Genomic DNA, 144,179 nt, shown 5'->3' with positions numbered 1-144,179 from the left:
CATACCTTGTCTTTTTTATTCCTTTGCCCCATTTCCAATATAGAGAAGATATTTATGCACATCCTTGTTTTCGGGCCTTTCCAAAATAGTTCACTGATGATTACCTCTCAAACCACCTGTATGGACAGGAGGCAAGGAAGGTATTCATACAACACCCATGGTTCAATATCGAAGTGTTCCTGAAGAGGACGAAGGATGGACGGTCAATAATCCACAGGCACTGGCCTAAAGTTGCAAAGACCTTCAACATCAATGAAGGCTCAATATACACCTTCCGCTTCAGCAGTTTTCCTGATGAGATGCACCTATCTATATACCGTCTATTATGCTAATTTTGAAAGGTTCTAGATGTTGCATGTGAAACTTGGTGTTGGTGCAGTTGTGTAATGTGGTACCTGAGTGCGGAAGCTATATCATGTTGTACTTTGATGTATTTCAATTATGAAATCCTGCTTCCTTAATATGGGAATGAAATATATTATGTGTTTAATATGAATGTCAATTAGATTAATAAATGAATTATTAATAATAGGGCAATTAGCCTGCTAATGGTGAATTAGCCTAATAATTTGTTTTTGCTATTGCAAATGGTTATTGAGAAAATACCGTGGGCGATGACCTAAGGTAACACACAGAGTTTCTAGGAATAAACCGTGTTGGATCGATAAACAATCACACACAACATTCTCTTCAAAACTGTTTGCGTTAGGCCACCTTGCGCAAACATTTACCGCATAAAAGCTATGTGTCATGGATAGCCTTTGCCACACAGTTTCTTCTACGCACCGTGTGTGTGATGCATTCAATAGCGCAAACGATAAAGTTTTTAATATTCATTGTGATGGGAACGCCATCACAAACGATTTAATGGGGAAAATTGTGTGTGATGTACCTACGAACGGAAGCATTTTCCTTGCAGCGACTGTGTGGGATGTATATACGAACGGAAACGTTTCGCGGGGACTGACTGTGTGGGATGTACTTACGACCAGAAATGATTTCGCCCGTGTGCCTTGCATACTGTTTCCCAAACAGTTCATTACGACACACTGTTTGGTTTCACTTCATCATTAGAAACGTCTAATCACCGATCCTACACGTGCGAAAGAATTTAGTGTGTGCTGCATCGCACATGATTACATTTCGCAAGGCCTCTGGATCATGGCTCCATATCCCCGACGGTTTCTGGGTCATGTGGGAAGGACCCCCTATCGCCCGCACTCACTTGGCAATGGTTCCAAATGTCGTCGCAGAAAGGGGTTTAAAACCGTTTGTATAGCACTGACGCGTACCAGTGTAAGCACAACTTTCCATTTCCAACTTTTGTTTTCTGTTTTTCTAAGTTAAATAAAATAAAATACCATGCCTTGCCTATTTTCTGAATTTCCCGTGCAATAAAAAAATGACCCAAAAATAAAAGTTCTTAGATTGCCCTAAAATTTAATACGATTTTTTCTGATTATTTAAGATTTTTTTGTGCAAATAACATCATAGGGGGGTGCTCCAGGTGGGCACAACCCACCTGGGTGCGCCAGCACCCCCAGGCGTGCCCTGGTCCACGTGGCCCCCTCACTTTCTTTAGCCCATATCATCACCTACCTCCAGAAAAAATTCACCATTGCTCTCTCTCTCACTCGTGTTATGATGTCTGCTAGAACTATGTCGGTATTTCCCCAAAGAGGAAGGGATGATGCAGTATAGCGACGGCAGGTATTTCCCTCAGTGATGAGACCAAGATTATCGAACCAGTAGGATAACCTCCTCACACCACGTAAACAGCACCTGCACACAAATAACAAATACTCGCAACCCGACATGTTAAAGGGGTTGTCAATCCCTTTCGGGTACGGAGCCTCAAGTTAGGCAAATAACATGAGGTAAAAGTGGTAGATAGGATAAATAGATCGCGGAACACATAAATTGCAGCAAGGTATTTTTTGTATTTTTGATTTAATAAATCTGAAAATAAATGCAAAGGAAAATAGATCGCAAAGGCAAATATGATGAAAAGAGACCCGGTGGCCGTAGGTTACACTAGTGGCTTCTCTCGAGAAAAATAGCGTGGGAAAACAATTACTATTGGGTAATTGATAGAACTTCAAATAATCATGACGATATCCATGCAATGATCATTATATAGCCACCACGTCCAAGATTAGTAGACCGACTCCTACCTGCATCTACTACTATTACTCCACACATCGACCGCTATCCAGCATGCATCTAGTGTATTAAGTTCATGGGAAAACAGAGTAATGCAATAAGAACGATGAAATGATGTAGACGAGATCCGTTTATCTATTGCGGAGATATATATCTCATTTTGTTATCCTTAGTAGCAACGATACATACGTGTCGGTTCCCCTTCTATCACTGGGATCAAGCACCGTAAGATCGAACCCACTACAAAGCACCTCTTCCCATTGCAAGATAAATAGATCAAGTTGGCCCCAAAAAACCAAAATCGGAGAAGAAATATGAGGCTATAAGCAATCATGCATATAAGAGATCAAAGAAGACTCAAATAACTTTCATGGATAAAAACATAGATCTGATCATAAACTCAAAGTTCATCAGATCCCAACAAACACACCGCAAAAAGACTTACATCATATGGATCTCCAAGAGACCATTGTATTGATAATCAAGGGAGAGAGAGAGGAATCCATCTAGCTACTAACTACGGACCCGTAGGTCTAAAAAGAACTACTCACGCATCATAGGAGAGGCACCAATGGAAGTGGTGAACCCCTCCATGATGGTGTCTAGATTGGATCTGGTGGTTCTGGACTCTACGGCGGCTGGAATTGATTTTCGTCGACTCCCCTAGGGTTTCTAGAATATTGGGCATTTATAGAGCAAAGAGGCGGTTCAGGGGGCACCCGAGGTGGGCACAACCCACCTGGGCGCGCCTGGGCCTCCTGGTGCGCCCTGGTGGGTGCTGCTCGCCTTGAGCCACCCCCAGGTGCTTCCTTGGCCCACTAGATGTCTTGTGGCCCAAAAAAATCCTCCAGGAGTTTCGTTGCATTTGGACTCCATTTGATATTGATTTCCTGCGATGTAAAAAAACATGCAAAAAACAGCAACTGGCATTGGGCACTATGTCAATATGTTAGTACCAAAAAATGATATAAAATGACTATAAAGTGATTGTAAAACATCCAAGAATGATAATATAACAACATGGAACAATCAAAAATATATATACGTTGGAGATGTATCAGCATCCCCAAGCTTAATTCCTGCTCGTCCTCAAGTAGGTAAATGATAAAAACAGAATTTTTGATCTGGAATGCTGCCTAACATGTTCATCACATTTCTTTTCTTTATAGCATGGACATATGGACTTTTATATGATGCAAAGCAAAAGTCTAGTTTTGACATGAAGACTTTAATACTCAAGCATACCAACAAGCAACCATGTCTTTCAAAATATCAACACTAAAGCAAGTTATCCCTAGCCCATCATGCTCAATCATTGATCCATTCATGAAACACACTCGAATATTAGATACACCCAATGCTCAAATACGATCATAGTGCCCCTTAGTTGGTGCTTTGTAAGAGAAGATGGAGACTCAAATTCAAAAATAAAAATTGCATAAGTAAAAGAAAGGCCCTTCGCGGAGGGAAGTAGTGATTTGTAGAGGTGCCAGAGCTCAAAGCTTAAATTAAGAGATAAAAATATATTTTTGAGAGGCATACTTTTCCCACCAAGAAAAACGACTTGGAGCATCCCAACACTTTCCATGCTAGATATATCATAGGCGGTTCCGAAACAGAAAATAAAGTTTATTCCTTTTTCCACCATCACTTCCACTTTCCAGGGCTAACCGTATCCACGGGTTCCCTCCATACCAACACTTTCCAAGGAATTTATTGTTTGACAACATAAAGTAAATTCATTATTCATTTTGGGATTGGGCATCCCTAATACCTTTGTCGTACTCTCATGCAATGACAAGTGAATAAACACTCATCGTGAGAATAACACATCTAGCATGGAAAATATTGGCTACCCTTTACCGCTTCGGGAGTAGTAGAGCACACAGAAGAGAAATTTATTCTGAACATTAGAGATGGCACATGAAAATTTGCTAGAACGACAAGGAAATACCGCATATAGGTAGGTATAGTGGACTCATATGGCAAAACTGGTTTAAAGGGTTTTGGATGCACAAGTAGTGATCATACTTAGTGCAAAATGAAGGCTAGCAAAAAGATTGAGAAGCGACCAACCAAAAAGTGAAAAATCTCATACCCAAGCATTAAGCATAAGTAACACCGAATAATGCACCATAAGTAGGATATAAATTTCATTGCATAACTATTGACTTTCGTGCTTGCATAGGGAATCACGAACCTTAACATCAATATTCTTACTAAAGCACAATTACTCATCAACATGACTCACATATCATACCATCATATCTCAAAACCATTACTAAGAATAATGTTTATTTTGTCCAATGATCTTCATGACAGTTTTTATCATATCCTCCTTGGATATCTATCACTTTGGGACTATTTTCTATGTTGCTTTTGATAAGCTCAAACAAATATAAGTGAAGATCATGAGCATAATTTTTTTATTTCTCTCAAAATAATCTAAATAAAGCAAGAGAGAATTTCTTAGAAAATTTACTAACTCCCAAATAAATCTAAGTGAAGTATGAGAGCATTTATTCAAAAATAACAAAGCACACCATGCTCAAAAAGATATAAGTGAAGTACTAGAGCAAATCCATGGCTCTAAAAATTTAAGTGAAGCATAGGAGCAAGCATAGCATAATTTATGGCTCTCTCAAAAAGTTGTGTCCAGCAAGGATTCAACACTTAAAACACAAACCGAAACAAGTAAAGACTCATATCATACAAGATGCTCCAAGCAAAACACATATTATGTGACGAATAAAAATATAGTTTCAAGTAAATTACCGATGGTTGTTAGAATAAAGCGGGGATGCCACTCAGGGGCATCCCCAAGCTTAGTTGCTTGATACTTCTTTGAATATTATCTTCGGGTGCCTCAGGCATCCCCAAGCTTAGCCTTTTGCTTATCCTTATTCCTTTATCCATCATCAGATAACCCAAAACTTGAAAACTTCAATCACACAAAACTCAAACAAAACCTTCGTGAGATCCGTTAGTATAAGAAACCAAACCACTAATATAAGTACTATAGCAAAGCTATTATTATTTTGTTTTTGCATTATATATACTGTATTCCAACTTTTCTATGGCAAAAACTCATCAAATAAAATCATAGAATCATCAAAACAAGCACCCAACACAACGAAAACAGAATATATCAAAAACAGAACAGTCTGTAGCAATCTGAATATTTTGAATACTTCTGTAACTCTAGAAATTCTTAATAATTTGGTGGATGTGAGAAATTTGTCTATTAATCCTCTTCAAAAATAATCAACTCAAAAGCACTCTTCTGTAAAAAATGAAAACTAATCTCGTGAGCGCAAAAGTTTTTGTTTTTCAGCAAGATCAAATAAACTTTCACCCAAGTCTTCCCAAAGGCCTTGCTTGCTACAAACACTAATTAAAACACAAAAAACACAATCATAATAGTAGCATAATTGTGCTACCACGCAAGAACAGGAAACAAAAACAAAAAAATAAATTTTATTCATTGGGTTGCCTTCCAACAAGCGCTGTCGTTTTACGCCCCTAGCTAGGCATAATGCGTAGGATCTAAGTTTTGTCATCCTTGTCCAATTCTTTATCGAACACTTAGGATTTTTTCAAGGATTTTGCATAAAAATTCTCAGCGACAATACTTCTAGGCATGATATTGAAAAACTTATTTTTGCAAAAAGGGTCTCTTATGACTTCAATAAAGTTGGGATGGGTACTAATCATCTTAGGATCTCCTTTATCATTGCTAGAAGTTGCACCTTTGTTTTTAGTGACTTGAGTAGTCTTACTAATCTTCACGAGGGTTTTAGCGGAAGCAAAAGCCATACCTAGATTAGAAAAAATGTCTTCCAGTTTATTAATCCTAGACGGGCTCTCTTCGATTCTTTCATGAATTATAGTTCCCTTTTCTTTTAGAAACTTAAAAATGTCTCCCGCTTTTGACCCAACTTTAGTAGCACAACTTTGCATTTTTCTATCCAAGTTTTCAATATGTTCTACGGTAAGCATTTTCCTTTCAATAACATCTAGTATTTCCATACTCATGCTCGAGAGTCAATATTGTTTCATTGATCACGAGTGGGGGTGAACCCACTAAATTTCCCAAAGCATTAAAAGCATCCAGAGAAGAAGACATAAAGAAATTCCCACCGGTAATCGTATCAAGGCACTACAAAAAAAAGACACATCCGTGACATTTTGGGCCGAACGAAAAAAAATTCTGTCATACATATGACACTTCTATGACGATAATTGTGACAAAACCCGGTATCATCATAGATGTGGTGGGCTCCTACTTCTATGACAAAAAATCATGACAGAAAATGGGCTTTTCGTCCTGGGCGGGCCAGAGACGCAGCTGCATGACATTCTTTGGGCCGTCCATGACGGAAAAAACCATGGTAGAAGCAAGGGGAAGGAAAATTTTAGGGAGTTGCCGGTTACGGTGGGAGGTCGGGGGCCGAGCGATGCGCGTTTCTCTCGTACACGTACGCGCATGTGTGCGAGGCGTTGGCTCTAACTGAACCCGAGCGAGGCATTGGGCTCTAACTGAACCCGAGCGATTGCACTGCAGGCTACGTGTTACTGAACCCGAGCGATCGATCGATGGCTATTAACTGAACCCGATGGAGCGATTCCTTCGCTACTGCTGCTAACTGAAGCCGATCGATTGGATGAACAGTGAGCGTTGCAGGGGGGGTTGGATGAACAGTGAGCGGTGGCGTTGTCTCTGGATGAACAGGACCCTGTGGTGTGGAGGGCTGGATGAACAGTAGATGGTGGAGGGGTGGTTGAATAGGACCCCATGGTGTGGAGGGCTGGATGAACAGTAGACGGTGGAGGGCTGGATGAACAGTAGACTGTGGAGTAGCGCGCGGTGGAGGCTGGATGAACAGGAGCCCGTGGAGGCTGGAGGAGGTCGACGGTAGCCCGTGGAGGCTGGAGGAGGTCGACGGTGGAGATGAACAATAGCCCGTGGAGTCCCGTTTTGCGGTACGCCACAACCCTCCCGATGAACAGGACCCCCGTTTCGACCGTAGGAGGTCCGTTTCGTCCGTTTTGCGGTACGCCACACCCCTCCCGATCAACAGGACCCCTGTTTCGACCATAGGAGGTCTGTTTCCTCCGTTTTGCGGTACGCCACACCCCTCCCGATCAACAGGACCCCGTTTTGACCGTAGGAGGTCCGTTTCCTCCGTTTTGTGGTATGCTACACCCCTCTCGATCAACAGGACCCCATTCCGAATGTGGCCGGTCGAACACAAGGCCGTTTCCTCCGTTCTGTGGTACGCCAGGCCTCGTTTCCATCGCCTGTTCCGTCCAAGCCGGTTGGCTCCCACGCGTTCCGTTGCCTCCCGGTGAACACGACGCGTTGCCTCCCCATGAACACGACGCATTCCGTTGCCTCCCCATGAACACGACACATTCCGTTGCCTTTCCATGAACATGATGCATTCCGTTGCCTCCCCATGAACACGAGCCCTCGCCGTACGTATGCGTGACTAGGCGTTCGAGACCCCTCCCGTATGTACACATACGTGGCCGTATTTTCTTTCTTGCACCCTGGCCGCTGTACGTACTTGTACATGCTATGTGTGCGCCTCTACTACGACACGTGCGCGCCTCTACATCGACCAGTATGTACGTACACATTCGCGACCAGGATGACAATGCTACGTACGCTTCAACCAGGTGGGTCCCGACTGTGAGGCACTTCCTTGCCTGCGAAGATGTAGTTGGTGGGTCCCAGTAGTCAGGGGGGCAAATCGTTTTTTTTGCCCGGACGCACTTCCTTGCGTGCGAAGGTGTAGCTGCTGGGTCCCAGCAGTCAGGGGGGCAAATCGTTTTTTTTGCCCGGACGCACTTCCTTGCGTGCGAAGGTGTAGTTGCTGGGTCCCAGCAGTCAGGGGGGTGAATCATTTTTTTTACCCGGACGCACTTCCTTGCGTGCGAAGGTGTAGCTGGTGGGTCCCAGCAGTCGGGGGGCGAATCGTTTTTTTTTCGGACGCACTTCCTTGCGTGCGAACATGTAGCTGGTGGGTCCCAGCAGCCAGGGGGGCGAATCATTTTTTTTCGGACGCACTTCCTTGCGTGCGAAGATGTAGCTCGTGGGTCCCAGTAGTCAGGGGGCGAATCATTTTTTGTGAAATACGGTGGCCAGTCCGGTGGGTCCCCGCTGTCAGGTGGAGGAATAATTATTTTGCGCGTAATAAGGAGGCACTTCCTTGCGGCTGCCGTGGACCCAGCTGTCAGCCTGTCCACGTATAGTCCACGTCCGATGGAAGTCATTCGTTGACCACGTTGACCACGCCGCGCCGAGAGCACCACGGCGGTGGACGACGGCGAGGCCTAGGAAGGGGACGACGTGGAGCCGGGGAAGACGCGACAGTGGATGCACACATGGAGAGGAGTACGAGGGTTCACTGGTTCGACTGCACTGTTGTCGCCGCAGAATAATAGGGGGTGTGGGTGAGTGGAGGGATGGCCTGGCCAGCGGCAGGAGTAGTAGGGGCGGTGAGGCCTCCGCGGCAGCACAGCCGGCCACGGGAGGCAGGAGCAGGCGGCACGACCGGCGCTTCTTTGGGCGGCTGGAGCAAGAAGACCAGAGGTTGAAGAAGCACGATGGTCGTTGGATGGACATCGTACAGTCACTGCAACTAGAATCGTTTATATTGACTAAGTTGACAAAGCCCTTGGTATGTCAACTTAGTAGGCCCACAGGTCAGCTTCCGAAACGGTGCGCCCCAGATGTCAGGGGGAGGAATCATTTTTTGGGCGGGTGAAGCTAGAATATCCGAGATTGAAGAAGAAGCATGGCATCCGTTGGATGGACATCCAACGGCCACTGCTGCTAGAACCGTGTGTTGACTATAAGTTGACAAAGCCTTGCATACGCGTCAACTCTGTTTTTTTAGGGGACGCGTCAACTTAGTAAGGCCAGAAGTGTGTGGCAGAGAACTTATAGCCCATTTGAGATTTGTAAGAATGTGTAGCCCATTTTTGAATTCTAATGGAATTTACTACAGCCCATTTACAGTTTGTTAAAAGTACAGTCCATTTCAACCAACCGTTCAAAACAGAATTCAATAAAATTTCCCACATTTTGATGGTATCCGAATATTTTTATCCCGAAATTTCTAGTCAGATTAAATACAATTTCAATATAAATTTATATTATGTATAAATCCAATGAAACATTGCGCTCGCAACAATTAATGAAATTAAAATTTTCAATATTCCAAAAATAATATTTTATAAAGTAATCACTGTTTGGTGCATTTTTTAAAGTAATTACATCCCATTTATTATTTTTTAAAGCCCATTTTCTTTTTAAGCCTAATGCATCCCTCCTAGGAAAGATTTGCAGCCTAGCGGGGCGGAGAATAACAACTTGACCTTGCCTGGGTATTCCTCAAAAAAAGTATAGCTGGGCTAGCCATTTTCAGCTTGAAAAAAATTAATGTCTGGGCTGGATATCTGGCCTAGGCTAGACGGGCCACAGCCCGCCCAGTTAATACCTGCAGCGATGTTTTCTTTGTTTTTCAGAGGAGAAAAATTAATATCTGGGTTAAATATCGAAAAACTCTGCAGTGCTCACACCTCAAAAACACAAATACTGCTCGAGCTGCTTGGTCCCAGCTGTCGGCCGCTTCTTGTGCAATTCTCTCATTTATTGACTACTCCCTTCTTTCTGGTTTATAATGCTCAATACAAAAATCTCACCAATAAAGGTAGATGGCGAGTGGTCGAATACTTTTTGTAGTTTTGCAAAAGAACCTAATTAATGCTCTTGTTATCCTCAAAATATTATGTTTATCAATGCATTAATTGCAATGCATGCATGCATAAAGTACATGCATTGGTCAATTTTCTCTTAATACTTGCATGCAATGATTTAATGCACCTTGGAATCTGAACATGTGATGGAAAACAACCAAATTGAGCCTTATAAAATGGAAAAACTAAAATTTTGAGAAAAGCCCTATAAACCGGAAAGGAGGGAGTACATAGGTTGAAAATGGTGTGGGACCGTGATGTCAGGAAACTAGGAGTAAGCAAAATAAATTATAGTTATATATATATATATAATAAGGAGGCACTTGCGTACGTGAGGCTATGGATCTGGTGGGTCCCCATTGTCATCCTATCCAAGTAAAGTCATCTCCTCGCCCGCGCTCGCTTTCCGCCTGAAACAGTGGGCGCCGGGCGCCCCGCTTCCCGGTGCAGGCGATTGCTCCGCCTTCAAACGACACAAGTGTCGTCCATCCATCCATCTGCCGCACACATTAATGATACGCGGTTGCCGAGGCAGCTACTCCGGCGCCACACGTTCGTCCCTCCGCCCGCCCACCATTGCTATATAAACTGCTACGCCGGCCATAGCCGCAGTCATCCCCATCCGTTCCCTTTCTCCTGTCCACACCACTACTGCCCACCATGGCTTCCTCGCGCTCCAGCGCTCTTCGGGACGGGCAGACGATGGACCACAAGGAGATGGCAGCCATTGCTACCGACCGGCTGGCCGGCAGGCAGCCGGAGGACGACGACGTCCCAATGGAGAACATGGTAGTCGACGATCCGGCGCCAACCCCCTCCTCCACGCCATCCTCGCTGGTCCATTACACCATGACCACTGACGAGGCCCGTGCCCAATATATGGACAGGGTGAGGCAGATGCGTGAGGAGCAGTTCCGGGAGGCGCAGGCCGACGCCGCCTACAACCACCATCTACTCTAGGAGCACCTGCAGGCGGAAGAGCAGATCGCCGTGGAGCGGGCGGAGTAGGAGGCGCTGCTTGACTCGTACCGCTCCACCCGCAAGGGCCACCTCGAGCGCTGGCGGTACCGCATGCGGGTGGCGGTGGCTGCGGCCGCCTACTAAGAGGCTAGCAAAGAGGGCGATGAAGCGGGCAAGGCGCTTTTTGGCGAGACCGAGGACGAGGCAGAGGACAATGCCGGCTCCGACGAGTCCCCGCTCCGCTGGCGTCGATGACTCCCTGCTCCGCCGAGGCCCCACGGTGCCAACTACGAGGCAGAGGACACCGCCAGTTCCGCCGAGGCCCCGCCCCGCCAACAATGAGGCAGAGGACATCACCGGCCCAGCCGAGGCCCCACCCTACCGGCAACGTGGGGGAGGATTTCCACCGCTCCGCTGAGGCGCCGCCCGCCGGCAACGAGATAGAGGACATCGCCGGCTCCGTCGAGGCCCCGCCCCGCTGCCAACAAGGCTGCGCGACACAGAAAACGAGGAAGAGTAGAACACGGTAGGTCGTCACCGCTTGGGTCCAAGTAAGGCCACCGCTGCTACCCTCCGGTTGAAGCCAAGCTAGGCGGGTTGACCATTGACGGCCGGTTGGCTTCTTGGCGGCGATGTGGAGTCGGAGAGCTGCACTGGAGAAGAACGCTGCTTCTACTTAACTGCTGGTGCAGTTGGCTGACTGACACGTGGGCCCAATAGGCCACATGCCAGTTACGCAACTGCACCTGCAATTAAGTCACTGAAGCTTCTGTTCGGCTCAACGGGACACATGTGGGTAGCTTCGGTTAATTAATTATACCTCCAGCGCACCCCTTTTTAGTTTTTTTTAGAAAAGGAGGATGACCCCCGGCCTCTGCATCTGGGAGATGCATGTGGCCACAAACACCCCTTTTTAGTTGAAGAATGTATGAAATGTAATGAAATCTGGCATGTTTATATGAAATCCGACCGTGTATGAATGAATTTATTTCGATTAGTTCGAATTCCTGTATCACTGGCATTGGATGAACATGCAAAACAATACGTACTAGCATTATTCCCAGGGTGATCACCGCGTTTGCAACAGTTTCACATGTACTCCCTCCGGTCCTTTCTAGTCTGCATACAAGTTTTGTCTGCAGTCAAAGTATCTCTACTTTGACCAATCTTATACAAAAAAGTATGCACTTTCACAATGTGCAAAGTAAAAAGGAACAGAAGGAGTACAAAGAGTTTGAGCAGCTTTTTAGCGTTTCTGTACATTGCAATCAAACACACAGGCCTGGCAATTCATAGAGAACATTCAAAACAATCAATGATTATGCATCTCAGCGACTCACATGTCAGAGGCAATATTTACTTCACAACTAAAGAATAAAGAAAAAATTGATCGCCGCTGCTCACAGCAAAGGGTGTCCCATTCGAAAATATCAAACGCATATCTTGATAAAATCAATGAGCAAAATTTGACTAGGTTGTCCCATTCCAAAATATCAAATGCCTACGATTGTGGAATCGGAAGGGTTTGCCATCAGTTCGGACATTGACATGGCACCTCGTGCTAAATAAACCAGTTGTTCTTTTTGTGCAGTTCCACCAAAATCAACCAAATTCGCGCGTAGCTTGTATGATTTCGCCCTTATATGTTGCAATGCCTTGAACTTATGGGCACCTCCTTTCTTGTGGTGGAAATGAATGATTCGATGTATTCATGAACATTTTGTGCAGTTCCCGTTGAAATCAAGCTGAGCACCCCTATTTGCACAAATAAAAAAAAGTGATTAGTATAAAGCAAACTGTACTATGAATTAGGAGTTTCAACAAGCACATACATGGTCCATGTAGAGCACACTTTTAGAAAAATGGAACTCACCAGAAAGAATCCTAGAACAACATTGTACTCGCGCATCACAACAAAAAAATGGATATTTTTCAGTCCTTCTGAGCTGAAGTTAGTTTGGTCTTGTGGGGAGTAATGTAACCATCCTTCAACTGCTCCTTCTGATGAGAAGATAGACAGGGCTTCTTCATCCTGGCATAATCGTTACAAGTCACTTCACATACTCCATATTCTTCTTTAGAGGAAGATGATCCCTGTTTGCTCGAAAAAAAGGAAAGGAAATATTTAAAACAACACAGATGAAGCACTTCTCAAGGACAATACCACTTTTTCATGACAGTATCTAAACAGTAGCACAACACCAATAGAGATGACAAACCTCAATCATATGGATGAAATCAGTGGGTGAGTACCAACATTTGTCAGGAGGCTGATTGTGTAGAGCATACAGATGAAGCACTTCTCGGGAACCATCTGTTGCTATCTATGGGGGTGGCCATGCTTACTATATACTCCTCGATTAGTTTAATGTTTCCAACATCTTCTTGTGCAGTTCCACTAAAATATATGGTATCTTCAAAGAAGATCCCTGTTTGCAAAAGTAGAGATAATTACGTATGGCATCAAATCAGTGGAAAAACAATTGCTCGTTCCAGCCATAGCAATAAATTAAGATGCAAAACTATATCATTACTTGTGTCATCACAATTCCAGTGCTTCATTACAGCACTGGGAGTTGATTTTTGTTTTTCTTCCGCCTGTTCTTCCCCTTCATTACTTGGTTCAATAACATACAAGCTTTGCCTTCAATGTAAGATTTGGCATGTCAATTAGGGAGCACAAGTATAGTACTAAACTTAATTTTCTGATGAAAGAAGGCTAGTACTGACCTCTCATGATGCGGAATTCAAACAACTCACAAGAAGAAGATCTGAACCAAATTCGCCTTAATGGATAGGAAGTAAGATCTCCTCTTATGCAGTTCCACTAAGATCAAGCAATCAAGCAACAATGTCGGTGTGACATTTTGGTTGAACTGCACAAGACACTCTTAAAACAAAAGTGTTTTGTGCAGTGCAACAAAAGGTCACAATGCCAACGAGGTGAAGTAGGTAACCCTGTTTACACAGAGGTGCAAAGGAAACAATTAGTGGTCAATAACGGTGGATGACACAGAAGCCAACAAAAAGAAGCATCTACCTTATCTAAATGGGAAAGAAAGCAAGACAGTAGCATTTCTCGAACGGTGGCATTGATTAATATTAACATAGAGATTATATTAACGATAAAATTCATTAAACATGTAATTTGCTTTTAACTGTGGCATTGCATCAATTTTCAGCGGCATTATTAGAGGGTGTTTTTTTACAGGGACATTTTGGTGTAGGGACTAAAAAAACTCCATGTTAGTCACATCTAAACCAAACCGGAGGGACTTTTCGGGACTAAAGTTGGGCATTTGGGACTAAAGAAAGAAGACCCCGAGGGAGTCTTTTTGGGACTTTTTCCAACAGTTGCCCCTGCCACGCATCGCACCTTGTTTCTATTAGTTCATTACTAGGGGTAACATGGTCTTTTATCATGTCATTTAATAACCTCTAGTCCATGTTTAGTCCCTCGAACCAAGTAGGTAGGGACTAGGGAGTTTTTAACCAAACAGGGCCTTAGATTAACAACAGCTAATGAGTTGCACGGGACAATGGACGCACTAGCACCATGTGCATCTAGCGATGTACTGTGGTCATGCACAGTCTGTTGCAACAAAGAACAAACAACCAAGGAGCATATTTGTGTTGGTCCCGGTTTTGTTATCTTGAGACACCTATCCCTATGTGAGCGCAGCAAATCTAGTCCTACTCAAACTCTACAGCCTTGTCCCTTCCTTTCCTTTTTGAACTAGTACTTTCGCCCCTTCCTTTCCTCTTTGAACCATGTCCTAGATTCATGCTATACAACTTTCCCCCTTCATTTCCTCTTTGAACCACGTCCTAGATTCATCCTTTATACAACTTTTCCCACTACTTTCCCCCACTCCTTTCCTCTTTGAACCACGTCCTAGATTCATGGTATACATGCAGCTAGAGAAATGCATGTGGAGTAAGTAAAATATAGCTTAAGGTTCTTGGGGCATGGTTCGGTGGGCGACGGGACGACGGCGAAGAAGAAGGGGTCGGAGGCCCTCCCGTGCCGCCGCTGGGTGGAAAGTGAACAGCAGCGCCGGTAGTGGATTCCGTCCCTCGCCGAGGGCGACAGCGTTAAGCCTCCTTCCCTTCCCAGTGGACGGATCCTACCGGCTCTTTGAGCAGTAGTGAGGGGAGAGAGAGGCCAACGAAGTCTTGTTTAGCTCTGGAGAGGGCGAGAGAGTGTGAAGAGAGCAACTACAAGCACTGAGGCTCCAGCGTGTATATATATACTGGAGAGAGAGTGTGAAGCGTGCAAACCCTAGAAAACATTTTGACCAGTCAAAGAATCCTCCTGGCAAAAATTATGCTCAAGTGTAGTTATCGAACCCGAGACCTCAAGTTTGATGAGCGAACAGGCTAACCAGCTACACAACCCTCCCGTTATGTTCAACGAGAGGAAAATAACCTTTTATACATTCCTGCATTCATGTGACAGGCATGCCGTGTTTTTTTTGTGTGCGTGGGAGTCATTAGGATTTCCTTCATAATCGTGTCATGTGGCTTTGGTGGTAAGACTATCCACAGTGGTGCAGAAATAATGCAGCCTTAGTCACCTTACCTCCCTCCACGTAGTACGTTGGGTCCCACCAGTCATAGGGTGAAACAAATAAATTAATAAGAAAAATTAAAAGCACCAGCGGTGTATCTTACTACCTCACACATCTCGCTACTTCTCGGGAACACTGTCCAATTGATCCCTCTGTTCGCTCACGTACTATTTTAAGTGAATCCTTATTATAAAATGCACACAAATTTTGGGCACTTGTATTCGACTTAAGTCAGTGTGCCACCGTATCTCGTATACTTACTACTCCCTCTGTCTAGGTGTAATAAGTCACGTTAGAAGGTGCAACGAGACCAAGGTGCGTGCGTGTGCGTGTGTGTGTTTAACAACATGTGTGTGTTAGAGAGTGCGACAGATAGACCTACTCCTATAGAGATATGGTGTGTAGTGTATGATTTTAGCCACGAGAGTCGGTGCATCCTCTCTTTTCTGGGCCTGTCCGGTAGGGACATGCGGACAGCTGCCACACCCGCTCCTGACCATCCTGGCCCACCCAAAGCCCCTCCATCGCCCGTGCATGCTTCCCGCCCAAAATGGTCAGCGCCGCTCCAAAGAATAGGTGCCGCATTCATGCCCGGGCAGAGCGGACGCGATCTCTCACTGGCGCAAGAGTGATGGTTGCTTCGTCCGTCCAACTTACTGCTGGGTCTATGTGATTTGACGGCTCATTGGTCATTATTACTGAGGTGGTAGGACTGCTGGATGTCCCACGCTTTCGGCGAAAGGAGGTAGTAGATTACAATTTTCTCCATTCTTACAGCGGAGGAGTGCAAGAGCAGTGAAAACACGCAGGCTCAGTGATTACATGGCCCATCTCACACTATCACCGTGGGACACCTAACTCTTTACATAGTACTCCCTCCGTTCCTAAATATTACTAGATGAGTCCTCGCACGTTGCCGCGGAACAACGGTATATCTCTCTACGCAAAATTATCGATTTCATAGAACTAAACAAAATCTATAACTGCATGACAAATGTGGTAGCCAAACTAAATAAACTCCCATCATCATTTAGATCATCCCACATAAGGAAAAAAGATCAGCCAACTCCTACTGCATAATGGGATTATATTTTTCTTTTTGACATGTTAATGGGACTTAAAAGCTCACTTACATGCATGCTACCGGTGCATGCTTGCATGCAGACATGTTGATGTGATTTAAAACCCACTCACATGCATGTGTCACGGTATTTCTGCATGCTTGCATGTGGCATAGTGCGGACTCAACGTCTAGATCAGACGGCTATTATGACTGATTTACTTCATCTAACGGCTACGTCTATTTTGATGATGTGGCTCAAGGAGAGGATAGAGAATTCCTATTAGTGGGGGCTAGCTATTACTAGTAGATAAGTCTTTGTAGAGATTCCACTAGGTGAACTACATATGGAACAAAATGAATGGATCTACACTTAAAATGCATCTATATACATCCGCATGTGGTTAATGGTGAAATCTCTACAAAGACTTATATTTAGGAACGGAGGAAGTACTAGTATAGTACTAGTACATACTGTAATTTATCAGCGAGATAAATTTGTACAATGCTATGAAGCTTCCAGCTCCTGTTACATGTATCTTGCGTCCAAGGTTGCCCGTTGCAACATTTCATCAAATACAAAGGAGACTAACATGCATGCTATTGCATCTCAATGATTGACAGATCATAGAAAATATGTACTCCCTCTGTTCCAAAATTAGTGTCTCAACTTTGTGCGAACTTTAGTACAAAGTTGTACTACTACTAAAGTTGACACTTATTTTGGAACAGAGGCAACTAAAGAAAAAAACGATCCATGCAGTCCCTAGCCCTTGAACCGTGAACCCTGACCAGGCTTCAATTTGCTGGCAACGTTCGAGCTTCCTAATAAATGAAGTTTGCAACCTTTTGACCATCGGATCATTTTGTGCAGTTTCACCAAAATCAAGATGAGCATCCCTATGGCAAAGAAATTGAAGAAGTGTGATTAGAATAATATTACTAGGACTAGTTGATGAGACATAAACTCATCAAAAATACAGTACGTAGAAGCCAGTAGAGGTATCAGGTATGTGCGGGGCAAAGAAGTAGAGAAATATCCACAGGGAGTGATGTGGGCAGCTGGAGCAGTGGTGCAAGCCCGCTGTAAAGGGAGTTGTACCTGAGGGATGTAGCTCAACCTTGAGGAGGGCGGCGGGAGGCGTTAACTACCCACATCGCGGCAGTGAGCAAGGCACGAAGGCAACCTCACCGGCTTTGTGAGAGAGAACGGCGGGGACCCCTGATCGGGGCGTGCCAACAGTGGGTTTTCACCGTCGGCGACGGCCACCGCATCTACACTAAGCATCCACCCCTTCCCCAAGCGGACGTGATCCACCGGGATGTTAGAGATGTGGCCACATTCATTTTGTGCGAGAGAGTGTGAAGAGAGCAACCCCAGCAAGCAATCGTGTAGGCTAGCCCGTCCTGACTATGTATATAGTGGAGCGGTTTCCTTTTCTCTCCATATGAAGCTATCATATTGTGTACGTGCCACTGAAGACAAAAAATTATTTATAAATGACGCGGCACCTACTACTCGTTCTCCTATAACCTTGCGCTTGGCATCTCCAAAATATTAACCTTGCGATTGGCTCTTCGCCTCTTCGGGAAGTCGAGCAATAATGGTAGTGCAGTATATATCGTTCTAGCTATATGAGACCGAATGAATTGATGCACGTCCACCATGTGAGCGAGGGTCGAGGGGCGAGGGAGAGTGCTACTACATACGGAGCAAAATGAGTGAATGTACACTCTAAAATACGTCTATATACATCAGTGTTTCGAGTATGTACTAGTAGTTCATAATGAAATCTACTAAAGGACATATATATTCCAAACAATATGATATAATCTCTATAACCAAGGTAGTAGGGACGAGGAGTAAACGGAGGGAGTAGTAAATTTTTCTCCTCGTCCTGCGAGCCACCGCGCGCATGGGTGAGGGAGGAGCAAGCTTCACCTCATCCTGCGAGCCACCGCACCCGTGGGCGGGGGAGACGGCGTACTAAGGAAGCTTCTCCTCGTTCTGCGAGTTGACGGGACACATCAAAAGTACTCCAGTGTATAGAGCCTTGCCTCTAAGGTAGGCCCCACATGGTTTGCCTCTTTTTTTAATTTAACATAACGCGTCAAGTCGCAATTTCTTTGTTCACCCGTGGTAGACGATCCTCCCTCCACCAAGTGGATAACCAGTACACGTGCCAAATTACCACGTGGGCTGCCTTTTTCGTACAGAGATGAGCTCCACCGTGTACCTGCGCGGGTGTGGTTGGGAAAGAGACGGGAGTACGCGCGTCGTGCATGCACCTCTTCTCTTCGTGCACATCCCCCACCTACGTGGGTGTGTGTGAGATATACAAACCACATTCGTGAGTGTTTTTTGTTTTGTGGTGGGGGTGGTGGTGGGGTCGGGGGTTGATTTCATGAATTATTTGTGGGAATATGTGTCAATGACATCTAAACAAAATTTTGCATGCAATGTGTGTGAAATGGAGGCCTATCCATATCATACATAGAGGGTCGGGCAATCCACGAGAAGAGATGGAGGGGTCATAGCTATCGATAGAGTCGAAGAGAGGATCAAGTGGGTGGGTGCAAGGTCGATGAAGAGAGCCATCGAAATTGTGTGTGTGTGTGTGCAAGTCAAAGATATAGGGCGACTGGCCTACCGGAACGTTAGAGGGCACATGTCAAGTTTGTGCGTGGCAGGGAGACATGACTAGAGATCTTGATGTATCGGTGTGTGGGGGGGTAGGGGGTGGGGGAGGGGTAGGCAGAGGCCTAACTATAGAGGTAGAACGACTCGTATATGTGTTGAGAAGGAGAGACCCAGCTATGTCTTGAGGGTGATCGGTCGACATCCATACATAACTGAAGGACGGGAAATATGATGGGACAGAGAGAGAGGAGAGAGAGAGGGAGGGAGAGGGAGGGAGAGGGGTAGAGTGCTGGATGGGTGATGGAGTTGCTTCTCGAAGATGTTGGGAGAGGCCTACTAGACAAACTGAGGGTGGAACTGCAATGCTATCAATAAGAGTGGGGATGTGTTTCTGTGTGTGCCTGTTCGTGATAGATCTGTCTGGACGCATCCATGGATGATGAAGGGGAACCATGTGTTTGGTAAGCAAACCTAACTAGATCGGTAGATCAATTGTTTTTCGTCGGAGGAAGGGAGAGACACAACTAATGAGGTAGATCGATCGATGTGTGGGTAAAAACGAGTTATAAGGACCTAGCTGGCTATATGTATAGCGAGAGATTGGTCGGTGTACGTCCATTCGTTAGAGGCAAATAAGGCCCAGCAAGATAGATAGACAGAGAGAATGGAGCTAGGAGGTGGTGCGAGAGGCCCAACTACTAGCTAGATAGGGGGAGGAGTGTGCGGTTGTCAGATCGATGAAAAGAGGGGCGAGATTTTACACGTGTGTCTGACCATATGAGAGACACGAGGCAAGGACACATAAAGGAGGAGATTGAAGCTGTGTGTGTATGCTGTAGGTAGGCATCGCTAGAGAGGTTTATCGATCGGTGTGTGTCGGAAAGGAGTTCTGTAGACTCTGGGAGAATGACCTAAACAAAAAAAATGAATGTGCCCGGTGGATAGAATGCCGAGGGAGGGGGGTGAGGAGGGTGTGTGCATGCACGAGAGAAAGTTAGTGGTAGCTACAAAGGTTAGAGGATTGTGTGGGTGTAAGAGACTAACAAAGATCATAATTTGATATGAAAGCGGATTCATATATTTGAATAGGAGATCATAGTGTTTTAAACATTGCATGCATGAATATAGCGGTGATACACGTGTTGTGCACATGTTATGCCATAATGTGATAATGCATGGCGTTTGCAACTCACAGCTAAATGCCGAACAATCTAAACCATACTATACATCAAACAATCTCACATTTTATTTGAATTTGTGATAATGTGCGGCGTTTGCAGCTTACAACTAAATATCGAGCAATCTAAACAATACTATATATCGAACATTCTCACATTTTATTTGAATTTGTGGTAATGTGTGGTGTTTGCAACTCACATATAAATACTTGTAGGCATAGGGGGCGGGGCACCATACATAATGTGATAAACACATTATACATATAAGACATGGTTTAGATTATGAAGATCTAGTTAGAGCTAGAAATGTAATGTGATTTGAAATCAAAATAAAGTGGATTCAAAAAATCTAGTTCGAGTTCATATAGTACACATAGTTCATATGTAACTCGAGACTAATCATGTGGTGTGTTGTGAAAATAATACACAAACGATGGTTTAACTTGACAATAATGATGATTGTAGATCTTATTAAAACAGAGAAACGAATTCAAATGCTTTGACTTCACAACAATCATTACTGTAGATCTTATTCAAATTTAGTTCATATTGAAGCAGTAGTATATACGTTTGGCATGCACTAAAACATTCATTTGAGTAGTAGGTTGCATGCATTATACACGTAGTGAAATATTTTAATTGAACATAACATGAATTCAAAGTTTTGAATGACATTTGTAGTGCGTATTGATTTGGTATAGTACACGTTAGGCTTGTCCGGAAATTTCAACCCGTGCCTTGTTAGCCCGAAATATTTAAGATATATCTTTGTCTCGTTGTGCTCCGATAACTCCCTCCATCTCAACCCGCGCCTTGCTATTCCGAAATTACAGCACGCGCGAAAACTCCCACCTCCTGTGAAATCCCAACACGCGAAATGCCCGTGGTACCCCTGAACCGAAAGAACCGCCTCAAATCGGTGGGGGGTACTTTCGTAACTTACCCCACATTTCGTACAAGCGCGTCTCTAAGCCATGGTTCCCCACTGCCATCCCATCCTCCCACCCATTCGTACACCGAGGCCATGAAAACCCGCGACGAAACCCCACACCCTGCTCCGTCCGCTACCCAGCCGGAGCCTCTTCCCCGACGACGTAGTCCACAACAACACCTCGATGTCCCTCATCCATTGTACCAGATGAGGATCCGTCATCGATCTCATCGTCCCGCCGGTTCAGCCACCCCATCCTCCACCTCCAAGGAGCTGCCCCGACGTTCCCCTCGTCTTTCATGCCACCTCCATTCCCACACCGCCATCTTCACTTGCACCACCGAAAGAGCATCATCATCACTGTTTCCTTGGATGAAGTTGCGGCCTAATCGGCGCCACCAAAGAGGTTGTACACTAATCGCCGCATTTTCTTCTTGATTCGATCTCAGGGTGCTGCCGGCGCTCGGTCCCGAGCCGACACCGCGCGGCTCCATCCATGGCGGCATCGCCGGCCACTTCCTCCATGGCGTCGCTCCCTCGGCGACGACGTCCACATCAGTAGGAGCTGCTGCTGCTTTAGCTCTCGCTCACGCTACTGTTCTACTCTTGCTCTCGGTACCCTACCTGGTCTGCTCTTGGTCGCACTACTACTCTCGCTCTTGCTCTTGCTGGCGATGCTGCTCCGATTTGGCTACACTTCAGTCGACTGAATCGACTTTTGGGTCAGTCGATTTTCAAGGGGTGGGCTCACCGGGGTGAAGGAAGAAACAGTCGCAGCAGGGAGGGGGGCTCGCCGGAGAAGTACCCCACTATCTATCTTAGGGTTCAAGATGGGGACGGTGGTCGCTGGCGGTGGCGGGGCGTTGGCGGGCCGGTGGCGTGGGGATCGCCGGAGAAAACGCTCGGCACGGGGTGGCCAAGAGGGATGGCCGGGGCGGCGGCGGACCGGCGGTGGGCAGTGTTTTTGGGGCGGGCAGGGCGGTGGGGGGCTGTTGTTTGGCCTGTGGTGGCTGGCGGCTCAGGGCGGGTGGAGGTTGAAGATGAACCGGAAGCCCTATATTTCGTATCCAACGGCTGCAAAATCGACTGAACAGAGATGAAAAAGTCAGTCGACCGACGTGTAGCCTCACCTTGCTAGTGCATTCAGTTTCGACAGCAAAATTCAGTTTCGACAGCAAAATTCAGTTTCGATAGTTAGGTTCAGTTTCGACAGTTAAGTTCAGTTTCGACAGTTAAGTTCAGTTTTGACAGTTAAGTTCAGAGATGAGCGGTTGATGTATTTTACATCTAGCACTTTGTGGTTATGTATTTTATGTCATGTATTGGAGATGCTATTAGAATTCCACTCAGGTTAACGTTGTTCGTTGTCTCTCTTATCTTGCTTCAGCCTCGGCATCGTACAACTCACCGGAGCTACTCCAACAACGAAACCCTCCATCACAGCGGAGCAGTACCTCGGGCTCCATCTCCAGACGCCTAAGATCTTCTTCCCCTCCTCCGACAGCAAAGTCAGGCGGAGCATCCTCACCAGCCAACCCAATCACGCTGAGATCGACATGGCTTTGCCAAAGAGGTTGTACACTTGTTGCATCTCTTTTTTACTCTACATGTTATATATATTGTCCACTGAGCACACGGATTTGTTCCTTTAGTGTCTCCTTGAAAGAAAAAACGTAGGAATTTTAATTTTCACTTGTCCTCCTTTTCAAATTCCTATTCATGAAGCACAAGACTAAGAGATAGTATCATAATAGCATTATAACCGTACATTTTCTTGTGGTTTGACTTAATCTCACCATGCTTCTTTGCATCCTGTGATCTTCCAATTGTTGTGAATCAAACAGCCAGATTGGCAGAAATCCTGTGTTTTTAAATTCTCCATTTTGCACGTGCATTCCTATCCTATTCCTGTCTATTTCCTATCCCTGCATTGTTGGAATCCTCCAATTCAAACGAGCCCTTACAGAATTACATCTCTTACAGATAGTTGTCAAAGAAAACCTTGTGCGGTTTGTCCCGCTCCTGCTGCGCCGTCGTCCACCCCAGCTCAGCTGCTCCAACGACAGAAGGGTCCAACACAGCAGGGATCCGGCCTCCAGACCTGCTTTCGCCGCCTCAGATCTTCTTCCCCGCCGCTGGCAGCCATGAAAACTGCATTACCTTCATCAACCGAGCAGATGACCTCGAGGACTACACGGGTCCGCAAGAGAGGTCGCACTCTTTCGTGTATGCTTACGTTATGCATCGCTTAATATTACATGCTACTTTATCGTCCTGTTCACCGATTAGACTTTGAGTCAGCTCCAAACTAATGGTCAAACTTGAGTTTTTAAATGGTTGTGGGGTACATATCGGGACCGCTATCAATAGTATCTATCTACTATCTGGTTAATCTTCGGTGTCTACTATGAGTTTCATGTTGGGTGGGAAACAAACAGTAAAGAAGCCATTGTCGGTGTCAAAACCGGTGGATCTCGGGTAGGGGGTCCCAATCTGTGCTTCTTAGGCTGATGGTAACAGGAAGCAAGGGACACAATGTTTACCCAGGTTCGGGCCCTCTTGATGGAGGTAAAACCCTACTTCCTGCTTGATTAATATTGAAGATATGTGGAATACAAGAGTAGATCTACCACGAGATCATAGAGGCTAAACCCTAAGAGCTAGCCTATGATGGTATGGTTGTAAATGTGATCGGCCTTCTAAGGACCATCATCTCTGGTTTATATAGACACCGGAGAGCTAGGGTTTACATGGAGTCAGTTACAAGGAAGGAAACATAATATCCGGATCGCCAAGCCTGTCCTCCATGCAAAGGAGAGTCCTATCTAGACACGAGCCGAAGTCTTGAGTCTTGTATCTTGACGCTTTTATAGTCCGGACGATATATATAGTCCGGCTGTCCGGATACCCCCTTATCCAGGACTCCCTCAGTAGCCCCAGAACCAGGCTTCAATGACGATGATCCGGCGCGCAGTCTTGTCTTCGGCATTGCAAGCTGGGTTCCTCCTCCAAATACTCCAAGGTTATTATCAAACACGTAGGCCGTGTCCGGATCTGCAAAATGATCCTCACATACCACCGTAGAGAGAATGATACTTCAGCTGACAATTTTTAGACGACGTGACATGCCACTAGAGCTAGGTCATTATTCGAACCATTTTTCACAACCAGCCACAACGCGTATTGCGAGGCGGTTTCCTCGACACGTCTTGTCAAAGCAGAGATCATGTCCCCTTATCACGGGAACCTCATCAATACGGGTATGGGTAATCCCCCCGTGCCATCAATCGTGGCGCTTGGGAAGTAAGAGATTCTCAACAGGCTAGTGGGGAGGCGCACTGCTTTCGTTGCCTCTATAAAGGGATAAGAGTTCCCCATTCTCACTCACGCCTTCTTCCTCCCTCGCATACTCTTGCCCCCTCGAGCTCCAGCGGCCAAGACCAGGTTTTCTCCGCACAATTAGTCATGTCCGGAGCAGGAGGCAAGTGGGTGGCTTCCACTGTGACGGACAAGAAGATCATGAATCTCCGGGCGGCCGGATACTTGGCCGCAGATGTAGCGCACCGGCTACCACACAAGGGGCAGGTCATTCCAACTCCAGGACCCCACGAGAGGGCCGTGTTCCTGGACCACTTCGTCCGTGGACTGGGGTTTCCACTCCACCCCTTTGTTCACGGGCTCATGTTCTACTACAGGCTAGACTTTCATGATCTAGCTCCGAAATTCGTCCTCAACATTTCGGCGTTCATCATCGTATGCGAGGCTTTCCTCCGCATCAAGCCTCATTTCGGCTTGTGGCTGCAAATCTTCTGCGTGAAGCCGAAGATCGTGAGCGGCCAACAAGCGGAGTGCGGAGGATCCATGGTGGGCAAAATGCCTAATGTCACCTGGCCTGAAGGCTCCTTTGCGGAAACCGTGAACGGGTGGCAATCGGGGTGGTTCTACATCACCGAGCCGTGTGACGCCAACTGGGCAGCGGCCCCCGAGTTCCAATCTGGAACACCTATGTGGCTCACCTCCTAGGAACAGAAGGGCCTGCTATGGGGTGAATCTACAGAGCTGACCGGACTCATCAACTGCATCAAGGGCATGAAGGACAAGAACATCAAGCTTGTCAATGTGATCCAAGTTATGCATTCGCCGGATTCTGTCGTGCGAAAGGCGGGCATTTAATCTGTGGGAGTTCGTCCCGGCCGAACACCAGACGCTTCAGAGGCTCTACGGCATGAAGCACAATGATGCGTGGAAGGCGCTATTCAAGGACACCGAAGTACCTCCTCTTATAACCGAGGACCGCGGGCTCCACGCCGCACGGCACCCTACCCAGGTGAGTTCTCAGGCCACCGCCGGGTCCGGTTCTTCCCCATGTATTTATGGAAAATTCCTAAGTGATTGTGTATATTTGTTTTAGGAGTATGTGGAGACAGTGGAGCGGATCGACAGTCAGGCTCCATTGCCAGAAAGCCCAGCCAATGATCTTCTGACGAAGATGCTGGTCCCGACACCCTATAAGGGGCCGGAGAAGAAGGCCGATAAGAAGGCCCTGGGGACCCGAAAGGGTCTCCGAAGTAAGGTTGTGCAAGCCTCGTCCGAAGACAACGAGGCGCATTCCTCCCCCGAAGGGGAAGAAGAAGAAGAAGAAGAAGAAGAAGAAGAAGAAGAAGAAGAAGAAGAAGAAGAGGAGGCCGCCCCGTCCGGAATGGATGGGGGGCTAGAGACGGTGAACCAGGGGGGCCGGAGAGGCTCCCGGCGTAAGGCCGTCATACCCTTGTCGTCCGACGACGATGAGGCAGATTCCTCCCGCGGAGGCGAGGAGGAACAAGGAGAGACACCACCTCCCTGTGTCAGGGGAGGGAAGAAGAGGAAGGCCGCCCCGGTGGGGGAGATTGGGACGTCCAAGAAGGGAAAGGCATCCCTTCCGGACTACTCCCCCACCGCCACCGATAGCAAGGAAGGGTGGATGCCCAGGAAGAAGCCCCTGGTGCGATCATAATTGTCTGCACTCAGTCGTAATTTCTGCTTCATAATTTTGTTTATAATGTCGAACTTGTATGCAGTCCGGCCAGGGTCCATCCTGAAGGGTCGTCTTCGGACGGGTCCTTGAGTGAGTCAGCAATGAACTCACTCCCGACGGCCACGTCTCCTCGACCTGCGGACGACAAGGAGGTGTTGTCCCGAAGGATCACGACGATGGCGGAGGTGGCCCTGGAGGCGCCTTGAGGCGGCGTCCCAGACGTCGGACTCGCGGGGTTCATGGTCCCCACGGATCGTGTTGGTGAGAGCCAGGGTAAGCCGGGCTCTCAACCGTACACTGTTCCAGAGCCTTCAGTGGTTCCGGACTTAGGCGGGTAGCCCCTCGTTATGGAGGGAGGGCCGTCTGTATCAAGGACTTCTGTTGCGCCCAGGCGCCGGATTGTCTGCTGGAAGCGCTTCGCAGCACTTCCCTAGATGGAGAGCACCGTACTCTCATGAGTGCGGTGATTCAGAAGGTTTCGTCCGCCAAGAGCGGACTAACCGAAGCCTGCACCAGCCTCCTAACAGGCTTTGAGGTAAGCAGTAAAAATGTGTGAAGTTACCACCCGATAGGTAGTAGCCCCTGATACTCTGTTTGGTGTTTGGAAATAAAAACTAAACAGAGGGTCAATTATAATCCGCAGGAGTCTAACAATAATTTTGAATGTAAATAAACAGGCTGTGCTGCCGGCCGTTGCTGCTCGCATGGCCGAAATCGCCGGCCTAACGCAGGATTTAGAGCAAGCACAGGGAGAGCTCGGCCTCGCGAGGAGGCAGCTCGAGGAGAGCAAAGGTAAATGATTCCCCTCTCTCCTATAATGAATAATAAATAAAATTTGATTATGCTAACGACAAGACATCGTGATATGGTAACAGAGGCCACCACCGAAGTGGCATCGCTCAAGAAGGCGTTGTGCGAGGCTGTACACAAAGCGGCCTTGGAACTCAAAGAGCGCGAAAATCAAGAGGCCCGAGTGGGCGAGGTACAAGAAGAGCTCCGGGAGCTCGGCAAGAAGCTTGAGTCTACGGAGCGGGAGCTTAAAGCAAAAGAGGCCGAACTGGCGAAGGCCCTTAAAAATACAAAAGACGCCAAGGCCGAAGCCGAGAGGGCTCAGCAAGAGATCCAGGAGGCAAAGAAAATAGCGGCGGGTAAGAAATTTTTTATGCAAAGCAAACATGTGGAGGAGGCATTTCTTTTACTTACTCGAATCCGGAGTTCTCCAGGGGCATTCGCAGACCTGCCACGCATCGTTTCAGATGCCGCAGAGTTCTACCGTGCCTAGGAGGGGAGCTCAACGGAGAAGTTGTTCTGGTCCCAGTATGTTGGGGCCGAACATGCAAAGCCTCTGAGTGACCAACTGAAGCAGTTGGTCGAACTCCACAGGGCGGCCGAAGTGGCTATGAAAGATCTCATAGTCCGGATATGGCCTGGCGAGCTTCTGCCCACCAGCTACTTCGGCCTGATCAAGCGGATGGTGGATTCCTGTCCGCGACTGGAAGTCATCAAGCGATCCGTTTGTATTGAGGGTGCCCGCCGGGCCCTTACCCTTGCCAAGGTGCATTGGGGCAAGATGGATGCGGAGAAGCTGGTGAAGGACGGGCCGCCGGAGGGCAAGCCACATCGCGTCCCCGAGAAGTATTATGATGGCGTTATGAAGGGTGCTTGCCTCGTGGCCAAAGAATGTAGCAAAGACATAATTTTCGAATGAATTCACTTCTATCATGTTTGTAAATTAAAGACGAAGTTACTTGCGCTATGCAGCGCTTTTGTGATTTAAAATACTACCTTCTATGCGGCTGTTTATCAAAATCTGAAAGTAGGCCAGTCGTCGGCTTCCGCCCACGTGTAACTAGTACTGGGGTGTTCGTGGAAAACCCGTACACTCTTTGTCCAAATATTTGGTCCCTTAAGGAGGTGTCCAGCGCAGCGAACCACGCAATCGGACTATACGGCTTTATAACCTTCACTTAGCCATAGAAGTCTATGATTTTAAATTTCGGCGAAGCCCCTAGTATCTGGAAGGCCGAATTGTGGCACTATACACGCCTATATCGGACAAAGCCGAATTATCACCTAAGGCGGAAAAAATCTTTAAGGATTTTAAAACCTCTCGAATAGCGACCAGCTCTCGCCACATCATGCCGGACAGTTTTTTGCTTTCTCTACTGAGGTGCTCGTCCGGAAAAACCAGGGCACAATCACAGTAGTTCTCCCTGCACTACCTTAGCCGATTTAATGGAACGTAAGGTACCAAAACAAGGGAGCCGGGCTATCCCAACTGTAACCCAAGACATGATTCGGAGCTGATGCATATAATGCTATAAGTTCGGGGTGCCACACTGTTGAAAGTGTTCGGACTTGTCTTGCCGTATTATGGGGCGCCATAAGAAGCCCTTGGCAAACTCAACGTACCAAAATGTATGGATGCAAAATCAAATAAACATTTATAAAAAATGCGGAAAAAAAATAAGCTGACGTTGTATATTGTCTCCCATTGATAAATAATACGTTTAAGCGTATGTTTACAATGAATGCATTACATGGAGATAAATAGGATTATTTGACATATCCTATCCAGGAGCAGGCTACGTACAGATAGATAAAGCAGGAACAACAATCGGGAATAGATTCCACCTGGGTGTTTCCTGGTGTGCCTGAAGCCTGTTACCTACTGGGTTTCCTCTCCTTTGTAAGTCTGACAATCCGTCTCTCCTGGAGAAGCTGCACTAAAGTGATATCCTTAAGGGTAAAAGGAAAGGTTACGAAGCAATACTGTACTGTTAACTGAGCCACTACTACGCCTCCGCCTGTGCCCATGGTATTTTGAGTGCGTAATTGTGTATATGTGGCGCAAATGCTGCTTGGGTCGGACTTGGGCGGAGGCCGGACTGCTAGTCATGCTCTTGACGTGTCTGCTGGTCCTGTTGCGGGGTGTTCCGCCCTCGCTTGACGGAGCTTGAGGTTGTCATCGCCGGATTGGTGGTTTGCCGGAGGAGGCCGCATTGTACTTCGGCCGCAAGGGCTGCAGTGTGTTCCTCTGTACAGAGAGAGTGGTCCATATTCCCGTTGACTGTTATGACCCCGCGCGGGCCTGGCATCTTGAGCTTGAGGTATGCATAATGTGGTATAGCGTTGAATCTAGCAAATGCGGTTCGCCCGAGCAGTGTGTGGTAACCACTGCGGGAAGGGACGATATCGAAGATTAGCTCTTCGCTTCGGAAGTTATCCAGAGATCCGAAGACCACTTCCATTGTTATAGAGACCGTACAGCGGGCCTCTACTCCAGGAATGACACCCTTAAAGGTGGTTTTGGTGGGCTTAATCCTTGAAGGATCGATGCCCATTTTGCACACTGTGTCCTAATAAAGCAGGTTCAGGCTACTGCCTCCGTCCATAAGGACTCTTGTGAGGTGAAATTCGTCTATAATTGGGTCTAAAACCAATGCGGCTGAGCCGACGTGGCGGATGCTAATAGGATGATCCCTACGATCAAAGGTGGTCGGACAAGGTGACCATGGGTTGAATTTGGGGACGACTGGCTCCATCGCATATACGTCCCATAGTGCGCGCTTCCGTTTCCACTTGGGGATGTGGGTGGCGTAGATCATGTTGACCGTTTTCACCTTGGGGGGGATTTCTTTTGCCCCCCCCCCCCGTGTTCGGACGCCGGGGCTCATCGTCATCGTCGTTGTGCAGCCCCTTGTCCTTGTTTTTGGCGTTTATTTTGCTGGCCTGTTTGAATACCCAGCAGTCTCTGTTGGTGTGGTTGGCTGGCTTGTCCGGGGTGCCATGAATTTGGCATGAGGGCTCCAGTATATGGTCCAGACTGGACGGTCCTTGATTGTTGCACTTGAATGGCTTCTTCCGCTGACCAGATTTGGATCCGCTGAATCCGGCATTGACCGTCGTATCCTCGGTGTTGTCTCTGTTGTTCCGTCGCTTGTGTCTGTTGCACCGTGGCTTGCCATTATTGTCCCGGACATCTGAAGTTCTAGAGTGTGGCGTAGTGCTATTGCGAGCCAACCAGCTGTCCTCGCCCGCGCAAAAGCGGGTCATTAGTGTCGTTAGAGTTGTCATGGACTTGGGTTTCTCCTGGCCGAGGTGTATGGCGAGCCACTCGTCACGGATATTATGCTTGAAAGCCGCCAGGGCTTCAGCGTCCGGACAGTCGACTATTTGGTTCTTTTTAGTTAGGAACCGCGTCCAGAACTTCCTGGCTGATTCTCTGGGCTGTTGAGTAATGTGGCTCAAGTCATCGGCATCCGGAGGTTGCACATATGTGCCCTGGAAGTTGTCAAGAAATGCGTCTTCCAGATTTTCCCAACTGCCAATGGAATTTGCGGGCAGGCTGTTTAGCCAGTGCCGGGCAGGTCCTTTGAGCTTAAGGGGAAGATACTTGTGTTGGAAATATGCCCTAGAGGCAATAATAAATTAGTTATTATTATTATATTTCCTTGTTCATGATAATCATTTATTATCCATGCTATAATTGTATTGATAGGAAACTCAGATACATGTGTGGGTACATACACAACACCATGTCCCTAGTAAGCCTCTAATTGACTAGCTCGTTGATCAATAGATGGTTACGGTTTCCAGACCATGGACATTGGATGTCGTTGATAACGGGATCACATCATTAGGAGAATGATGTGATGGACAAGACCCAATCCTAAGCCTAGCACAAAGATCGTGTAGTTCGTATGCTAAAGCTTTTCTAATGTCAAGTATCATTTCCTTAGACCATGAGATTGTGCAACTCCCGGATACCGTAGGAATGCTTTGGGTGTACCAAATGTCACAACGTAACTGGGTGGCTATAAAGGTGCACTACGGGTATCTCTGAAAGTGTCTATTGGGTTGGCACGAATCGAGACTGGGATTTGTCACTCCGCGTGACGGAGAGGTATCTCTGGGCCCACTCGGTAGGACATCATCATAATGTGCACAATGTGACCAAGGGGTTGATCACGGGATGATGTGTTACAGAACGAGTAAAGAGACTTGCCGGTAACGAGATTGAACAAGGTATCGGCATACCGACAATCGAATCTCGGGAAAGTACAATACCGCTAGATAAAGGGAATTGAATACGGGATTGATTGAATCCTCAACATCGTGGTTCATCCGATGAGATCATCGTGGAACATGTGGGAGCCAACATGGGTATCCAGATCCCACTGTTGGTTATTGATCGGAGAACGTCTCGGTCATGTCTGCATGGTTCCCGAACCCGTAGGGTCTACACACTTAAGGTTCGATGACGCTAGGGTTATAGGGAATAGATATACATGGTTACCGAATGTTGTTCGGAGTCCTGGATGAAATCCCGGATGTCACGAGGAGTTCCGGAATGGTCCAGAGGTAAAGATTTATATATGGGAAGTCCTGTTTTGGTCACCGTAAAAGTTTCGGGTGTTATCGGTAATGTACCCGGACCACCGAGAGGGTCCCGGGGGTCCACCAAGTGGGGCCACTGGCCCCAGAGGGCAGCATGGGCCAAGTGTGGGAGGGGACCAGCCCCAGGTGGGCTGGTGCGCCCCCCACAAGGGCCCAAGGCGCCTAGGGTTTGGGGAGGGGGCGCACCCACCTTTCTTGGGGGCAAGTTTCCCCTCTCCCCCCCTTGGTCGCCACCCTAGATGGGTTTTTGGGGCAGCCGCACCCCTAGGGGTGGGAACCCTAGAGGGGGCGCAGCCCCCTCCCTCTCCCCTATATATACTTGAGGTTTGGGGGCTTCCAAACATAAGAGTTTCCACCTCTCCCTGGCGCAGCCCTACCTCTCTTTCTCCTCATCTCTCGCGGTGCTTGGCGAAGCCCTGCAGGATTGCCACGCTCCTCCATCACCACCACGCCGTTGTGCTGCTGCTGGATGGAGTCTTCCTCAACCCCTCCCTCTCTTCTTGCTGGATCAAGGCATGGGAGACGTCATCGGGCTGCGGATGTGTTGAACGCGGAGGTGCCGTCCGTTCGGCACTAGGATTTCCAGTGATTTGGATCACGACGAGTACGACTCCTTCAACCCCGTTCTCTTGAACGCTTCCGCTTAGCGATCTACAAGGGTATGTAGATGCACTCTCCTTCCCCTCGTTTCTAGTTTCTCCATAGATAGATCTTGGTGACTCGTAAGAAAATTTTGAATTTCTGCTACGTTACCCAACAGTGGCATCATGAGCTAGGTCTATTGCGTAGATTCTATGCACGAGTAGAGCACAAAGTAGTTGTGGGCGTTGATTTTGTTCAATATGCTTACCGTTACTAGTCCAATCTTGTTTCGACGGTATTGTGGGATGAAGCGGCCCGGACCGACCTTACACGTACTCTTACGTGAGACAGGTTCCACCGACTGACATGCACTTGTTGCATAAGGTGGCTAGCGGGTGCCAGTCTCTCCCACTTTAGTCGGATCAGGTTCGATGAAAAGGGTCCTTATGAAGGGTAAATAGCAATTGATATATCACGTTGTGGTTTTGCGTAGGTAAGAAACGTTCTTGCTAGAAACCCATAGCAGCCACGTAAAACATGCAAACAACAATTAGAGGACGTCTAACTTGTTTTTGCAGGGTATGCTATGTGATGTGATATGGCCAAAAAGAATGTGATGAATGATATGTGATGTATGAGATTGATCATGTTCTTGTAATAGGAATCACGACTTGCATGTCGATGAGTATGACAACCGGCAGGAGCCACAGGAGTTGTCTTTATTTATTGTATGACCTGTGTGTCACTAAACAACACCATGTAATTACTTTACTTTATTGTTAAACCATTAGCCATAGTAGTAGAAGTAATAGTTGGCGGGACAACTTCATGGAGACACGATGATGGAGATCATGATGATGGAGATCATGGTGTCATGCCGGTGATGATGATGATCATGGAGCCCCGAAGATGGAGATCAAAAGGAGCAAAATGATATTGGCCATATCATGTCACTATTTGATTGCTTGTGATGTTTATCATGTTTATGCATCTTATTTGCTTAGAACAATGGTAGTAAATAAGATGGTCTCTCATTAAAATTTCAAGAAAGTGTTCCCCCTAACTGTGCACCGTTGCGAAAGTTCGTTGTTTCGAAGCACCACGTGATGATCGGGTGTGATAGATTCTAACGTTCACATACAACGGGTGTAAGCCAGATTTACACACGCGAAACACTTAGGTTGACTTGACGAGCCTAGCATGTACAGACATGGCCTCAGAACACAAGAGACCGAAAGGTCGAGCATGAGTCGTATGGTAGATATGATCAACATGAAGATGTTCACCGATGATGACTAGTCCGTCTCACGTGATGATCGGACACGGCCTAGTTGACTTGGATCATGTTATCACTTAGATGACTAGAGGGATGCCTATCTGAGTGGGAGTTCATAAGATGTACTTAATTATCCTGAACATAGTCAAAATATTCTTGCAAATTATGTCGTAGCACGCGCTTTTGTTCTACTGTTTTAGATATGTTCCTAGAGAAAATTTAGTTGAAAGTTGATAGTAGCAATTATGCGGACAGTAGAAAGCTTATGTCCTTAATGCACCGCTCAGTGTGCTGAACCCCGAACGTTGTCTGTGGATGTTGTGAACATCTGACATACACGTTTTGATAACTACGTGATAGTTCAGTTAAATGGTTTAGAGTTGAGGCCGCGAAGACGATTTTGAAATGTCACGGAACATAGGGGATGTTCCAAGAGCTAAAATTGGGATTTCCGGCTCGTGCCCATGTCAGAGGTATAAGACCTCCGACGAGCTTCTTGGCCTACAAACTAAGGGAGAAAAGCTCAATCATTGAGCTTGTACTCAAATTGTCTGGGTACAACAATCACTTGAATCGAGTGGGAGTTAATCTTCGAGATGAGATAGTGATGTTTCTCCAAAGTCATTGCCACCAAGCTACTAGAGCTTTGTGATGAACTATAACATATCAGGGATTGATATGATGATCCTTGAAGTATTCGCGATGTTTGACACCGCAAAAGTAGAAGTCAAGTAGGAGCATCAATTGTTGATGGTTAGTAGAACCACTAGTTTCAAGAAGGGCAAGGGCAAGATGGGATACTTCATGAAACGGCAAAACAGTTGCTGCTCTAGTGAAAACCCAAGGTTGAACCCAAACCCGAGACTAAGTGCTTCTGTAATGAGAAGAACGGACACTAAAGCAGAACCACCCTAGATACTTGGTAGATAAGAAGGCAGGCAAGGTCGACGGAAGTATATTGGATATACATTATGTTAATGTGTACTTTACTAGTACTCCTAGTAACACCAGGGTATTAAATACCGGTTCGGTTGCTAAGTGTTAGTAACTCGAAATAAAAGCTACGGAATAAAAGGAGACTAGCTAAAGGTGAGCTGACGATATGTGTTGGAAGTGTTTCCAAGGTTGATGTGATCAAGCATCGCACACTCCCTCTACCATCGAGATTAGTGTTAAACCTAAATAATTGTTATTTGGCGTTTGTGTTGAGCATAGACATGATTGGATTATGTCTATCGCAATACGGTTATTCATTTAAGGAGAATAATGGTTATTCTGTTTATTTGAATAATACCTTCAATGGTCTTGCACCTAAAATGAATGGTTTATTGAATCTCGATCGTAGTGATACACATATTCATGCCAAAAGATATAAGATAGTAATGATAGTACCACATACATGTGGCACCGAGTCATATTGGTATAAAACGCATGAAGAAGCTCCATGTTGATGGATCTTTGGACTCACTCGTTTTTGAAAATTTTGAGACATGGGAACCATGTCTATTGGTGTACACGCACGAAGAAACTCCATGCAAATGGACCGTTTGGACTCACTTGATTTTGAATCATTTGAGATATGCAAATCATACCACATGGGCAAGATGACTGAAAGCCTCGTTTTCAGTAAAATGGAACAAGAAAGCAACTTGTTGGAAGTAATACATTTTGATGTGTGTAGTCCAATGAGTGCTGAGGCACGCAGTGGATATCGTTATGTTCTTACTTCATGGATGATTTAAGTAGATACTGAGTATATTTACTTGATGAAACACAAGTCTGAATTATTGAATGGTTCAAGTAATTTTAGAATGAAGTTGGAGATCATCGTGACAAGAGGATAAAATGTCTATGATATGATCATAGAGATGAGTATCTGAGTTACGATCTTTGGCACGCAATTAAGACATTGTGGAAATTGTTTCACAATTAATACCGCCTGGAACACCATAGTGTGATGGTGTGTCCGAACATCATAGTTGCACCCTATTGGATATGGTGCGTACCATGATGTCTCTTATCAAATTACCACTATCGTTCATGGGTTAGGCATTAGAGACAACTGCACTCACTTTAATTGGGCACCACGAAATTCCGTTGAAACGACACTGTTTGAACTATGGTTTGGAGAAACCTAAGTTGTCGTTTCTTAAAAGTTTGGGGCTGCGACGCTTATGTGAAAAAAGTTTCAGGTTGATAAGCTCAAACCCAAAGCGGATAAAATACATCTTCATAGGACACCCAAAAACAGTTGGGTATACCTCCTATTTCAGATCCGGAAGCAAAAGGATTGTTTCTAGAAACGGGTCCTTTCTCGAGGAAAAGTTTCTCTTGAAAGAATTGAGTGGGAGGATGGTGGAGACTTGATGAGGTTGTTGAACCATCACTTCAACTAGTGTGTAGCAGGGCACATGAAGTTGTTCCTGTGGCACCTACACCAATTGAAGTGGAAGCTGATGATAGTGATCATGAAACTTCAGATCAAGTCACTATCGAACCTCGTAGGGTGACAAGGATGCATACTACTTCAGAGTGGTACAGTAATCATGTCTTGAAGGTCATGTTGCTAGACAACAATGAACCTACGAGCTATGGAGAAGCAATGGTGGGCCCGGATTCCGACAAATGGCTCGAGGCCATAAAATCCGAGAGAGGATCATGTATGAGAGCAAAGTGTGGACTTTGGAAGAACTACTTGATGGTCGTAAGGCTGTTGGGTACAGATGGATTTTAGAAGGAAGACGGACAATGATGGTAAGTGTCACCATTAAGAACGCTCGACTTGTCGTTAAGATGTTTTCCGACAAGTTCAAGGAGTTGACTGTGATGAGACTTTCTCATTCGTAGTGATGCTAAGAGTCTGTTGGAATTATATTAGCAATTACTGCATGATTTAGGAAATCTTGCAGATAGGATGTCAAAACATTGTTTCCTCGACGTTATTCTTGAGGAAAGGTTGTATGTGATACAACCAGAAGGTTTTGTCAATCCTGAAAGATGCTAACAAGTATGCAAAGCTCCAGCAATCCTTGTAAGGACTGGAGTAAGCATCTCGGAGTTGGAATGTACGCTTTGATGAGATGATAAAAGATTTTGGGTTTATATAGAGTTTATGAGAAACTTGTATTTCCAAAGAAGTGAGTGGGAGCACTATAGCATTTCTGGTGAGTATATGTTGTTGAAATATTGTTGATCAGAAATGATGTAAATTTTTTGGAAAGCATATAGGGTTATTTGAAAAGTGTTTTTCAATGGAAAACCTGGATTAAGCTACTTGAACATTGAGCATCAAGATCTATGAGGATAGATCAAAAACCGCTAAATGGTACTTTCAAATGAGCACATACCTTGACATGATCTTGAAGGTGTTCAAGATGGATCAGTCAAGAAGGAGTTCTTGCCTGAGTTGTAAGGTATGAAGTTAAGAGTTAAAGCTCGACCATGGCAGAAGAGAGACAAAGGACAAAGGCCGTCCCCTATGCTTCAGACGTAGGCTCTATAGTATGCTATGTTGTGTACCGCACCGGAAGTGTGCCTTGCCATGAGTCAGTCAAGGGGTACAAGAATGATCCAGGAATGGGGATCATTGGACAACGGTCAAAATTGTCATTGGAGTAAATAAGGACATGTTTCTCGATTATGGAGGTGATAAAGAGTTCGGCGTAAAGGGTTACATCGATGCAAGCTTTAACACCTATCCAAATGACTCTGAGTGGCAAACCGGATACGTATAGTGGAGCAACCATTTGGAATAGCTCCAAGTGGAGCGTGGAAGCAGCATTTACAATATGACCTAGAGATTTGCAAAATACATACGGATCTGAATGTTGCAGACCCGTTGACTAAAACCTCTCTCACAAGCAAAACATGATCAAACCCCAGAACTCATTGAGTCTTAATCACATGGTGATGTGAACTAGTTTAGTAACACTAGTAAACTCTTTGGATGTTGGTCACATGGCGATGTGACCTATCAGTGTTAATCACATGGCGATGTGAACTAGATTATTGACTCTAGTGCAAGTGGGAGACTGTTGGAAATATGCCCTAGAGGCAATAATAAATTAGTTGTTATTATTATATTTCCTTGTTCATGATAATCGTTTATTGTCCATGCTATAATTGTATTGATAGGAAACTCGGATACATGTGTGGGTACATAGACAACACCATGTCCCTAGTAAGCCTCTAATTGACTAGCTCGTTGATCAATAGATTGTTACAGTTTCCTGACCATGGACATTGGATGTCGTTGATAACGGGGTCACATCATTAGGAGAATGATGTGACGGACAAGACCCAATCCTAAGCCTAGCACAAAGATCGTGTAGTTCGTATGCTAAAGTTTTTCTAATGTCAAGTATCATTTCCTTAGACCATGAGATTGTGCAACTTCCGGATACCGTAGGAATGCTTTGGGTGTACCAAACGTCACAACGTAACTGGGTGGCTATAAAGGTGCACTACGGGTATCTCCGAAAGTGACTGTTGGGTTGGCACGAATCGAGACTGGGATTTGTCACTCTACGTGACGGAGAGCTATCTCTGGGCCCACTCGGTAGGACATCATCATAATGTGCACAATGTGACCAAGGGGTTGATTACGGGATGATGTGTTATGGAACGAGTAAAGAGACTTGCCGGTAACGAGATTGAACAAGGTATCGGCATACCGACGATCGAATCTCGGGAAAGTACAATACCGCTAGATAAAGGGAATTGAATACGGGATTGATTGAATCCTCGACATCGTGGTTCATCCGATGAGATCAGCGTGGAACATGTGGGAGCCAACATGGGTATCCAGATCCCACTGTTGGTTATTAATCGAAGAACGTCTCTGTCATGTCTGCATGGTTCCCGAACCCGTAGGGTCTACACACTTAAGGTTCGATGATGCTAGGGTTATAGGGAATAGATATACGTGGTTACCGAATGTTGTTCGGAGTCCCGGATGAGATCCCGGATGTCACGAGGAGTTACAGAATGGTCCGTAGGTAAAGATTTATATATGGGAAGTCATGTTTTGGTCACCGGAAAAGTTTCGGGTGTTATCGGTAATGTACCGGGACCACCGGGAGGGTCCCGGGGGTCCACCAAGTGGGGCCACTGGCCCCAGAGGGCAGCATGGGCCAAGTGTGGGAGGGGACCAGCCCTAGGTGGGATGGTGATCCCCCCACAAGGGCCCAAGGCGCCTAGGGTTTGGGGAGGGGGCGCACCCACCTTTCTTGGGGGGCAAGTTTCCCCTCTCCCCCTCCCCCTTGGCCGCCACCCTAGATGGGTTTTTGGGGCAGCCGCACCCCTAGGGGTGGGAACCCTAGAGGGGGCGCAGCCCCCTCCCTCTCCCCTATATATACTTGAGGTTTTGGGGCTGCCAAACATAAGAGCTTCCACCTCTCCCTGGCGCAGCCCTACCTCTCTTTCTCCTCATCTCTCGCGGTGCTTGGCGAAGCCCTGCAGGATTGCCACGCTCCTCCATCTCCACCATGTCGTTGTGCTGCTGCTGGATGGAGTCTTCCTAAACCTCTCCCTCTCTCCTTGCTGGAGCAAGGCATGGGAGACATCACCGGGTTGCACGTGTGTTGAACGCGGAGGTGTCGTCCGTTCGGCACTAGGATCTCCGGTGATTTGGATCACGACGAGTACGACTCCTTCAACCCCGTTCTCTTGAACGCTTCCGCTTAGCGATCTACAAGGGTATGTAGATGCACTCTCCTTCCCCTCGTTGCTAGTTTCTCCATAGATAGATCTTGATGACTCGTAAGAAAATTTTTAATTTATGCTACGTTACCCAACAACTTGATGGCGTGTAGATCATCTCCGCGGGCCATGTGAATGTGGAGAAGGAAATCTTCGATCCATACCGCGGGGTCTGTGGTGCCATCGTATGATTCGATGTTTATGGGTTTAAACCCTTCTGGGAATTCATGATCCATCACTTCATCAGTGAAGCAGAGGGGGTGTGCGGCGCCTCTATGTCGGGCTATCTCACGATGCAGTGCTGCTGCGTCTGACTGGTTATATTCGGCCCGGTCGGATTTGCTGTTAGTGTATCCGGTATGATGGTCATCGTCATGTACTTCTGCGCGCCCCCGTGATCCGTAGATCGATCTTGGTTGTCCTGCGGTGTTATCCAGTTTATCGCGCAGGTCCTGAGTATTGCCCTGGGCCGTAGTAAACCGGCACAGGGCTACAGGTTGGTATTTAGGCTGATATGCCATTTTGTCCCGACCTCGAGGTGGTCGGTCAGCCGTGGGGTGCTCGAGTCCATATTCCTCGGCTGCCAGGACTTTTGTCCATCTGTCTGCGAGCAGATCTTGATTAGCTTCGAGCTGCTGTTGTTTCTTCTTCAGGCTTCTCGCAGTGGCAATAAGCCAGCGCTAGAAGCGCTCCTGCTCTGCGGGGTCTTCGGGTACGCCAAACTCGTCGCCGCCGAGGCTAATCTCGTCTTCGGAGAGGGGCATGTAGTTGTCCTCCTCCAGACACCCGTCCGTCGCCTGTTCATCTGGGCTGTCATGCCCGTCTTCCTGTTCGGCCTCCTCGAAGTCGGGCTGTTCGGGGTTGTATTCATCGTCGGCAACGTCCGTATTATTACCGTCTCCGGTGCCGATATTGCCTTGGCGGGGCTTGGAGCGGCGCTGGCGACGCCCATGCTTTGCTTTCTTCTTGGAGGGTTATCCCCCATTGCCTCATCACCATTGTTTTCTTTCAGAGTGTCGACCATATATATCATATGAAGAGGTGGTTGTCCACTACCCTGTGAGCGGTGGCTCCTATATGTCTCCTGCATCATCGTCCATACCATCGATGTCTTCGAAGTCAAAGTCGAGTACGTCGGTTAAATCATCGATCGTGGCGACAAAGTGGTTGGTGGGTGGGCAGCGAATTCCTTCGTCGCCTGCTTCCCACTCAGGTCGGACATAGTTCGGCCTAGAGCCTTCTGACAAAGAGAGAGACTTCAATGAGCTCAGCATGTCGCCAAAGGGCGAGTGCTGAAACATGTCCACAGCGGTAAACTCCATTACCGGAGCCCAGCCTGGCTCGATTGGCTCGAGAGTGAGCGGACCAGGACCAACAGCCGGATATGAGTCCAGGGGCCCAGGGTTACAGGCCTCCATAGAGATGAGGCCCGTGTTCGGCTCCACCGCCGAGTGTGCGGCCTGCGGGGCGGGGTCTAGCCCTCCGTCCGTAGGCAACGCAAGCTGCCCTAGATTTAGATCGGGGGTTGCTTCGAGGATGATGTCCCGGGCACTGTCCAACAGCAGGTCTAGGCTGTGCTCGTCGTGGCTGTCCGGCACTCCTGGCGCAGGCCCGAACCTGTCGAAGATCAATTCTCCATGGATATCTGCCATGTAGTTCAAGTTTTCGAACCTGATCTGGTGGCCAGGGGCGAAGCTGTCGATCTGCTCCAACTGGCCAAGCGAATTGGCCCGCAGTGCGAAGCCGCCGAACACAAAGATCTGTCCTGGGAGAAAAGTCTCACCCTGGACCGTGTCGTTGGCGATTGAAGATGCCATCAAGCCTTAAAGCAACGACACAGAGGAACTCTCAATGAAAGCACTAATGTCGGTGTCAAAACCGTCGGATCTCGGGTGTCACGACTGGTTTTTCAATAAAATACTTATTGAGAAATCGATCTTTTGATTCCAGTATAGGAAGAGTTATCCTTACTGGTAGACAAATACTTGATATAGAAGGCCAGTAGCATTAAATATATTACAGGGTTGAGCTGAGGTTGCTCAACAATTTATTACAAACACGCCAATATTGTACATAAGGGCGGTTATGATACAGGGGTGTGGTGGCATACTACTGACTCGAGAGAAAAGTGGTGGTGGATATATCATAGTGGAGTGGATAACATGACTCCTAAACCGGCAGCTCATCGAGCGTCGAGGTGAGGCTCGATGAATTTATTTGGGTAGAGGAAGCGGATATAATACAGTGACCAAATCCAGGATCGCACGGAACTGACTGGGACTCCTCTAGGCGTCGGACTCGCTATCGAACTCTTCATCCATGAGATCGCCTTCGTCAACATCTGGCCAAATCAACAAGCCAGGTGAGTACTTTGAAAGTACTCGCAAGACAGTTTGGGCATAAGATATAACAAATGCATGCATGAATGCATTATGAGCAAATAGCAATGCACATTCAAATAATAAATATTTCACGACATGATAAGTAAAAAGGAAGTCGGGCGGTAGTCCTCCCGAAATCCCAACAACAACTGAAAACCGATTGGGTGTCTGGAGTGACGCCTCGAAGGGTAAACAAATAAATAATCATGCCGCAGTCGGGCATCTAAGCGACACCACATAAAGGGCTTATATTGAAAAGTAAATGACATGCATGCCACAGTCGGACGTCGGAGCGACATCGCGGAAAGGGCCTATATTGAAAGTAAATAACATGCGTGCCACAGTCGGACGTCTGAGCGACATCGCAGAAAGGGCTTATATCGAAAGTAAATAACAAGCTTGCCACAGTTGGACGTCTGAGTGACATCGCAGAAAGGGCTTATATCAAAAGTAAATAACAAGTGTGCCACAATCGAACGTCTGAGCGACATCGCATAAAGGGCTTATATCAAAAGTAAATAACAAGTGTGCCACAGTCGGATGTCTGAGCGACATCGCAGAAAGGGCGTATATCAAAAGTAAGTAACAAGTGTGCCACAGTCGGACGTCTGAGCAACATCGCAGAAAGAGCGTAAATTTCATTATTCATATCTGATAAATTCACGAAGATATAATACTCATAGGAAATATTCAATACATAATAATAAACGGGTTAGTCCATCCACTGGAATAAACCTTTAACCGGACTTAACACTCATGTGGTTCACCGGAGTTTTGTCACTGAGACTGACACTTGACAAGATAAGTTGAACACAATACTTGGACATGGATAAGATGATTCAAAGGATTTTTGACTCTGCAGAGTTTGTACTAATTACCCACAGCCAACGGATTTCCGTAGTCACGAAGGACTAGTTCCGTTTACGGTATTTCGGTAGAAACACATCTAACCAGTACACACCCATCCCACCTCACGATGCCAGGAATCACCCTAGACAACGTTTAAGAAAAACTTTGAGACGGGGAGATCACAACCTCGAATAGCATGGGATCAAATTTATATACGCGCGCTCTATGGGGTGCCCCCCTCTCGGTCCCAACCAGAAACACCCATGCCCCCCGACCGGATGACTGGCTTTAATCCAAGGCCATGGAACCCTCATCACGGCCTCTCTATTTGGTGTGTACCAGGAAAGAGGTTTGCAACTTACTAAGCCATATCCCTTGCGGATAACATGTGGTAGTACAGGAAGGGAAAATGGACGGAAACGTGACTTGACTCACGTTGACACTAGAGTCAAATAGTCTTGCATAAGACTGGCATGCTACAACACTGCCATCTTACCCATTCTCATGCCATCACATGGCCATGCAAACTCATATCCAACAACATATGGATTTCCGAAACTCACTTGCCTCAACTTTGCATATAATATAACATTTATTGAAATGCCGATAAACATGCCACGAAACTACTTAATGCAAACATGCAACGAACGCTCATCATATCAAAAGTTCAAACATGCTTGCCTGGTTCGGAGTAGTCGGAGTCTAGCTTGGCGAAGTTCGCGTTTCCGTCACCTCCTCCGGTATCTACGGTATAAGAAAATAGGTACTAACGTAAATACCAAGAGTGCACAAAAAAGTGTTCCAAATATTTTTTTCAAATAAATATGACAAAAAACTTGACAGAAAAGTAAAGATGACAGAAAAAGAATCAATCAAAAATCAGTTTCTGTTTAAAAGTTATAAAGGTTTTAATCCAGGGACTCATCTGTAATGAAACAGAAAGTTTCCAGGTGCCAACTTATAAAAACAGAGAACTCTTCAGCTAAAAAGCCGTCAACTGCAAAGGGAGACGTACTCTGCCTGAAGGCGTTTTCAGAAAACGGTTCAAAAAAAAGAAAATACTGACGAGGGGTCCCACCCGTCAGGTTTGAAATTTCAAATGGGGGGAGAAACAGAGCTCGTCGGCGCCCGAGAGCTGCGGTGGTCGTCGGTGGCGATCCACAGCGAGTTAGGAGGATCGGAGCGTACCTACGTGCTCAGTGTGTCCTTTTGTGTCAGTGGGTGGTGGTGGTGGTCATCGGCGAGCACCACATCGACGGCGGTCCTTGCTCCGGCGGACGGCGGCTCGGGTGAAGTTGGATCTCGCCGGGGAGGGCTACGAAGGTCAAATTGAAGCCTGGGTTAGATCACTGGGTGCACGAGAAGACTACTGACGAGGTTTGGGAGGTGGGGATGGCCTCACCGGAGTGGATCGAGCTGGTGGCCGAGGCGGATCGGGGCGGCCGGAGTTGGGGGAGGAGACCTCCTTGAGGTCCTCCTAGTGGCTTGGCGGGGTTCTGGTGAGGAGTAGAGGTGGTGCGTGCTTGAGATCGAGCTCGGGACTCCATTTTATAAGTGATCCGAGGCGGTGGCCGTGAACGGGGATCTCCGGCGATGGTTACGGCGGTGCAGTGCTTGGTCGGGTAGTTTAGGGGGTTGGGCGTCAACGTGGAGGTCCACGGGTTCCGTTTAGAAGCTAAACCAGGTTGGATTAGGCGCTCTTGGGTGGTTTCGACAGAACGGGGCGGCGCGGGCCCGTCGGCGGTAGAGGGCGCGCCCTGTGCTTGCCGGGCCACGGCGACGGTGCTACGGTGTGCGCTGGCATGCATGAGGCCACGCAGAGGGCTAGGGGGCATTGGGCGGCGCCAGACGGCGTAGCGAGCTGGCGCTGGCTCCCGTTGGCCGCCACAGGTGGCTCTGCCACCGCAGAAGCTGCCGGCGTCGGCGATTCTCGCCGCCACCGACACCTGCGCCCGTCCAAGAGAGGATGCGGTGCTCTGGTCAAGGAGGAGAGGCCGTGCGCAACGCGCCAGGGTGCACTGGTGATCGATGACAAGGCACTGACGAAAAACGACACTGACAAAACTCTGAAACTCTGAATTTACTGAAAGTGTACAGGAACAGTGCCGGCCAAGTGTTTGATGAAATGATTCAAGCATGAGAAGAATTTTTCTGGGGCTGATCTCTGGTGTGGTGGCCTCTCAAAGCACCTGGGGGCTGCCTGAATTTTGGTGGAATTTTTGGAGAAAGGAAAATATGAATTTCACCAAAAATGATGAATCAGGTCCAAACTTGCAGAGGTTGAAACTTGAAAATTTTGAAAATAGGAAGAGTGGATCTTGATGGTTCTAGGTTGGGGTGCTAGGGACTATCCATAGGAGTTGGTTTGAGATCAAAACTCAAAGGAAATCAGGTACTTCCTTTGTAAATCATCTAGGCTTAGAACAATGGACAGAATTGTTTTTGGGGGAAAAATAAATGAAACAAAATTCAAAAAAATGGGTTGGACCTGTTGGAACAGAATGTTTGGGTTGCCCCAAAGTGGAGGCAGGGGTTTTGGGAGGATTTACCACATGAGGCATGGTAAAACAATGGGTGGTTTCAAAACAAAAGTGTAGCCCCAAAACCCATAGGGTTTCTTTTTAAAAGAAAATAAATTCCAAAAATATATTTGAGATGGGAAAAATCAGAAGAAAGGTTTTTAATAACCAAACACCAGGGTTGAAGAAGATACAAAAATAAAATCCTTGCCATGGGGAAAAATTTTGAGAGAGAGAGGTTTTTGGAAGCATTTAAATGACCTTCTTCAAATCAAACAAAGTTTTTGTTGAAAACTAAATAAAAAATTTGGAGTGTCACAACACCTACCCCCTTAGGAAAAATCTCGTCCCCGAGATTTCAGCTGAACCTCAAATAAGTGTGGGTGCTCTGCCCGAAGAAAATCCTCTCTTTCCCAAGTTGCTTCATTCTCGGTGTGATTGCTCCACTGAACTCTGAAAAACTTGATGGTTTTCTGTCGGGTCCTCCTTTCAGACTCCTCTAATATTTTTATTGGACGTTCTCGGTAGGTGAGGTCTGGTTGCACGTCAATGTTTTCATGGGATACTTGCTTCTGCGGGTTGCTCACGCACTTCCTCAACTGCGAGACGTGGAACACGTCGTGGACATCGGATAATTCTTCGGGTAAGTCTAGCTGGTAGGCTACCGTGCCTCTTCGGGCCACTATACAGAATGGTCCGATGAATCTTGGTGCTAGCTTTCCCTTAACCTTGAATCGTTGCAGGCCCCTCATAGGAGATACTCGTAGGTACACAAACTCACCGGGTTCAAAACTGATTCCCCGATGCTTTCGATCGCAATAACTCTTTTGTCAACTTTGAGCTGTCTTGAGTCGATCCCTAATCATCTTAACTTTTTCCTCAGCCTCCTTGAGCATATCTGGGCTGAAGATATGGTTGTCTCCGGTTTCTGACCAATTTAGCGGTGTACGACATCTTCGCCCGTACAGAGCTTCAAATGGTGCCATTTGCAGGCTGGCTTGGTAACTGTTGTTGTATGCGAACTCTGCGTATGGCAAGCTTTCTTCCCAACTGGTTCCATAGGTGAGGACACATGCCCTCAGCATGTCTTCTAGAATTTGGTTTACGCGTTCAGTTTGTCCATCAGTATGGGGGTGGTATGCGGTACTAAACGCCAGTTGAGTTCCCAGAGCTTGTTGTAATTGATCCCAAAATCGGGAGACGAATTGAGTGCCTCTGTCTATATTATAGTCTTTGGAACTCCATGCAAGCAGACGATACGGGAAAGATAAAGCCTGGCAAGCTTCTGAGTGGTGTGGGTTGTCTTCACGGGGATGAAAGTGTGCCACCTTAGTTAGTCTATCTGTGATGACCCATATGGCATCATTCCGTGTCGTGACCGAGGTAGTCCAACAATAAAATCCATTCCAATCTCGTCCCATTTCCACTCGGGTATCTTATTTGGTTGTAATAGTCCGGCTGGTTTCTGGTGCTCGGCCTTGACGCGTTGACATGAATCACAACATGCAATGAACGTGGCTATGTCCCTCTTTATACCGTGCCACCAAAAATTTTCCTGAAGATCCTTGTACATTTTCGTTCCTCCAGGATGGATTGAATACGGAGCGGTGTGGCCTTCAGCTAAAATTTGCTGTTTAAGGTCCTCGATATTTGGTACGCAAAGCCTATCTCCGTACCACAATATTCCCTGCTCGTCGATGACGAATTCTGAGGCCTTGCCCAAACTCACTTTCCTTTTTATGCCTTCAATGCTGGGGTGTCCATGCTGAGCCTCCTTAATCTTTTCTATCAGGGTAGGCTGTATTTCTAAATTCGAGACACTGCCTTCGGTGACCATTATTATTAAGTTGAGTTTAGTAAACTCCTGCAGAAATTCAGGTCTCAGACTTGATAGGTTGTCGTCGTCCGAGCTGGGGTTTCGACTTAGAGCATCCGCCACTACATTTGCTTTTCCTGGATGGTAGTGGATTCCAACGTCATAATCCTTCACTAATTCCAACCAGCGTCGTTGTCGTAAATTGAGTTCCGGTTGTGTGAAAATATACTTGAGGCTCTTATGGTCTGTGTATATTTCACAACGATTTCCAAGTAAAAAGTTCTCCATTCTTTGAGTGCATGGATGACTGCTGCCAACTCCAGGTCATGAGTAGGATAATCTTCTTCATGCTTGTGAAGTTGTCTGGAAACATACGCGACTACTTTGCCTTCTTGCATCAATACGCATCCGAGGCCCTTCCGGGATGCGTCACAATACACCTCAAAATCCTTGTGTATGTCTGGCACAATTAATACTGGTGCTGTCGTCAGTTTCCCTTTTAGCTCTTGGAAACTTTTCTCGCAAGCTTCAGTCCATTCAAACTTCTTGTCCTTCTTGAGTAACTGCGTCATTGGCTTTGCTATGGTGGAGAATCCTTCAATAAATCTTCGGTAGTATCCTGCCATTCCCAAGAAACTTCGTACGTCCGTTACGCTGGCTGGTGGTTTCCAGCCAAGTACGGCCTTGACCTTTTCCGGGTCTACAGCAATACCTTCTTGGGTCAGTACGTGGCCCAGAAAACCCACCTGTCTTAGCCAAAATTCACATTTGCTGAACTTGGCGTACAATTGATGTTTCCTGAGTTCTCCTAGTACAATTCTGAGATGTTCAGCGTGCTCTTCTGGTGTCTTGGAGTATATCAGAATATCATCGATGAATACCACAACAAACTTGTCCATAAACTTCATAAATACTTTGTTCATGAGGTGAACAAAATATGCGGGGGCGTTTGTTAGTCCAAACGGCATTACTGTGAACTCATACAGTCCATATCTGGAGGTGAAGGCTGTCTTGGGGATATCTTCTGTTCGCACTTTTAATTGATGGTATCCCGACCTTAAGTCAATTTTTGAGAAGACCTTGGCCTGAGCGAGCTGATCAAATAAATCATTTATCCGTGGCATTGGGTATTTGTTCTTGATTGTGACCATGTTAAGTGCTCGATAGTCTATACACAATCTCAGTGTCCCATCCTTTTTCTTGGCAAATAAAATTGGTGAACCCCAAGGTGAGGAACTGGCTCGTATATATCCTTTGTCCAGTAATTCTTTTATTTGCTTCTTCAATTCTACCAACTCGGATGGTGCCATTCTGTATGGTTTCTTGTATATGGGGGCGGTTCCGGGTGCTAGCTCAATGCTGAATTCTATCTCTCGGTCTGGTGGCATGCCTGGTAGTTCTTCGGGAAATACGTCTGGAAACTCACATACTACTGGAACTTTGCTTAACTCAGAAACGTCCACCTTGTTCAATCTCGGTTGCCGAGATATTTGTCTCTCTTTGGCTGAAACTTTTATTGTCTTCCCGTGATGGTGGGTGAGAATTACGGTCCGGTTGAAGCAGTCAATAAATCCTTTGTTGGTGGTTAACCAATCCATCCCTAGGATGACATCCAGTCCTTTATTTTCCAATACAATAAGGTTGGCGTGAAACTTCAATCCTTCAAACTCAATAACCACACCTTGGCAGTAACTCTGAGTAACTTGCTTAATCCCAGGGGACTTGATGATCATGGATTTTTCCAAGGGAAGCATCGAAAAATTATTTTGCAAAGCAAAACTCTTCGAAATGAACGAGTGAGAAGCTCCAGAATCAAACAAAACCGTGGCAGGTATTGTGTTGACAGGGAACGTACCGAGTACGATATCCGGGGCATTTTGTGCTTCTTCTCTGGTCACGTGGTTCAGATGACCCTTCCTGTGGTTGTTATTGGGGTTGAAATTGTTTCGCTTGGGCGCTGAATTATTGCCACCGTTGTTCGGCTTTGGGGTCGAGTTCCTTGGCTTGGGACACTGCTTGGCATAGTGCCCTTCTTCTCCACAAGCGTAGCAAGTAATGCCTGGGCGATATGTGAACTCCTTGTCCCTTGCATGGAAATTCTTGATTGGGTGTGAGACATTTGTCGTGGGTCTGTGTGTCCCACCTTTCTGAAAATCCGTCTTGCTCCGGTGGTTGCGAGCAAGAGTAGTCTGGTCCCTTTTGCGCTTGCAGAAATCCTCCAAGCTGCGTCACTCATTTTCCAAGGTAATAGCCTTATCCACCAGTGTTTTGAAATCTGGGAAGGTGTGCACGACCAGCTGGCATTTAAGTGCGGGTGCCAGATCGTCCAGGAATTTTTTTCCATCTTCTTGCTTTCAGGCATACGCTCTTCGTTGGCGTAGCGAGACAACAGAGTAAACTGACTGTTGTATTCCGACACCATCATGGTCCTCTGCTTGAGGTCATCAAACTCCCTCTTCTTGATCTTCATAACACTTTTAGGAATGTGCGCCCCATGAAAACCTTCTTTGAACTCCTCCCACGTTATATCATTTTCGTTGGGGGTGCATGTGTAGGAAGTTTTCCCACCATGATGCAGCTGCTCCAGTGAGATAGTGCGGTGCATAAAGTACTTTCTCACGGTCTGAACATTGTGCAATAATTAATTTCCTTTCCATGTCTCGAAGCCAGTCATTGGCCTCAAGAGGTTTGTCAGTATGAGAAAATGTTGGGGGACGCGTCTTCTGTAGCTCAGACAATTTGGATTGCTGCTGATACAGTCCATGGTGATTTCCCATATTAATGACTTGGTTCGTCATTTTCTGATGTTGTTACTGACTCTGTTCATAAAGGCGGCATACTTGGGAAAATGCTGTTTCACTGCCCTGTTGACTTGACTGCCCCTGTGTGAAATTGTTGCTTGTTTGTGTGCCATAATTTTCCTCTGGCGGGTTTGGCATGGAGCGCGTCCAAGGACGAGACATTTTTCACTCTGGGGGTATATTTTGTAAAACTCATAAGAAAAGGAATTGAGTCGCAAGAATCAATAAATTTATAACGACGGGAAATTTTAAGAACTCCAGATTTTTCAACAGAATAATCGATTGCGCACGGAGAAGGACTGCTCATTACATATCTTACACGCAAGCAGTAATTATACAATACATCACTCAGGATATGCGTACATATTCCTGACATGTTATTTAGGCTAGTGCACTTCTCCCAGTTCCTACATGATGCGCAAACAAGCTACTTCTCACAACCTATGTACATATAAACATATCGTACAATCCGGTACATTGCATGGAGGCTAAGCATACTCAGTCGGAGATGGTGAGGATCTCCCTTGGTCTGCCGAGGGTGAGGCGTAGTGAGGCTGGGGACTCAACCTCCTCCTCGCTAATAGGCTCCAGACGTGAGGTGCTGCGCTGAGTTGATGGAGCAGGCGCCATAGGCGGAGCAACACGAACAGGAGTGGGCGCAATAGGTGGTGCGGTACGAACTGAAGTGGGCGCCATGACTTGGTTGAACTCCTCAGTGGTAGGCAGGCGACGAGTAGTGGCGAGAATGGTAGGTGAATAAGATGCCGAGGACGAGACGGAAGTCTGTGGTGGTGCGGTGTGCAGGAGCTCCCTCCTGTTGGCGGCACAGCCATGGACTGAGTCCATGCGGGCAGCCACAAGGTCATCCACCAGGTTGTCGAAGGCTGCCTCCAGAGCCAGGAGGTACTCGACAAGAATCTCAAAAGCCTCGTCTCGCTCTCCTCTGGGGCAAGCGAATGCGTAGTGACAGGTGTATGGCAAGTGGCATGGAAGGTAGCAGTAACGACGAGTCTTCATCGAGGGAAGAACATCCCGGAGACGAGCTATCGCCTCACGGGCAGCCATCTGCATAGCATGCTTCTCCATAGGCATGGCTCTCCCCAAGAACCGGAAGCGGCATAACTCAATACGCCCTCCCTTGAATTGCACCGCGGCCTTGTGCATGGACAGACTGTCGTTGATCTTGTGCTGGTAGAGTGTGAAGACTGGGCACACTGATGGCCCCATCGCGACTTGGACGATGAAGGAGAGGAGCTTGACGAACCCCTCAGGTACGTTGGCGAACACCTGTGACTCACAGTCGTTGCCAGCCATCTACAAAAGTAGGCAAAAATTCTGAATGGTCAGATCATAAATTTATGCTGACTGTCAGAAAATGACTACATTTGCAAAAATGACAATTAACTCTACTATGCTAATAACCGACTAGCGATCGCACCTAGTGGCTTCCTACAGTCAGCCTGGCTCTGGTACCAAGTTTGTCACGACCGATTTTTCAATAAAATACTTATTGATAAATCAATCTTTTGATTCTAGTATAGGAAGAGTTATCCTTATTGGTAGACAAATACTTGATATAGAAGGCCAGTAGCATTAAATATATTACAGGGTTGAGCTGAGGTTGCTCAACAATTTATTACAAACACGCCAAAATTGTACATAAGGGCGGTTATGATACAGAGGTGTGGTGGCATACTACTGACTCGAGAGAAAAGTGGTGGTGGATATATCACAATGGAATGGATAACATGACTCCTAAACTGGCAGCTCATCGAGCGTCGAGGTGAGGCTCGATTAATTTATTTGGGCAGCGGAAGCGGATATAATACAGTGACCAAATCCAGGATCGCACGGAACTGACTGGGACTCCTCTAGGCGTCGGACTCGCTATCGAACTCTTCATCCATGAGATCGCCTTCGTCAACATCTGGCCAAATCAACAAGCCAGGTGAGTACTTTGAAAGTACTCGCAAGAAAGTTCGGACATAAGATATAACAAATGCATGCATGAATGCGTTATGAGCAAATAGCAATGTACATTCAAATAATAAATATTTCACGACATGATAAGTAAAAAGGAAGTCGGGCGGTAGTCCTCCCGAAATCCCAACAACAACTGAAAACCGATCAGGTGTCTGGAGCGACACGTCGAAGGGTAAACAAATAAATAATCATGCCGCAGTCGGGCGTCTAAGCGACACCACATAAAGGGCTTATATTGAAAAGTAAATGACATGCGTGCCACAGTCGGACGTCGGAGCGACATCGCAGAAAGGGCCTATATTGAAAGTAAATAACATGTGTGCCACAGTCGGACGTCTGAGCGACATCGCAGAAAGGGCTTATATCGAAAGTAAATAACAAGTGTGCCACAGTCGGACGTCTGAGCGACATCGCAGAAAGGCCTTATATCAAAAGTAAATAACAAGTGTGTCACAGTCGGACGTCTGAGCGACATCGCAGAAAGGGCTTATATCAAAAGTAAATAACAAGTGTGCCACAGTCGGACGTCTGAGCGACATCGCAGAAAGGGCGTATATCAAAAGTAAGTAACAAGTGTGCCACAGTCGGACGTCTGAGCGACATCGCAGAAAGGGCGTAAATTTCATTATTCATATCTGATAAATTCACGAAGATATAATACTCATAGGAAATATTCAACACATAATAATAAACGGGTTAGTCCATCCACAGGAATAAACCTTAACCGGACTTAACACTCATGTGGTTCACTGGAGTTTTGTCACTGAGACTGACACTTGACGAGATAAGTTGAACACAGTACTTGGACAAGGATAAGATGATTCAAAGGATTTTTGACTCTGCAGAGTTTGTACTAATTACCCACAGCCAACGGATTTACGTAGTCATGAAGGACTAGTTCCGTTTACGGTATTTCGGTAGAAACACATCTAACCAGTACACACCCATCCCACCTCACGATGCCAGGAATCGCCCTAGATAACGTTCCAGAAAAACTTTGAGACGGGGAGATCACAACCTCGAATAGCATGGGATCAAATTTATATACGCGCGCTCTAAGGGGTGCCCCCCTCTCGGTCCCAACCGGAAATACCCATGCCCCCTGACGGATGACTGGCTTTAATCCAGGGCCATGGAACCCTCATCACGGCCTCTCTATTTGGTGTGTACCAGGAAAGAGGTTTGCAACTTACTAAGCCATATCCCTTGCGGAAAACACATGGTAGTACAGGAAGGGAAAACGGATGGAAACGTGACTTGATTCACGTCGACACTGGAGTCAAATAGTCTGGCATAAGACTGGCATGCTACCACACTGCCATCTTACCCATTCTCATGCCATCACATGGCCATGCAAACTCATATCCAACAACATATGGATTTCCAAAACTCACTAGCCTCAACTTTGCATATAATATAACATTTATCGAAATGCTCATAAACATGCCATGAAACTACTTAATGCAAACATGCAACGAACACTCATCATATCAAAAGTTCAAACATGCTTGCCTGGTTCAGAGTAGTCGGAGTCTAGCTTAGCGAAGTTCGCAGTTCCGTCACCTCCTCCGGTATCTACGGTATAAGAAAATATGTACTAACGTAAATACCGAGAGTGCACAAAAAAGTGTTCCAAATATTTTTTAAATAAATATGACAAAAAACTAGACAGAAAAATAAAGATGACAGAAAAAGAATCAATCAAAAATCAGTTTCTGTTTAAAAGTTATAAAGGTTTTAATCCAGGGACTCATGTGTAATGAAACAGAAAGTTTCAAGGGGCCAACTTATAAAAACAGAAAATGCTTCGGCTAAAAAGCCGTCAACTGCAAAGGGAGACGTACTCTGCCCGAAGGTGTTTTCAGAAAACGGTTCAAAAAAAAAGAAAATACTGACGAGGGGACCCACCCGTCAGGTTTGAAATTTCAAACGGGGGGGAGAAACAGAGCTCGTCGGCGCCCGAGAGTTGCGGTGGTCACGGGCGGCGATCCACGGCGAGTTAGGAGGATCAGAGGGTACCTACGTGCTCAGTGTGTCCTTCCGCGTCGGTGGGTGGTGGTGGTGGTCGTCGGCGAGCACCACGTCGACGGCGGTCCTTGCTCCGGCGGACGGCGGCTCGGGTGAAGTTGGATCTCGTTGGGGAGGGCTGCGGAGGTCAAATTGAAGCCTGGGTTAGATCACTGGGTGCACGAGAAGACTACTGATGAGGTTTGGGAGGCGGGGATGGCCTCACCGGAGTGGATCGAGCTGGTGGCCGAGGCGGATCGGGGCGGCCGGAGTTGGGGGAGGAGACCTCCTCGAGGTCCTCCTAGCGGCTTGGCGGGGTTCTGGTGAGGAGTAGAGGTGGTGCGTGCTTGAGAATGAGCTTGGGACTCCATTTTATAGGTGATCCAAGGCGGTGGCCGTGAACGGGGATCTCCAGTGATGGTTACGGCGGTGCAGTGCTTGGTCGGGTAGTTTAGGGGGTTGGGCGTCAATGTGGAGGTCCACGGGTCCCGTTTAGAAGCTAAACTAGGTTGGATTAGGCGCTCTTGGGTGGTTTCGACAGAACGGGGCGGCACGGGCCCGTCGGCGGCAGAGGGCGCGCCCTGTGCTTGCGGGGCCACGGCGACGGTGCTGCGGTGTGCGCTGGCATGCATGAGGCCACGCCGAGGGCTAGGGGGCGTTGGGCGGCGCCGGACGGCGTAGCGAGCTGGCGCTGGCTCCCGTTGGCCGCCACCGCAGAAGCTGCCAGCATCGGCGATGCTCGCCGCCACTGACACTTGCGCCCGTCCAAGAGAGCATGCGGTGCTCTGGTCAAGGAGGAGAGGCCGTGCGCAACGCGCCAGGGTGCACTTGTGATCGATGACAAGGCACTGACGAAAAACGACACTGACAAAACTCTGAAACTCTGAATTTACTAAAAGTGTACAGGAACAGTGCCGGCCAAGTGTTTGATGAAATGATTCAAGCATGAGAAGAATTTTTCTGGGGCTGATCTTTGGTGTGGTGGCCTCTCAAAGCACCTGGGGGCTGCCTGAATTTTGGTGGAATTTTTGGAGAAAGGAAAATATGAATTTCACCAAAAATGATGAATCTGGTCCAAACTTGCAGAGGTTGAAACTTGAAAATTTTGAAAAGAGGAAGAGTGGATCTTGATGGTTCTAGGTTGGGGGTGCTAGGGACTATCCAGAGGAGTTGGTTTGAGATCAAAACTCAAAGGAAATCAGGTACTTCCTTTGTAAATCATCTAGGCTTAGAACAATGGACAGAATTGTTTTTGGGGGGAAAATAAATGAAACAAAATTCAAAAAAATGGGTTGGACCTATTGGAACAGAATGTTTGGGTTGCCCCAAAGTGGAGGGAGGGGTTTTGGGAGGATTTACCACATGAGGCATGGTAAAACCATGGGTGGTTTCAAAACAAAAGTGTAGCCCCGAAACCCATAGGGTGTCTTTTTAAAAGAAAAAAAATCCAAAAATATATTTGAGATGGGAAAAATCAGAAGAAAGGTTTTTAATAACCAAACACCAGGGTTGAAGAAGATACAAAAATAAAATCCTTGCCATGGGGAAAATTTTTGAGAGAGAGGTTTTTGGAAGGATTTAAATGACCTTCTTCAAATCAAATAAAGTTTTTGTTGAAAACTAAATAAAAAAATTGGAGTGTCACATCGGGTCGGGGGTCCCGATCTGTGCGTCTTAGGCTGATGGTAATAGGAAGCAAGGGACACAATGTTTACCCACGTTTGGGCCCCCTTGATCGAGGTAAAACCCTAAGAGCTAGCCTATGATGGTATGATTGTGGATATGTGGAATACAAGAGTAGATCTACCACGAGATAGTAGAGGCTAAACCCTAAGAGCTAGCCTATGATGGTATGATTGTAAATGTGATCGGCCTTCTAAGGACCATCCTCTCCGGTTATATAGACACCAGAGAGCTAGGGTTTACATGGAGTCGGTTACAAGGAAGGAAACATAATATCCGGATCGCCAAGCTTGTCCTCCATGCAAAGAGAGTCCCATCTGGACACGAGCCAAAGTCTTGAGTCTTGTATCTTGACGCTTCTATAGTCTGGACGATATATATAGTACGGCTGTCCGGATACCCCCTTATCTAGGACTCCCTCGGCCATTATCTGTATTTATTAATTGAAGCCATTATCTGCCTTCTATTATTGGTTTTGGGTCTATCCACAGGTTGCTACCATCAATCACTCTGGATTTCTGCATGCACTCCTTACATAATCTCACTATGTTTTATTCCTAGGCATGACAGTTATTGTAAACAATGGAACTAAACATGTAGAGCAAAAGAGACGAGCCTTGCATGGCAATATAATTTCATGCAGACGTCGCTCCATGGTAGGCGCAAAGGCAGCCCCCCTCCACGCATTTCGGATTGTAATCAAGAAGAAGATATTTGTTCTGAGGGGGATTCAGAAGGAGAAGATAACTCCTATTTACCCCCTGAGGTCTTCTTTCTAACTTGGCATGCTGATGTTGGTTATACCATGCATATGGTGTCTTGCATTGCTTACTTTATACATCAAATATGCCATCTGCTTAGTTTAGACATCCTTTGTGCGAATGCCATCTGTTTACTTTATTCATCATTTATGTGAATTATGCAACGCCACCTTGTTTAGCCAGGCATCATATATGTGAATTTTGCAATGCCATGCTACTTAGCCAGTCATCTTATATGTAAATTATATCAGGCCATCCTTTTTTTTGTTACATATTACATTTGTCAACAATGTTAGTACATTCAACTGCTCTTCGTGTGCATCAGCCATTTGACACGGTGATGGCAAATTCTGGAGTAAAAACAAGGTCTTCTGAGCAGACTATGCTATCTAACGAAGCGCATATCTCGCTGGTTACGGATAGCTCCTCAGAGCAGGATTCAGAGACAGATGACCAGTCCTATCCCCCCCCCCCCGAGGTGTATGCTCTAACTTGGCAGGGTTATGTTGCTCATATCGTGCGTATGGTGTCTCGCATTGCTATGCCATTTGATTAGTTTAGACATGCTTTGTGTGAATGCCACCTGTTCAGTGTCTAATTACCATATATGTGAATTATGCATTGCCATCTTGTTGCAAGACATTATATATGTGAATTATACAATGCTATCTTGTTGCAAAGGCATTATATATGTGAATTATGCAATGCCATGCTGTTTAGCCAATCATCATGTATGTGAATTATATCATGCTATCATTTTTTTGTATTACGTGTTCCATTTGTCGACAACGTTTGTATATTCAACTACTCTTCCTGTGCATCAGCCATTTGAAGCGGTGATGGAAGTATCTAGAGTGAAAACAAGGTATTCAGAGCAGTCAATGCTACCTGCTGAAGCAGACATCTTGCTGGCTACAGAGAGCTCCTCAGAGGAGGATTCAGAGACTGATGACCAGTCCTATTTCCCCCCTGAGGTCTACGCTCAAACTTGGCAGGGTTATATTACCCATGTCATGCATGTTGTCTTGCATTGCTTAGTTTTTACATCATATATAGATTGCCATTTGCTTACTTGCTTACTATATAAATCATATATTTGAATTATATCATGCCATCATGTTTACATAGTACATACACAACATCTATCTGAATTATGGCATGGCAACCCATTTAATAAAGACACCATATAGTTATATCATCTCATCTTGTTTAGTGTTTACAGTCATCATATTTAGAATTATGGCATTCTATCCATGAATGTATGTGAATTATGGCATGCCAACCTATTTAATAAACACATTATATAGTTATGTCATGTCATCCTGTTTACATAGTCTCATATTTTGAACTATGTCTTTCCATCTTTTTTTAGTTAGCCATCATAATGTGAAATTGTGTCATGCTATCCTGTTTAGTTAGCCATCATATATGTGAAATTATGTCATGCTATCCTGTTTGGTTAGACAACATAAATATGAATTATTTCATGCCCTCTTTTATTCCCCACTATCCATTGCACCTGTCTATCATACAATGTCTATACTTTTAATTACTTCTCTTGTTTATCAGCCATTTGAATTGGAGAGCATGATGGCAGTATCTAAGGGAGTAATAACACGGTCTTCAGAAAAGATAGTGCTACCAGTTGATGCAGATAGAACCACGGTTGTACTTGCCCAAGGACCAGATCCACCACACATAACCCAGACTCTCGCAGATTGTACCCCTACCCAGTTGGACAGAGAACCAGCTACAACCCTTCTAACCCCAACCCCGGCAGATAGTAACCCAGTTTCAGTTGACACATCACCATCTCCACCACAGAGCACCCAAACACGAGCAGTTAGTAAGGGAACTGCAGTGCCCAAAGCACGAGGACCACCACTCCGAATCCCAACTCAATGCTTAAAGGAGAAGAAGATTTGTTCGCAGGTCAGGTTCTGTAGCTATGGTTCATACTCCTTTGCTCTTGCATTACTGTATTTACTCATACCAACTATTTTCAAATTTGAAGGATGGAATTGAAACTCCAATGGCGCAACAGGTATGTTTTAAACCTGTTTCTTTAACTGGTTTGCTGTTGTAACCTGCTCTATGCTGATTTCAGTTTCAATTGAATAAACAGTTATGTTCTCATGTCATGCACATTACAAGTGTTGTTATTGCTCTATAGTTACCCACACTTATATTCTGTCTATTCTGCTTTGTCTTGAACAAATATTATTTGAACTGTGTCTCTATCTTGATTTGGCAACAAAAACTAGAATGATATAGACCATAAAGTGACCATGGTACATAGATATATGTTTGTTTCATGCTGTTATCCTGTCCACTTTACTACTGAACTCATTTACCAAAATGAGTTTCATATACAACATGGTAAACATGTGATGTGTCTGCTTGTTTCTCTTTTAGAATGTGGACAAAATATTGGAGAACAGTACCGCGTTATCCAATGGTAAAGGAAGTAATGCAGATAAGGTTCAAGATAGTGAGACATCCCTGTTGGTCTCCAAGAAAGCTGATAAAAACTATCTTGACAACAGTGAGGGAACCCAAAAGTCCTGTCTTGATGTAGTGTTCGAGTTACTAGCCACTACTGCTGGCACAAGCTCTTCGAACTCGCTGCCTGAATCAGTTCATCTTCTTGAGTCTCCACTTCAAGTTGAAAGACATCGATCAGATGTGCTGTGATAGGAAGTCGAAGGACTGAGGAAGTCCCTGCAGAATTCAGATGCATACCCGTAGAAACAGTGGGCCTTCTATGGGTCGTAGAAACAGTAGGCCTTCTACGGGCCGTAGAAACAATGGGCCTTCTACGGGCCGTAGAAACAATGCGCCTTCTACAGGCCGTAGAAACAATGGGCCTTCTATGGGCCATATCATCAATGGGCCTTCTACGGGCCGTATCATCAATGGGCCTTATACGGGCCATATGACCATAACGGGCCATCGTTAATAGGCCGTATTTGATGACGCTATGAAAACGGCCCAACGTATTAACGGACCACAAACGGGCCAATGTAACCACGGGCTGAATTTGGCCCACAAGCAAAAAATGACAGTAACGGGCCATAAGTATACGAATGCTGGAAATGAGCCCAATAATAAATGGGCTCTGAGAAGGCCGAAAGATAACATTTGCTGGAAACGGCCCAACTGAATAACGGGCCCTTAATGGGTATAAAGTGATATATTGTTCATTACGGGCCAGTTTCACCACGGGTCGTGGGTGTAAAGTGATACACTGTTCATTGCGGGCCAGTTTCACCACGGGCCATTAATAGGCCAAGAGTTACATAGGGCCTCATATGGGCCGAAAGACATCATGGGCCATACATGGGCCAGAAGTGAAAACGGGTTGGAATCATATTGGATGGCCCAGATGACGCTACTAGGCCTAATTCGGATAGGGCGTAACGGGCCTTGGGTTAGCGGGCTGTAAATGGGCTATATGCGAACAGGCCGTTAACAGGCTTTCCATGGGCCGACCCGCCTCCTTTTGACCAAGTCAAATGGACCGGCCTTTTCACAGGAATGGGCCTCTGTTGGGCCGTGCCACGTGTCGACGTATCATATGCGCCTTCTGTCCAATGAGTGGATGACATCTGTCCCAACGGTGAGCCGACACGTGTTTCCTCCAGCCAATGATGATTTTACACGTGGAAAATCCCCATTGGTAGGGGCTGTTAACGGGTTATCGGATCCAAAACCCAACCCGATAGCTTAACGGTGTTTCGTTACGGTGGATGCCACGTCTCGGTCACCCTTGACGAAAGCACTTCTGTGACGCGCGATTTATCGTCATGAAAGTGGACACTTCCGTGATGATAATTTTGGTAATGTCATGGATTACTTCTACGACAGCACAGGTATGACTATCTTGATTCTGTCATAAATTTGTCATGGATGTACATGCATGACAAAAAACGTGACCTACTGTGACAAACACATATCATCACGGAAGTGTATTTTTTTGTAGTGAGGACGAATCTGTACCAAGTGGTAATGCCCACATAAAAACAACAAAGAAGAACAATAGTAGATTGCTTACGGATTGATCTATTATGAGCATTGCAAATCCTATACCAAGCATCTTTTAAATTTTCTCCTCCCCTTTGTTTAAAGTTGAGAACCTCATTCTTGGGAGTGCACGCAATAGAAGAAGAGAAATCCACAACGACAAAAAGTGATAAATAATATTGCACATGAAAAACAGATCCGACGAGAAAACGGAAAACAAAAAAGAGAGGGTGAATAAACCGCAATTTTTTGTGAATTAGAGGAGAGGAAAACTAGATGCAAATGGAAAATAATATAAATTGCGGGGAGATGAGATTTGTGATTAGGAACCTGGTTGATGTTGAAGATCCTCACCGACAACGACGCCAGAAATTCCTTTTGATGTCTGCTAGAACTACATCGGTATTTCCCCAAAGAGGAAGGGATGATGCAGTATAGAGACCGTAGGTATTTCCCTCAGTGATGAGACCAAGGTTATCAAACCAGTAGGAGAACCTCCTCAGACCACATAAACAGCACCTGCACACAAATAACAAATACTCGCAACCCAACGTGTTAAAGGGGTTGTCAATCCCTTTCGGGTACGGCACCTCAAGATAGGCAAATAATGTGAGGTAAAAGTGGTAGATATGATAAATAGATCGCGGAACAAATAAATTGCAGCAAGGTATTTTGTATTTTTGGTTTAATAGATCTGAAAATAAATGCAAAGGAAAATAGATCGCAAAGGCAAATATGATGAAAAGAGACCCGAGGGTCATAGGTTTCACTAGTGGCTTCTCTCAAGAAAAATAGCAAACGGTGGGATAACAATTATTGTTGGGCAATTAGAACTTCAAATAATCATGATGATATCCAGGCAATGATCATTATATAGGCATCACGTCCAAGATTAGTAGACCGACTCCTGCGTGCATCTACTACTATTACTCCACACATCGACTGCTATCCAGCATGCATCTAGTGTATTAAGTTCATGGGAAAATGGAGTAATGCAATAAGAATGATGACATGATGTAGACGAGATCGGTTTATCTATTGCGGAGATATAGATCTCATCTTGTTATCCTTAGTAGCAACGATACATACGTGTCGGTTCCCCTGCTGTAGATGAGCTTGCATGTTGAATTCTTAAGTTCTAAGTAGTTTGAATGCTTGAAATGGCCTCTATGCATCCCTCTGAGTAGTTACTATCAATCTCGTGAAGTTTTGTTGTTTGTGGACTAAAAATTTCAGAATTTTATCTATAGGAATAAGAAGAGTTTCTTTAGGAAGTTTGCTTCCAAGGGGAACTCTAAGGGAGTCACTAGGGAGTCATCTGACGACAATCTCCATACTCGGAGAATAGCGGAGGTGCGGCCATGTGAATGGCCGCATAACCCCTTAACGGATGGTGATCACCAAGCTAGGCCAAAAGCCTAAGCTTGGGGGAGTACGTATTTCCACCAACATTACATTCATGTTTACACATTTCGTTCCAGTTGTCGGTGTCCACATTTTTTCACTGTATCATCCATGTTAGAATTATTTTCTCGCTTTCTACTTATGTGTTTGAAAAACTTTGAGAAAATCCAAAAAAAATGTTACTTACTTCTTTTTCGGTTTTTCTTAGTTGTAGCGTTTAAAAGAAAACCCAAAAGGATTTCCTTGTTCTTATTTTGCTTGTTGGGAGTTTTCTCGTTTAAACAGTTTTTCTCGTTTTTGGTTTTCGCCTTTCTTTAATCTGCTTTCTTTTAGAAAAAACAAAAACTCCAAAAATATTTCAGTGTGTTTCTCTAAATTTCCTTTCTTCTTATTGAGTCATACCGAGGAGAAGACCATGATGAAAATGTTGAGTGTCTCTCATATGCATTACTGTTGATCTAACAAAGAGCTCAAATTGGCTTGTCTTCTGCTTGTTAAATAAAATGCTTACAGATTCTAGCTTAGTCCACGACACTCTTGCACTATTATCATTTTCATATCATCTGGTCGCACAAGTGAAAGGCAATAATGACGATATTTGATGAACTGGCGGTGGCAGGGAAGCGGGTATGAACTCAACTTGTTCTGTTTTTGTAAATATGTTTAACCTAGTATCCATGATTCTGCCTATTATGATCAAACATGTTTGCAATGAGAATTAAAGATTATAGTTTCTCATGCCATGCTTAAGTAGCTAGGAGTGGATAATAATTTATTTTGGATGTCAACATTGCGTTAAAATGATTGTGATGCAGTATGATGATATGGTATCCTCCTCTGAATGTTCGAGTGGCTTGACTTGGCACATGTTCATGCATGTAGTTGAATCAAAACCAACATAGCCTCTATGATATTTATTTCATGGTGTTCATATCCTAATCATGCTAGTATCCAATGTTACTTATGCATAATGCATGTTCATGACCATTTTTGCTCTCTAGCTGGCCGCTTCTCAATCTATTTGGTAGCCTCCGCCTGTACTAAGCAGGAATACTGCTTGTGCATCAAAATCGTGAAACCCAAGTTATTCCAGATGAGTCCACCATACCTACCTATATGCGGTATTACCCTGCCCACCTAAGTAATTAAATTTGCATGTGCCACCTCTAAAAACTTTAAATAAATATCATTTTTGTGTGCCTGGATTGTTCATAGAGTGATAGGAGGTAGTCGGTATCTTTCATGCTAAGCATGTTATTCTCATGATGAGTGTTTATTCACTCGTCCTTGCATGAGAGGGGTAGTAATAGGGATTCATAGTCCCAAAATCAAATTGCAAATAAATAAACAAAACTCACCCATGACTGATGTTGGTATGGACGGTACCCGTGGATTCGGTTAGACGTGGAGTGTGTTAGCATGGAAGATATCGATAATTGATGGTCACGAAGTAAACAAGAAGGGTGCATTTCTCAAAATTTCATTTACCTCTGTTTTAAAATTTTGAGCTCTAGCACCACTGCAAATCACTACTTCCCTCTTTGAATGGACTATCTATTTACTTTTATGTTGTGTCATCACCTTCTCAAATAAGCGCCAGATCCTGACAGCACTATTATCATCCTCATGCATTGTGTATAGCTAATGTTGGGTGCATCATGACTGGATCTTTTCTACTATGAATTACAATGTTTAGTCGCTGCTTGAACTTTGGAGGTGCTCTGCATTTATGTTTTGCGATCTCAAAAAGGGCTAGCGAGATACCACTATTGTCATATTATATCATGGTTGTTTTGAAAAAGTGTTTTCGTTTGAGATATCTTATTATTGCTCGCTAGTTGATTATGCCATTGGTATGAGTTAATATAATTTTTAAGAGTTATTGTTGACATGGTTAGTTATAATCTTTGCTGAAAATTTGGGTGCTACTTAAGCTTATTTATGTAAACAAGAGCAAAAGAGTTGATAAAAGTTTTTCTTTTTCACTTTCAGTTTATCAAATGAATTGCTTAAGGACAAGCAAAGGTGTATATGTTATTATGAATTAACAAAAGCATCGAGGGATTAGTGGTAATTTTAATGTCTAAGTACTTGCGGATTTGGGGATAGTTGAGAATTAAAGGAGTAAATAGCATAAAACTACTACCATTCGAGGTAGGGTACCAAAAACTACCGGTTTTTTATCTATTTCGCTGATAACTACTAACTTTGGGGTCCCCTATATCAAAAACCCCACATGACTGAGTGTTTAAATTTTAAACTATTTATTTGACAGTTGTGGCCCACCAGCCAGGTCCTCATGGCATAAAAGTCAACATCATTAGGTTGACCGTGATGTTGTTCGTTCATTGGTTATGAAAGGTGGGGCCCAAATATTTATAAAAAGCAAATTAGTCCCCTATAATTTTCAAAAAAACAATTAGGTCCCTGTACTTTTTCTAAAAACGATCAGGTCCTTGTAAAGAAAGGAAAAAACAATTGGGTCCCTGGGCCGACCCGGCTCGACCTCTCTCCCACAATCAGTCGCCCTCCTCTCCCAAGAATCGCCACCCACTGCCCTCCAACCCCTCCCCAACCGGTGACCTGAGGAGGCCGAGCTCCAGGACATTGACTAGGGGTACGCGACCAGCGGCTCCCCATGGCGCGGCCAGCAGCAAGGCCTCAAGTGGCTCGCATCCAGAAGCACGCGGCGGCTCCCTTTTTGTGCAACCTCAGGTGACTTGTGGCAAGTAGAGCGCGGCAGCTCCCTATAGAGCCTCATACTCGCACAGCAGAGGCGGCGAGTGGCCGGCGGCAAGGAGCGGCCACGCCAAGAGTAGCGAGGAGCCGGGGACAGCAGTAGGTGGCGGCGCACCAGCACTGGCATGCGCAGCTCTGTGTGTGCTCTTCCCTTAGCCTTATTCGTCCGTAGTAGCCTTCCGACTCGATAAAGTCGCGGGAGCAAATGGGTCAGCGGCGGAAGGCCACTGCCTTTTTTTTGTTTTTTATTTTTTTTTCATATGCTTGATTATCATTTTGCAAATACAAGTTAAAAAGTTTTTTAATACATGGTCAACATTTTTGTATTCACATTTAACAATTTCTAAATGCTTTTTTAACATTTTTAAATACTTCTTTTAAATATTGAAATGCTTAGATTATTATTTTTTAAATACATGATCAACTTTTTTACATATGTTATTTTTTTGTATACATTTTTAGTATACATGAGAAACTTTTTCTCTATGTGCATTTAACATTTTTAAATGATTGCTTAGCAAAAAAATTAAATGTTTTATGTAAAACATTTTGTAATATATTAAAATATATTGACCATATATTCAAAAAAAGTAATCAAGCATTTGAAAAAATGTTAAATGTTTATAGTAAATATGTTGACCATGTTTTCAAAAAATGTTAAAGTTGAATTTTAAAAGTGTTAATCAAGGATTTCAGAAAAGAAGTGTAAACTGTGTACAGAAAAATTGTTGACCCTGTGTTAAAAAATGTTAATCAAGCATTTGAAAAATATTAACTGTATGTTGAAAAAAATGTTAGACCATGTATTCAATAAATGTTAATCTTGTACTTGAAAAATATTTTGTATATTAGAAAAAATGTGTATTAGATACACCATCAAGCAAAGCATACATGATCACAGGTGACATTGATGTGCGCGTTTGGCGGCTCCACATGGCACGGCCAGCAGCAGGGCTTCAGGCGGCTCGCGTCGGAGAAGCACGCGACGGCTCCCCATTGGTGCGGCCACTAGCACGCGGCCTTAGGTGACTTGCGGCAAGCAGAGTGATGTCTACTATAACTGCGTCGGTATTTCCCCAATCAAGTAGGGATGCTGCAGTATAGTGACGGTAGGTATTTCCCTCAGTGATGAGACCAAGGTTATCGAACCAGTAGGAGAACCTCCTAACACCATGTAAAGAGCACATGCACACAAATAACAAATACTCGCAACCCAACGTGTAAAAGGGGTTATCAATACCTTTCGGGTACGGCGCCTCAAGATAGGCAAATAACCTGAGGTAAAAGTGGTAGATAGGATAAATAGATCACGAAACAAATAAATTGCAGCAAGGTATTTTTGTATTTTTGGTTTAATAGATCTGAAAATAAATGCAAAGTAAGATAGATTGTAAAGGCAAATATGATGAAAAGGGACCCGAGGGCCGTAGGTTTCACTAGTGGCTTCTCTCGAGAAAAATAGCAAACGTGGGAAAACAATTACTGTTGGGCAATTGATAGAACTTCAAATAATCATGACGATATCCACGCAATGATCATTATATAGGCATCACGTCATCTACTACTATGACTCCACACATCGATCACTATCCAGCATGCATCTAGTGTATTAAGTTCATGGAGAAACGGAGTAATGCAATAAAAACAATGACATAATGTAGACGAGATCTATTTATGTAGAAATAGACCCCCATATTGTTATCCTTAATAGCAACGATACATATGTGTCGGTTCCCCTTCAGTCACTAGGATCAAGCACCGTAAGATCGAACCCATCACAAAGCACCTCTTCCTATTGTAAGATAAATAGATCAAGTTGGCCAAACAAAACCAAATATCAGAGAAGAAATACAAGGCTATAAGCAATCATGCATATAAGAGATAAAAGAAGACTCAAATAACTTTCAGGGATAAAAACATAGATCTGATCATGAACTCAAAGTTCATTGGATCCCAACAAACACACCGCAAAAAGGCTTACATCATATGGATCTTCAAGAGACCATTGTATTGATAATCAAGAGAGAGAGAGAGAGAGAGAGAGAGAGAGAGAGAGAGAGAGAGAGGGAGGGAGGGAGGGGAAGCCATCTAGCTACTAACTACGGACTCGTAGGTCTATAAGGACTACTCACGCATCATCGGAGAGGCATCAATGGAAGTGGTGAACCTGATGGTGTCTAGATTGGATCTAGTGGTTTTGGACTCTACGGCGGCTGGAATTGATTTTCGTCGACTCCCCTAGGGTTTCTGTAATATTGGGATATTTATAGAGCAACGAGGCGGTTCAGGGGGCACTAGAGGTGAGCACAACCCACATAGGCACGCCTAGGCCTCCAGGCGCGCCCTAGTGGGTGCTGCCCTCCTCGAGGCACCCCTAGGTGCAGCACTGGCCCACTGGATGTCTTCTGGCCCCCAAAAAAATCCTCAAAAAGTTTCGCTGTGTTTGGACTCCATTTGGAGATTTCCTGCGATGTAAAAAACATGCAGAAAACAGTAACTAGCACTGGGCGCTATGTCAATAGGTTTGGACCAAAAAATGATATAAAATGATTGTAAAACATCCAAGAATGATAATATAACAGTATGGAACAATCAAAAATTATAGATACGTTGGAGACGTATCACAGAGCACGGCAGCTCCCTACGGAGCCTCATACTCGCACAACAGAGGCGGCGAGTGGCTCGTGGGTGCAACAAGTGGCGGCGAGGAGCGGCCACACCAGGGGTAGCGAGGAGCCGGGGATAGCAGCAGGTGGCAGCACACGAGCACTGGCATGTGCAGCTCTGTGTGCGCTCTTCCCTTGGCCCTGTTCATCTGTAGCAGCCAGCGAAGGTCTCCTAACTCGGGCAGGATGCTTCTGCTTGGGGGGGGGGGAGAAGGCGGGCTTCTCGCTGGCGGCGGCGCTCTATCGACCGGTCGGCCGGCCATGGTGGTGAGCATGCGCGTCGAGCACGAGGTCCTCCATGGGTGTATCAGGGGCGGGCGACAGGAGGAAGAAAGAGAGATAGAGAAAGAAGACGGGGTGAGTAAGAGAGATAACGGCGTTGACATATTATGCCATGTCAGCTCCGACGAGTGGGCCATCCTTGTCATAATCGCGAACAAATTTAAAGCACTCGATCAGTTGGGATTTTTGAAATAGCTGACCCCAAACTTGATGGTTATCAGTGAAAAAATAAAAAATCGGTAGTTTTCTGGAAGCCTAGCCCAAATTGTATTAGTTTTATGCTATTTACTAGAATTAAAGGGAGGAATAGGAGGGGTTTCCAGCATATATTCATATGGATGTATGTTTCCTTATGTAAGTGGGGCGCGGCTATATAACTCACTTATAGCAAGGAAATCTTCTGACTCGATGAAGTCGCGCGAGCGTATCGTCAGTGCCTCTTTTTTCTTTTTTTTTTCTTTTTTTCATTTTCTTCATATGCTTGATTAACATTTTACAAATACAAGTTCAAAAGTTTTTGAATACATGGTCAACATTTTTGTATTCACATTTAACAATTTCTAAATGCTTTTTTAACATTTTAAATACTTGTTTTAAAATATTCAAATGCTTGGATTAATATTTTTCAAATACATGATTAACTTTTTTTACCCATATCAAATTTTCTTTTAGACATTTTTAGTATACATGAGAAACTTTTTATCTATGTGCATTTTACATTTTTTAAATGCTTGCTTATTCAAAAAAGTTAAATTTTTTATGTAAAATATTTTGTAATATATTAAAAAATATTGACCATATATTCAAAAAATATTAATCAAGCATTTTAAAAACTGTTGACCATGTATTCAAAAAATGTTAAACTTGAATTTTAAAATTATTAATCAAGGATTTGAAAAAAAAAGTGTAAAGAAAAATTGTGGACCCTGTATTAAAAATTGTTAATCGATCATTTAAAAAATGTTAACTGTATACTAGAAAAATATTGACCATGTATTCAATAAATCTTAATCTTGTACTTGAAAATATTTTGTATATTAGACAAATGAGTATTAGATATATACCAAAAATGTGTATAGAAAAACAATGAGAACCCAAGATAAAACAAAGTAAAACCAATGAAAAACGAGAAAAAAACGAAACAAAAGTGGAGAAAGTGTAGAAAAGAAAGAAGCTAGTGAAAAACGAAACAAGAACCAAAGAAAATAAAATGCAATAAAATGGAGAAAATAAACAAAGAGAAACGGTGAAAAAAAAAGGAAAAACAAGAAAACCAGTGAAAGCCCAATGCTTTTTCTTTAACAAGGTAGTGACCTTCTAATTAAACATGAACCCGATGGTGGACAAGTAGCTAGAACTGCAACGCTACAGCTAGGACGTCGTGGGATTGATTCGGGAGCTCCTATATGGCGCGTGACGCGCTGGCCTCCGCTCCCATGCGCCCCTAGTGGGCCGGCCCACGAGCGGGGCTGAACGCCCCAGATTTTTTTAATTCATTTTTTTACTATTTTTGCTTTTCGTCTTTCTTCAAAATAATTCGTAATTTAGAAAATTAAATTTTGTAAAAGAAATGTTCGTAATTTCAAAACAATGAACTTTTTCTGAATTTTAAAGAAAATTTATTTCTTTTTACGAACCAATTTATATGAGCATTTTTCTAGTAGTGATGAACATCTTTTTTAATATTTGATGAAAAAAATTTGTATTTAACAATATTTTATGGAAAGATGAACAAATTTTGAATTCATTGAACAAAATTTGAAATCGAACAAACAAACTATGAGTTTGCCGAACAATTTTTGAAATCAATGATGAACAAATTTTTAATTTGGTGAACAATTTTTTAAATTGATGAACAAATTTTGAATTTGATAAACATTTTTTGAATTCAATGAACAATTTTTGAATTTTGACGAACATTTTTTCAATCCAATGAACAAAAAACAATTTTTATGAAAATACAAATTTTGTAAGAATAGAAAAAAAGAAAATGAACAAAGTTTTAATTTTGAAATCGGCGAACAAAATTAAATTTGGGGAACAAATTTTGAAATCGATGAACATTTTTTCAATTAGATGAACAAATTTTGAATTTTTATTAACATTTTTTCAATCCGATGAACAAAAAAGGAAATTTGTGAACATTTTTTGAATCGTTGAGGATTTGTACACAATGCGAACATTTTTTGAATTTGATACAAAAAATGTTCACGGATTTGGAAAGAAAAGAAAAAAAAGAAAAAGAAAAAAGAGCTAAAAGAAAAAACGAAAAGAAAAATAAATTGGATATGGGCCGGCCCATACGAGCGCTCACCTCGGCAGGGTGGGGGGGGGGGTGCGCGCCTGGTCGCTCGGGGGCGCCCTATGCGCCATATAGGAACCCGAGATTGATTCCTGCGTGACCCGTTTTCTCTAGTGTATTTATTGTAGTGCGAATCGGCCGCCCGAAACTATAGACGCGCTTTAGGAGAGACCGAAGGAAGAGTCGCTACAAGGAGATTTTTTTTTAGACAATCTCGCGAAGCTTTATTTAGACCAAAACTATGTTCATAGGTACAAAAGAGAGATCACCGGGGTGCCCTAACCAAACATGGTGGCCCACCCCTAAATTTGAACAATGCTTCGCTAGATTGTGAGCCTCGAAATTCGAGCTCCTAAACTCATGCACAAAGCTACATCTACTTAAAGAAGAGCTATGTTCTATTATTTCATGTAGAATCGCCCCATAACTTACCGGGTTCCTTTGCTTAATATCCTTTATCACCGTTCTGCAATCTGAAGCTACATGTGCACTTTGTATGTTAAGATCTGCAGCAAGTGTCAAAGCTTCCCGAATAGCAAGAGCCTCAACAGTCGGAGGATCAAAACCTCCTTTCACCACTAAAGCTGATGCTCCCTGAAACAAACCATCCTGGTCACGGCAGATGGCTACTGCTATCCCACGACTCTGGCTCTGGGGTACTGCAGCATCAACATTAAATTTGAACACTCCGTCAGGGGGTTTTAGCCACTCGGCCGGTCTGCTTTGTCGCCTCTCTGGAGGTTTGGTTCCTGTTTCCTCAAGCGTGTCAAGATCCCTCAGATATGCTTTAATAAACTGATTTGTGGAGTCTGGACTCTCAAAGAGACCTTCATATATTGCCTTATGTCTCGCCTTCCATACCGACCAGAGAGTTACAACTAGAAGCACAAACTCCCTCTGTGGCAAATGATCGTGCATTGCAAAAAGCCAATTCGGAGCATTCGTATCAGTGTTCATGCTTACTCGCTCAACCAAAGAAGCCTCAGACAAGGCCCAAACGCAACGTGACATGGTGCAGTCAAAAAGAGCGTGCCTCCAAGAGTCGGCACAGCCGCACAGCGCACAGAGGTGCGTAGTCGCCATGTTGCGACGATGCAGCACATCCATCGATGGCATGGAGTGTTGCGCCAGTCTCCATAAGAACACCCTCAGTTTTGATGGGACTTTAGTAAGCCAAAGATCATTCCAAGCTTTGCCTCTTGCAATCATATCGGATGCTCCCGCGTTTTCCTCTATCCAATTCTCTCTATGGAATTTTTTGTTCATGACCATCCGGTAGCACGATCTTACTGTGAATCTTCCGCTCCTCTCGGCCTCCCAGGCCCAAAAATCATCCATGACCCTTGTGCACAGTGGGATGGACATGATGGCGTCAACATCGAAAGGTATAAAGTTTTCTCTTATTAGCTCTTCTCTCCATGTTGTTGTCGTTGCATCAATCAACTCAGAGACAAATACTAGGGGGTTATCTGATATAGCTACTATGGGGCGCAACGGACCCGCCCTGGTTATCCAGTTTGTCTCCCAAATCCTTATAGTGCTTCCATCTCCGACTCGCCGAATAAGTCCTTGCCTTAACACATCCCTTCCATCAATCACAGCTCGCCAAATTTGCGATGGGCGATTCCCCAACTCTGCTTCCAAGAAATCGCAAGTTGGGAAGTATGCAGCTTTTAGTATCCTTGCACTTAACGAGTTCGGACCATCCAGGATCCTCCAAGCTTGACGAGCCAACAAAGCCAAGTTGAAAATTTCTATATTTCTGAAACCCATACCTCCCATGTATTTTGGTTGCATCAGCACGTCCCATGCTACCCATGCTGGCTTCCTCCTTCCTTGCTTGCTCCCCCACCAAAATTGCCTAATTATTGAGGTAATATTTTCACACAATCCTTGGGGCAACCTGAAACAAGCCATAGAATAAACTGGGATAGCTTGGGCCACTGACTTGATTAGCACCTCCTTGCCCGCTGCAGATAACAATTTCTCCATCCACCCTTTGACTTTCTCCCATACTCTGTCTCTTAGATATTTGAACGTGCCCATTTTTGATTGACCAACATTAGTAGGCATCCCAAGGTACCTATCACTCAAAGATTCATTGTGCACGTTCAAAATTTGTTTTATAGTATCCCGCATCACCTGAGGACAGCCCTTGCTGAAAAAGATGGATGACTTGTCATTATTTATCCGTTGCCCTGAAGCTTTGCAATAATTCTCCAACAGGTTTGACACCGTCACAGCTCCCTCAACACTTGCCTTAAAAAGCAGCAGGCTGTCGTCCGCGAAAAGGAGATGGTTCACAACCGGAGCTGTTGGCGCCACCTTGATCCCTTCCAGACTAGTCGACTCAGAACTCGATTTTAGTAGGCACGAAAGGCCCTCTGCCGCAATCAAGAAAAGGTAAGGAGAGATAGGATCTCCCTGTCGGATACCACGAGTGGGTACGAATTGTTCTAGTTTCTCACCATTGAATAGAACTGAGAATTTAACTGACTGCACCATGTTCATTACTACCTGTATCCATGCTTGTGCAAAACCCAACTTCTCCATCACAGCCTTAAGGTAAGGCCACTCCAAACGGTCATAAGCTTTCATCATGTCAAGCTTTAGGGCGCAATGGCTGTTTGATTTGGCTTTGCTTCTCTTCATGAAGTGCAAACACTCATAGGCACAAATAATATTATTTGTGATTAACCTTCCCGAAACGAACGTTGACTGTTCTTCAGATATGATGTCAGGAAGGATCCTCTTTAGCCTGTTAGCAACCACTTTGGACGCAATTTTATATATGACATTACATAAACTAATCGGGCGAAATTGAGAGAGTTGGGTTGGGTTCAAAACCTTAGGGGGATGAGTACCAACACCGTTTCATTGACACATTCAGCTCCTTCCTCCCCTTTTACAAGGAGATATAGCCTCTCGCCTGGGTTGTTAGGCCGCAGGCCCATGAGGATGGAAGTGAAGCAGGATAAAAATAGAAATAGAAAGTGGTTGGGCTGCGGCTTGGAAAGAGAAGAAAGAATTAAAAAATAAAGAAAATTGCAAAAACCGAACTCTTCACAGCCCCAACGAAATCGGAAAAATTGAACGCACCAATGCCCGTGGCCCTATCGCGGTCGTGGCCACGACGCTCGTTGCACTTAATCCGACGCACACTACGTGCCTCCCCATCGCGACGACTGCAATTGTGACGCCGTGTCGACAAACCTACGGCTATCGAGCTAATTAAAAATGTTATCGCCGCCATGTCAACCACTCAACATCCATCGAACCCATGGCGGAATGAACACTACAGAAAACAGAGCAGTGGCGGAGCAGTGTACGCCTTAGCCCAATGCTGGAGCCGATGAAGAACTTGACTCCGAGCGGTCGAATACGCTTGAATCGCCAGCGGAGACAAAGAAATCATACTGTATCACCTACGGGGCGGAGTGCGAGACGGGTTAGGAAAATATAGGGTACTGGCGTTAGTGGAGCGAGGAAGGGGGATATAGGGAACGTTCACTCAGCTGACAGTTAGAGCGAACAATTTCTGCGCCTCACATGGCGATCCTCACGCCAAGATCCGTGCAATGCATCCGAGGGCGCAGAACGCGTTCACACAAGATCAGTATAGAACATTATTCACTCAACTTGCCTAGCTAGCAGCGCCCGGTTGCTTGGGACAAACAACCTGGGATGGTTTTACTTGACAAAGTATATTAGCAGAACAAAGAACATCCACACTGACAAGATTTAAAACCAGTAGGATTAATTTAGGAGACAGGTCAAATTCTATGGTCGGAAAATTTGTATACAGCCGAACAGATAGCACTGCATTTTATTTTCTAGGGAAGCCATACACCACCCAGAACAATCGAACATTCGGTATTATCGTAAGTAAACACTGACCTCATATTATTCGCAAAAAAAACACTGACCTCATACAGCTTGAGAAAGAAATCACGAAGTTCTTGGCATGCCTAGATTTTTCATAGCAAGGAAGGATGCATTTCAAGCTTCATCACATGCTATCAAACTATGTCACTATTTCGATCGGGGCAGTAATCACAAAGAAGGTAATGGAAATTGTGTGTAATGCAAACAATACAAAGAAGGTAATGCAAACTGTGTGTAATGCAAACAATACAAAGAAGGTAACTGCGGCTCCCTCCACATTTTCATATCCGGGCTTGGGACCGGCAAAGGCAGTGTTAAACCACAATAATACAAAACACAAATTATACAATAACATCAATCATTCAAGCAAAGTATACAGGACACACAATCAAGCAAATGCAATATCAATGCAGCTCCCTCCACATTTTCACATCCGGGCTTGGGACCGGCAAAGGCAGTGTTAAACCACAACAAACAAAACATACAACACCAATCATTCAAGCAAAGCATTCAGGACACACCATCAAGCAAAGCATACAGGACACACCATCAAGCAAAGCATACAACACACACCATCAAGCAAATGCAATATTAATTCAAACACACACACACACACTCGGTCCCACACACAGTAACAGTCACGCACACACTCGGTAACACACAGAGTCAGTCACACACACAGTAACAGTCACACAAAGTCAGTCACACATACACAGTCACACATAGTCAGTCACACACACAAGAGATAGAAGGGGCACAAACAGAAAGCTAATACTACAAGCAAGACCCATGATGTAAGTTGTTTGGCATGCAGTAGGAATAACTTTTGCTATTTCTGCTCATTTATTCCCATATACCTGATGGCATTAATCAGTGCATGTTCCTCCTCAGTAGTCCAAGCATCGTTCCATATGTTTGGATTCAGATGATTATGCCACCTAAGATGTTTTAAATGAATTCAAAAATCAGCTTCATATTAACAACTAAGATGTTTTGAATGAATTCAAAAATCAGCTTCATATTAACAACTGCATCACCTAGACCAAATGTGTTTCCCCCGATAGTAGCCATAACTTGATTGAAGAATAGAGCAACCGTCTGAAGAAAGAAGAACAAAATAGTAAGCACGGACTGCGAATAGAGAAAGAGACGCCAAGAAATAACAAGTTACTCAAGGCAATTACCTGTTCATTAGCGATCGGAGGAAGTCCACAGAAGTAAACACGCCGAGCATGCCGAGTAGCCTAAGAAAAGAGTGGTCAGACATATGCATCACATAACAAGAAAAATCTCAAGCACAAAGAAAAAAATCAAGCATACCTGCTGTGTCATTGCAAGTGGATCGATGCAAAGGGAAGAAAGAAGCGTGATAGATCACAGGTGGGTTTATTCTGCCATCATCACCAAATAAACTGCAAATCAGAGTGAATCTAGTTGCGTTGTGATGAAAGAACGGACTATCCATGATTTGAGTACTAGCTACACTGAATCATAAAAGGAGCACAATAGTCACCTGTCCTAGGGGGATAAACTGGACATGTTCGGGAGCATGTTCGGAAACATCACAGGATCAGAAGCAGGAAGTTCTGGTAGCTGACCTGCAATGCATCAACAGAGAATTGTTCATGATGTGAATTATTTACCAGACAGTTCTTTATGTAACCAGTGTGTTTATGAATTAGCAAAGATCCCCCATTTGTCTTGCACATAAGGGGAAAATGCATTTCAGCAAACCATATAAAAATAAAACAATCAAAAGAATACCTTGCAACGAGACCAGTTTGTTAGTCCATACTTGTTTACAAGGTCAATAATTTCGTCATCTTCCTGTAGAAAAAATATCATAAATATAACTATAAAATGTGCAAAATCTTTTTTTTTTCTCGAGCAAAGTCAGGAGTGCAATGACAAACCTCTTGAGTCCAAGGAGCTTTGATGAGTTCAGTGTTAAAGAACTATATGACAAAGTCAGGAGTGTAAACATTGCACTTCTGTCCTATCTGGAAATATTCAGCTGCATAGGTAGATACTGACACTATATGTGAGCTCACCACACTTGCATATACAGAAAAACGTCCAAAGACCACCCCTGGATTCTACATATACATCATTCTGAGCACAAACATCATACTTGTGGCAGGAAAATATACAGCAATGCATTGAAGAGTGTCCAAAGGGCAATGATACTACCAACTACAGAGGTATGTAGGTCATAAAATGACATGCCCATGACCTTATATTGAAATATCCATGCAGTATCAGGTGCCAATAGGTTGTTATGGAGTGCTTGCACAATGACACACAGTCACAGTCAACACACATACACACAGTCGAAGTCAATACACAGTCACAATCAACACACACATACACACATACACAGTCGCAGTCAATACACAGTCACAGTCAACACACACATACACACATACACACAGTCACAGTCAATATACAGTCACAGTCAACACACACATGCACACATACACACAGTCGCAGTCAATACACAATCACAGTCAACACACACACAATGGAGCTTACAACAAAAAACAGACAAAGAAACACACACGCAGTCAGTCACACACACAAACACTCAGTCACACACACACAGTCAAGGTCACACACACAGTCACACAGACACAATGGAGTGCTTGCACGCAAAAAACAAACATAGACATGAGAAAAAGTAAACTATTTGTTCAAGCTTCCCGTTCAAAACCTTCAACTTTGCATTATTTTAGTTCTTCAATTCCAAACCTCTCTCTGCATTACCCAACTACAAGCCAGGAGGCCACTACTGTTATATAAACAAACACAAGTGTAAGAGAGCCCGAGACCAAACTAGGAGGTACCTTTTCTTTATCACCAAATTTCAGAGTATGCGCGTACCAAAATTGAATTTTGTATCACAAGATGAACCTAAAGAACTCACCAGGAAAATAGTCAAATTAACAGATCAAGTGAATCATGGAGAACATCATGTAGAAAAGCAGTCCAACAAATCCAAAGCAATTCAAGTATGTAGATAATCAGAGCTCATGTACATGCAAACCTTTCCCTCCAATAAGGTGATAAATTTGCAAGCTGAAGATCAAAATTCGATTACCTTAGTTGGTAAAACAAAAAGCGATAGGAACCCTGAGCAGTCCTTGGCATACTATCAGAATTATCGGTCCTGGAAAGAGCAACATACTATCAGCATGAATACATAATCTTGTGAAGTGAACAAGGAAAACATGGCTAAATAAGCGTTTTGGGACTACAGACATCGGCATCACAAAATGTAAAAAACCATAAATATACCTGGCTGTAAGCAAACCCAACCCATCAGTGTCCTTAGCAATGCAAGGAAGAGCAGATGTGACATTTGTCTATATCCTACTTGAAATACTTAGAAAAGCATTATTCCAGTGATTGGACATCAGTAATACAAAAAAAGAATATGATATCCACATAAGACATAAGGAAACACAGATATCACAAAAAATGTATTGTCAAACACCACGGTAAACATGATTATTATGATAAGAAAAATAAGGAACAAAAACAGGGAAAAGGATGCTGTGATGAGTGAGTGAGATAAACAGGAAAGGGCATGAGATGCATTGGATGCCAAATCGGCCACGCAAAGGAGTGGAAGCCAAGCAAGTGAGTGTTACAAGAATCAAACTTTTCCGCTTAGCCTATCATCATCTATCAGCAGGAGAGAAGCCTGACCAGTGTCTCTGGATTCGTGCCTGCTCGAAACGGCCTACATGGTTTGCATCCCTCAACACATCCCCATACATGGGGAGACGACACTGGAACACAAGCAAAGCATGAAGAAGAAACCAATTGGGCAGACCATATAAGCAGTAACACAATCAGAATCACCCCATCTAAGCAGTCAAACACAGTCACACACAGACAGTGGAGTGCTTGCACACATGAAACAGACAAAGAAACATACATAGATAGGGGCACATCACACACACACAGTCAGACACACAGTCAAGACACACACAATGGAGCACTTGCACATAAGAAACACACAAAGAAACAGAAATAGATAGGGGTACAAACAGAAAGCTAATCCATGCAAGACCGAAGTAAACTCAGAAAGCTATAAAGAAGTTCTAGAAACTGAATGAGTAAACTGATTTCTGTAGAGGGTTGAGGGTAATTCAGATCTTCATTCCTGAAAACAGGAAGCTAGTTAGATCATCATCACTACGGCACTAACCACAAGTTTGTAGACAGAAAGACACATGCTTATTCTTGTCACAAAGCAGTAATTGATATCATATCTCATGCATAATTGAGTCAGTGAACCTCAAAGGGAACAAAGAACAGTAGAAATGTATTGTTGAACACCACGGTAAATGATTATGATAAGAAAAATTGACAGCGGTGAATGTTCATACACACACAAAAGAAATACCACTTGCAAACAAAACCTACTTGCGTTTAACATAAATTAAATTAAAAAAATTAGCAGATTTACACTATATTAGGTCACAATCAGGTTATAAACAAGCATAGCATAAAATCTATATGCAATCCAAATCCTAATCACGCCCAGGCTTCCCAAGTGCATGGCTTACATAGCGACAAATACAGAAGTCAGCGTTCTTGATATTTTAACTAGAGTGAGTACAAAATTTGCTCCATAAAATTTAACAGGACAAACAAAAGGGACATGACAAAAGTGAGCAGCATTGATAAGAAACATGTGATGAGCGTGCTTTCACAGATAAATAAACTCTGGAGTTATGCTCACAGCAGAACCATATGCCCAGGTGTGCAATGAAAAAATTCTGAAGTCATGTTATGCAATCTAGAACGAAGTCAAAGGACTAGCAGCACCTCATCTAGTACTCCTGTATGAATATGGACACGAGGAATAAAAGAAGGAAACCTTGTCCTACAGTAGCAGCAGCAGGTGTTCCATTAGTCAAGCAGCAAGCCACATGATTTGCACTCTTCTAAAACTTTCTGCTATGCCTGCCTGCTCGAAATGGCACCCACGGCCTACATGGTTTGCACCCCTCAACACACATCAGCATATGTGGGAACATAAACAGAGGATGATAGGAAGTAACCAACCAATTGAAAAGAAGAGAAATTAACACCCATCAGAACAAAATCACCCCTGCATCTAGCCTGACGAAAGTGAAGCAAGCTAGCTGGTACAATCAGAATCGACATAGGAACCAGAGTACACGAACAAGCTAGCCGTTTGAGATCAGAAAACAACCGACGAACAACCGCAGGAGCCTATGAACCGATCTGAACTAGCACGACAAACTGACAAGTGCTCTCCGCCTCTCCATCTCCGGCCGCAACCCAAATTCAAAACCAAGACCCGACCGTTCCTGTAACGCTCGCGCTGACACGAACACAAAGAAACGCAGGATCCAAAGCGTCTCTCAGACAACAGAAGCACACGCAGAAATTTCTGAATCGCAAACCAGAAGGAGACCCTCGACGAGACGGACCAAGAACACGCGAGCGCGTCGGGGCAACGGCTAGGACGAGCAAAAACGGGCGACAGCGAGGACAAGCAGAATCAAATCAGAAGCGAGCGACTCTAAACTGACGATGGCGGGGACGCGCAAAATCAACTCGGGAGCGGTTCTAAACTGACGAATTCAGCGCGAGTGGACGCGGTTCTAAACGGACGACGGCGAGAACGAGCAAAATCAAATTAGGCGGGGTTCTCTAGCTATCTAAACCGGCGAAGGCGACGGTGACGGCGAGCAAAATCAAATCCGGACGCGACCCTGAACGGACAAATCGACCGAGGACGAGCAAAATCAAATCCAGACACGATTCTAGACGGGCAAATCGATCGAGGATGGCGAGCAAGATAAAACCCGGCTCGAGGAGGACATATGCACGGCTCGGGCGAAGGGTGGAGGAGCAGCGGACCGGCCAGAGCGCGGCGGGGCGCCGGAGGAGAGAGGCACCGCCCGGACGAAGAGGAGGAGGAGCGGACCGGGCAGAGCACGGCGAGCAGGCGAGGGGCGCGGCCCGGACGAAGAGAGGAGGAGGAGGAGGAGCGGACCGGCCAAAGGGCGCGGCTTTATAGCCGGGGCAGAGGCGGTGGCGGCAGCCGGAGCCTTGTCCTTGGCCGAGATGGTGTGGCGTGGCGGCGGAAATAAAAGGGAAGTGGAGCTGTGGGCTCGTGATGGATGGAAGGATCCGGAGCGGGCAGGGGTAGGCGAGTCAATGCGAGGTCGGCTGCTGTGCGGTGCTTCCCTCTCGAATTTCTTACCGTTGCGGTGTCTTGGAAATGTTTTTTTATTCTCGAAAAGAAATTGTCTTTTTAGTACAGGTCATGGTAATACTATAAGTCCGTCTCAAATGCTGACCACAAAATGGATACGTATCTATCCTCAAACGTTGACATCGATACGGAGCCGGTCGTCCAACCATATCCGCGTACATTTCAAACCATATTTAAATAAACCAGACGAAATGCATGCAAATTGAACAATTTTCACCCAAATCGGGTGATTTTGTTTTTACGTTTCTTGCATATTTCATTAAATAAAAGCGACCGGACCTAAACTTAGTCTAAAAATCGAAGGCGGTGTTCTGAGTCCTTATTCTTCCCTTCCGTGCCCATGTCGGGCAGCCGTGTCCATGTCCGACGGCCGGCTGGGCCACGCAGAGTGAAAGTGCGGCCGCCAATGAGCAAGACTAGAACATGGGACACGGATCGAATCACGGACTCGAGGCCTCGCCGCCTCCCACGCCCTACTGCTCCTCGTGGGAGTTTGCAGCCTGTCTGTCACCGGTTCACATGAGATAGATGATGGACATGGACGGACATGCCTCGTCGTGGAATCAGCACCCTTGAAACTTCATTGGTAGCGCGAAGGGTGCGCAGCTGCCGACATTCTCATTCGCGACCGCCTGCGCTGCCTCCGTGTCCGACTGTGTCGTGACTGCGTTGCAGGCAGCACGAGCGTGCATGGCCTTGTACAACACCCTTTGCTCGGTGATGAAGTTGGGGTTCTCCGCGGCCTTGGCCGTCTCGGCTTCCTTGCTCACGAGCTGGCCGTAGATTTGGCCGTCCATTAGCCGATCCTGCTTGAGGAGGTAGAAGTTGTACCCAGTTCCTCCTGCACCTGCCGGAACCCTGACATCAATTGTGGTGCGCCGGCTGCTGCTCCGCCATGGCATCCTTGAAGTGCGCCCGCGCAAGCTCCATGGTCAAGCTGACATGGAACAGGGCGGGCATGGGCGCCGACTCGTCGTCGGAGGCTGTCTCCGTCGTCGGGTCATCGTCGCAGACCTCCGAGGAGTAGGCCGGCAGGCCGACCTCTATCCGCCTCACACGACAACCCTGCCAGCCGGCCTCAAGGGTGGCCAGCTCGTGCTTATGCTATGTTGAGAGGCTCTCCAACAATGCACTAGAGCTCGCGGCACTAGAGCTCGTGATCATGCCAGAAGTGGTCTACGGGGGAGGATGTGAAGCAGACGTGGTGTGTTGTGGTTTGTGTCGAGTGTGACCTAGTGTAAATGGCGGACACCGGCCAGGCCAAGCGGTGGGGTGTGTCAATGCGGGCGCGAGAGTTGGTTTCGCGGCCGATGTGCCTGTATAATGATGGTAGGTGAACGGATAGCAGCCTGCTTCAAGTGGTAGATATCCATCATGTCCCGGCTAGTAATGTTTATACGGAGTTGGTTTCGCGACCGGAGTTAGTTTCGCGGCCGGTGTGCCTGTATAATGACGGTAGGCGAACGGATGGCAGCCTGCTTCAAGTGGTAGATATCCATCATGTCTCGTCCAGTAATGTTTATACGGAGTTGGTTTCGCGATCGGAGTTGGTTTCGCGGCCAGGCCAAGCGGTGGGGTATGTCAATGCGGGCACCGAAGATGGTTTCACGGCCGGTGTGCCTGTATAATGACGGTAGGAGAACGGACGGCAACCTGCTTCAAGTGGTAGATATCCACCATGTCCCATCCAACAATGTTTATACGACATTAAACAAGCGCGGACATCGAATGCAGTGCAAGTGGTGCTCTCGACGGATGCATCATTTTAATGTGGGCACAAATGAGAGGTTGCATTCGCTCTAGGCCGGCATGAATGCAGCGCTCGTGCTCTGGAGCGGCTTGAGCAATGGCAACCGCTTCACGTGGGAGAGATTTCGGGTCGGTCCACGGTCACCTTCGCGTACATGGCAGCAATCCCGCAAAGGCCTTGATTTTGCCTCTAGTTTGCGAGAAAACATACGTCCAAACCGGTCTGTGGACCGATGGGATACTGATACATCTCCGTCGTATCTATAATTTTTTTATTTTTCCATGCCAATATTATACAACTTTCACATATTTCTGGCAACAATTATGTGATTTATTGGACTAACCTATTAATCCAGTGCCCAGTGCCAGTTTCTGTTTGGTGCATATTTTTTGTTTCGCAAAAAATCCGTATCAAACAAAGTCCAAACATGATAAAAATTTACGAAGAATTATTTCAAAATATATGTGATTTTTGGAGGTGGAATCAACGCAAACGGGGGCCCACAGTGACCACAACCCACCAGGGCGCGCCGGGCACCCTCTGGCGCACCGGGCACCCTCTGGCGCGCCCAGGTATCTTGTGCCCTCCTCGAAGGTCGGTTGGGGCCCTTCTTCTGGCGCAAGAAAGATAATTTATGGAAAAAAATTGTGTAAAAATTTCAGCGCAATCGGAGTTACGAATCTCTGGAAATTTAAGAAACCATGAAGGGCCAGATCTGGAGAACGCGAAACAGAAGAGAACAGAGAGGGAGATCCAATCTCGGGGGCTCCCGCCTCTCCGCCGCCATGGAGACCATGGACCAGAGGGGAAACTCTGCTCCCACCTAGGGGGGAGGCCAAGGAAGAAGAAGAAGGGGGGTGAGGGAGTCCTGGATTAGGGGGTCATCGGACAGCCGGACCATATGCTTATGCTAGACTGTTGGACTATGAAGATACAAGATTGAAGACTTCGTCCGTGTCCGGGTGGGTCTCTCCTTTGCGTGGAAGGCAAGCTTGGTGGTTCGGATGTATAGATCACCTTCTCTGTAACCGACTCTGTGTAACCCTAGCCCCCTCTGGTGTCTATATAAACCGGAGGGTTTAGTCCGTAGGACAACAACAATCATAATCATAGGCTAGCTTCTAGGGTTTAGCCTCTACGATCTCGTGGTAGATCAACTCTTGTAATACTCATATCATCAAGATCAATCAAGTAGGAAGTAGGGTATTACCTCCATCGAGAGGGCCCGAACCTGGGTAAACATCGTGTCCCCCGCCTCCTGTTACCATTATCCTTAGACGCATAGTTCGGGACCCCCTACCCGAGATCCGCCGGTTTTGACACCGACAGTGGGCTCTCCCCCCCTCTCTCCCGATCGCGCCGGAGTGCCGCCGGGGCAAGGATCGTGGCGGCGATCTACACCAACAATGTTTCTACTGTCAACACCAACTTTCTCCTCCTCTATGTAGCGGTGTAACACCTCTTCTCCCTGTTGTAATCTCTACTTAAACATGGTGCTCAACTCCATATATTATTTCCCAATGATATTTGGCTATCCTATGATGTTTGAGTAGATCCGTTTTGTCATGTGGGTCAATCGTGATCTTGATTGGTATGATTGTATATTTTATTTATGGTGCTGTCCTACAGTGCCCTCCGTCTCGCGCAAACGTGAGGGATCCCTGTTGTAGGGTGTTGCAGTACGTTCATGATTCTCTTATGGTGGGTTGCGAGAGTGACATAAGGTTAAACCCGAGTAGGTGGGTTGTTGCGTATGGGATAAAGAGGACTTGATACTTAATGCTATGGTTGGGTTTCACAACCTTAATGATCTTTAGTAGTTGTGGATGCTTGATGGGGGTCCAACCATAAGTGCATATGATCCAAGTAGAGAAAGTATGTTAGCTCATGCCTCTCCCTCATATAAAATTGCAAGAATAATTACCGGTACTTGTTATCGATTGCCTAGGGACAAATAACTTTCTTGTTGACAAAAGCTATCTAATTTTATTATCTTGCAATTTATTCATAGTTTTATCCTTGCAAAGTACTCGTAGTTTAATTCTTGCAAAATAGTTTCATACTTGTTCTAGGTAAAGCAAACGTCAAGTGTGCGTAGAGTTGTATCGGTGGTCGATAGAACTTGAGGGAATATTTGTTCCGCCTTTAGCTCCTCATTGGGTTCGACACTCTTATTTATCGAAGAAGGCTACAAACGATCCCCTATACTTGTGGGTTATCAAGACCTTTTTCCTGACGCCATTGCCGGGGAGCAATAGCGTGGGGTGAATATTCTCGTGTGTGCTTGTTTACTTTATCACTAAGTAATTTTTATTTTGTGCTCTTGTTTTCTATCTTTAGTTATGGGTAGGAAATGCAAAATACCAAAAAAATTGTTGTACCTGCTAAACCAATGGTTGAAGAACCACCCAAAATCTATCATACTACTGAAGCTTTCTACTTGGATCATCTTCGATCAGGGCCGGTCCTGAGATTTCGGGGGCCCGGGGCGGAACAAGAACCGGGGGCCCTTTGTCACACCCTAGCTAGTTCATGCATTAGAGTGTTGCATCATGTCTATTTTTCTCAACAGAAACTTGAAATGGGGATGACAGAACCCCCAGCCCCCTCTGAATCCAACTAGGGTTTACTAAAAATATTTTCAATGAACCTGAAATGCCCTTCCAAAATGTCCATCATTTTTGTCTTGGTTCAGAACCTCTGCCAAAAGTGATGCACAATTTTCTAGGTCATCCTAAGGTCTTTGTATTAAGTCATAAATATTTGAATTGGGCATTTAAAATTTATAAAATATTTCAAATGTTCAAATATTCCCAAACTAAAATGTTCCTTGCTGGAAATATTCCAACTAAGGACCAGGTGCAGTTTGGTAAATTTTGGAGTTGCCTAGGTATTTTTAGAAATTCAACAAACTTACAGAATAAAAGCAAAACAGGAAAATAGGAAAAACTTACCTGGCGCCTACTAACCGGCCCACCTGCCGGCCCAGCCCAGCTGCCGCGCCAGCGAGCTGCTTGGCTCGGCCAGGCAGGCAGGTAGGTGCTCGGCGGCGAGCACCGCATGGGTGCCACGCAGCTGGTCGCCGCCTCGCCGCTCCCCTCGTCCAGCTGATGACGGGGATCGATCCCCCTCTCTCCCCCGAACCCCTCGGACATCTCCTCTCCTCCCCAGCTCCTCTCCCTCGCGCTCCCCAGCCATGGCCGACGCCACCGCCGCCGCCCCATCGCCGTAGCCGCGCTCCCCGCCGTCCGTGCTCCGTCTCGCCGTGTCTAGGAGCTCCGCCGCCATCCTCTTCGTCGAGCTAGCCGAGCCCCGCGTGCTCGTGTGGCCCGAGTCCACCGCACCGACTTCGCCCGAGTCCGCCGTCGCCGGAGATCCCCTTCAACGCCGTCGCCGCATCAGTCCGTCCCCGACCCCGCCGGTTGCCTCCACGAGTGCCCTGTGAGCCTAGCTACCTCCCCTTCCCTTCCTCTCTCGCCCCCGAGCTGTGTAGCAACCGCACGAAGATCACCCGCACGCACCGCCGCGGAGATCGTCGCCGACGTGCTCCCGGCCATCCTCCGGTCACCTCTCGGTGTCCATCGCACTCACCACGTCGCGTAGGGTCTAACCATACACTCCCCGCACCTCACCGCACACCCTAGCCCCGAGTTCGCCTCCACCCGAACTCCGGCGGCCGCCTAGGTCGTCGCCGGCGCCGATTCCGGCCACCCCGACCCCAACTAACTCCACCAAGAGCTGCGGTTTGTCCCCAGCTCCACTTAGATGCCTTCCGCGACCCATTTGGTGGCCGGAACGGCCAAAATCACTTCCGCCGCCGCGTCGGGCTCGCCGGCGGCTAAACGCCGGTGCAGCCGACTTGACTTTGACCACGGGTGGGCCCTGGTTGACTCTGTTGAGTCAATGACAGGTGGGGCCCAGCCCTGTTAACTAATCCGGTTTAGTTCTAATTAATTTTTAGCTAAACTAATTGTACTGACATGCGGGACCCACTGGTCAGTTTGACCTGGACCAGTCTGTTGACCTGCTGAGGTCAGCATGACATCATGCTGACGCAGTAATCCTTTTCTGGAATTAAAATAAATCTAGAATGATTTATAAATTCCAGAAAATCCCCAAACTTCAAAAATTCATAGTAAATCAACCATAGCTCCAAATGCAAAGTTTTATATATGAAAAATGATCAGAAAAATCCAACCTATCCATCTGTACTGGTTTCATGCATGTTTAAACAAGCTAACCTACTGTTTATTGCAGAACAAGTTAAAGCACCTTAAATGACCATATATGAGTTTGGAAATTGAATCTTTGGTTCAAAATGGTTCAAACCCATCTGGTTTTAGTTGCATTAGCCCAACACACTCATATTGCCATGTTTCATGCATGCATCATATTGTTGCATATTGTTTGGTGATCTTGTGTATCGGTGCTCTCTGCGGCAGGTCCTGCCCCTGAGGAGTATCGTGATTACCCCAACGAAGAACAATATCAGTGCATCGACCCATCAGGCAAGCAACCAACCATTTGATCATATCGATACAATCCCATGTTCTCGCTCCTGCTCTCTTTTACTGCATTAAGACAACGCGTTTCAAACTGCTGTGTGCTACGGTAGTTGAACCCATTTCCTCTGCATGACCTGTCATTGCCACAGTAACTAGATGAAACCCACTAGCATGTGTAGGAGTTGTTTGAGCCATATGTATGTGTTGTTCCTACCTTGCTATGCCTGCTATGCTTAGAGTCGTGTCAGGTCTGGTTCATCTGGGTGATGGGCTAGAGTGAAATGATCATGCCGGTAATGAGAGTGATGTGGTGAACACGATTTGGTAAAGGTATCGATGAAAGGCCATGTAGGAGTACATGGTGGGTTGTTTCATTGAAGCCGTCCTTAAGCACTGAGATCTGTATGTGTGATTTAAGAATCAGCTACTACCATGCATTGGGCCCGAAACCAATGGACCCTCTCGGCTTCTTATTCACCCTAGTCCTCTGTCCAGGAGTTGCAAGTAGTTTCTGGTGTTTGTAGCCTACTGGAGGCCGTGGACAGCGCTGACCGTAGGGGTGGGCTGTGATGCGGTAGGTACGTGGCCGGGATACCGGGCACCCGTTAGGTATCTCGGGAACCCTGTACACATCGTTCGGGGCCGTATGGGAAACCTCGGCCGGACTCCCTGCGGATGGAACCTGGATAGGCGATAAACCTGGACTAGAGAATTAGGTGTTTAGGTAGGTCGTGGCCGACACCCACGTTGGGCTTCCGCTTGAAGGTTGCCGAGTACATGTCGTGTAAACGGCGGTAAGTGGTGAGAGCGTGTATGAAGAAGTACACCCCTGCAGGGTTAACATTATCTATTCGAATAGCCGCGTCCGCGGTAAAGGACTACTTGGTTGCCTATACAGTTCATAGACAAGTAAATGGATACTACTAAAAATCTCAAGATAAGCGTGAGTGCCGAGGATGGTTCTTCCGTAGGATGACGGAGGTGGATCCTCGGTGGTGTATTGAAGTGGTGAGTAGTGTACTCGTGTGCGCAAAACCATTTCAAGTTGGTGTATCGTAGGATAGCTTAGCCAAGAGTCAAAGCTGGCTTGCTGCAATAACCCCACCAACCCTTCTTGATAATGTGCATGTATGTAGGATCTGATGTAAGTCTTGCTGAGTACCTTTGTACTCATGTTGCTTTAATTTACATTTTTCAGAAGACGCTGCAACCCCTTCTGATGGGTTCTTCGTAGACGTTGACATCGATGAGTAGACCGAGGCCCAGGTGGTGACCCTGAGCTTGTGAAGGACCACGTAGTATAGCCAGGCTTTCCCAAGCCTCTTTTATTTTACTAGTTGTCTGTACTCAGACAAGTTACTTCCGCTGTTGGCTTGTATGTCTGTATGACTTGAATGCTGGGTCGTGTGACCCGTACTTGTGTGTATGATATGTATGGCTCTCTGAGCCTTAAATAAAGTACTGGTGTCGTAGAGTCATGTTGTGATGCCTTGTTGTATTTGCACATATCGAGCATATTGTGTGTATGATTGAAATGCTTGGTATGTGTGGGATCTGACTATCTAGTTGTTTATTCTTAGTAGCCTCTCTTACCGGGAAATGTCTCCTAGTGTCTCCACTGAGCCTTGGTAGCTTGCTACTGCTCCGGAACACTTAGGCTGGCCGGCATGTGTCCTTCTTCGTTCCTGTGTCTGTCCCTTCGGGGAAATGTCACGCGATGGATACCGGAGTCCTGTTAGCCCGCTACAGCCCGGTTTACCGGAGTCCTGCTAGCCCAGTGCTACAGCCCGGATTCACTTGCTGATGACCGACACGTTCGATGCTGGGTCATGGATGCCTGTCCCTGTAAGTCTGTGCCACTTTGGGTTTACGACTAGCCATGTCAGCCCGGGCTCTTTACCATATGGATGCTAGCGACACTATCATATACGTGTGCCAAAAGGCGCAAACGGTCCCGGGCAAAGGTAAGACGACACCCGTGGGAATACCGTGCGTGAGGCCGCAAAGTGATATGAGGTGTTACATGCTAGATCGATGTGGCATCGAGTCGGGGTCCTGACAGCGTTGGCATCAGAGCCGGACTGCCTGTAGGTTCTCCAAGCCAAACTGGTCGATGTTGAGTCTAGAAATTCTTTAGTTATATATAGGGGAATTGTTTGTGGGATGGAACGTAAGGCTCTTTTTACTCCTTTATCTCATAACATTCTGATCTGAGTCAGTCTATTCTTCTACCGGGGGTTAAGGACTAGGATCCCTCCTCTCTATCAGGTTCACGTGTTACTAATCAGCAGTACCTTATAGGTTTGAAAGATACAAGCCTAGTTCAGCTCTACTATCCCATTATGTTGCTAAGATGGACCCAGAACCTTGATATGATGTTGTTGAGTGTCTATGCAATTCTTTGTCAAATGCCTCAAAATCCTTTTTGAGCATTTACAGCCGTTATGCTGTCCAATTTCTGCTAGGAATCTTAATGTCTTGTGTTTATCATGTTCCAGATGGCGACCCGTCCTCAGAATCAAGTGGTTCGTTTGACTCGATGTCTAGATGTACCCGGCCATACTGCTATGTTGGTCAGGGTAATGACTGAGGCTGGATACCGTTGGTATCCTGAGTACACGGTCGAAGAGCAATTCCGAGACTTTAATCAAAGTCAATATCTTTGCACTGTCAGGATATTTCCATCTTATCCTGGATCTACCGAGCCCCTTCACTGCTCCTATGGACTCGGGGTTACTATTGAGATGGCTGTGCAGGATGCTGCCTACTCTATGATGACCATCATGCGAGTCAGGACTGGCCTATTTCGGGACTCTGACTTCCGGTATATGCCAGCATCACTTCCGGGAGCACAAGGGTATCTCCAGGCTATCTATGCTGACTCCACTCAGGAGGATTCACGGACCCGCACCACTGCACAGTTGCTTGAAGACAAGGACCGTGAAAATCGGGCCTTGAGACTAGAGCTTTTCAATACCCGTGCTGATCATTGGGCCACTTTGACTCGGTTTGCACCGGCTGTGCAAGCTGGATATATGGATATGCGAGATCTCTATCCTGTGAGATCTGCTCTGCCAGACGTGATGGATTGGCGTGATGTAGGAGGCATCACCCCACCTCGTGGTCCCCGTAGGCCACCGTTTATTGGTCCAAGACCTCATCCTAGCCCCTATGGTCCACAAGCTCCACGGGACCGACTGTTTCCGGATGATCACGTTGAGCTTCCAGGCTATGGAGGTGACTTCTATGAAGACTACTACGGAGCTGTCTGAGTTAGTAGTAGTATCACTAGTATCGTACTAGCTGTATCGTCCACCGTCCTGCGTGACTCGTGGGATATGCCTTAGTTTGTACCGCCTTCCGGAGGTGTAGAAAAATAATGTATAGGAGCTCGGAATGCCTCCGATGAGATGTAATCCTCTTTTCACCGTAGCAGTACTTTGTTTGGTTCTGTACTAAACCTTGTATGGTGTGTATGACGATGGAATAAAAGAAGCAGTTTCTGTATCTACCATGTCATACGGATGATCATCTTACATTCCAAGTTATCCATTACATTCTACATTTCTATGTCAGAATCCTATCATCCTGGACTAAACCATTGCTTTGTTTTCCTAGGATGGTTAACACCCGCACCAACCCTGCTCCCCCAGAGCAGGCCGAAGGCAGCAGAGTTGGGGGAACAAACCTGCCTCACCCTCCCTCTCTGGCCGAAGTTATGCTGGAAGCCGAGAGAAACAAGCGGGAGACTAACCGTTTGTTGGAGCGCATCGAGCAAAACACAGCACACCATCAGAGGAATAACTTGGTGTCACTCAGTGATTTCATCAAGTTACATCCACCCACTTTCCACCACTCCGTCGAGCCTCTCGACGCCGATGACTGGCTTCGCAGTATTACTCACAAACTGCGTTCTGCGCTAGTAGCTGAGGCTGATAAGGTCACCTTTGCTGCATATCATCTTGAAGGCCCCGCCAGTCTATGGTGGGAGAACTATGGAGCTATGCGCCCAGCGGGCCATGTCACTACTTGGGCTGAATTCAGCGAGGCTTTCCGTGAACATCACATTCCGGAGGGTCTCATGGACCGTAAACGTGAGGAGTTCTGCAGTTTCACTCAAGGTCGACTCTCTGTGGATGCTTACAGCAGGGAGTTCGGTAACCTTGCACGATATGCAACTGAGGAAGTCTCTACTGATGCCAAGAAGCAAGCAAGGTTCCGTAAGGGACTTAGTCCTGAGCTTCGCCGCGACCTCCGTCTGCATGAGTGCACATCTTTTCAGAAGCTTGTTAACAAAGCCATCAGTGCTGAGTCTGGTCAGACTGATTATGAAGCAACACGCAAGCATGGCCGTGACATGGGTTCCTCATCCGGTGCTGGTCCTCAGAAGCACCGCGTGTGGGTGCCTAACACTGCCCTGCCACCCAGGTTCACACCGAGGCCATCTTTTCAGGCACCTCGCCCCGCCCAACAGTTTACACCAGCCAAGCCCTATGGTGGTCCAACCAACAATGCTCCTCCACGTACCAGCTCTGTGACTTGCTTTAAATGTGGGGAACCGGGCCACTATCTGTGCGAGTGTCCCCAGACCAACCCCAACCAATCTGGAAAAGCTGTTGGCCATGGCAAGCCGACAGGGAAAGTGTTTTACGCCAAGCCGGCCACCGCTGCACGTGGCCATGTCAACTGTATCTCTGCTGAAGAAGCTCAAGAGGATCCCAACGTCGTTCTTGGTATGCTCCTTGTTAATTGCCATCCGGCATCTGTTCTTTTCGATACTGGAGCATCTCATTCTTTCATATCCGAAAATTATGCTCGTTTGCATAACACCGCATTCTGTGACATGCCGCCCACTATGGAAATTTCTACTCCTGGTTCTAGATGGCAAACCTCTAGAGTAAGCCATGGAAATGAAATTCAAGTCGACAGACTTGTTTTTCTCGCATCTTTGATAGCTCTCAAATCTTCGGATATTAATATCATTTTGGGCATGGACTGGATGTCAGCCCATCATGCCAAAATTGATTGTTTCTCTAGGACTGTTCAACTCACACATCCTTCGGGAAAGATAGTCAATGTCTTGACCCGAGTAGCTAAGCGACAGCTATATTCTCTTAACGCCAGTTCCCTGCCAGACCTCGAAGACGTCCCGATAGTCTGTGACTTTCCAGATGTCTTCCCAGAGGAATTGCCAGGTGTTCCACCTGACAGAGATGTTGAGTTCGTGATAGATCTCATTCCAGGAACTGTCCCGATTGCTAGAAGACCCTATAAGATGGCACCACTAGAACTAGCCGAGCTTAAGAAACAACTCGATGAGTCCTTGAAAAAGGGTTTCATCCGACCTAGTTCGTCTCCATGGGCTTGCCCCGTCCTCTTCGTCAAAAAGAAGGATGGTACGAACCGGATGGTTGTAGATTATCGACCAGTCAACCTAGTCACAATCAAGAACAAGTATCCGCTCCCCAGGATCAACGACCTGTATGATCAGCTCGCTGGATCCTCAGTCTTCTCTAAAATGGATTTGAGATTGGGCTACCATCAAATCAAAATCCGGAATGGGGACATTCCTAAAACGGCCTTTGTTACTCGTTATGGCCAATACGAGTACACCGTCATGTCCTTCGGTTTAACCAACGCCCCAGCCACCTTTTCTCGGTTAATGAACTCAATCTTCATGGAGTATTTGGATAAATTCGTCATGGTCTACCTCGATGATATACTCATCTACTCCAAGAACGAGGAAGAACATGCCGAACATCTAAGGCTAGTGTTGATGAAACTTCGAGAGCATCGCCTTTATGCCAAGTTCTCTAAATGTGAATTTTGGTTGCCAGAAGTGACATATCTAGGACATGTAATTTCTGGTAAAGGTATTGCTGTTAACCCCGAGCGAGTTCAAGCCGTCCTTAATTGGACTCCACCTAAATCGGTCAAGCAAGTTCGGAGTTTCCTTGGCTTAGCGAGCTATTGTCGCCGCTTTGTCGAGAACTTCTCCAAAGTTGCCAAACCTCTAACTGAACTCCTCCACAATGTGAGCACAGCTTTCAGGAACTGAAAAGACGCCTAACATCTGCTCCCGTATTGGTACCACCAGATTTTTCTAAGGACTTTGTTATCTATTGCGACGCCTCGCGACAAGGACTAGGTTGCATTCTCATGAAAGATCGACACATAATTGCTTATGCTTCACGAAAATTACACCCACATGAGGAGAATTATCCTACTCATGATCTAGAGCTTGCAGCCGTAGTCTATGCACTTAAAACCTAGCGACATTACCTCCTCGGTAATCTTTGCGAAATCTTCACCGATCACCAAAGTCTGAAGTACATCTTCACCCAACCGGATTTGAATCTCAGGCAAAGACGTTGGGTTGAGTTGATTACGGATTTCGGCTTAGGGATAACTTACACCCCAGGAAAAGCCAACGTCATGGATGATGCACTAAGTCGTAAATCTTATTGTAACAATCTGATGTTACAACAAAGTCAACCGCTTCTCCATGAGGAATTTCGGAAGCTTAACCCCCACATTGTTCCTCAAGGATTCCTTTCCACCTTGGTGGCGAAACCTACCCTTACGGATCAGATCATCAAAGCACAGAAGGTAGATCCGGGGATTTCCCGCATCAAAAGAAACATCAAGAAAGGAGTTGCGAATTGTTTCTCCATTGATGATCAAGGAGTCGTATACTTCGGGAACCGTCTAGTGGTTCCCAAAGTGCAAAACCTGAGGCGATTGATCCTAAAGGAAGCTCATGAATCTCCTCTCACCATTCATCCCGGTAGTACCAAGATGTATCAGGACCTACGCCAGAGGTTCTGGTGGACTAGGATGAAGAGAGAAATTGCTCAGTATATTGCTAGTTGCGACGTCTGTCGTCGTGTAAAAGCGGAGCATCAACGGCCTGCTGGCACCCTTCAACCCTTAGCTATTCCTGAATGGAAATGGGACAAAATTGGTATGGATTTCATTACCGGTTTTCCCAGGACCAAGAGAGGGAATAACGCTATCTTCGTCGTTGTCGATCGTCTTTCCAAAGTAGCCCATTTCTTACCTGTTCGCGAGAGTATAACCGCTAGTCAATTAGCAGACTTGTACATCTCCCGAATAGTGTCTCTCCATGGTGTTCCACTGGAAATTAACTCGGATCGAGGAAGTCTCTTCACCTCTCGATTTTGGGAAAGTTTCCAAAATGCTATGGGAACCCGCCTTTCCTTTAGCACTGCTTTTCACCCTCAATCAAGTGGTCAAGTAGAACGTGTCAACCAGATTCTAGAAGACATGCTTCGAGCTTCTGTTATCTCATTCGGAATGGATTGGGAGAAATGCCTTCCATTTGCCGAATTTGCTTATAACAACAGCTATCAATCTAGCTTGGGTAAAGCCCCTTTTGAAGTTCTCTATGGACGAAGGTGTCGAACGCCTCTTAACTGGTCAGAAACCGGGGAAAGACAATTCTTTGGCCCGGACATGATCCAGGAAGCAGAAGAGCAAGTTCGCATTGTTCGTGAAAAGTTGAAAACAGCCCAATCTCGTCAAAAGAGTCAATACGACCGAAAACATAAGGCTATGACTTTTGAGGTTGACGAGAAGGCTTACCTTCGGGTTACTCCTCTGAAGGGAGTCCATCGCTTTGGTATCAAGGGCAAATTGGCTCCTCGTTACATTGGACCCTTTCGCATTCTCGCTAAACGAGGAGAAGTTGCCTACCAATTGGAACTACCTCCGCATCTCTCCAGAGTCCACGACGTCTTCCACGTTTCTCAACTCAGGCGTTGCTTCTCGGATCCTATCCGTGGAGTGGACCACGAAACGCTTGATCTTCAAGATAACCTCACGTATCGAGAGTACCCCGTTCGTATCCTTGATCAAGCCGAGCGTACCACTCGACGTCATAATATCAAGTTTCTCAAGGTTCAATGGTCGCACCTTTCTGAGAAGGAAGCAACATGGGAAAGGGAGGATCGTCTTCGACTTGAGTACCCCGCCTTCTTTCCGGAGGAACCTAAATCTCGGGACGAGATTCTTTTGAGTGGGGGTGAGTTGTCACACCCTAGCTAGTTCATGCATTAGAGTGTTGCATCATGTCTATTTTTCTCAACAGAAACTTGAAATGGGGATGACAGAACCCCCAGCCCCCTCTGAATCCAACTAGGGTTTACTAAAAATATTTTCAATGAACCTAAAATGCCCTTCCAAAATGTCCATCATTTTTGTCTTGGTTCAGAACCTCTGCCAAAAGTGATGCACAATTTTCTAGGTCATCCTAAGGTCTTTGTATTAAGTCATAAATATTTGAATTGGGCATTTAAAATTTATAAAATATTTCAAATGCTCAAATATTCCCAAACTAAAATGTTCCTTGCTGGAAATATTCCAACTAAGGACCAGGTGCAGTTTGGTAAATTTTGGAGTTGCCTAGGTATTTTTAGAAATTCAACAAACCTACAGAATAAATAAAAAACAGGAAAATAGGAAAAACTTACCTGGCGCCTACTAACCGGCCCACCTGCCGGCCCAGCCCAGCTGCCGCGCCAGCGAGCTGCTTGGCTCGGCCAGGCAGGCAGGCAGGTGCTCGGCGGCGAGCACCGCATGGGTGCCACGCAGCTGCCCGCCGCCTCGCCGCTCCCCTCATCCAGCTGATGACGGGGATCGATCCCCCTCTCTCCCCCGAACCCCTCGGACATCTCCTCTCCTCCCCAGCTCCTCTCCCTCGCGCTCCCCAGCCATGGCCGACGCCACCGCCGCCGCCCCATCACCGTAGCCACGCTCCCCGCCGTCCGTGCTCCGTCTCGCCGTGTCTAGGAGCTCCGCCGCCATCCTCTTCGTCGAGCTAGCCGAGCCCCGCGTGCTCGTGTGGCCCGAGTCCACCGCACCGACTTCGCCCGAGTCCGCCGTCGCCGGAGATCCCCTTCAACGCCGTCGCCGCATCAGTCCGTCCCCGACCCCGCCGGTTGCCTCCACGAGTGCCCTGTGAGCCTAGCTACCTCCCCTTCCCTTCGTCTCTCGCCCCCGAGTTGTGTAGCAACCGCACGAAGATCACCCGCACGCACCGCCACGGAGATCGTCGCCGACGTGCTCCCGGCCATCCTCCGGTCACCTCTCAGTGTCCATCGCACTCACCACGTCACGTAGGGTCTAACCATACACTCCCCGCACCTCACCGCACACCCTAGCCCCGAGTTCGCCTCCACCCGAACTCCGGCGGCCGCCTAGGTCGTCGCCGTCGCCGATTCCGGCCACCCCGACCCCAACTAACTCCACCAAGAGCTGCGGTCTGTCCCCAGCTCCACTTAGATGCATTCCGCGACCCATTTGGTGGCCGGAACGGCCAAAATCACTTCCACCGCCGCGTCGGGCTCGCCGGCGGCTAAACGCCGGTGCAGCCGACTTGACTTTGACCACGGGTGGGCCCTGGTTGACTCTGTTGAGTCAATGACAGGTGGGGCCCAGCCCTGTTAACTAATCCGGTTTAGTTTTAATTAATTTTTAGCTAAACTAATTGCACTGACACCTTGGACCCACTGGTCAGTTTGACCTGGACCAGTCTGTTGACTTGCTGAGGTCAGCATGACATCATGCTGACACAGTAATCCTTTTCTGGAATTAAAATAAATCTAAAATGATTTATAAATTTCAGAAAATCCCCCAAACTTCAAAAAATCATAATAAATCAACCATAGCTCCAAATGCAAAGTTTTATATATGAAAAATGATCAGAAAAATCCAATCTATCCATCTGTACTGGTTTCATGCATGTTTAAGCAAGCTAACCTACTGTTTATTGCAGAACAAGTTAAAGCACCTTAAGTGACCATATATGAGTTTGGAAATTGAATCTTTGGTTCAAAATGGTTCAAACCCATTTGGTTTTAGTTGCATTAGCCCAACACACCCATATTGCCATGTTTTCATGCATGCATCATATTGTTGCATATTGTTTGGTGATGTTGTGTATCGGTGCTCTTTGCGGCAGGTCCTGCCTCCTGAGGAGTATCGTGGTTCCCCTAACGAAGAACAATATTAGTGCATCGACCCATCAGGCAAGCAACCAACCATTTGATCATATCGATACAATCCCATGTTCCCGCTCCTGCTCTCTTTTACTGCATTAAGACAACGCGTTTCAAACTGCTGTGTGCTACGGTAGTTGAACCCATTTCCTCTGCATGACCTGTCATTGCCACAGTAACTAGATGAAACCCACTAGCATGTGTAGGAGTTGTTTGAGCCATATGTATGTGTTGTTCCTACCTTGCTATGCCTGCTATGCTTAGAGTCGTGTCAGGTCTGGTTCATCTGGGTGATGGGCTAGAGTGAAATGATCATGCCGGTAATGAGAGTGATGTGGTGAACACGATTTGGTAAAGGTATCGATGAAAGGCCATGTAGGAGTACATGGTGGGTTGTTTCATTGAAGCCGTCCTTAAGCACTGAGATCTGTATGTGTGATTTAAGAATCAGCTACTACCATGCATTGGGCCCGAAACCAATGGACCCTCTCGGCTTCTTATTCACCCTAGTCCTCTGTCCAGGAGTTGCAAGTAGTTTCTGGTGTTTGTAGCCTACTGGAGGCCGTGGACAGCGCTGACCGTAGGGGTGGGCTGTGATGCGGTAGGTACGTGGCCGGGAATACCGGGCACCCGTTCGGTGTCACGGAACCCTGTACACATCGTTCGGGGCCGTATGGGAAACCTCGGCCGGACTCCCTGCAGATGGAACCTGGATAGGCGATAAACCTGGACTAGAGACTTAGGTGTCTAGGTAGGTCGTGGCCGACACCCACGTTGGGCTTCCGCTTGAAGGTTGCCGAGTACATGTCGTGTAAACGGCGGTAAGTGGTGAGAGCATGTATGAAGAAGTACACCCCTGCAGGGTTAACATTATCTATTCGAATAGCCGCGTCCGCGGTAAAGGACTACTTGGTTGCCTATATAGTTCATAGACAAGTGAATGGATACTACTAAAAATCTCAAGATAAGCGTGAGTGCCGAGGATGGTTCTTCCGTAGGATGACGGAGGTGGATCCTCGGTGGTGTATTGGAATGGTGAGTAGTGGACTCGTGTGCGCAAAACCATTTCAAGTTGGTGTATCGTAGGATAGCTTAGCCAATAATCAAAGCTGGCTTGCTGCAATAACCCCACCAACCCTTCTTGATAATGTGCATGTATGTAGGATCTGATGTAAGTCTTGCTGAGTACCTTTGTACTCATGTTGCTTTAATTTACATTTTTCAGAAGACGCTGCAACCCCTTCTGATGGGTTCTTCGTAGATGTTGACATCGATGAGTAGACCGAGGCCCAGGTGGTGACCCTGAGCTTGTGAAGGACCACGTAGTATAGCCAGGCTTTCTCAAGCCTCTTTTATCTTACTAGTTGTCTGTACTCAGACAAGTTACTTCCGCTGTTGGCTTGTATGTCTGTATGACTTGAATGCTGGGTCGTGTGACCCGTACTTGTGTGTATGATATGTATGGCTCTCTGAGCCTTAAATAAAGTACTGGTGTCGTAGAGTCATGTTGTGATGCCTTGTTGTATTTGCACATATCGAGCATATTGTGTGTATGATTGAAATGCTTGGTATGTGTGGGATCTGACTATCTAGTTGTTTATTCTTAGTAGCCTCTCTTACCGGGAAATGTCTCCTAGTGTTTCCACTGAGCCTTGGTAGCTTGCTACTGCTCCGGAACACTTAGGCTGGCCGGCATGTGTCCTTCTTCGTTCCTATGTCTGTCCCTTCGGGGAAATGTCACGCGATGGATACCGGAGTCCTGTTAGCCCGCTACAGCCCGGTTTACCGGAGTCCTGTTAGCCCAGTGCTACAGCCCGGATTCACTTGCTGATGACCGACAATGCTGGGTCATGGATGCCTGTCCCTGTAAGTCTGTGCCACTTTGGGTTTACAACTAGCCATGTCAGCCCGGGCTCTTTACCATATGGATGCTAGCGACACTATCATATAGGTGTGCCAAAAGACGCAAACGGTCCCGGGTAAAGGTAAGACGACACCCGTGGGAATACCGTGCATGAGGCCGCAAAGTGATATGAGGTGTTACATGCTAGATCGGTGTGGCATCGAGTCGGGGTCCTGACACCCTTATATGTTACCTTAAATTATTTTCTTCTATCTTTCTAGATGGAAAGTCGCTCATGATGTTATCAATGTCATTCTTATTCAATAATTTATTTTCAATGTGTAATTTGCGAACATAATCTATCTTTGCACATTACGGACCTCACATCATTTCGTCAATGTATATCTATTTATAAGATGCACATGCATGCTTATTACAGTAGGACAAAAAAAATTCATATAAGGAAGCATACCTTAGCCATTATCAACACGTCTGCTGCCTCCTCATACATGCTCAACGAAATTTTTTTTGCTCTCTCATGAAGCACAAGAACCATCTTCTGAGCCCTAGAAACAACATGGACAATGGGTCAAATGTCATGGGGGGTTTGATGATTTGCCCCAATTTACATGGGGTTTGATGATTTGCCCTTTGATAAATAGATGATTCATTGTGTTACTTGATTCATATGCAGATACAAAAACATCACTTTGTATCCACTTTGATACTGATTTAAATTGAAAACTTCTACAGGAAGGGAGCATCTGAATCTGTTAGAGGTAATCCTAATTTTTGAATCCAAGCGATCCAGTGGAACTACTACTTTTTCCGCCTAGAGAAAGAAAGGGAAGAAATCACAAAATCCATACAAACTGACAAGATTCAATAAAAAAGAGCAAAGCGATGCCCCTGCCTACCAAAGAGCAAAGAGATCACGGCGGTGAGGAGAGGCTACGGCCTACAGATTTCTCCTCCACCACTGCCAGCGGCGGCGGCGATGGCCTTCCTGTGATTGGGGGAACTGGAGTTTGAGTTGATCGGTGGGCTGGAAAAAAACAAGATGTGGGTTTTTCGTTTTGGAGGAATATAGATGTGGGTTTGTTCGCTATACGTAAACTATGGTCTTCGGGCCGTCGGCCATCCGCTAGGCCTGCCTCATGCGTATACCTAAGGGATCCTTGGTGGATTGCTATGACAACAATGAGAAGGACGGACATAGACGTACATTGTCGTGTGATTTAGAGCCTGTTTGTTTACATCGACTTATAAGTCCCGAGTCCCTGCCTGTTTGTTTACAGGGACTTATAAGTTGATAAAACACTTGTTCACATAACCAGTTTGCTGGCCCAACCACACCCAAGCAGTATAGTGGCTCTTGAGTCTAGTTATGCAATTTTTGAATTGCTAGGTACTATGGAGGAGGCCAGCACGCTCATAATTTTTTTTCTTCATGTTATTGTAGGCTCTACTTGTCCAAGTACCATTCACACAGTGCCCATCCCTAGCTTCCTCACAGGCGATGTTACAAAATATAGTAATATGATCGTCTGTCCAATCAGCCTTGGCAATGTTTTTCTAAACAAAAAATAACAAGTACACAATTCAAACAAGTACACAATTCAGCTGGTTCAAATTCTACACCAAGGTATACCATTGTACACACAAATAGCTAGCAGATAAAGAAGATGAATTTGCACCCTGTGACAGAAAGCTAACTATGTATACCAATCAGAATTTTACCTCTCCAAAAGCAAAATCCTCATCTTCATCTTCAAAGCCTTCATTCTCATCGACATCTTCTGAAGATGCAGCAGTTGACGACACACGTTGCTTCCCCGCAGCTTTTCCTCTACTGCCGGCCGATGAGGACCCATGGGCTCGATGTACACCGCGTCCAGTGACCTGCGACACGGTCCTCCCACGCCCTGTCACGCCTCCCTCAACGCCAGTTGCACCCGGGGCGACGAACGGACGCAGGTGAGAGCCGGCTCGGCCTCCGAAGTTGAGAGACCGTGCTCGGCCTCCTCCGCCTCCTCCGCCCTGAGACACAGGTCTCCCACGACCAGCTCCAGTAGGAGGAAGACCATGGCCGGCGGACTGGTCGAAGAGGAGTTGCTGGTACGAGCCCAACTCCGGGAAGTCGTCGACGTTGTGGTTGAGATCCAAGAATCCCATTCCCCTCCCGAGATTTCCCCCGGCGGATGAGGCTTGCGATGCCTGATGATGCGTGTGGAACAGAGACAAGAAGGGGATCCGGTCCTCCTCATCGTCAGCCATGGCGGCGGCGGTTCTGGCTACTGGCGACGGCGACGAATGGAGCAGAGGGGCGATGCGGGGAAGGTGCGGGGCGGGGAAGGAGCGAAGCATTGCGGGGCGGGGCAGGTGCGATGCGGGGAAGCGATCGATGGAAAAGTCCCAATAAGCTCCTCCCCGAGAGTCTTTTTCGATAAGTCCCAAATCACCACAATAAGTCCCAGTAAGTCCCTTGTGTTTGGTTTAGGTGGGACTTATAGGGACTTTTTTAAGTCCCTAAACCAATAAGTCCCTGGAAACAAACACCCCCTTATATTTTCCTGATGCATCGCTGCCTATCCCATGGGCTACATGCGTACATGGGAGGGGTCCCTGGACCTCGGGGGCCCGGGGTGGCCGCCCCCCTGCCCCTTCCCAGGGACGACCCTTTCTTCGATCCATTTGTGCTCCTGCTGAAAATCCAACTAGCTTAGTTGAGGGAAAAACATTAGATAAGCATGCTTGTTTTGTGGTACACCGCTTATCTCAAAAAGGGAAACTTTTATGGCATCATATTAATAGTACTTGTTGTTCTGAAGACCCTAAAAAACACCTTCCCTTCCAATGTGAATTTAAGGATAATGGAATCATATCTTCTTATGCCAAAGGTGTTTATAATTACTATGATGTTGAACAAATTGAAGAATTTGTTGCTTTTAAGGGTGCTTATGAAATTGCTTCTTTGATTGAAAAGTATGATGCTACTCTTTACAAATCTAAATTTTTTGCCATACTTAAATATTGCTATAAAAACTATGCTTCCAATGCTTATGTTAAAGAATATATTGAGTACTTCTCCGCTGTCCAAGAAGAGACTAACATTTTGCAGGAGTCTATGGAAGAAGAAAATGATGAAACTGTGACCTCATTGGATGAAAAAGATGAGGAGGAGAGCGAAGAACAAAAGGAGGAAGAGCGGATTAGCTACCCATGCCCACCTTCTGATGAGAGTAACTCTTCAACTCATACATTGTTTAATGTCCCTTCGCTCTCATTAAAGGATGAATGCTATGATAATTGCTATGATCCCGTTGATTCTTTTGAAATATCATTTTTGATGAATTTGATGTTTGCTATGCTTGTGGCCAAGATGCCAATAAGAATTATGCTTATGGAGATGAACTTGCTATAGTACCTTATGTTAAGAATGAAATTGTTACTCTTGCACCCACACATGATAGTCCTATTATCTTTTTGAATTCTCCAAACTACACTATATCGGAGAAGTTTGCACTTATTAAGGATTACATTGATGGGTTGCCTTTTACTGTTGCACATGATAATTTTGTTGAATGTAATATGCACGTGCTTGCTGCTCCTACTTGCAATTATTATGAGAGAGGAACTACATCTCCGACTCTCTATGTTTTCAACACGATAAAATTGCAAGAAACTGCTTATGCTATGTATTGGCCTTTACTTGATGTGCATGAATTGTTCTTGTATGACATGACAATGCATGGGAAGAGAGTTAGACTTCATCATTTCATGATACTAGTAAGCATGCACGTGCAACGCACGAATAACCGTACACATGAATTTCCCTATTCATAATTAGAAAAATTCACACATCTATGGCAATTAAGGGGGTGAACTTTTCCATAGAGAACATATGGGATATTTATTGTGCGTATAGTAAAAATGGAACAAAATATTCCATAATGTTTCTGTTATCTAATGCAAACTCCATATGACTTATGATGCATTAAGCATTGTACAAATGAACATGGTAGAGACAGAAAAGAGGTACAAAAAGGAAAAATAGGAACATACTAAATGAGCGCCAAGGTAAAGTTTATCAGAGTTATAATTGAAAAAGGGCCATACACTATCGCAAGGCACAAGAATTGTCATTAAAAACAATGAAAAAATGTTAAATAATAATATGATTGTTAATGGTTCTTACATGATGAACCACAAATGTTTCCAAAAATAAACATGGGAAAAGTATCATATAGTACTCCCTCTGATCCATATTACTTGTCGCTCAAACAGATGTATCTACATATATTTCAGTGCTTGATACATCCATTTGAGCAACAACTAATATGGATCAGAGGGAGTATATGATTTTAGAACAAATGCCATACATGCATGAGAATAACGCCCGATTCACGAATCAACATCAATCTTAACACGTACCAATGAAAATTATAACCTTGTAGTGCCACGGAACAGTTCACCAATCTATACTGATCACAATCGGTTCAATTTTACACATATATGCATTGGACATAGTGATCCTAAAGGCAATGTCTTCGTCTTGGTAGAATTTTGTCTGATACATACTGGACACATAGAAGCATTTGACACATCAGGTGCATCACCTTGATACTGGCGCGGTTGTGTTAACAATAGTGCATTTCCTGACGAAAATTTGAGATACCATGCAAATTACTATCTAATCTTGAACATGCTTCATGCGGTATCTAGAAGCCAACGCTAGAGGAGCATTAACTTGATTGCAGCACAACTAATGCTCAACCCCTGAATATTCCTTTTTCAACTATTGTCATGCCCATGAACATGCCCACTTGCACCCTGTAACTCAATCAACTGATCAGAGGTTATAATTTAAAAACAAATCAAGGTCACATCTATATTCAAATATGTCATCTTCTTTAGAATACTTAACTTTCCATTATCTAAGAAAACAATGTCATAAACATATGCAGATTCAGGGTCCTATCTCAGAGAAAATAATAAGTACAAAAGAAATTGTCAAGGTTTCTACATGCAACATTCCAATGCTTGATGCGCCCTCTCTAGGAGCAGCAGTACATAAATTGAGTCCTTGCAAGCCAAGAGCTTAATCCCCCCCCCCAAGAATATCAGTTTTTCACAGGAGGAAATTAACCCCACAAACTAAAATAAAAAACTGAATCCTTGCAAATAAAAATCAAAACTGAATGCCCTGCAGAACATGTCACATATGCTCAAAATAGAGAACCGAATTAACAAGATGGTACGTTAATCTATCAGGGGGAATAAGTGGGCAGATCAACTTATGGGGATAGAGATACGAGTGTCTTGTGGTCTTGATTGCAGGGAGTCAAAGGCGAGTGAGGTGGCTGACTGGAGAACATTTGCGATATTTGTTAGGCCAAAAAAAAGTTCAAGATTAGTCAAGTCATTCCCAATGAAGAAGCTGAGCCAAACCTAACGAATCAACGCCTCCATTTTGGCCATCTCAGTGTGGTCAACCCCTAATTCGAGTGTGGTGCATCGATGCAGACTCTCCACACCTCCACCAAGCCAAAAATATATGCATTCAATTTTAGTAAGGGCATTCATGATTAATGGAGGAACGAATTCTCACTTTTAGTAAAGGAATTCATGGTGTCTATTCGAATTATAGTCATACTGGGATCCAGAGACTACACTGTTAACACAAACTCGCAAATGGTATATTGCAGTGTACAGTGAACAAACTAACTAACATAATATTCATGTGAATTTTAGATAGAAGTGTACGAATACGGAAGTAGGATCCAATGCTGAATTTATACTTTGAGGGTACCTCCTGTGACATCTTTTGGTATACTCAGAAAGCTTCAACTCTAGTTCTTCTATATACGGCCTACAAAATGATAATTTGATGCAGTGAAACAGTGGTGGTTCTTGACATTGATTATCAACTGGGGAGGGGGGCACAAGACGGAAAGATAGATCACCATTTAAGGAATTATATTGGTGCTAAAAACCCGTGCCCACTAAATAATACAACCTACAAGAACATCAAATTGGATGCAATTACAGGGGTAAATTGATTGTATTTAGGCATCTGCAAGATAAAGATTGTACTCTAGAAAAATGTGTGCCTATTTCTCTGCAATGGAATGCCCTAATACTAAGGTTAAAACATCATCTAATAATTTCTGTATAATGAAAATTTTGTATCAAATAATTCTTTCTGCTTAAAAATGTTCAACTAAAAATGCAAGGAGGAACATATCGATCAAGTTGATGGCAGTATATACTTAAACACAGTCTCCTACTTCCTCTGAAGTTTTGCTAATTCCCTCCCCAGATTCAGAAATTACAACCCACCTCAGTGTTCTGTTTATAAACAACCAGTGGAACTGCACGTACATGGCCAAAATCAAGATTTCAAGTAATCTAATTCAACATGGTTCACATTGAGAAAAATAACATACACGTGAGCTCCACACTCTGGGTCCCCGGCACGAAAAAAACATTGCATGTCAATGAGCATTTGACGGATGTGAGGCAGCTCGCAGCGACGGAGTGAGGGAGGCGGAGGACGCGGTGAAGGGCAGCGGTGGGTCCTGCTCCCTCGGCGGAGTGAGGCATGATGTGGACGGCATGACAGGATGCCAAGGTCATGGTGGCTCCTGCTCCTTCGTGGCGCGGTGGCGCAGCATGCCGCGGGTGGCATCAGGTCGGGGGTGCGACGGCTCCTGCACCCTGGGTGGCACGGCGGTGCTACGTCTTGAGCTTGCGTTGGTTTTCCTTAAAAAGGAAAGGGTGATGCAACAATAGTAGCGTAAGTATTTCCCTCAGTTTTTGAGAACCAAGGTATCAATCCACTAGGAGGCTCCTCACAAGTCCCACGCACCTACACAAACAAACAAGAACTCGCAACCAACGCAATAAAGGGGTTGTCAATCCCTTCAAGGCCACTTGCGAAAGTGAGATCTGATAGAGATAATATGATAAGACAAATATATTTTTGGTATTTTATTATATAGATTGGAAAAGTAAAGATGCAAATAAAAGTAGATTGAAAGCTTATATGATAAGAGATAGACCCGGGGGCCATAGGTTTCACTAGTGGCTTCTCTCAAGATAACATAATTATTACGGTGGGTGAACAAATTACTGTCGAGCAATTGATAGAAATGCGCATAGTTATGAGATTATCTAGGCTTGATCATGTATATAGGCATCACGTCCGTGACAAGTAGACCGACTCCTGCCTGCATCTACTACTATTACTCCACACATCGACCGCTATCCAACATGCATCTAGAGTATTAAGTTCATGAAGAACAGAGTGACGCATTAAGAAAGATGACATGATGTAGAGGGATAAACTCATGCAATGTGATATAAACCCCATCTTTTTATCCTCGATGGCAACAATACAATACGTGCCTTGCTGCCCCTGCTGTCACTGGGAAAGGACACCGCAAGATTGAACCCAAAACTAAGCACTTCTCCCATTGCAAGAAAGATCAATCTAGTAGGCCAAACTAAACCGATAATTCAAAGAGACTTGCAAAGTTAACTTAATCACACATAAAAGAATTCATAGGTGATTCAAATATTTCTCATAGACAAACTTGATCATAAACCCACAATTCATCGGATCTTGACAAACACACCGCAAAAAGAGTTACATCGAATAGATCTCCAAGAAGAGGAAGGAGAACTTTGTATTGAGAATCAAAGAGAGAGAAGAAGCCATCTAGCTAATAACTATGGACCTGAAGGTCTGTGGTATACTACTCACAACTCATCGGACAGGCCTTGGAGATGATGTAGAGGCCCTCCATGATCGATTCCCCCTCCGGCGAAGCGCCGACGAAGGCTCCAAGATGGGATCTCGCAGATACAGAAGGTTACGGCGGTGGAAATAGTTTTTCGTGGTCGCTTATGATGTTTTCGGGGTACATGGGTATATGTAGGAGGAAGAAGTAGGCCGGTGGACACTCGAGGGGCCCACGAGGGTGGGGGGCGCGCCCACCTGTAGGGGGCGCGCCGGGCACCCTCGTGGCCTCCTTGCTTGTTTCTTGACTTCAACTCCAAGTCCTTCGGATCACGTTTGTTCCAAAAAGATCGCTCCCGAAGGTTTCACTCCATTTGGACTCCGTTTGATATTTCTTTTCTTCAAAACACTGAAATAGGAAAAAAACAACAATTCGGGCTGGGTCTCCGGTTAGTAGGTTAGTCCCAAAAATGATATAAAAGTGTAAAGTAAAGCCCATAAACATCCAAAACGGGTAATATAATAGCATGGAACAATAAAAAAATTATAGATACGTTGGAGACGTATCAGGCGGCGGCAAGGAGGGGGCAGCACGAGGTCGGGGGCGCGGCAGCTCCTGCACCCTGGGTGGCATGGCGGCGATAGGGAGGGGGCGGCACGAGGTTGGGGGCGCAGCGGCTCCTGCACCCTGGGTGGCACGGCGGCGGTAGGGAGGTACTGCGGGGATAGTGATTTACTTTTGGAATTTTATCTCAGGGTGCGTGATTATAAGAGATGGTTACGTGATTATCTGAGGGTGGGTGATTTCGGTTTTTTGTGTGCCTCGCGTGATTGTGGGGATGCATTTGCAGATGCGAGATGTGAAATTTCCTTCATGGTGGAGTACGGTCACTTATGGGAAATTGCTAAGTGCACACGATAAATGCATTAGATTAATGATGAATGTTAGATTAAAAATTGTGGGCCTAACCGTGTGGTGCTGATTGGTTCATGCGGCGTTGTGGAACTAATTGAGGGGTGCATCTAAGAAAGTTCTTGTTTGATTGTTTAATATTAGTAGAGATATGTTGCTTTGTGCTCACTACTAAATGCTAAATCATTGTTAATTAAAATTGGCTTTGATATACCTTGGGATCCAGGTGGATTCATTATTTGAGCACTTTATGCCTAGCTCAATGGCTTTAAAGAAAGCGCTGCCAGGGAGACAACCCGGAAGTTTTGAAGTCATTTATTTCTGTTGAGTGCTTTTGTAAAGTATAAAAACAAAATAAATAACGGAGAACTTAAAACTTCACAAAAAGGAAAGTGAAAGTGAGAGAGACGAGCATTGTTGAAGTGGGGGAGCTCCTTAAACTTGTCCAGGCTCATGGAAACTTTGTGAATCTCAATTACAGAAACTTTTCAACAAAAATATTTATCCCCTTGTACAAATCCTTTGTATTGTAAAATTATTGTGCCAAGGTTTGCCTTTAGGATGATTAGATTGCTTGTTGGTATGTGCGGTGCAGAAAGAGAAACTTTGGCTGTAGCGCATGAATTTTCATTTTTTACTGGAACATCAAAAGGTTCTGGAACTTCTTGCACACTATTGATATACAATTTTTTTATTTCGTCCTATTTTTTCAGAATTTTTGGAGTACCAAAAGTATGGTAGATGTTCAGATTGCTACGTACTGTCATGTTTAAGACATATTCTGTTTTTGATGCATTGTTTTTCTTGTTTTGATGAAACTATCGATTCTATCGGTGGTATAAGCCATGGAAAAGTTATATTACAGTAGCTACAATGCAAAAACAAAATATGAATTGGTTTGCAATAGTACTTAGAGTAGTGATTTGCTTTATTATACTAACGGATCTTACCGAGCTTTCTATTGAGTTTTGTGTGGATGAAGTGATCAAAGATCGAGGAGGTCTCGATATGCGGAGAAGGAGGAGAGGTAAGAGCTCAAGCTTTGGAATGCCCAAGGCACCCCAAGTAAATATTCAAGGAGACTCAAGCGTCTAAGGTTGCGGATGCCCCGGAAGGCATCCCATCTTTCTTCAACAAGTATTTGTATGTTTTCGTCTTCGTTTTGTTCAGGTGATATGTGTAAATCTTGGAGCGTCTTTTGTGTTTATTTTTCATTTTTCTTTTATGCACCATGTTGGTATGAGATAGTCCATGGTTGATTTTTAGAATGCTCATTGCACTTCACTTATATCTTTTGAGTATGGCTTTACAGAATGCTTCATGTGCTTCACTTATATCATTTGAAGTTTGGATTTCCTGTTTCTCTTCACATAGAAAACCGTTGTTTGCAGAATGCTCTTTTGATTCACTTATATTTGTTAGAGCATGGTATTTTATCGAAAGAATTAAACTCACATGCTTCACTTATAACTATTTAGAGAGTCAACAGGAATTGGTCAATTGCATGGTTAGTCACGAAATCCTACATAAAACTTATGGATCACTGAATATGATGTTTGATTCATTGCAATAGTTTTGCGATATAGAGATGATAATATGTGGGAAGTACTAGTAAACGGTTATGGTTAGTAGGAATATTGGTGTTAAGGTTTGTGATTCCCGAAGCATGCACGTATAGTCTCTCGTTATGCTATGAAGTTGGAGCATGATTTATTATTGATTGTCTTCCTTATGTGTGGCGGTCGGGGACGAGCGATGGTCTTTTCCTACCAATCTATCCCCCTAGGGGCATGCATAGTAGTACTTTGCTTCGAGGGCTAATAAACTTTTGCAATAAGTATATGAGTTCTTTGTGACTAATGTGAGTCCATGGATTCACTACAAAAAAAAGACACATCCGTGGCATTTTGGGCCGAACGAAATTTTTTCCTGTCATACTTCTGACACTTCTATGACGATAATTATGACCAAACCCGGTATCATCATAGATGTGGTGGGCTCCTACTTCTATGACAAAAAAATCATGACAGAAAATGGGCTTTTCGTCCTGGGCGGGCCTGAGACGCACCTGCATGACATTCTTTGGGCCGCCCATGACGGAAAAATCATGGTAGAAGTGAGGGCGAGGAAAATTTTGAGGAGTTCCAGGTTATGGTGGGTGGTCGGGGTCGAGCAATATACGGAGGTTTGCGCGTTTCTCTCGTACACGTACGCGCATGGGTGCGAGGCGTTGGTCTCTAACTGAACCCGAGCGAGGCGATTGCCTACTGAACCCGAGCAATTGCACTGGTTATGCGTTACTGAACCCGAGCTATCGATCGATCCCTGGCTGTTAACTGAACCCGATCGAGCAATTCCTTCCCTACTGCTGCTAACTGAAGCCGATCGACTTGCTGCCTCTTGATGAACAGTTCCCGGTGGGAGTTGGATGAACAGGACATTGTGGGGGTAGAGGCCGTTACCGCTGGATGAACAGGACCCTGATCGAGCCGGTTGGGGGTGGATGAACGGGACTCCATGGAGGGCTGGTTGAACAGTAGCCGGTGGAGGGTTGGATGAATAGTAGCCCGTGGAGGGGTGGTTGAACAGTAATCGGTGGAGGCTAGATGAACAGGAGCCCGTGGATGAACAGTAGCTGGTGGAGGCAGGAGGGAGACGCAGTGGATGAATAGTCACAGGTGGAGGCTGGAGGAGGTCGATAGTGGATGAACAGTAGCCCATGGAGGCAGGAGCAAGGCAGTAGACGGTGGATGAATAGTAGCCCATGGAGTCCCGTTTTACGGTACGCCACACCCCTCCCGATGAACAGGACCCCCATTTCGACCTTAGGAGGTCGAAGAGAAGTCCGTTTCCTCCGTTTTGTGGTACGCCACACCCCTCCCGATCAACAGGACCCCGTTTCGATCGTAGGAGGTCGAAGAGAAGTCCATTTCCTCTGTTTTGCGGTACGCCACACCCCTTCCGGTGAACAAGATGCCGTTTCAAATGTGTAAATATCCGCAGCAATGCACATGAGTGTAAGAGAAGTGACAGTGGAAGAAAGGATATTAATCATGATGATAAACACATACGAACCCATAGGTAGCATGCGCTGATATCTAGATGATCCATTACAGATAGTTCAGGTGGTTCAAAAGTAAAGCAATCTACCTAATCAAGATGTCATTCGACTTGAACATCATGACCAATCAATATTTTCACAAAGAAACATGCATAAAACATAGGGGTTGGGTAGTGCCCCCATCAACAGCTCAACACCCGCCTCCCCACCATGGCCATCTGCTCGACATACTTCACAACCACTGTTGTTCGGTCAAGCAAGATATGTGAAATCTCTGTGATAGTAATTAAAAATGACTGAAGATAACCAGTATGATTCTATAGAACAGAGTTCAGTAGTTCACTGCTTGGCCATTGAGTGAAAATACGTGAAAGCTTCATTTACAAAGAACAGTTATCAAAAAACTAATACCCATAAATCTAGTAATGCAATATTGTAGTTGACGTTCCAAGCTTTGCTCAAAACTACCTACCACGATGAAAATGCATAGAACAATGCTTGCCTGAATGTTGCTACATCACTAGTTCAATGACCGGCTCCTATTGGTATTTAATAATCAAACAACCACTACTAGGGAAAACCCTAGTAGTAGCACGGGTTTTGAGACTATCAGTAGCGCGGGCACCCGCGCTACCAATAAGGCGCTACAGCTAACTGTTAGTAGTAGCGCTGTCTGTACCCGCGCTACTACTATTGACTATATCAGCATCGCATTTTCGGAACGCGCTACTATTAGTTAGCTGTAGCGATTTCCTGAGCCCGCGCTACTGTTATATCTTTCACCATTTTCCCATTCCAGCTTCAGTAAACTGCAATTTCCAGATACTAGGTGCTACTAGATATCAATTTCATAAAGCATTATAGGTACTAGATAGTACTCCCTCGGTTCCAAATTACTCGTCGTGGTTTTAGTTCAAATTTAAACTAAAACCACGACGAGTAATTTGGAACCGAGGGAGTACTAGATAACAATTTCATATATACTCAACATGCATCCTCAAGCAGTACAAGGTGACATCGATGACGATCATCATATTTAGTTCTAGATGATATCAACGACGATCATCATATGTAGTTCTACATGATATCGACGACGATCATCATATGTAGTTGTAGATGATATAGCCACACACACATATGTAGTTCTAGATGATATCGACGACGATCATCATCCTCAAGCCTGGGCGGTGGGTGTTCCTGATAGTAATTAGGATGGCCTGTCCAACACGAAGATTCTTGCCAACGAGGAATCTCTTCCACCCAACCGAGTTTAAGTGTGTGCGACAGTCTGTGTCCATGCGGTAAGTACAGGTGGTGACGGAGCCCCTTGCGGTAAGGCGTAGTCCAGCTGAGCCTTCTTCATCAGGCTCGATACCACAACTCACAGATAGGTTTTTTGGCAATTTCTGAATAAAAAAACATATCAATTAATAAATAGCCTCACACATACTCTTGCAAATATATTTCTATTAAGTCTAGATTTCTACACTATCAAATGACACAGTACTACGCATTTGTACTAATTAATCATGAATTCTACTAATAAGTATATATGGATTATCTACACTATTAATAGTTCCTTGGATTCTACACTAATAGGCATGTGATCAGACTCTACACTAAAGCATATCAACGACTAGATTCCACACAACATATCATTGGACTCTACACTAAGCATATCATCGGATAATTTGCATTTGTAAGTATAACATACCATATCATGTCGATCGACCATGGTACTTGTCAGGCGGGTCACAAATGGCACCCCGACAAAGTCAGCACGTGGTGGAATTATGTGCCATAGGTTGCACACCTCCTCCTCGCTCAGCCTCATTCTTTGAGCTACGATGGCTTCATGAAGTGGGTTCTCATCATCTTCATCGAGTGGGTCCTCATTATCTTCATCATCTTCTTCATCTGCATCATCTTCGTCATCTTCATCATCTTCGTCATCTTCATCATCTTCCACCAGGTTGAGATAAATGACAGCCAGCTTGGGTCTTTCTGCTCTAAAGGAGAAGCTGATCAACTCACCACCAGTAAGACGCATGCGGGCGAGGAAACGGGCCCATCCATCTCCTCTAATCTGCGACATATTGCGTCCTTTTTCGACCTCCATAGTGTACGGCCCCCCAGGAGCCTCAAATGTCACAGTGTCTCCTGTCAGCTTGTTGAATGTCAACCTCACATTGCATGGGACGGTCTGTGTAAGAAAAGAAAAATGACACAATGCAGTAATGCCAACACTAAAAATAAAATAGTTGTTACATCTATCTATCTATCTATCTATCTATCTATCTATACCTATACTAATTACAGACTTCCAAAAAATTACCACGTTAATTAGAATTTATGAGCCGTTAATCTGGTGGGACCTATGAGTTAAGACGGTGTAGATCGACCCATAGATTTCCAGCCTGATTTTTTTATATTAAAAAAATATCTCCAAGGCCCACAATGGTTTGCCGGTTGTAAATAGAATCCAGCAAGGTTACGATCCTAATCCTCTGTTTGTTCCTACCGCAATTAAACAACCTCCGCTTTAAAAAAATACCTCCTATCTACCTACACATATCCCACAATGTATGGCCGGTTGAAAAACATAGCAGATTCCAGCAAGGGCACGATCCACTCTAAAAAGCCAATATACGAGCCTAATCAACCGTCCTACCTACCCATATCTCCTATCCCACCCTGCATTACGTTGCCATAATCCCTCTCCACGTACAACTTCTGTCAATCTTCCTGTCCTGCTTGCCGCCGTCACAACAGCCATGAATCGGTGGGGAAACAATCTTTGGGCTTCTCGCTGCCTTGGCCCGTGGTTGCCTCCTCGCTCTTCTCCCGGCCACCATTGTTGGTACAGATCACATGTCCAGCACTATATCACCTCCTGCCTCCATTGCCTATATTCTTAGAACCTTCTCGCTATTTCATTCACGCAAACAAGGGTACATCATCTTCTTCAAAACCAGTTTTTACATCATCTTCTTAACCCCAACTTACAAAGATTAGATGTATGCTGCAACATGATTTGTAAAATTAACTCTTCTTTCTATTAGCTAATTTGGTATTTTTTCTGCAGTTTGTACGTGCTTGGTGACGTACCTGATGCTTTTAGGAGAGCAAACCTGCTAATTTGGCTTTGTTGAATCTCTTTATTGAATTTTCTTTCGTTATTCATCCTTGGTCGCGTACACACGATAATTAGTTCTCTCACAGGCAAGCATAAAGGAGAATACGAGTTGTGCAACCATACTTGCAGGTACTGTTCTGATATATAGTTAATAGTAATACAGTCTGGTTTTTATCATAGATTTACAGTTTGATTCGCTTTTTTACCCGGAACAGAGTTGTTCATGCAGTTTTGAGGTTTGAGCCGCTCCTGGCAGGTACTATCTGAGATTTGCTTCTGTTCCCCTTTAATTGTAACTTCAACTTTGGGACTTTGTTTATTATATAATAGACCTAATAAAGATCAGATGGGCGATTAATTAGTCCTTTGTATATATCTCATTGGATCGTCCAACTTTCAAATCAATTCACAGATTATCTTATATTCTAAGAGAAAATAATGAGAACTCGGGAGGCGAAGATCAAAGCAAAATAAGTGTTGTCAGATTCTCCTAATCAAAACTCGCGAGGCGAAGATCATATAACATGGACACATATCCCTGTGAATGTGCCTCCACTTTGATGCCATCACACCTCGAGGAGTCCACTAACCCATGCTTTTCCATGTCGATGGGTTCCTTCGTGCTTGAGCATCAACTCCAATCAACAAGCCGTTGTGCCCAGTGGCGAAGCCACGTTGAGAGGAGTATGGTCAGTTGACCACACAGGTTTTTGGCAAATCCTTTATACACAAGTAGAAATCATGTATTTTTTTTATAAAATTGATGAAAACACATGTATTTGACATCACAGATTTAAAATGACATCACAGACTTCAGATCCTGGCACCGCCACTGGTTGTTGTGCCAGTGTCGCGTCGAATGCCGCCAGTGTCGCCCGTCCAAGATGATGATGCCGTTCGCTTTCGTTTATAACCGGAGGATGCCGTGCTGGTATTCTAATCTGTTTTTGTTGTTTGCATCCGGTAGTTAGATTATCCAATCAACATATGCTGTACATGAGGTTTGTGGTAGGAGTACGTACCCAGAATTATCTCTATTGAGTTCCTATAATCGCTTCCCTTACTGTATTTTATATAACAGTGACGCTAGCTGGAAGTGGATGACAATTTCTGCAGGTTATTTCAATTCTTTGGTCTCTTCTTTTAATTTATGCTCACCCAGTTATCCAATTGGATATGTGCATCTTACAAGTAAAAATGACGCTATCAGCTATGTGGTGGATCTTTTTATATTGCTTTTTCTGCATATTGAATGTATATGCATTCATTATGAAAAGAAGGTGGTGCCTTGCAGTATTTACCTGAATCGGCTAGGGAGATCGAAAAATGATGCTCAACTGAACGTCTGGTAGTTTTTCCACATATATATACTTGGTTAGTTTTAATAGCTGAACTGATTTTTGTAGTACAACTTATTTATTCTGTTGTATGCAACTTGGGCTTGCTTAATAAGACTAGCAAATTTCCAATAACGTTATCTGTAGTAATTGACTCCACTATACTAAATTGTTTTCCCTGTTGTAGTTGATATCTTTGTTATAGATACAAGCGCAGACCTTAGTAGACATGCATCGTGAGTAGATAAAGTTTAGTTTGTATTTATTTACTATAAGCAGAAAATATGGTCTCTTACGTACGTACATTTCCATTCTCTATAATGGGATATATTAAAAGGAATAATCATGTCTATGCTCTAATATCTTCTACAGAGTGAACTGGAGGGCCTCATATAATTTTAGTCGAAAGTACACAAGTCAAAGTCATTTTGGAGCATTAATTACATAGTTCTTTACAATTTATTCGTCTTTTAAGCATATTTTTCTATGTACATGGTGCTACTTGAAGCATTATATATATATATATATATATATATATATATATATATATATATATATATATATTCTAATCTTCTACACATAAGCCAGAATGCCAGGACGTGTATGAAGTTTCATTTCAATTACTTTTTATGACAATTGATCATTTTTCTTATCTATATATGATATCATGGATCATGAAAGTATATTTTCATACTTATGACCATGATCTCTTTGCCCAATTCTTTATGAACCTACTAATACTAAACTGGTGAAATTGAGGATACAAAGAAATCATTTAATGGAATCACAAATACAAAGTTGACACTCAAAATAACTAGCCCGTGCGGATGCACGGGTTGACGACTAGTTTCATCTAATTTCTTACCGCCGCATGATGAAAACTCGGTTGGAAGTAGATGCCAAACATCTTGCCAGTTGCAAGGCTGCTGGCGCACCTTGACTTGCGCAGTCGACATAGTGGTGGTGGTGGTGGCACCATTTTCCTAAAGCAATATGAGCAAAGGATTAATGATTCACTTCACAGGAAAGAAAAACAGTAGTATGTTTTATTTTTGGTTCTTCCGCGAGAAGCAATTTTATGGACAATTATAATCCTAAAATCTAATAACATATTAGATGACAAGGTACCACGTACCAAAGCATTCCGGTGGCACCTATTGCCGAAAAAATAACAATAAAATGGTGCATACTAAATTAACTAAATCAACTAGCATACTAAATCCACTAGCATACTAAATCAACTAAATCAAAATGTTCTAAATAAACTAAATCAACTAGCCTACTAAATTAACTAAATCAACTAGCCTACTAAATCAACTAAATCAAAATGTTCTAAATCAACTAGCCTACTAAATCAACTGAATCATATCAACTAAATCAGAATGTTGCATATGAACTAGCCTACTAAATCAAAATGTAGCAGGGAGGAGGGAGAAGGAGCGGCGACTCGAGGAGGGAGAAGAGAGTAGGACGGAGGAGGAAGGCGGAGCGAGGAGGGGCTGGCCGGCGGCAAGTGGAGGGGGAATGGAGGAGGAAGGCGGAGCGAGGAGGGGTCGGCCAGCGGCGAGTGGAGGGAGGACGGAGGAGGAGGCCGGTACCGAGTCCAGCGAGGAGGATGAGGTGACGGCGGCGCAGATCGAGGAGGGGCGACGGGGGAGGACTGGCGGCGCGGGGGTTGAGGGGGAGATCGAGTGTGTGTGTGAGTGTAATCTGGATCGGATAGGTGAGTGGGGGGAGATGGAATGGCTTAGTAGTAGCGCGCTATAGCAAAATGGGCTACTGCTAAACGACCTATCAGTAGCGCCTTTCGCCGAGAACGCGCTACTGCTATGTTAGACATAGACATAAAAAATACATTGATCATCAATTGTCTTTTTGTGTACAATCTGATTTGTCAATAGGAATCCTCGACGGTTGGTTTAAGAACAGGCGAGGATTCCTATTGCGGCAACAGATCCTACACATAGAGTTCAATGAAGACCAAGTGCTTGTGAAAGTTGTGGAAGTAACATATTTAAGGTGGTACAAACTCTCTTCACGGAGCGAGGTGGGACTAAATTTTTGTAGTAACCTTAGTAGTAGCGATTATTGCGTAAATGCGCTACTGCTATGATCCGTAGAAGTAGCGCTCTTTGTGTTAAGACGCTGCTGCTATAACTGGCCTCATGGCGGCGTCGTGGGAATTTTAGCAGTAGCGCGTTTTAGAGTGTGCGCGCTACTGATAAACTTGTTTCAGCAGTAAATTTTGAGAGCGCGCGCTACTGCTACATAGCAGCAGCGCCTGATTCTAAAGCGCGCTGCTGGTAAGATTCTGTGTATAGGCTTTTCCCTAGTAGTGAACAGTTCTACCTTGGAGACAGACCTCACCACCACGAAGTACTGGCATGCTCAAGAAGAGGTTCCTGACGTGGAGACACGACCTCAAGCACCTCACCACCAAGCCGAAATGCCAGACATTACTATTCAAGTTTAGAACATGATTCTTGCAAATATTTCACTGGAATTAGTTCATTCCAGGAGGAAACAGAACAAATAAAAATCGCATAATGGACTGGGATGGGGAGGCAAGTATTAACCATGCATATGTTGAAGAGTATAATATGAAAGAAATATGCCCTAGAGGCAATAATAAAGTTATTATTTATTTTCTTATTTCATGATAAATGTTTATTATTCATGCTAGAATTTTATTAACCGGAAACTTAGTACATGTGTGAATACATAGACAAAACATAATGTCCCTACTATGCCTCTACTTGACTAGCTTGTTTATCAAAGATGGTTATGTTTCCTAATCATAGACATGTGTTGTCATTTGATGAACATGATCAAATCATTAGGAGAATGATGTGATGGACATGACCCATTTGTTAGCTTAGCATTATGATCGTTACAGTTTCATTCCTACTTCTTTCTTCATGACTTATACATGTTCCTCAGACTATGAGAATATGCAACTCCCGAATACCGGAGGAACACCTTGTGTGCTATCAAACGTCACAATGTAAATGGGTGATTATAAAGATGCTCTACAGGTGTCTCCGAAGGTGTTTGTTGGATTGGCATAGATCGATATTAGGATTTGTCACTCCATGTTTCGGAGAGGTATCTCTGGGCCCTCTCGGTAATGCTCATCACCATAAGCCTTGCAAACAATGTGACTAATGATTTAGTTGCGGGATGAGGCATTACAGAATGAGTAAAGAAACTTGCCGGTAACGAGATTGAACTAGGTATGATGATACCGACGATCGAATCTCGGTTAACATACCGATGACAAAGGGAACAACGTATGTTGTTATGCGGTTTGACCGATAAAGATCTTCGTAGAATATGTAGGAACCAATATGAGCATCCAGGTTCTGATATTCATTATTGATCGGAGATGTGTCTCGATCATGTCTACATAGTTCTCGAACCCGTAGGGTCCGCACGCTTAACGTTCGATGACGATTTGTATTATGAGTTATGTGATTTGATGACTGAAGTTTGTTCAGAGTCCCGGATGAGATCACGGAAATGACGAGGAGTATATTGGAAGGCTATATTCGGACATCAAAATGGTTCCGGAGAAGTTCGGGTATTTTCCAGAGTACCGGGAGGTTACCTGAACCCCCCGGGAGAAGTTATGGGCCTGATGGGCCATAAGAGGGAAGCACACCAGCCCACAAGGGGTTGGTGCGCCCCCCTTGGACAGGAGGCCGATTAGGACTAGGAGAAGGGGGCTGGCCCCCCTTTCCTTCTCCTTCTCTCTTCCCCCTTTCCTACTCCATGTGGAGGTGGAATCCTACTAGGACTAGGCAGTCCTAGTAAGACTCCACACCTTGGCGCGCCCCCTAGGGCCGGCTTCCTCTCCCTCCCCCTCCTTTATATATGGGGGCAGGGGGCACCCTAGAACAAACAAGTTGATCTTTTAGTCGTGTGCGGTGCCCCCTTCCACAGTTACACACCTCGGTCATATCATCGTAGTGCTTAGGCGAAGCCCTGCATCGGTAACATCATCATCACCGTCGCCACGCCATTGTGCTGATGGAACTCTCCCTCAGCCTCGGCTGGATGAAGAGTACGAGGAACGTCATCGAGCTGAACGTGTGCTGAACGCGGAGGTGTCGTACGTTTGGTACTTGGATCAGTTTGATCGCGAAGACGTTCGACTATATCAACTGCGTTATTGAAACGCTTCCGCTTTTGGTCTACGAGGGTACGTGGACACACTCTCCCCTCTCATTGCTATGCATCACCTAGATAGATCTTGCGTGATCGTAGGATTTTTTTTAAATTACCGCGTTCCCCAACAATGGTATCAGAGCCAGGTCTATGCGTAGATGTTATATGCACGAGTAGAACACAAAGAGTTGTGGGCAATAATAGTCATACTACTTACCACCAACGTCTTACTTTGATTCGACGGTATTGTTGGATGAAGCGGCCCGGACCAACATTACATGACCACGTTCATGAGACTGGTTCTACCGACATGCTTCTGCACATAGATGGCTGGCGGGTGTCTGTCTCTCCAACTTTAGTTGAATCGAGTTTGGCTATGGCCGGTCCTTGTTGAAGGTTAAAATAGCACACTTGACGAAAAATCGTTGTGGTTTTGATGCGTAGGTAAGAACGGTTCTTGCTAGAAGCCCGTAGGAGCCATGTAAAACTTGCAACAACAAAGTAGAGGGCGTCTAACTTGTTTTTGCAAGGCTTGCTGTGATGTGATATGGTCAAGACATGATGTGGTATAATTTTTTGTATGAGATGATCATGTCCTGTAACTGAGTTATCGACAACTCGCATGAGCCATATGGTTATCGCTTTATTATATGCAATGCAATCGCCATGTAATTGTTTTACTTTATCACTAAGCAGTAGTGATAGTCGTAGAAGCAATAGTTGGCTAGATGACAACGATGCTACGATGGAGTTCAAGGTGTCGTGCCGGTGACGATGGAGATCATGACGATGCTTCGGTGATGGAGATCATGAGCACAAGATGATGATGGCCATATCATGTCACATATTTGGATTGCATGTGATGTTTATCTTTTATGCATATTATTTTTCTTAGTACGACGGTAGCATTATAAGATGATCCCTTACTAAATTTCAAGGTATAAGTGTTCTCCCTGAGTATGCACCATTGGTACAGTTCGTCGTGCCGAGACACCACGTGATGATCGGGTGTGATAAGCTCTATGTTCACATACAACGAGTGCAAGCCAGTTTTGCACACGCAGAATACTCGGGTTAAACTTGATGAGCCTAGCATATGAAGATATGGCCTCGGAACACTGGAGACCGAAAGGTCGAGCGTGAATCATATAGTAGATATGATTAACATAGTGATGTTCACCATTGAAAACTACTCCATCTTACGTGATGATCGGACATGGTTTAGTTGATTTGGATCACGTGATCATTTAGATGACTAGAGGGATGTCTGTCTAAGTGGGAGTTCTTAAGTAATATGATCAATTGAACTTTAATTTATCATGAACTTAGTCCTGATAGTATTTTGCAAATTATGTTGTAGATCAATAGCTCGCGTTATAGCTTCCCTATATTTTTATATGTTCCTAGAGAAAACTAAGTTGAAAGATGATAGTAGCAATGATGCGGACTAGATCCGTGATCAGAGGTGTATCCTCATTGCTGCACAAAAGAATTATGTCCTTGATGAACCGCTAGGTGATAGACCTATTGCAGGAGCAGATGCAGACATTATGAACATTTGGCTAGCTCAATATGATGACTACTTAATAGTTTAGTGCACCATGCTTTACGGCTTAGAACCGGGACTTCAAAAATGTTTCTGAAATGTCACAGAGCATATGAGATGTTCCAAGAGCTAAAATTGGTATTTCAGACTCATGCCCGTGTCAAGAGGTATGAGACCTCTGACAAGTACTTTGCCTAAAAGATGGAGGAGAATTGCTCAACTAGTGAGCATGTGCTTAGAATGTCTGGGTACTACAATCACTTGAATCAAGTGGGAGTTAATCTTCCAGATAAGATAGTGATTGACAGAGTTCTCTAGTCACCATCACCAAGTTACTGGAACTTCGTGATGAACTATAGTATGCAAGGGATGATGAAAACAATTCCTGAGCTTTTCGTGATGCTGAAATCGATGAAGGTAGAAATCAAGAAAGAGCATCAAGTGTTGATGGTTAAACAAGACCACTAGTTTCAAGGAAAGGGCAAAGGGAAAGAAAGGGAACTTCAAAAAGAATGGCAAGCAAGTTGTCACTCCCGTGAAGAAGCCCAAAGTTGGACCTAAGCCTGAAACAGAGTGCTTCTACTGCAAAGGAAATGGTCACTGGAGGTGGGACTGCCCCAAATATTTGGCGGATAAGAAGGACGGCAAAGTGAACAAAGGTATTTTTGCTATACATATTATCGATGTGTACCTTACTAGTGCTTGTTGTGATCCCTGGGTATTTGATATTTGTTCGGTTGCTAAGATTAGTAACTCAAAACAGGAGTTGCAGAATAAATAGAGACTAGTCGAGGATGAAGTGACGATGTGTGTTGGAAGTGGTTCCAAGATTGATATGATCATCATCGAGCAATCCCTATACTTTCTGGATTAGTGTTGAACCTAAATAAATGTTATTTGGTGTTTGCGTTGAGCACGGATATGATTAGATCATGTTAATTGCAATACAGTTATTCATTTAAGACATGGAATAATTGTTATTCTGTTTACATAAATAAAACCTTCTATGGTCATACACCCAATGTTGATGGTTTATTGAATCTCGATCGTGGTAATACATATATACGTAGTATTGATGCCAAAAGATCCAAAGTTGATAATGATAGTACACCTTATTAGTGGCACTGTCGTTTGGGTCATATCGGTGTAAAGCGCATAATGAAACTCCATACTGATGGACTTTTGGAATCACTTGATTATCATTTGATACTTGCGAACCGTGCCTTATGGGCAAGATGACTAAAACTTCGTTCTCCGGAACAATGGAACGAGCTAATGACTTATTGGAAATAATACATACCGATGTATGCAGTCCAATGAGTGTTGATACTCGTGGCGGGTATCCTTATTTTCTGACCTTCACAAATGATTTGAGCAGATATGGGTATATCTACTTAATGAAACACAAATCTGAAACATTTGAAAAGTTCAAAGAATTTCAGAGTGATGTGAAGAATCATCGTAACAAGAAAATAAAGTTTCTATGATCTGATCATGGAGGAGAATATTTGAGTTACGAGTTTGGCATTCATTAAAACAATGTGGAGTAGTTTCACAGCTCACGCCACCTAGAACACCACAGCATAATGGTGTGTTCGAACGTCGTAACCACACTTTATTGGATATGGTGCGGTCTATGATGTCTCTTACCGATTTACCACCATCGTTTTGGGTTATGCATTAGAGGCAATTGCATTCACTTTAAATAGGGCACCATCAAAACCTGTTGAGACAACGCCTTATGAACTGTGGTTTGGCAAGAAACCAAAGTTGTCGTTTCTTAAAGTTTGGGGTTGCGATGCTTATGTGAAAAAGTTTCAACCTGATAAGCTCGAACCCAAATCAGAGAAGTGCGTCTTCATAGGATACCCAAAGGAAACTGTTGGGTACATGATACGTCTCCAACGTATCTATAATTTATGAAGCATTTATGCTATTATATTATCTGTTTTGGATGTTTATGGGCTTTATTATACACTTTTATACTATTTTTGGGACTAACCTATTAACCGGAGGCCCAGCGCATATTGTTGTTTTCTTGCCTATTTTAGTGTTTCGAAGAAAAGGAATATCAAACGGAGTCCAAACAGAATCCAAATGGAATGAAACCTTCGGGAGCGTGATTTTTGGAACGAACGTGATCCAGGAGACTTGGAGTTGAAGTCAAGGAAGCTTCGAGGTGGCCACGAGGGTGGGGGCCCCGCCCCCACTACTAGGCACACCCCCCTATCTCGTGGGCCCCTCGAGCCTCCCCCGACTGACTTCTTTTGCCTGTTGAAGTCCATATACCCTAAAAACATCGAGGACAACAATAGATCGGGAGTTCCGCCGCCACAAGCCTCTCTAGCCACCAAAAACCAATTGGGACCCTGTTCCGGCACCCTGCCGGAGGGGGATCCCTCACCGGTGGCCATCTTCATCATCCCGGCGCTCTCCATGACGAGGAGGGAGTAGTACACCCTCGGGGCTGAGGGTATGTACTAGTAGCTATGTGTTTGATCTCTCTCTCTCATGTTCTTGATTTGACACGATCTTGATGTATCGTGAGCTTTGCTATTATAGTTGGCTCTTATGATGTTTCTCCCCCTCTACTCGTAATGGATTGAGTTTTCCCTTTGAAGTTATCTTATCGGATTGAGTCTTTAAGGATTTGAGAACACTTGATGTATGTCTTGCCGTGCTTATCTGTGGTGACAATGGGATATTCACGTGATTCACTTGATGTATGTTTTGGTGATCAACTTGCGGGTTCAGTGACCTTGTGAACTTATGCATAGGGGTTGGCACACGTTTTCATCTTGACTCTCTGGTAGAAACTTTGGGGCACTCTTTGAAGTACTTTGTGTTGGTTGAATAGATGAATCTGAGATTGTGTGATGCATATCGTATAATCATGCCCACGGGTACTTGAGGTGACAATGGAGTATCTAGGTGACATTATGGTTTTGGTTGATTTGTGTCTTAATGTGTTATTCTAGTATGAACTCTATGATAGATCAAACGGAAAGAATAGCTTCATGTTATTTTACTATGGACTCTTGAATAGATAGATAAAAAAGGATAACTTTGAGGTGGTTTCGTACCCTACCATAATCTCTTCATTTGTTCTCCGCTATTAGTGGCTTTGGAGTGACTCTTTGTTGCATGTTGAGGGATAGTTATATGATCTAATTATGTTATTATTCTTGAGAGAACTTGCACTAGTGAAAGTATGAACCTTAGGCCTTGTTTCCTAGCATTGCAATACCGTTTACGCTCACTTTTACCACTTGTTACCTTGCTGTTTTTATAATTTCAGATTACAAATACCTTTATCTACCATCCATATTGCACTTTTATCACCATCTTTTCGCCGAACTAGTGCACCTATACAATTTACCATTGTATTGGGTGTGTTGGGGACACAAGAGACTCTTTGTTATTTGTTTGCATGGTTGTTTGAGAGAGACCATCTTCATCCTACCCCTCCCACGGATTGATAAACCTTAGGTCATCCACTTGAGGGAAATTTGTTACTGTCCTACAAACCTCTGCACTTGGAGGCCCAACAACGTCTACAAGAAGAAGCTTGTGTAGTAGACATCAAGCTCTTTTCTAGCGCCGTTGCCGGGGAAGTGAGTGCTTGAAGGTATATCTTTAGATCTTGCAATCAAGTCTTTTAGTTTCTTGTTTTATCACTAGTTTAGTCTATAAAAGAAAACTAAAAAAATGGAATTGAGTTTGTCTCATACGCTTCACCTTTTTAATATCTTTCGTGAGAATGATGGAAAGGAAAATTGTGCCCAAGTGCTAGAAGAAGAAATCTATAAAATGTTTGGCACTAAATATTTGAATGATGAGCATGAATGCAATATTGTTAGTATGAATTCCTTGAATACCCATGATGCTAATGATATGCAAAGTCACAAGCGTGGGGATGCTATGTTTGATAAAGATGATATGTTTAGTCCCCCAAGTTTTGATGAGAATATTTATTGTGATGAAACCATGCCTCCTATTTATGATGATTATATTGATGAAAGTGGATTTGGAGAGGTCATGACTTTATTTAGTGATGAATCCACTATTTCGGAAGAGGTTCCAATTGATTATGAGAACAAAGTTGCTATCTATGATGATTATTGTGATGACTTGTATGATATTAAGAATAATGATAACCATGAAACTTTTCATCATGATTTTAGTTTTCAATTGGATTATGCCTCACATGATAATTATTTTGTTGAGTTTTCTCCCACTACTATTCATGAGAAGAAATGTGCTTGTGTGGAGAGTAGTAAATTTTCTATGCAAGTAGATCATGAAAAGAATGCTTTATGTGCTAGTTATATTGTTGAATTAATTCATGATGCCACTGAAAATTATTATGAGGGAGGAACATATGCTTGTAGGAATTGCAATAATATCAAGTTTCCTCTCTATGTGCTTAAAATCTTGAAGTTGTGCTTGTTTTGCCTTCCTATGCTAGTTGATTATTGTTCCCATAAGTTGTTTGCTCACAAAATCCCTATGCATAGGAAGTGGGTTAGACTTAAATGTGCTAGTCATATTCTTCATGATGCTCTCTTTATGTTTCAATTCTAATCTTTTATGTGAGCATCATTGAAATCATCATGCCTAGCTAGGGGCGTTAAACGATTACACTTGTTGGGAGGCAACCCAATTTTATTTTTGTCCTTTGATTTTGCTCCTGTTTAGTAATGAATAATTCATCTAGACTCTGGTTAGATGTGTTTTTTTGGTTTAATTAGTGTTTGTGCCAAGTAGAACCTTTGGGAAGACTTGGGTGAAGTCTATATGATCTTGCTGTGAAAAACAGAAACTTTGCGCTCACGATATTAGCTGCAATATTTTACTGGAGAGTGCTTTTAGGTTGATTATTTTTGCAGATGATTAAATAGACAAATTCCTCAGGTCCACCAGTTTATTTCAGAATTTTTGGAATTACATAAGTATTCAAATGATACAGATTACTACAGACTGTTCTGTTTTTGACAGATTCTGTTTTCTATGTGTCGTTTGCTTATTTTGATGAATCTATGAGTAGTATCGGAGGGTATGAACCATAGAGAAGTTGGAGTACAGTAGATATTACACCAATATGAATTTAGAATGAGTTCATTACAGCACCTAAGTGGTGATTTATTTTCTTATACTAACGGAGCTTATGAGTTTTGTTTTGAGTTTCGTGTTGTGAAGTTTTCAAGTTTTGGGCAAAGATTCGATGGAATATGGAATAAGGAGTGGTAATATCCTAAGCTTGGGATTCCCAAGACACCTCAAGGTAATATCCAAGGACAACCAAGAGCCTAAGCTTGGGGATTCCCCGGAAGGCATCCCCTCTTTCGTCTTCGTTCATCGGTAACTTTACTTGGAGCTATATTTTTATTCGCCACATGATATCTGTTTTGCTTGGAGAGTCATTTTATTTTGTTAGTATTTGATTTATGTTATTTAGAATAATGTTTTGCATCTCTATTTTTAATAAAAATGTCAAGGATAGCCTTTACCATGCTTATTTTGCAAGTATACATGTTGCTGTTTCAAAACAGAAAGTTTACCGCTGTTGCGGAAATTCCCTAGAAAAGTCAGAGAATGATATAATATTTAATATTTTTGCATATTGAGATATGATAAATCTTCTACAGCGTATTATTTTTCTTATAATTTTTGTAGTTAGGGAAGTATGATGAATCTTGCATTCTTTACAGACTATACTGTTTTGGCAGATTGCTTTTATGTTTGCATTGCTTGCATATGCTTGCTTGTTTAATGATTCTATTTGAGGATAGGAGTATTAAATATGCAGAGACATTTAGTATGCAATGTTGAATAATAATGTTAGTAATTTGTTACAGTAGAAAATGATAAGGTTATTGCATTGGTTTATACTAACTTATCTCACGAGTTCTTGTTGAGTTTGGTGTGAATGAAGCTTTCGAGATTTAGGAAACCGAGATATAAAAGGAATTAAGGAGACACAAAAGCTCAAGCTTGGGGATGCCCAAGACACCCCAAGATAATATTCTAAGAATTCTCAAGCATCCAAGCTTGGGGATGCCCCGGTAGGCATCCCACCTTTCTTCTTCAACAATTAATGGTTAGTATCGGTTGAACCTAAGTTTTTGCTTCTTCACATGAGTTCTTGCAATGCCATTTTATTTTGTTTTGCTTGCTGTTTGAATAAAATACCAAGATCTGAAATACTTAAATGAGAGAGAGTCTTCACATAGTTACGTAATTATTTAACCACTCATTGATCTTCACTTATATCTTTTTGGAGTAGTTTGTCATTTACTCGTGTGCTTCACTTATATCCTATGAGTAAATGGTTGAATGTGCTGAATGTCATAAATCTGAAATTATATATGTTTCATATGCTTACCCCGTTGGGAGTAATGACTTCACATCTAAGAAGTAGAGGTTGTAAATTTATTGAAGGTTAGCAAGCATCGTATTGGTCATTTGAACAATTCATGAAAGAATATTGAAGGAAGAGAAATTTCACATATAAATATACTATCTTGGACATCTTTTATAATTGTGAGCACTCATTAAGTATGACATGCTAAAGAGTTGATGTTGGAAAAGGAAGACAACATAATGGGTTATGTTTTCTCACATCTCAGTTAAAGTATATTGTCATGGATCATTCAAACAAGTTGAGCTTGCCTTTCCCCCTCATGCTAGCCAAAATTCCTTGCACCAAGTAGAGATACTACTTGTGCTTCCAAATATTCCTTGAACCAAGTTTCTTCCATGAGTGTCCACCATACCTACCTATATGCGGTATTTACCTGCCGTTCCAAGTAAATTTGCATGTGCGAAACTCTAAACCTTCAAATAATAATCTGTTTTGTATGCCCGAATCGCTCATGTAGCGACTAGGGGCTGTCAGTATCTTCCATGCTAGGTGGGTTATTCTCACGATGAGTGGACTCCGCTCATCATTCACGAGAAAAATGTCTGGTAACTGGGATGCCCGGTCCAATGATCAAAAGATCAAAATCAAATCAAAATAATTGCAAACAAATACTCCCCCAGGATTGATGTTAGTTGGAGGCACCCGTTGTTTCGGGCAAGCCATGGATTGATGATTGTTGGTGGAGGGGGAGTAAAAACTTTACAATTCTGTTTGGGAACTGCCTATAATGTATGTAGTATGGAAGATATTGGGAACTCTTGGTTGTTATGTTTACAATGAGATCATACCTCTCAAAATTATTTATCTCTATTTCAAAATCAAGCTCTAGCACCTCTGCAAATCCTTGCTTCACTCTGCGAAGGGCCTATCTTTTACTTTTATGCAAGAGTCAAGGTGATCTTCACCTTTCCCTTTTTCATTTTATCCTTTGGCAAGCACTTCGTGTTGGAAAGATCCTGATATATATATATATATCCAATTGGATGTAAGTTAGCATGAACTATTATTGTTGACATCACCCAAAGGTGAATACGTTGGGAGGCGAAATTATAAGCCCCTATCTTTCTCAGTGTCCGATTAAAACTCCATAACCATAAGTATTGCGTGAGTGTTAGCAATTTTAGAAGACTATATGATAGTTGAGTATGTGGAGTTTGCTAAATCAAAGCTCTGATATAGACCCTTCCTAAAAATAAGATGAATTGCCATTGTTTGATGACTGAGAATGAAGTTTGCTAGTTTTCAAGAAAGTTTATGGTCTATGCTTTAACATGTGAATAGCTTGTTACTTGATCTTGAGAAGTTTTATGAGATGAACTACTGTTATGACATATAATCATGCTAGAAAAGGTGATTGAAATTATCATTGATCAAACTTGTGCACCTTCTAGCATTCACACTTCATAAATTCTTTCTTTTATCATTTACCTACTCGAGGACGAGCAGGAATTAAGCTTGGGGATGCTGATACGTCTCCAACGTATCTATAATTTATGAAGCATTCATGCTATTATATTATCTGTTTTGGATGTTTACGGGCTTTATTATACAATTTTATATTATTTTTGGGACTAACCTATTAACCGGAGGCCCAGCCCATATTGCTGATTTCTTGCCTATTTCAGTGTTTCAAAGAAAAGGAATATCAAATGGAGTCCAAACGGAATGAAACCTTCAGGAGCGTGATTTTTGGATCAAACGTGATCCAAGACACTTGGAGTTGAAGTCAAGGAAGCTTCGAGGTGGCCACGAAGGTGGGGGGCGCACCCCCTGTCTCGTGGGCCCCTCGAGCGTCCCCCGACCGATTTCTTTCGCCTATTTAAGTCCATATACCCTAAAAACATCGAGGACAACAATAGATCAGGAGTTCTGTCGCCGCAAGCCTCTATAGCCACCAAAAACCAATCGGGACCCTGTTCTGGCACCCTGCCGGAGGTGGATCCCTCACCGGTGGCCATCTTGATCATCCCGACGCTCTCCATGTCGAGGAGATAGTAGTTCACCCTCGGGGCTGAGGGTATGTACCAGTAGCTATGTGTTTGATCTCTCTCTCTCTCTCTCTCTCTCGTGTTCTTGATTTGACACGATCTTGATGTATCGTGAGCTTTGCTATTATAGTTGGATCTTATGATGTTTCTCCCCCTCTACTCTCTTGTAATGGATTGAGTTTTCCCTTTGTAGTTATCTTATCGGATTGAGTCTTTAAGGATTTGAATACACTTGATATAGGTCTTGCCATGCTTATCTGTGGTGACAATGGGATATTCACGTGATTCACTTGATGTATGTTTTGGTGATCAACTTGCGGGTTCAGTGACCTTGTGAACTTATGCATAGGGGTTGGCACATGTTTTCGTCTTGACTCTCCGGTAGAAACTTTGGGGCACTCTTTGAAGTACTTTGTGTTGGTTGAATAGATGAATCTGAAATTGTGTGATGCATATCGTATAATCATGCCCACAGATACTTGAGGTGACAATGGAGTATCTAGGTGACATTAGGGTTTTTGTTGATTTGTGCCTTAAGGTGTTATTCTAGTATGAACTCTATGATAGATCGAACGGAAAGAATAGCTTCATGTTATTTTATTATGGACTCTTGAATAGATAGATCAAAAAGGATAACTTTGTGGTGGTTTTCTACCCTACCATAATCTCTTCATTTGTTCTCCGCTATTAGTGGCTTTGGAGTGACTCTTTGTTGCATGTTGAGGGATAGTTATATGATCTAATTATGTTATTATTGTTGAGAGAACTTGCACTAGTGAAAGTATGAACCTTAGGCCTTGTTTCCTAGCATTGCAATAGCATTTACGCTCACTTTTATCACTTGTGACCTTGCTGTTTTTATAATTTCAGATTACAAATACCTTTATCCACCATCCATATTGCACTTGTATCACCATCTCTTCGCCGAACTAGTGCACCTATACAATTTACCATTGTATTGGGTGTGTTGGGGACACAAGAGCCTCTTTGTTATTTGGTTACAGGGTTCTTTGAGAGAGACCATCTTCATCCTACGCCTCCCATGGATTGATAAACCTTAGGTCATCCACTTGAGGGAAATTTGCTACTGTCCTACAAACCTCTACACTTGGAGGCCCAACAACGTCTACAAGAAGAAGGTTGTGTAGTAGACATCAGTACACCTTCTATCACAGATCTGAAGGCAGGATATTCGTTGCTAAAAATGGATCCTTTCTCGAGAAGGAGTTTCTCTCGAAAGAAGTGAGTGGGAGGAAAGTAGAATTTGATGAGGTAATTGTACCTTCTCCCTTATTGGAAAGTAGTTCATCATAGAAATCAGTTCCAGTGATTCCTACATCAATTAGTGAGGAAGCTAATGATGATGATCATTAAACTTCAGATCAAGTTACTACCAAACCTCGTAGGTCTTCCAGAGTGAGTTACACACCAGAGTGGTACACTAATCCTATTCTGGAAGTAATGTTACTAGACCATGATGAACCTATGAACTATGAGGAAGCGATGTTGAGCCCAGATTCCGCGAAATGGCTGGAGGCCATAAAATCTGAGATGGGATCCATGTATGAGAACAAAGTGTGGACTTTGGTGGACTTTCCCGATGATCAACAAGTCACAAAAAAAATATGAATCTTCAAGAGGAAGACGGACGCTGGTAGTAGTATTACTATCTACAAAGCTCGACTTGTCGCAAAAGGTTTTCGACAAGTTCAAGGTGTTGACTACAATGAGATTTTCTCAACTGTAGCGATGCTTAAATCCGTCTGAATCATGTTAGCAATTTCCATATTTTATGAAATCTGGCAAATGGATGTCAAAACTGCATTCCTTAAATGGATATTTCTTAAAGAAGAGTTGTATATGATGCAACCAGAAGGTTTTGTCAATCCTAAAGGTGCTAAACAAAGTGTGTGAGCTCCAGCGATCCATCTGTGGACTGGTGCAAGCATCTCGTAGTTGGAATATATGCTTAGATAAGGTGATCAAAGCATATGGTTTTATACAGACTTATGGAGAAGCCTGTATTTACAACAAAGTGAGTGGGAGCACTACAGCCTTTCTGATAAGTATATGTGAATGTCATATTGTTGATCGGAAATGATGTAGAATTTTTTGGAAAGCATAAAGGAGAGTTTGAAAGGATATTTTCAAAGAAAGACCTCGGTGAAGCTGCTTACATATTGGGCAGCAAGATCTATAGTGATAGATCAAGGCGCTTGATAAGATTTTTCAATGAGTATATACCTTGACAAGTTTTTTGAAAGAGTTCAAAATGGATCAGTCAAAGGAGTTCTTGTCTGTATTACAAGGTGTAAAATTGAGTAAGACTCAAAGCCCGACCACGGCAGAAGATAGAAAGAGAATGAAAGTCATTCCCTATGCCTCAGTTATAGGTTCTATAAAGTATGCTATGCTGTGTACCAGACCTATTGTGTACCTTGCCATGAGTTTTGCAAGGGGGTACAATACTGATCTAGAAGTAGATCACTGGACAGTGGTTAAAAATATCCTTATTAAGGACTAAGGAAATATTTCTCGGTTATGGAAGTGATAAAGAGTTCGTAATAAAGAATTACGTCGATGCAAGCTTTTTCACAGATCCAGATGACTATGAGTCTCAATCTGGATACATATTGAAAGTGGGAGTAATTAGCTACAGTAGCTCCATGCAGAACATTGTAGACATAGAATATTTGCAAAATACATACGGCTCTGAATGTGTCAGACCTGTTGACTAATCTTCTCTCACGAGCAAAACATGATCACACCTTAGTACTCTTTTGGGCGTTAATCACATAGCGATGTGAACTACATTATTGACTCTAGTAAACCCTTTGGGTGTTGATCACATGGCGATGTGAACTATGGGTGTTAATTATATACAGATGTGAACTATTGGTGTTAAAACACATGGCGATGTGAACTAGATTATTGACTCTAGTGCAAGTGGGAGACTGAAGGAAATATGCCCTAGAGGCAATAATAAAGTTATTATTTATTTCCTTATTTCATGATAAATGTTTATTATTCATGCTAGAATTGTATTAACCGGAAACTTAGTACATGTGTGAATACATAGACAAAACATAATGTCCCTAGTATGCCTCTACTTGACTAGCTTGTTTATCAAAGATGGTTATGTTTCCTAACCATAGACATGTGTTGTCATTTGATGAACGGGATCACATCATTAGGAGAATGATATGATGGACATGAACCATTTGTTAGCTTAGCATTATGATCGTTACAGTTTCATTGCTACTGCTTTCTTCATTACTTATACATGTTCCTCAGACTATGAAATTATGCAACTCCTGAATACCGGAGGAACACCTTGTGTTCTATCAAATGTCACAAGTAAATGGGTGATTATAAATATGCTCTACATGTTTCTCCGGAGGTGTTTGTTGGGTTGACATAGACCGATATTAGGATTTGTCGCTCCGTGTTTCGGAGAGGTATCTCTTGGCCCTCTCGGTAATGCTCATCACTATAAGCCTTGCAAGCAATGTGAGTAATGAGTTAGTTGCGGGATGAAGCATTACAGAACGAGTAAAGAGACTTGCCGGTAACGATATTGAACTAGGTAGGATGATACCGACGATCGAATCTCGAGCAAGTAACATACCGATGACAAAGGGAACAACGTATGTTGTTATGCGGTTTGACCGATAAAGATCTTCGTAGAATATGCAGGAGCCAATATGAGCATCCAGGTTCCACTATTGGTTATTGATCGGAGATGTGTATCGGTCATGTCTACATTGTTCTCGAACCTGTAGGGTCCGCACGCTTAACGTTCGATGTCGATTTGTATTATGAGCTATGTGATTTGATGACCGAAGTTTGTTCGGTGTCCCGGATGAGATCACGGACATGACGAGCAGTCTCGAAATGGTTGCTACATAAAAATTGACGAGGATTTTGCGTCGGTCTTCTTCTTAAAGATCCATTTATTTTCTATGGCTTGCCGATCATCGGGCAAGTCCACCAAAGTCCACACTTTGCTCTCATACATGGATCCCATCTCAGATTTCATGGCCTCAAGCCATTTCGCGGAATCTGGGCTCATCATCGCTTCCTAATAGTTCGTAGGTTCATCATGGTCTAGTAACATGACTTCCAGAATAGGATTATCGTACCACTCTGGTGCGGATCTTACTCTGGAAGACCTATGAGGTTTAGTAGTAACTTGATCTGAAGCTTCATGATCATCATCATTAGCTTCCTCACTAATTGATGTAGGAATCACTGGAACTGATTTATGTGATGAACTAATTTCCAATAAGGGAGAAGGTAAAGTTACCTCATCAAGTTCTACTTTCCTCCCACTCACTTCTTTCGAGAGAAACTCCTTCTCTAGAGGGGGGAAGGAAAGGGGGGCGCCGCCCCCCTCCTTGTCCAATTCGGACCAGATGGAGAGGGGGCACGTGGCCCACCCTGGCCGCCCCTCTCTCTTCCCACCAAGGCCCATGTGGCCCATTAACTCTCCCGGGGGGTTCCGGCAACCCCCCCCGGCACTCCGGTTTTCTCCGAAATCACCCGGAATAATTCCGGTGTCCGAATATAGTCGTCCAATATATCAATCTTTATGTCTCGACCATTTCGAGACTCCTCGTCATGTCCATGATCACATCTGGGACTCCGAACAAACTTCGGTACATCAAAATATATAAACTCGTAAAGAAACTGTCATCGTAACTTTAAGCGTGCGGACCCTACGGTTCGAGAACAATGTAGACATGACGGAGACACGTCTCCAGTCAATAACCAATAGCGGGACCTGGATGCCCATATTGGTTCCTACATATTCTACGAAGATCTTTATCGGTCAGACCGCATAACAACATACGTCCTTTGTCATCGGTATGTTACTTGCCCGAGATTCGATCATCGGTATCCAATACCTAGTTCAATCTCGTTACCGGCAAGTCTCTTTGCTCGTTCCGTAATACATCATCTCACAACTAACTCATTAGTTGCAATGCTTGCAAGGCTTAAATGATGTGCATTACCGAGAGGGCCCAGAGATACCTCTCCGACATTCGGAGTGACAAATCCTAATCTCGAAATACGCCAACCCAACAAGTACCTTTGGAGACACCTGTAGAGCACCTTTATAATCACCCAGTTACGTTGTGATGTTTGGTAGCACACAAAGTGTTCCTCCGGTGAACGGGAGTTGCATAATCTCATAGTCATAGGAACATGTATAAGTCATGAAGAAAGCAATAGCAACATACTAAACGATCGGGTGCTAAGCTAACGGAATGGGTCATGTCAATCAGATCATTCAACTAATGATGTGCCCGTTAATCAAATAACAACTCTTTTGTTAATGGTTAGGAAACATGACCATCTTTGATTAACAAGCTAGTCAAGTAGAGGCATACTAGTGACACTCTGTTTGTCTATATATTCACACATGTATTATGTTTCCGGTTAATACAATTCTAGCATGAATAATAAACATTTATCATGATATAAGGAAATAAATAATAACTTTATTATTGCCTCTAGGGCATATTTCCTTCAGTCTCCCACTTGCACTAGAGTCAATAATCTAGATTACACAGTAATGATTCTAACACCCATGGAGTCTTGGTGCTGATCATGTTTTGCTCGTGGAAGAGGCTTAGTCAACGGGTCTGCAACATTCAGATCCGTATGTATCTTGCAAATCTCTATGTCTCCCACCTGGACTAGATCCCGGATGGAATTGAAGCGTCTCTTGATGTGCTTGGTTCTCTTGTGAAATCTGGATTCCTTCGCTAAGGCAATCGCTCCAGTATTGTCACAAAAGATTTTCATTGGACCCGATGCACTAGGTATGACACCTAGATCGGATATGAACTCCTTCATCCAGACTCCTTCATTAGCTGCTTCCGAAGCAGCTATGTATTCCGCTTCACACGTAGATCCCGCCACGACGCTTTGTTTTGAACTGCACCAACTGACAGCTCCACCGTTTAATGTAAACACGTATCCGGTTTGCGATTTAGAATCGTCCGGATCAGTGTCAAAGCTTGCATCAACGTAACCATTTACGATGAGCTCTTTGTCACCTCCATATACGAGAAACATATCCTTAGTCCTTTTCAGGTACTTCAGGATGTTCTTGACCGCTGTCCAGTGATCCACTCCTGGATTACTTTGGTACCTCCTGCTAAACTTATAGCAAGGCACACATCAGGTCTGGTACACAGCATTGCATACATGATAGAGCCTATGGCTGAAGCATAGGGAACATCTTTCATTTTCTCTCTATCTTCTGCAGTGGTCGGGCATTGAGTCTTACTCAACTTCACACCTTGCAATACAGGCAAGAACCCTTTCTTTGCTTGATCCATTTTGAACTTCTTCAAAACTTTGTCAAGGTATGTGCTTTGTGAAAGTCCAATTAAGCGTTTTGATCTATCTCTATAGATCTTAATGCCCAATATGTAAGCAGCTTCACCGAGGTCTTTCATTGAAAAACTTTTATTCAAGTATCCTTTTATGCTATCCAGAAATTCTATATCATTTCCAATCAATAATATGTCATCCACATATAATATTAGAAATGCTACAGAGCTCCCACTCACCTTCTTGTAAATACAGGCTTCTCCAAAAGTCTGTATAAACCCAAATGCTTTGATCACACTATCAAAGCGTTTATTCCAACTCCGAGAGGCTTGCACCAGTCCATAAATGGATCGCTGGAGCTTGCACACTTTGTTAGCTCCCTTTGGATCGATAAAACCTTCTGGTTGCATCATATACAACTCTTCCTCCAGAAACCCATTCAGGAATGCAGTTTTTACATCCATTTGCCAAATTTCATAATCATAAAATGCGGCAATTGCTAACATGATTCGGACAGACTTAAGCATCGCTACGGGTGAGAAGGTCTCATCGTAGTCAATCCCTTGAACTTGTCGAAAACCTTTTGCAACAAGTCGAGCTTTGTAGACAGTAACATTACCGTCAGCGTCAGTCTTCTTCTTGAAGATCCATTTATTCTCAATTGCTTGCCGACCATCGGGCAAGTCAACCAAAGTCCATACTTTGTTCTCATACATGGATCCCATCTCAGATTTCATGGCTTCAAGCCATTTTGCGGAATCTGGGCTCACCATCGCTTCTTCATAGTTCGTAGGTTCATCATGATCTAGTAGCATGACTTCCAGAATAGGATTACCGTACCACTCTGGTGCGGATCTTACTCTGTTTGACCTACGAGGTTCTGTAGCAACTTGATCTGAAGTCCTATGATCATCATCATCAACTTCCTCACTAGTTGGTTTTGACGTCACAGAAACCGGTTCCTGTGATGTACTATTTTCCAACAAGGGAGCAGGTATAGTTACCTCATCAAGTTCTACTTTTCTCCCACTCACTTCTTTTGAGAGAAACTCCTTCTCTAGAAAGGATCCATTCTTAGCAACGAATGTCTTGCCTTCGGATCTGTGATAGAAGGTGTACCCAACTGTCTCCTTTGGGTATCCTATGAAGACACATTTCTCTGATTTGGGTTCGAGCTTATCAGGTTGAAGCTTTTTCACATAAGCATCGCAGCCCCAAACTTTAAGAAACGACAACTTTGGTCTCTTGCCAAACAATAGTTCATAAGGTGTTGTCTCAACGGATTTTGATGGTGCCCTATTTAATGTGAATGTGGCTTTCTCTAAAGCATAACCCCAAAACGATAGCGGTAAATCTGTAAGAGACATCATAGATCGTACCATATCAAGTAAAGTATGATTACGACGTTCAGACACACCATTACGCTGTGGTGTTCCGGGTGGCGTGAGTTGCGAAACTATTCCGCATTGTTTCAAGTGTAGACCAAACTCGTAACTCAAATATCCTCCTCCATGATCAAATCGTAGAAACTTTATTTTCTTATTATGACGATTTTCAACTTCACTCTGAAATTCTTTGAACTTTTCAAATGTTTCAGACTTATGCTTCATTAAGTAGATATACCCATATCTGCTTAAATCATCTGTGAAGGTGAGAAAATAACGATATCCGCCACGAGCCTCAACATTCATCGGACCACATACATCTGTATGTATGATTTCTAACAAATCTGTTGCTCTCTCCATAGTACCGGAGAACGGTGTTTTAGTCATCTTGCCCATGAGGCACGGTTCGCAAGTACCAAGTGATTCATATCAGGTGGTTCTAAAAGTCCATCAGTATGGAGTTTCTTCATGCGCTTTACACCGATATGACCTAAACGGCAGTGCCACAAATAAGTTGCACTATCATTATCATCTATGCATCTTTTGGCTTCAACATTATGAATATGTGTATCACTACTATCGAGATTCATCAAAAATAGACCACTCTTCAAGGGTGCATGACCATAAAAGATATTACTCATATAAATAGAACAACCATTATTCTCTGATTTAAATGAATGACCGTCTCGCATCAAACATGATCCCGATATTATGTTCATGCTCAACGCTGGCACCAAATAACAATTATTTAGGTCTAATACTAATCCCGAAGGTAGATGTAGAGGTAGCGTGCCGACCGTGATCACATCGACTTTGGAACCATTTCCCACGCGCATCGTCACCTCGTCCTTTGCTAGTGTTCGCTTAATCCGTAGTCCCTGTTTCGAGTTGCAGATATTAGAAACATAACCAGTATCAAATACCCAGGTGCTACTGCGAGCTCTAGTAAGGTACACATCAATAACATGTATATCACATATACCTTTGTTCACCTTGCCATCCTTCTTATCCGCCAAATACTTGGGGCAGTTCCACTTCCAGTGACCAGCCTGCTTGCAGTAGAAGCACTCAGTTTCAGGCTTAGGTCCAGACTTGGGTTTCTTCTCTTGAGCAGCAACTTGCTTGCTATTCTTCTTGAAGTTCCCCTTCTTCTTCCCTTTGCCCTTTTTTCTTGAAACTAGTGGTCTTGTTGACCATCAACACTTGATGCTCCTTCTTGATTTCTACCTTCGCAGCCTTTAGCATTGCGAAGAGCTCGGGAATTGTCTTATCCATCCCTTGCATATTATAGTTCATCACGAAGCTCTTGTAGCTTGGTGGAAGTGATTGGAGAATTCTGTCAATGACGCTATCATCCGGAAGAGTAACTCCTAGTTGAATCAAGTGATTACAATACCCAGACATCTTGAGTATATGCTCACTGACAGAACTATTCTCCTCCATCTTGCAGCTATAGTACTTATTGGAGACTTCATATCTCTCAACCCGGGCATTCTTCTGGAATATTAACTTCAACTCCTGGAACATCTCATATGCTCCATGACGTTCAAAACATCGTTGAAGTCCCAGTTCTAAGCCGCAAAGCATGGCACATTGAACTATCGAGTAGTCATCAGCTTTGCTCTGCCAGACGTTCTTAACATCGTCAGTTGCATCAGCAGCAGGCCTGGCACCCAGCGGTGCTTCCAGGACGTAACTTTTCTGTGCAGCAATGAGGATAATCCTCAAGTTACGGACCCAGTCCGCGTAATTGCTACCATCATCTTTCAACTTTGCTTTCTCAAGGAACGCATTAAAATTCAACAGAACAACAGCACGGGCCATCTATCTACAATCAACATAGACATGCAAGATACTATCAGGTACTAAGTTCATGATAAATTTAAGTTCAATTAATCATATTACTTAAGAACTCCCACTTAGATAGACATCCCTCTAATCCTCTAAGTGATCACGTAATCCAAATTCAACTAAATAATAACCGATCATCACGTGAAATGAATTAGTTTTCAATGGTGAACATCTTATGTTGATCATATCTACTATATGATTTACGCTCGACCTTTCGGTCTCCGTGTTCCGAGGCCATATCTGCATATGCTAGGCTCGTCAAGTTTAACCCGAGTATTCTGCATGTGCAAAAATGGCTTGCACCCGTTGTAGATGGACGTATAGCTTATCACACCCGATCATCACGTGGTGTCTGGGCACGACGAACTTTGGCAACGGTGCATACTCAGGGAGAACACTTCTTGATAATTAGTGAGAGATCATCTTAAAATGCTACCGTCAATCAAAGCAAGATAAGATGCATAAAAGATAAACATCACATGCAATCAATATAAGTGATATGATATGGCCATCATCATCTTGTGCTTGTGATCTCCATCTTCGAAGCACCGTCATGATCACCATCGTCACCGGCGCGACACCTTGATCTCCATCATAGCATCGTTGTCGTCTCGCCAATCTTATGCTTCTACGACTATCGCTACCGCTTAGTGATAAAGTAAAGCATTACAGGGCGATTGCATTGCATACAATAAAGCGACAACCGTATGGCTCCTGCCAGTTGCCGATAACTCGGTTACAAAACATGATCATCTCATACAATAAAATTTAGCATCATGTCTTGACCATATCACATCACAACATGCCCCGCAAAAACAAGTTAGACGTCCTCTACTTTGTTGTTGCAAGTTTTACGTGGCTGCTACGGGCTTAAGCAAGAACCAATCTCACCTACGCATCAAAACCACAACGATTGTTTGTCAAGTTGGTGCTGTTTTAACCTTCGCAAAGACCGGGCGTAGCCACACTCGGTTCAACTAAAGTTGGAGAAACTGACACCCGCTAGCCACCTGTGTGCAAAGCACGGCGATAGAACCAGTCTTGCGTAAGCGTACGCGTAATGTCGGTCCGGGCCGCTTCATCCAACAATACCGTCGAACCAAAGTATGACATGATGGTAAGCAGTATGACTTATATCGCCCACAACTCACTTGTGTTCTACTCGTGCATATAACATCAAACCATAAAACCTTGGCTCGGATGCCACTGTTGGGGAACGTAGTAATTTCAAAAAAAATTCCTACGCACACGCAAGATCATGGTGATGCATAGCAACGAGAGGGGAGAGTGTTGTCTACGTACCCTCGTAGACCGAAGCGGAAGCATTGACGCAACATAGAGGAAGTAGTCGTACGTCTTCCCGGTCCAACTGATCCAAGCACCGTTACTCCGGCACCTCCGAGTTCTTGACACACGTACAGCTCGATGACGCACCCTGAGCTCCGATCCAGCAAAGCTTCGGGGAGGAGTTCCGTTAGCACGACGGCGTGGTAACAATCTTGATGTTCAACCGTCGTAGGGCTTCGCCTAAGCACCGCTACAATATAACCGAGGTGTAATATCGTGGAGGGGGGCACTGCACACGGCTAAGGAACGATCACGAAGATCAACTTGTGTGTCCATGGGGTGCCCCTCGCCCCCGTATATAAAGGAGCAAGGGGCGAGGCCGGCCGACCCCTTGGGGCGCGCCAAGGAGGAGGAATCCTCCTCCTACTAGGAGTAGGATTCCTCCTTTCCTACTCCTACTAGGAGGGGGAAGGAAGGGGGAGAGGGGGGAGGAAAGGGGGGCGCCGCCCCCCCTCCTTGTCCGATTCGGACCAGAGGGAGAGGGGGCGCGCGGCCCACCCTGGCCGCCCCTTTCTCTTCCCACCAAGGCCCATGTGGCCCATTAACTCTCCCGGGGGGTTCCGGTAACCCCCCCGCCACTCCGGTTTTCTCTGAAATCACCCGGAACAATTCCGGTGTCCGAATATAGTCGTCCAATATATCAATATTTATGTCACGACCATTTCGAGACTCCTCGTCATGTCCATGATCACATCCGGGACTCCGAACAAACTTTGGTACATCAAAATATATAAACTCATAAAGAAACTATCATCGTCACTTTAAGCGTGCGGACCCTACGGTTCGAGAACAATGTAGACATGAACGAGACACATCTCCGGTCAATAACCAATAGCGGGACCGAGATGCCCATATTGGTTCCTACATATTCTACAAAGATCTTTATCGGTCAGACCGCATAACAACATACGTTGTTCCCTTTGTCATCGGTATGTTACTTGCCCGAGATTCAATCTTCGGTATCCAATACCTAGTTCAATCTCGTTACCGGCAAGTCTCTTTACTCGTTCCGTAATACATCATCTTGAAACTAACTCATTACTTGCAATGCTTGCAAGGCTTAAATGATGTGCATTACCGAGAGGGCCCAGAGATACCTCTCCGACATTCGGAGTGACAAATCCTAATCTCGAAATACGCCAACCCAACAAGTACCTTTGGAGACACCTGTAGAGCACCTTTATAATCACCCAGTTACGTTGTGACATTTGGTAGCACACAAAGTGTTCCTCCGGTTAACGGGAGTTGCATAATCTCATAGTCATAGGAACATGTATAAGTCATGAAGAAAGCAATAGCAACATACTAAACGATCGGGTGCTAAGCTAACGGAATGGGTCATGTCAATCAGATCATTCAACTAATGATGTGATCCCATTAATCAAATAACAACTCTTTTGTTAATGGTTAGGAAACATAACCATCTTTGATTAACAAGCTAGTCAAGTAGAGGCATACTAGTGACACTCTGTTTGTCTATATATTCACACATGTATTATGTTTTCGGTTAATACAATGCTAGCATGAATAATAAACATTTATCCTGATATAAGGAAATAAATAATAACTTTATTATTGCCTCTAGGGCATATTTCCTTCACGATGATGCTAGGGTCATAGGGAATAGATATACGTGGTTACCAAATGTTGTTCGGAGTCCCGGATGAGATCCTGGACGTCACGAGGAGTTCCGGAATGGTCCGGAGGTAAAGATTTATATATGGGAAGTCCTATTTTGGTCACCGGAAAAGTTTCGGGTGCTATCGGTAACGTACCAGGACCACCGGGAGGGTCCCGGGGGTCCACCAAGTGGGGCCACCGGCCCCCCGAGGGCAGCATGGGCCAAGTGTGGGAGGGGACCAGCCCCAGGTGGGCTGTTGCGCCCCCCCACCCCCACCAGGGCCCAAGGCGCCTAGGGTTTGGGGAGGGGGCGCCTCCACCTTACTTGGGGGGCAAGTTTCCCCCTCCCCCTCCCTTGGCCGCCACCCTAGATGGGTTTTGGGGCTGCCGCACCCCTTGGGATGGGAACCCTAGAGGGGGCGCAGCCCCCTCCCTCTCCCCTATATATAGTTGAGGTCTTTGGGGCTGCAAACACAAGAGTTTCTACCTCTCCCTGGCGCAGCCCTACCTCTCTTTCTCCTCATCTCTCGCGGTGCTTGGCGAAGCCCTGCTAGAATACCACGCTCCTCCATCACCACCACGCCGTTGTGCTGCTGCTGGATGGAGTCTTCCCCAACCTCCCCTCTCTCCTTGCTGGATCAAGGCATGGGAGACGTCACCGGGCTGTACGTGTGTTGAACGCGGAGGTGCCGTCCGTTCGGCACTAGGATTTCCGGTGATTTGGATCACGACGAGTACGACTCCTTCAACCCTGTTCTCTTGAACGCTTCCGCTTAGTGATCTACAAGGGTATGTAGATGCACTCCCCTTTCTCTCGTTGCTAGTCTCTCCATAGATTGATCTTGGTGATGCGTAGAAAATTTTGAATTTCTGCTACGTTCTCCAATAGTGGTATCAGAGCTAGGTCTATTGCATAGCTATGCACGAGTAGAACACAAGTTGTTGTGGGTGTTGATTTTGTTCAATATGCTTACCGTTACTAGTCTTATCTTGAATTGGCAGCATTGTGGGATGAAGCGGCCATGACCGACCTTACATGTACTCTTACGTGAGACAGGTTCCACCGACTGACATGCACTTGTTGCATAAGGTGGCTAGTGGGTGCTAGTCTGTCCCACTTTAGTCGGATCGGATTCGATGAAAAGGGTCCTTATGAAGGGTAAATAGCAATTGGCATATCAGGTTGTGGTTTTTGCGTAGGTAAGAAACGTTCTTGCTAGAAACCCATAGCAGCCACGTAAAACATGCAAACAACATTTAGAGGACGTCTAACTTGTTTTTGCAGGGTATGCTATGTGATGTGATGTGGCCAAAAGAATGTGATGAATGATATGTGATGTATGAGATTGATCATGTTTTTGTAATAGGGATCACGACTTGCATGTCGATGAGTATGACAACCGGCAGGAGCCATAGGAGTTGTCTTAATTTATTGTATGACCCGCGTGTCATTGAACAACGCCATGTAATTACTTTACTTTATTGCTAAACCGTTAGACATAGTAGTAGAAGTAATAGTTGGCGAGACAACTTCATGAAGACACGATGATGGAGATCATGATGATGGAGATCATGGTGTCATGCCGGTGACGATGATGATCATGGAGCCCCGAAGATGGAGATCAAAAGGAGCAAAATGATATTGGCCATATCATGTCACTTTTTGATTGCATGTGATGTTTATCATGTGTATGCATCTTATTTGCTTAGAACAACGGTAGTAAATAAGATGATCCCTCATTAAAATTCCAAGAAAGTGTTCCCCCTAACTGTGCACCGTTGCGAAAGTTCGTTGTATCGAAGCACCACGTGATGATCGGGTGTGATAGATTCTAACATTCACATACAACGGGTGTAAGCCAGATTTACACACGCGAAACACTTAGGTTGACTTGACGAGCCTAGCATGTGCAGACATGGCCTCGGAACACAAGAGACCGAAAGGTCGAGCATGAGTCGTATAGTAGATACGATCAACATGAAGATGTTCACCGATGATAACTAGTCCGTCTCACGTGATGATCTGACACGGCCTAGTTTACTCGGATCATGTAATCACTTAGATAACTAGAGGGATGTCTATCTGAGTGGGAGTTCATTAGATGAACTTAATTATCCTGAACATAGTCAAAAGGTCTTTGCAAATTATGTCATAACTCGCGCTTTAGTTCTACTGTTTTAGATACGTTCCTAGAGAAAATATAGTTGAAAGTTGATAGTAGCAATTATGCGGACTAAGTCCGTAAACTGAGGATTGTCCTCATTGCTGCGTAGAAGGCTTATGTCCTTAATGCACCACTCGGTGTGCTGAACCTCGAACGTCATTTATGGATGTTGCGAACATCTGACATACACGTTCTGATGACTACGTGATAGTTCAGTGGGTAATGTTAAATGGTTTAGAATTGAGGCGCTAAAGACGTTTTAGAAACGTCGCGGAACATATGAGATGTTCTGAGGGCTGAAATTGGGATTTCACGCTCGTGTCCACGTCAAGAGGTATAAGACCTCCGACGATTTTTCTAGCCTACAAACTAAGGGAAAAGATCTCAATCGTTGAGCTTGTACTCAGATTGTCTGGGTACAACAATCATTGAATCGAGTGGGAGTGATGTTTCTCCAAAGACATTGCCACCAAGCTACTAGAGCTTCGTAATGAACTATAACATACCAGGGATAGATATGATGATCCTTGAGATATTCGCGATGTTTGACACCGCGAAAGTAGAAATCAAGAAGGAGCATCAATTGTTGATGGTTAGTGAAACCACTAGTTTTAAGAGGGGCAAGGGCAAGAAGGGATACTTCATGAAACGGCAAATCAGCTGATGCTCTAGTGAAGAAACCCAAGGTTGAACCCAAACCCGAGACTAAGTGCTTCTGTAATGAGGGGAATAGCCACTGGAGCAGAATTACCCTAGATACTTGGTAGATGAGAAGGCTGGCAAGGTCGATAGAAGTATATTGGATATACATTATGTTAATGTGTACTTTACTAGTACTCCTAGTAGCACCAGGGTATTAGATACCGGTTCAGTTGCTGAGTGTTAGTAACTCGAAATAAAAGCTACGGAATAAACGGAGACTAGCTAAAGGTGAGCTGATGATATGTGTTGGAAGTGTTTCCAAGGTTGATGTGATCAAGCATCGCACGCTCCCTCTACCATCGAGATTGGTGTTAAACCTAAATAATTGTTATTTGGTATTTGCGTTGAGCATAAACATGATTGGATTATGTCTATCGCAATACGGTTATTCATTTAAGGAGAATAATGGTTACTCTGTTTATTTGAATAATACCTTCAATGGTCTTGCACCTAAAATGAATGGTTTATTGAATCTCGATCGTAGTGATACACATGTTCATGCCAAAAGATATAAGATAGTAATAATATTTCCACCTACTTGTGGCACTGCCATGTAAGTCATATTGGTATAAAACGCATGAAGAAGCTCCATGTTGATGGATCTTTGGACTCACTCGTTTTTGAAAAGTTTGAGACATGCGAACCATGTCTATTGGTGTATATGCATGAAGAAACTCCATGCAAATGGACCGTTTGGACTTACTTGATTTTGAATCACGTGAGACATG

General features: G+C 44.5%; 2 long non-coding RNA genes across 6 annotated transcripts; one reads left to right on the top strand and one right to left on the bottom strand.

The window, feature by feature from the left end:
- Positions 1 to 71,445: 71,445 nt before the first annotated feature.
- On the bottom strand, positions 71,446 to 79,472 carry LOC123043532 (uncharacterized). Of its 5 annotated transcripts, XR_006419290.1 has the most exons (11): positions 76,639 to 79,453; positions 76,442 to 76,510; positions 76,188 to 76,254; positions 75,258 to 75,358; positions 75,109 to 75,171; positions 74,858 to 74,942; positions 74,665 to 74,735; positions 74,529 to 74,588; positions 74,382 to 74,442; positions 74,202 to 74,282; positions 71,446 to 71,456 (listed from the first exon to the last, which is right to left on the bottom strand). It is a non-coding gene; the product is annotated as an uncharacterized lncRNA (long non-coding RNA). The 5 variants fall into 5 exon arrangements; XR_006419288.1 differs by having other exon boundaries at positions 75,258 to 76,254; positions 76,639 to 79,471; XR_006419289.1 differs by having other exon boundaries at positions 76,188 to 76,510; positions 76,639 to 79,460.
- Positions 79,473 to 112,031: 32,559 nt separating this feature from the next.
- LOC123040498 (uncharacterized) lies at positions 112,032 to 114,332 on the top strand. Its single transcript, XR_006418167.1, has 3 exons — positions 112,032 to 112,389; positions 112,524 to 112,703; positions 112,790 to 114,332. It is a non-coding gene; the product is annotated as an uncharacterized lncRNA (long non-coding RNA).
- Positions 114,333 to 144,179: the final 29,847 nt, after the last annotated feature.

The sequence above is a fragment of the Triticum aestivum genome, chromosome 2B (assembly GCF_018294505.1).
Source record: "Triticum aestivum cultivar Chinese Spring chromosome 2B, IWGSC CS RefSeq v2.1, whole genome shotgun sequence".
NCBI classification, from domain to species: domain Eukaryota; kingdom Viridiplantae; phylum Streptophyta; class Magnoliopsida; order Poales; family Poaceae; genus Triticum; species Triticum aestivum.
The sequence above is the reverse complement of the archived record's forward strand: the minus strand, read 5'-3'. Positions and strand labels throughout refer to the sequence as shown.